The sequence below is a fragment of the Carassius auratus genome, chromosome 17, assembly GCF_003368295.1.
Source record: "Carassius auratus strain Wakin chromosome 17, ASM336829v1, whole genome shotgun sequence".
Lineage (NCBI taxonomy): Eukaryota > Metazoa > Chordata > Actinopteri > Cypriniformes > Cyprinidae > Carassius > Carassius auratus.
This window is the reverse complement of record NC_039259.1, coordinates 12,691,429-12,804,650: the sequence shown is the minus strand read 5'-3', so window position 1 is coordinate 12,804,650 and position 113,222 is coordinate 12,691,429. Positions and strand designations below refer to the sequence as shown.

Here is a 113,222-nt window from a genome sequence, read left to right as displayed (position 1 = left end):
GATATATTACAAATATTGTATTTTTTGTTTTATTTCATTTTTGTTCCTATCCACCCATCTGCTGGGATCAGAATAATCCAGTTGTTTTTTTTGGATCAGAAGTATCTCAATCTTACTAAAAAAGTTTTGAACAACACAACCTTTTGTTTTTTTAACAACCCATTTTCTAGATTTGATCCAATCTGATGGCTTACTTTTGAAAAGCTGGGCTCCTGTGCATTTCTTGTTGAGATTCACCCAACAATCTTTCAAATACGAACATTTTCTTTTATGCCTAGCAGATAAAAACCCAAACTTCTGCACATCTGTTAATGGCTAACCGAGAATGACGAGAATGATAACCAGCAATGATACTGTACTTTGCAAGAGTACAACGGATCATTTCACTTGATATTCTGATACTATATAGCAGATGGTCGACCTCTGTTTGTTGTGAACATGCCCGTGTACTTCATTGAGTTGAGGACGCGAAAGCTGTATAGGTTTTTCTTTATTCTTATTTCTATATTCTGGTTTTGTTTATTTTCTAAAAACGTTGAATGGGTAAACTGTAGTCCCTTAACAGATTTGTATAAAGAAAATGAACGATGCTAACCGCCGTAAAAAAAAAAAAAACTATTGATTCAAAAAATGAATCAAGTAAATGATTCAATGAATCTGTCATAACCTTGCCGCCAAAGCTCCGATTCACTGAATCAAAATTCGCAAGCACCTGTCAACTATCAGAGCAGCTGATGGACACGTTTACGTTACGTAAAGCTTTAGATGTTTTTTTAGTTGTTGTTCAGACGGTTAACTCTAAAATGGTGAGTGGCAGAAAACGAACTTATTAAAACCTTACTAGTTCCTGTTTGCCAGTTGGCGTTGTCTGGGGGAATCACTGAAGCCACAGGGACAAAAACGAAATGTTACGTTATTTTATGAAAGTTAGCTACATATTTACTTTAGCCATCGTGAAGTGTGCCATTTCTGTTGTGAACAAGGTTCGTTCATTCGGCCAAGATCGGAAAAACATCTCGAATATCAAACCGCTGAAGAGAAGAAAGGCCGCCGGACTCCAGCTGCTCGGAATCAGAACGATAGTGACGTGCGTTCAAAACAACAAACATTGATCGAACCCGACACATTCTTATATTAATTCCACCTATCGTTATTTTCAGTGACCAGTCTGACTCGGAGGTCAAAACTGAGAATACAGATGAACCTCACACACGATGTTTTGAACAGCCATTCAAACGCTTCAGCTACGCTCTGCAGTCCACCTGGAGGAGTGACATCACTCAGAATGGTCAAGGTAATGAAATACATCCTTTGGCTAAAGGAATAAAGTGACTGTTGACTCTTTGTGTATATAGGAAACATCCAACTATAATGAACAATATCTATGAAATTATACTTTTTCTTATTGATGTCACACTGAAGCTGTGTAATTTTCATTAGAAGTATAGCTACATTTGAAATTAACCCTACAATAATATAAAGTCTTTAAAAATGACAGCAGTGTAAAACCACAGACCAGCAATAAACTGTAAATGAATAATATTATGGCTGCCAGGCAGTGTGAACACATGGAAACCCATATCTTAGTGTTCAATGATCTGATTGACTTGAAATTACAGGAGGTATGTAGTAACAACCACGTCAATTGGTTAAGACATCAAGTATGATAATTCATAATTTTTTCTTTTTGAAATCTGAGCTCAAAATGGAAGTGTGTTTGATGGGTACGTTTACGTTAGCATTTTGTTTTGGTAATTCAAACTGTATCATATCTGGCATCTGTGCAGATATTTTGTCAAGTAATGAGGAAAAGGAAACCAGAAATGAGCTGGACACCCAATATGAAGATCTTTTTTCATTTGCTGACACAGGTAACTTGCATAAAGTTATTTTAAAAAGCAAGTAAAAGGCCTTTTTGTACAAATATATCCTCCTTCAGGTTGTACTTATTATTATTATTATTATTTATTTATTTATTTATTTAAAAAAAAACTCCTATAGCAAATGTAAAGCAAATATAGACATTGATTTACGTGCATTTTATTTATTTATAAAATTGAATAAATTTACATTACAAGCTATCATGGCCACATAAATATTAACAACTGCAACAAATCTTTTTTGATGGTGAGCTCCCTATTCTGACTATCATACTATAATGTGTGAGTCATAATAATTAAAAATGTGTATATTTATATATATTTATGAATAATAATGTTAATAAAAATTATTTTTATGTATATGAGGCCGGCTCCGGGGATGGGCTGCCCACCCAATCAGAATTAGATAAAAATTGCTTTATTTATTTATTTTTGTGCAGTGATTAAAATTTGAAAGGGGCTGTATTTTGAGAAGTTTAACGTTTAGCTGGAGAATATCCCAACAATCGTAAAATAACACCAGAAAATTGCAGCATTTTTTCTTCTATAAGCTGAATGCAAGGCACGTGGAATTCACATGGAGGCTTCAGTCTGTTGCATAAAAGCAGAGGCTGACAATGAGTGAAAACGGGCAGAAATATTTGCGTGCTATCACAGGGAGTTTGCCTGTAATGAGGAGTTGAATATGTGAATATATATCCTAGCCTAGCACTGAAATACCCTGAGCAGTTGAATTGATGTTGTAAAAAACACCCTCATTCAATAATGTGCATTCATTTCATGGACGAGACAAGATAAATTTTTCAAGCAAGCAATTTTATTTATATAGCACATTTATTAAACAACAGACGCTGCCCCAAAGTGCTTTTACAAAAATAATGACATTAAAATCATACAACAAAACGAACATACCTTATTCAAAAGATAAAAAAACAAATAAGTTTTAAAATAAGACTTAAAAGTTATAATCAATGGAGCTGACCTCACATGGAAAAAACCTACCACAGAAAAAGCACGATCTCCTTTTGATTTTAAATTACAACGAGGGACCTTTAAAAGCCATTTCTCGGTGGACCTAAGGACTCTAGAAGGAGAGTAAGGAACTATAAGATCACTGATGTACTCGGGGGCAAGGCTTGACAGGGCCTTGTAGACAAACAGGAGAACTTTAAAATCAATCCTGAATTTGACCAGAAGCCAGTGTAAGGATTGCAGTACAGGAGTAATATGGTCTCTCTTTCTCACCCCCATTAAAAGCCTTGCCGCTGCATTCTGCTCTAACTGTAAAGAGACAAGCAGAGTCTGGGGGAGACCAATATATAAAGAATTACAATAGTCAAGCTTAGATGTGATAAAGGAGTGAACCACAATTTCCAAATCCTTACTGGATAGAAAATGCTTTACTTTAGCAGTTGATCTCAGGTTATAAAAGCGTCCTTTAACAACGGCACCAATCTGTTTCGTAAAGTTAAGTGATGAGTCCACTATAACCCCCAAACTCTTTACATGATTCACAGTCATTAGGGATAAGGAGCCTAAATGAGCAGGAAAGGTAGGTGAGACAGGAGAGCCTACAATCAAAACCTCAGTTGTACTCTTATTTAATTGGAGGAAGTTGCTAGATAGCCAGAGTTTAATGTCACTGTAACATTTCTGTACTTTGTCCAGTGAACAGGTTTTATCTAAGTTCACAGGAAAGTAAAACTGAAAATCGTCTGCATAACAGTGATGTAAATACCATAGGGATGGGTGTTTTCCGCAAATATCAAATATTTATATCAAATCAAATATCAAATCAGATATCAAATATCTGCTTCGAATATTTGAGCTCACTAAAAAACGAATATTCAAATATTTGTTTTAATTAAGTTTAATGAGACAGACGTTATTTTTCAGCAACATTCATTGTTTTCGTCATTTTGAACAAGCTTACAATAAGCTTGAACATTACACATCGTGTTTTGTAGCTGAAAACCTTTAACAATGCATGCCAACAAACAAAAGTACAGATTAAAAAAAAAAAAAAAAGGTCAACAAAGAAAAAACGTAAAGCAGCCTGCAGCATTTAGGCTATTTTAGAACGTAGCCTACACTTAACTTTGAAACTTTTAAACTGTCAGCAAATCTTTTATGCTTTTTTCTATTGTTTTCCATGTTCTTGTTTAGAAACACAGGCATGTAAACATGATCGGGGGAAAGTTGTCTCCTTAGTCTGTTAACAAAAAGGCCGGCCGTGGAGAAAACGCGCTCTGACGGCACAGATGTTGGCGGGACTATCAATTAATGGTGTGCTAAGCGAGTAAGTTTTGGGAAGTGCTTCGTGTTTTCGTTTCACCACTGAATGGGATCCTCATCTGGTGGAATACATGGCTCCAGCAAGAACTGTTCCCACTCGTCTTGGCTGGACTCTCTGTAATCATCGCTGAGGAACTGGCTCAGCCTTTTCAGACGAGTGGGCATTGCATCCTCTTCATCGTTGGTGGCGGCGGCTGCATCCGCACCACTCGCATCAAGGAAAATGTTCTGATAATGTTCAAAACGTTTTTTTTTTTTTCTTCTCTCATGTTTTCATTGAGAAACCTGAGATGTTTGTGCCGAGGGTCTAGGACAGACACGAGAAGAGGAGTTTTCACTCCATTCTCCAAGTTAGTGGTGTTTATTCGTTGCTTGAGAGATGCCGCAACAATGTTCTTGAATTCGGTCACTTTCTGTGATTCTCCACGGCATATTTGAAGTACCGTAGAAGACCACAGTTCTTAGGGGCCGTTCACATATCGCATCTTTTGCGCGCTCAAGTTTGTTATTTCCAATATAGGCACGCGGTATGCGCGCTCATAATGGAAGTTACGCGCCCATTTTTTACAGGCGCGTCCGCACCGCATTGAGTTAAAAACATCTCAACTTTTCAGAATGCCGCAATCGCACCTCAGGTCATGTGACAAGAAATAAACATTCAGCTTTATCCTTTCCCGTAACAACGTTGAAAGCTCAGCCAAGATGAAGAAACAGCTGATCATAGCTGTATATGGATTGCCGTTTTGAAATAAATTTAGTTGCAGAGCTACTGAAAGTGATTTTTTTTTGTGCTGCAAATCCATGTATCCTTTGCTGAAATGACCGCATCTTCATGGAGAGAGCGCGTCATAGTTGCTTAGCAACGGCAGATGCCTCAGGAACGCTTCTGCCCGAGTGTTTTGGAAAGAAGGAGAAAGTGGCGCACCTATTGTTTTCCACGCGTTTTTAGGCACGATATGTGAACTGCCCTTATTCATTCATTCATTATTTTTTGCTTGCATACATCTTCAAATATGCCGAGGAGAATCACAGAAAGTGACCAAATTAGGTTTTATTGTGAACTCTAAACCCTAAAATACCATAGTTCCGAAAAATAGTGCCTAGAGGAAGCATGTAAAGAGAAAACCGCAATGGTCCCAAAAACTAAAGGGGCCAATGTGGAAGAGAAGTCTCCCAGATTCACAGCAACTGTCCCTTCTTTTAAATACGATGCAAACTACTGCAGAGCTATACCCTGGACACCAACCCAACACTCCAGATGATTGAGAAGAATTTCATGGTCTATGGTATCAAAGGCAGCACTCTGATCCAACAAAACCAGAACAACATGTGATCCGGAGTCCAACGATAATAATATATCATTAGTAAGCTTGAGCAGTGCAGATACTGTGCTGTGACAGGTCCTGAAGCCCAACTGAAATGTATCTAAAATATCATGAGTATTCAGATACGAATATACTTTAGCTGTGAATAAACCACTTTCTATAAAATCTTAGAAATAAATGTGCTTATGTTATGTGTGTATGTGAAGTTTTATCTCCAAATACCCCACATATAATTTGCCACATGCCACTTTTAGGGTATGAGCTAAAATTCGCTGTTTATGTGTATGTCCTCTTTAAATGAAAATGAGCTGGTGCTCCCGCCTCCCTTCTCAGAAGAGTGTGGAGCTTCAACAGCACGGTTTAACTGGTGGTGACCGTGTTACTGACCACACACTGCAACAAATTTCTCCTGCTCAGTGAGTAGGGAGCAATGAACACTGTGTAGGGACCATGTCAATGGTCATGTCAGTGGTTCTGTCTTATTGCGCCGGTGTTCTGACCGGGACGCACATCACAGTATGATGAGGTGTGTAACATTTCCGTAACATGTTTTAGGCATTCGTCCAATCACAATGCACTATATAGCTGGCCAATCAAAGTACACCTCGCTTTGAAAAAAATTACTTGTTCCAGAAAGGCATGGCATAGAGGAGAAACAACAATGTACAGTATGTAGAAAATAATGTTTTTTGAACCTTAAACTGCATAAACACATTTCATTACACAAAATACACAAAATAATGTTCTTTTTAGCAGCATCATCTGACCCCTTTAACCCATTTGACTTGCTGTTAATGCCTAATGTAAGAATGAAACGTGAAAGTTGCCTAAACAACACAAAGTAGGGGTCATTTACATTTCGTTTAATTCATAATTATTGTGATGATAATAGCATTTTTTTTGATTGGAATAGTCTACAGCTAAAATTCAATGGGTGCATATTTTAAAATAAAAATATTTGCAGGTCAGATAAATTACTTACAAAAAAAATCTTATTCTCGTTCTTTTTTTGTTTTCTTTAGTTTTTTCCACCAAATCTATGTGAATCCTTTTAGTTCTTTTACCATTACCATAGTGATCTGGTCTTTATATTTTCCTCAAAACAATGGTCTTCCAATATTATAGACATGACTATGGCCTTATTTGGTATAAATGAAAAAGTTAGTTGAAAAGAATCATCAGTGTAAAGAAAATTATACAGAGAAAGAGAACAAAGAGGGCTTTTTTTCTATTCAATAAAGAAAAATAAATACATTTTGTTGTGAAAGTATATGATATTCTAGGCTGCCCATGAAAGCTTTTTTTTCTCCAGTGTACATATAATATAGTTACTATTTACCCAATATATTTACAATATCTCCCCCCACCTCGAAAAAAAGCCCTCCCAGGATATCTGCCAGCCCACCCATCTATATATCTATATATACATGCAGTATTGTTCAAAATAATAGCAGTACAATGTGACTAACCAGAATAATCAAGGTTTTTAGTATATTTTTTATTGCTACGTGGCAAACAAGTTACCAGTAGGTTCAGTAGATTGTCAGAAAACAAACAAGACCCAGCATTCATGATATGCACGCTCTTAAGGCTGTGCAATTGGGCAATTAGTTGAAAGGGGTGTGTTCAAAAAAATAGCAGTGTCTACCTTTGACTGTACAAACTCAAAACTATTTTGTACAAACATTTTTTTTTTTTCTGGGATTTAGCAATCCTGTGAATCACTAAACTAATATTTAGTTGTATGACCACAGTTTTTTAAAACTGCTTGACATCTGTGTGGCATGGAGTCAACCAACTTGTGGCACCTCTCAGCTGTTATTCCACTCCATGATTCTTTAACAACATTCCACAATTCATTCACATTTCTTGGTTTTGCTTCAGAAACAGCATTTTTGATATCACCCCACAAGTTCTCAATTGGATTAAGGTCTGGAGATTGGGCTGGCCACTCCATAACATTAATTTTGTTGGTTTGGAACCAAGACTTTGCCCGTTTACTAGTGTGTTTTGGGTCATTGTCTTGTTGAAACAACCATTTCAAGGGCATGTCCTCTTCAGCATAGGGCAACATGACCTCTTCAAGTATTTTAACATATGCAAACTGATCCATGATCCCTGGTATGCGATAAATAGGCCCAACACCATAGTAGGAGAAACATGCCCATATCATGATGCTTGCACCTCCATGCTTCACTGTCTTCACTGTGTACTGTGGCTTGAATTCAGAGTTTGGGGGTCGTCTCACAAACTGCCTGTGGCCCTTGGACCCAAAAAGAACAATTTTACTCTCACCAGTCCACAAAATGTTCCTCCATCTCTCTTTAGGCCAGTTGATGTGTTCTTTGGCAAATTGTAACCTCTTCTGCACATGCCTTTTTTTTAACAGAGGGACTTTGCGGGGGATTCTTGAAAATAGATTAGCTTCACACAGACGTCTTCTAACTGTCACAGTACTTACAGGTAACTCCAGACTGTCTTTGATCATCCTGGAGGTGATCATTGGCTGAGCCTTTGCCATTCTGGTTATTCTTCTATCCATTTTGATGGTTGTCTTCCGTTTTCTTCCACGTCTCTCTGGTTTTGCTCTCCATTTTAAGGCATTGGAGATCATTTTAGCTGAACAGCCTATCATTTTTTGCACCTCTTTATAGGTTTTCCCCTCTCTAATCAACTTTTTAATCAAAGTACGCTGTTCTTCTGAACAATGTCTTGAACGACCCATTTTCCTCAGCTTTCAAATGCATGTTCAACAAGTGTTGGCTTCATCCTTAAATAGGGGCCACCTGATTCACACCTGTTTCTTCACAAAATTGATGACCTTAGTGATTGAATGCCACACTGCTATTTTTTTGAACACACCCCTTTCAACTAATTCAACTAATTGCCCAATTGCACAGCCTTAAGAGCGTGCATATCATGAATGCTGGGTCTCATTTGTTTTCTGAGAATCTACTGAACCTACTGGTAACTTGTTTGCCACGTAGCAATAAAAAAATATACGAAAAACCTTGATTATTCTGGTTAGTCACATTGTACTGCTATTATTTTGAACAATACTGTATATATATATATATATATATATATAATTATTATTATTTTATATATATATATATATATATATATATATATATATATATATATATATATATATATATATATATATATATATAATAATTATTATTATTATTATTATATATATATATATATATATATATATATATATATATATATAATAATTATTATTATATATATATATATATATATATATATATATATATATATAATAATAATAATAATAATTATTATATATATATATATATATATATATATATATATATATATATATATATATATATATAATAATTATTATTATTATTATTATATATATATATATATATATATATATATATATATATAATAATTATTATTATATATATATATATATATATATATATATATATATATATATATATATATATATATATATATATATATATATATAATAATTATTATTATATATATATATATATATATATATATATATATATATATATATAATTATATTTATTTATTTATTTTTTTTCTCTCATTATCTGTAACAGATTTTTTTGTGGGTCAGAAGAAAACCACATTTAAGAATGGTGAAGACACATCTCCCAAAAAACAGCTTCTGCGAAAATATCGAATGAGAGATGAGGTAAAAAATAAAAATGTTCTCATAATATTGGATTCAGTTTTAAACTGATGCAGTTTTTTTTCCCTAATACAGTTTGGTAACATCATCCGTCATGTCAGAGTGAAAAATCCAATTGCCAAAAAGGTCATATTGCCAGAAAGCCCAAAGAGACATGTTGCACAGAGGCTAAACAGTCTCACGCTCAATATCAGATGTTTCAAAGTTGGAAAGTTGACCAAGAATTTCAGAAGATCTGATGCTCTGACCCCCCAGTGCACCGTAAATATCAATTACAGGTTTACTGAATTCATAATGCATTATTCAACACCTGATATACTCGGATATACTGTCTGTTTTTCATTTACAGTTTACAGTGGATAACATTCAGATTGCAAATCAAGGTAAAGCATGTGCACATTTTCAAACCGCAGGCTTTCAAACACTCATAAACGGACTCCTCATGATTTAACATTTGGATTGTTAAAAGGAATGGTTCACCCAAAAACTAACATTTGGACAATTTTGAAATAAGTGCGAGTAAATTTTTGGGTGAACATTTCCTTCAATTTTTCAACATATGCTAAAAGTCAGAAAAACCCATTTTAGTAACTGCAATCATTCTGAATCCGCAATGAAGATAATGTTAAAAATACTGTATTTTCTCTTCCATTTTACTATCAGAACGAATAGAAGCATCAGATTTGATGGGTTGTGAATGGTGCACAGAGCAGAAGCTGCCAGCCCTGTTTCTGCAGACGACACCAGAGACGTGTCTCCATCTGCAGGTCCAGCTTGACATGTTTGAAGATGATTCCAAAATGTGGTGTGACTGCGAGAACAGGAGTGAGTTGATATGTGATGATGTGTGACTGACGTTCTTGCTTTGAGAGTTAAATCATGTACAATGGTATCTGTTGTGTCCTTAGATGAAAACGAGAAATATGTTGTCCTTATCTTTGAGAATGAGCTCACACTCTCAGAGCAAATCATACTGGAGGAAATATTCACAGAGATGGGCAAGCGTCATAATATCAGCAGTTTTCCAGCTAAGCTGTCATTTGAAGAAGCCAGTAACAGACTGAAGACACATCAGTGTGCCCAAAAACAGGAGGTGGGTCAAGGCATGCAGTTATGTTTGTCACCTTTATGATGTTCCAAACATGTACATTTGTTTTTGTTTTGAGGAAAGTCTCGGTTTAGAATGTCTTTGCGTTAACCAATCATAGATCAAACAAACATAAAACTATTTATTATGGTGATTAAAGGTGCACTAGTAATTTAATTTTAAATTAAGTGACTGTCCATTAAGATTTAGACTTAAAAATGACAAGTGCTCCTTAGTCATCTTTGTATTTATTAAATTTTTCCTGTAATATTCATTTTAATTTGCTGTTCAGTTTGCTGTGCTTCAGCTTGAAGAGGATGAACTTCCTGTCGCGAGTCAGGTTTTTCAAACATTTCCTCTCCTCTCCTCTCCTCTCCCCTCCTCTCCTCTCCTTTCCTATTTGACTTTTTTCTTTTATTTTCCTTTATCTTCCTTTTCCCTTTCCTTTATTTTGCTTTACTTTGACTTACCCCTTTCTTTTGTTTCTCCATCCATTTCCCTTTCCTTTTTATATTTCTCTCCTTTTACTTTCATGTCCTTTTACTTCCATTTGGTCTTTTATTTTTATTTCCTTTTTTCCTTTAGTTTTCCCTTTTTTCTATTTTTTCATTTCCTTCTTATTTAATTTCCTTTTGCTTCCCATTCCTTTTGTCCCTTTTATTTTATTTTCCTTTTACTTCCCCTGTCCATTTTCTTTCTCTTTTATTTTTGTACAAATTTTTCCTTTTCTGTTTTATTTCCTTTTCCTTTTAAACTTTTACTGCTTCTTGCTTGCTTATTCTTTTCCTTTCCTTGTCCTTTTATTTCTACTTTTTTCTCACCTTTCCTTTTCCTTTCATAATATTATCACAGAATCAGTCAAATCTAAATCTTTGAGCACCAATGTGTATGTAATGTTTGTGTATGTAATAGGGTAAAATAAATCTGCCTTTAACATGTTTTTCAGCTGTTTAACTCTTTCTCTCAATGTTTAGCATGGCTTGGTGCCATTTTTGGCCTCTCCTGATCCTCATCGATGGGAAATTGCAGCCCTCAGTGTGTCAGACAGTGATGAGGACGATTTGACAGAGCTCCCTTCATCACCCAAACAGGATATCAAAAAGTCAGATGGCTGACCTAAGTGAGATGAGCAGTTATTGTGATATTATTGTCTAGAAGAGCTCTTCTCCCTTCTCTTTGCAGACTGGTTGTGTACCCACCCCCTCCAGCCAAAGGGGGAATAACCATCACAGAGGATGACCTCAGCTGTCTTGAGGAAGGAGAATTCCTAAACGATGTGATAATAGACTTCTATCTAAGGTTAAATTTACTGAGATTGTAGAAGTGGCTATCTACTTCAGTCCGTTGGTGCTGTAATGACATGCGTCTTGTTCTTTGGCCAGGTATTTGGTCTGTGAGCAGCAGGAAAAAGAGGATGCCTCCAAGTACCATGTGTTCAGCTCTTTCTTCTTCAAGCGCCTCACTCAGAAAGATCATAGAAGGCTTCCGGGAACTACAGATTTATCGTATGTAGAGAATATAGTCTTGTAAAAAAGTAGATGAACATAATGGGGATTAACACTGCACTGTATTGCAGCATTCAAGAGCGCCGGCACAGTCGGGTGAAAACGTGGACCAGGGGCGTCAACCTTTTTGAGAAGGACTTTCTATTTGTCCCGATTAATCAAATGTGAGTCTCTCAATGAAGCAGCACGTTCTGCATATTTGGTGATCAATTCAAAAGGTTCTTACAGAATTTCAGGTTGTGTTGGTTAGGTCAAATAAAGGGCATCTCTTAATTAGAGCCCCTCCTGTGCAATGTGTCCTCAGGGCTCACTGGTACCTGGCTGTCATCTGTTTTCCTGGCAAGACTTCACAGACCAGTGGTTTGGATCTTCACCTCGATGGGCGAAGGTGTTCAGTGGAGTATCTTTGCGATCAATCTCCACTCAATCCCATGTCTCTCTTCTACTCTCCAGAATCCTCAAAGCAGCTCTCCAGATGGAGTCAATCCACAGGTACTTTAGAAAACCCATGTGGTGCCACAGCAAAATAAAGGACAAAATCTGTTAGGTCATTTTGCTCCTGCTCTTTTTGAGCGAGAGAACATGCAAATCCAAACTGCTCCATGATACAGAGCTAAAGAGTAAAACATTTTCTATTTTTGACAAAGTTCAATGCATATTCGGTTATTCTTAGTCAACACGTTCAATAAAAGTTAAGTCACTTTTAGTTCATAAGGCCAAGGCCAGAAAAACCATTATATGTTTGAAAGTATAGCCATAAATACTTAATACAAGTTAGTGCTTTGAGAGAATTTGAGGCATACTTTTTAGCACATTTATGGATTATCAGTATGCTGAAAAGATGGATTATCAGTATGCTGAACAAACATGTCTTATTATTATCAATGTTAAAAACAGTTGTGCTGCTTAATATTTTAGTGGGAACCTTGCTACTTATATTTTTTAAGTGAGTGATGAGTACAAATAATTTTCTGTGATAAGTAAGCCTTACGTATGTTTTTCTCCCACAGACAAATTAGACCAGAGCTTCTGCTTCCTTTCAGATGACGAGGCTGAAGATGATGATCAGGTAATGTGAGCTTATCACTTTCTAATCGGTAACAAATCAGTAGAGAGTATAAACTAACCTTTTCTATTTCTGAATTACAGACGGTGAAGAACAGATCTGTCTTCAACAGTGACTGTAATGTCTCTCAACAGTAAGTTTTCCGTGTTTTACTTTTACCTATCACTAGATGGCAGCAACAAGTCAATGAAATGCTCCATTGTACTCAGTCATTTGATGGACTGTCTGTGTTTGCAGGCCGTGCATACTCATCCTGGACTCCCTCACCTGCAGTGGAAGATCATCAGTGGTGCAGATACTCCAAGAGTAATCCTCTTTTGTTTCAAGTGCTTGATTATTTTTGTGCATTAATAGCGACCACATTTTCTCTTGTGTGTTTGCATCCTGCACTAGGCAGCAAATGTCACCAATTAATGACCGTTTCCTATGAGACAAAATGCTGTCTTCCTCAAGGGGGAGTTTGGCAGATCAGAAAGCCGAGTCCTTCACTGGACAACATTCAAATCTCAGTGGAGACGTTTGTATGCTAAAAAGAATCATTTGTTTAAATCAATTCCAAGGACTCATTGCTGACACACAAATGTAAATCTGCTCCCAAACCGAGCAAACCTCATGCATGTTAGCTGGCTAGTTATATTTAACTCGGTGGCATATAAAACAATGTGATAACACCAAACAGTGTAATACTTCACCGAAAATAAATACATATGATCAGTGAATACAAGATAACGTTGCCATTCTATCCGCTTCTTTTCTGTAAATACAAGGTACTTACAAGAGGAATGGAAGGTCAAAATGGGCTCTGAACAGAGTTTTGGAAATGGAGTGATGGCTGGATGGAGTCCCATCGTCCCAAAGCAGGATAACTATACAGACTGTGGCATCTTCCTTCTGCAGTATGTGGAGAGCTTCCTCAAGGTATTTTGATGAGCATCTGTTTCATTCTAAAGTTTATAATTTTTTTTTGTATTTAAAAATTGTTCTTATTCGCTGTTTTAGGACCCACCACAAACTTTCCATCGCAACATGGACTTGAACGACTGGTTTTCACAGAGGACGGTGAAAAAGAAAAGGAGGCAAATCAAACAGCTCATTCTCAAACTTCACAGACAGCAAAAAGTTTAATTTTTTCAGGTCATATGCTTCCTGCAGATCATTTATTGTTACCACAAAAACTATTACAAGCCTTCCTTCAGGATTTTTTTTAATGGAAGGAAATTAAATTAGCAAAAAATGTTTGCTGCCGTAAATTAATAATATTTAAATGAATATGTTTGTTTTGGAAATGGATGATTTGTTCTTGAAATTCAGTAAAATAATAGTTGTATATAGAATCTATCAAAATTAAATGGCCAGATGCTGAATCCAAGTATGAGTTTTTATTTATTATTATTGTATTAGATGTATTGAAAACTCTTAAACAGAAGTGCAAAAATAACTGTTTTCCAGCAGGTTTCCCTAAATGGTTACTCGTCCCAAACCCATATCACTGGTAAAGCAATATTCCTTTACTTGCTGGTTGAGATGCTCAAATAAACAGCAGTTCTGTGAATTCCAGGAAATTACTATATATGGCTTATATGTAGCGTTCTATGTAGTCTTGTGTTAAAAATGACTGAAAGTCATATCTTGCTGTTTCATCAAACAGTCCGAGCATTAAGATTTCATTCTTGTGGTTTAAGGCCCAAATTTAAGTACACACGAAATGAATAAACAAATCGTTTCCCAGGAACATGGCTTATGCATATTCTAAACTCATTATTTTCCCAGACTTGCTTCTGTCTTTGCTAGAGGGCAGAATTTTTGCCTGTTCATGCAGATGATCAGATTGGCACCCCACACGATCAAGACAGATGACCGTCTGCCTCCCAAATACTCAAATTGAAATGCTTGATGTATTCTGTTTCAATGTGGGCAAGAATTTTTGGACTTTAATGAACCAGCTGATCCTGTGCACATTATACAATTTAAGACTGGGGAAATCAAATGCAAAAATTAGTTTCAAATATATCAGCTTGACCAAACCAAATATTAGTGTTTCATTACATATAGTCCTTCTTTAGAGGGTTAATGTGCACACTGTAGCAAGTATGAGAGTTACAAGCATATGAACTACACTACCAGTCAAAAGTATATATTTTTTCTTTCAAGGTTTCTTTGATAATTATTTGATTCATAAGAACAGCATTTATCTGAAATACACATAAGCTAAAAGACTATTAACATGGCTGTAGCCACTCAAATCAATGATTAAAATTGCATTTTTGGTAAATGCAGGTAATTTAACAAAGAAATAAGATTTTTTTTTTTAACAGTTATAACTGTTATAGCACCACCAAAGGTCAAATTTACATTAAATGTTGGATGCTTGTTTAGAATCATATGCTCACCGAGTTTCATGAAGTTTTGAGTTTTTCTTTATAGGCTTTTGGGTATAATTGGCCATGTCCCTTTAAAAGTGATGCTGTTGTAGCTTACCAAAGTGTAAAGTTCAATATTTTTTGATAATTGTGGATCTAGAGGTTTCAGATAATTGTACTGCAGTGGTTTTGTTGCAATCGAGCGAAAAACCAAGGACTAGTTTGAAAAAGTGTATGTGTGAATATGAACTTATTTAAAGTCATTTTGAAATGAAATTGTGTTTTTGCAGACTTTTTTATTGTTATAATGCCACCTGTAGTCAGATCTTGATGAAACTTTGCATGATTGTTAAGAGTCATCTGAAATGTTTTCAAGAAGTTTCATAAAGTTTTGAGTTTTGTTTAGGTTTTATAGGCTTTTGGGTCCATTTGACCATGCCCTTTTTATAAATAACCCCGTAATAGCTAACCAAATGACAAAATTAAATTTTTTCATAATTATTGAGTCCAGAGAATTGTGCTGCAGTGGTTTGAATAAGGTTTGAGTGAAAAACCTAGGACTAGTTCACAAAAGTAGGTTTTTAACACAATTTGATTGGCAGCACCGGTTCTTCTGGCAAAGTTTCTCAGCATGAGGAGAGCTATCATATGATATGAAGATTGGGTGTATGTGTGAAAAATAACACAATGTACAATCATTTATGTACTTAAATGCAATTTTGCCCCCTAGTGGCCAATTTCTTTCAACATTGTTAAAGACTTTTAGATCCATGGGTCGAACATGCCCACCAAGTTTGACTTCAAATTTCATTGGCCAATGGCAGCCATGTTTAAAAAATACTCCAATGTCCTCATAGACCCTTATGGCACATTAGACAAAGACATTGCATACCAATTTTGAGGTCAGTTGAACTAATGGTTGCGTAGTTATAGCCATTATTTTTATCCCCCCCCCCCCCCCCCCTCCAGTGTTTGGTTCAGATCGCCCAAAAAACCTAGGGCTAGTTCGCAAAAGTAGGTTTTGAATTTACTTTTGGAAATAGGAAAACCAGACCTCGTAAAGTGAATATGAATTTTTAAGCTTTTGTTCACCTTGATCCAAAGATTTCACAAATATTAAAATTGAGTCTTCGACAAACACTCAAGAAAATATGAGCAATTACACATTTTTGTTCATTGTAGAACCCCCTATTGGCTGATTGGTCTTTGTCAGGTTCTATCCAAATTTCAAGCCTCCAGGACTCTGTCTGTACTTGGGCGAAAAAATAATAATAAAAATTCTTACAATTACAATATGATTTCAGCACTAAGTGCTTGAACCCCTAATAATTATGTTTCTTTAACAGCAAAAAAATCAGCATATGAGAATGATTTCTGGAGGATCATGTGACACTGAAACTAGAGTAATGATGTTAAAAATTCAGCTTTATTGATCACATGAATAAATTAATAAATTACATTTTAAAATGTATTAAAATAGAAAGCAGTTATTTAATTTTTTTAAAAACATTTCACTGTATTATAGCTTTTGCTGTGTTTTGGATCAAATAAATACAGGCCTGGTGAGTAGAAGAGAACTCTTTAAAAAAACATTACAAATCTTTCTGTTAAAAAAGGTTTAATGTAGATTTGTAAGACCTGAGAGTTCATTAAATTTTTAGTTTAAAAGAAACGTCTCATCGCCTGTATCATTTGATCAGTTCGGAAACCTTGAAAACGAACACATGTGACGGCCTCACCTCCTTCCCCTCTCTCAAGATTGCATCCCTGCTGTGTTCTCCACATGAGAAACTTCCTTTATCTCTTTTAATTCTGAAGTGTTAGAGCTAATGAGACTCTTTGAGTGGACCATGCACTCAACGCACAGTTATTACTTCAGTGCTTTGTGGAATTACCCATCTGCCAGCAGCATATGGAATGAGTTGTAATTTAAGCTGAAATGTTTTAAAGGGATTGGTTACCACTGAGGGTATAATGAGGGCAACCCCAAATACTGAATTTTCTGTTTGATTTGTCTTTCATATATATATATATATATATATATATATATATATATATATATATATATATATATACACACACACACACACACACACATACATACATACATATACACACAGTACTGTATATAACTTTATTCATTTATTCACAAAAAAATTAAATCTATTTTAGTTCACTATGAAATTTGTGTATGACTTTTGTTTAATTAGTTAGCTTTTTTTGTGCATGTTTACCATATAATTTTACGGAACCACATCCTGAAATGGGCTGAAATTGTATATTTAGACTCAAGTTATACTTTCATGTAGCTGTGGAAAGCAACCAGAATATCTCCCAGCTAGTAAAACAACTCCTCCTCACTTCAGGCTTTTTCATCAGACTAAACATTGCAAGGTAACAATATATCATTAAGATGAGTCACATCGTCTGGAAATCAAGCTGTTCTTCTGCTTTATGTTCGCTTGTTGTGTGACTGGCATATGTGTTCTGGAGCACACCGAACAATTGTTTTTACCTCTGTCTGCAATGCTCCTGGGAAACGTGTGGCATTAAATCTAATTAACAGTTTTTTTCCAGGCACAACCAATGACATAACTGTAAAACTCCTGTTTTAATCTGTTTTGAAACTGTTAAGATGTTTCTGAAGGAACGGATATTTAATATTAGTACAGTATGCGATCAAATAAAACAATTCTGTAAAATCCTTTCAGATATTACAATGCTTCATGACTGTACTACAACCTTATTAACCCAAGCTTAACTGTATAAACGCCTTGAGCAACATTTCAAAATGGAGAAATATAACGTTAGTCCAAGTCTAAACTAAAACTTAAACTTACCAAAACCAAACTAAAAACGTTTTTTTCTTAATACTGTTTTGCTCAGAAATTGGATACAGTGCCACGTAGTGAGATATCATGTATCCTAATTAGATTTACAAACACAAAGTCTGCTTTCAATGGGGTATTAGATTTCAACTTAGGAATACTTCTATAAGTTTTGAGTTACAAGCCAATAAAATATTAATGAGTCTCCAGTTTGTATCAGTTGCGTGTCTTTTAGTAACCATGACAATAATCCAGAAGGCTGCTCGTGACTTTCTCTTCATCCCTCAACCGACGCCTTTTCATCGTCAACAATAAAGTGGGATTTCTTCGTAGAATATAATTCAAACATTTACATCGTTGAGGCTTGGTTCATATTTATAGGCTTTATTTCCCCAAGGAACGTGATTTCGTTTTCATTTTAGTGTAAGTTATATTTATGAAGAAAAATTTGGCTTTTGAAAAAATGATTTTTTTTTAATAGAAGCAACGCGATTTGTGTGAAGAGAACTACTATAATTAAAATAATTAAACTCATTCATTTAGGCTAACTTATATGTATTTTACACACCATACAACCATTAAATATAGGCCTAGTCATAATATTTCTACTTTTACAGTAAACATACGGTGTTGGCTGTGTTTAGTCAGTAGACGGATGAATGTGTTTGCGACTCAAAACTCTAGTGAGCCCTACTTAGGGAGCATTTTGGGCCGCCGTGTAATATGTAACGTTGCATCCGCGCGAGCCTTTGAGGTGCAAAATAATTGCGCGTTTCTGTAACGGCTAAGACTGGACTCAGCTACTGTGACGCCCACACAAGATGTCTAGATAGTCAGCTGTCTGTGTTTTGAGACACGGCCTGTCTGTCACCGCTACCATGTCACCGCTGAGGTCGCTGTTATTCCTGTGGACTTCAGTCTGAAGTCAGACTCATTTAAAGAGGAAGGACAGCGGCTTGAAAAGGGAATATATAACATCGAGGGATTCTGTCACCGCTACCCGGGACAGTCTTTCGCTTCTCTGTCCACAAAGACAGCTGGTCTCATCGGATTTACAGATTATGTGAGTGACTTTACTCTTAACTTACTTTATTTGTTGTGTGGCTTCTATTAAGAGCAGCTAGAGGTTTGTTTGTTTGGTGATAAATTGTGTTTAATTGCTTTTTACAGTGGCGAGCTAGCCTGCTGCTAATGAATGAGTCTATTATATTAACAGTCAGGTGAATTTCGCATGTCGTTTATTTTAGTAACAAACTAAATTATGTTTAAATATATACGATTTAAAGTGTGCCACTTGTTAGGTATTTGCAAATATTGCACTTCATGTAACTTTTGGTTATGTTTACTCATAGGTTGGCTTTAGTTATATTATTATTATTTATTTATTTTTTCAGTGGGATATTTGCTTTGTTTTGTGACCAGACAAGTGTGTGACCACAGTTTTCCTAAAAACGAGTAAAGGCTGTATGTCATGGAAACTCGATTAGGTTTATGTATAGTTAAAGAGTTTAACTTTAGTGATCCGAAGGGCCAAGTTGACGTTATTTATTTGTGTTTCATTCATATGAATGATGGATGCTTTGAACACTGTATTAGGTGACTGTAAACTCCTGTGTCTGCGCATGCGCGGTTGCTCTTGTTCCACCTTCATAATCCCTCTTGGGTCATTCCACGAAATGTGTGTGAACACAGACTTCAACAATAAAAAGCTTTTACTGTGTGCTATTATAGAAAGTTTTTAAACACTAAAACAGACTTAAAAAAATACACAGTTTATTAATTTAATAATATTAAGATTTAATATAAACAATATAAATGAATATAAATGTAATATCACGTTTTTTTTAATATCATGATTTTATCACAATTCTTTGTCATGTTGGTTTTACTATTTTGCAAGTTGTCTGAGCATAAAGATAAAAAAATGACAAAGATACACATTGCTACTACACATAATATACAAATAAAACAAGCTGGTAACACTTTAGAATAAGGTTCCATTAGTTAATGTTAGTTAATGTATTAATTAACATGAACAAACAATGAATAATACATTTATTACTGTATTTATTCATCTTCGTTAATGTTAGTTAATGAAAATACAGTTATTCATTGTTAGTTCATGGTAATTCACAGTGCATTAACTAATGTTAACAAGCACAACTTTTGATTTAAATAATGCATTAGTAAATGTTGAAATTAACATGAACTAAGACTTATAAATGCTGTAGAAGGATTGTTCTTGCTTAGTTCATGTTAACGAAAGTAGTTAACTAACATTAACTAATGGAACCTTATTCTAAAGTGTTACCAGCAAGCTTTATTTTCAGGTAAAATAGCTGTATTTAGCAGGAGCATTTAAAAAATTTAATGAACAAATATAAAAATAAAACACTATATGGACTGATTCCTATAGCAACTGTTTTCAATTTCTCCAGTCAAGAGCAGTGAATGTTTTAATTTTTTAAAAAAATTTTTTTATTAATGTTAAAGGAATAGTTCACCCAAAAATACAAATTGGTCAGCTGTCTGTCAATTCTCTCATAGTTTTATTTTTATACCACCATTCACTCACTAAAAAGTAGTTTTAATCCTAAATGAGTTTCTTTCTTCTTCTGAACATAAATGCCATTTTGAGGAACTTGAAAACCAAACAGTTTCTGGTCCATGGTGACTTCCATAGTATTTTTTTGTTAATATCAAATTCAATGTGGACCAGTAACCATTTGGTTACCCACATTCTTCAAAATATATTTTTTTGTATGCAGAACAAGAAATAAATTAATACAGGTTTAGGACAACATGACAGTGTGAGTAAATAATGACAGAAATTATATTTTAGGGTGATCTATCCCTTGACAGTAATGACAGTGGGCTGCATGTTTAATAGGCCTACTGTCCTTTTAAGACCTGCATGCATTTAATATAAATAGAATAGATAGAATGTGTGCTGTAGCACGATACTAGGATATTTCTTCAAAAGCAGATCGTGGAAGAATTTTTATCGTCCACTATCAAAAATTGTCATATCGCACACCCCTACTTGGAAGTGGTTTTGACACTGTGGGCAGGTGCTAATGTCCTGCTGCAAAATGAAATCAGAATCCCTATTAAGCTTGTCAGTAGATGGAAGCATTTTGCTCCAGGAGATTTTGCTCCAAAATCTCCTAGTAGCTGGTTGCATTGACTTTGGACTTGATAAAACACAATGGAGCAACACCAGCAGACCTCACGGCACCCAAAAATCATCACTGACTTCAGAAACTTCACACTGGACTTCAAGCAGCTTGGATTCTGTGCCTCTCCAGTCTTCCCTCAGACTCCAGACATTGATTTCCAAATTAAATAATAAATCTACTTTCATCTGAAAAGAGGACTGTGGACCACTGAGCAACAGTCCAGTTCTTTTTCTCTTTACCCCAAGTGAAAATGCTTCTGATGTTTTTTTCTGGTTCAGGGGTGTCTTGGTTCTAGGAATGTGACAGCTGTAGCCCTTTACCTGAAGACGTCTGAGTGTGGTGACTCTTGATGAGCTGTCTCCGGCTTCAGTCCAGTCCTTGTGAAGCTCTCCCAATTTCTTGAATCGGCTTTTCCTGACAATCTTCCCAAGACTTCATTCTTCCTTGTTGCTTGTGCACCTTTTCCTCCCACACTTTTTCCTTCCAGTCAATTTTCCATGAATATATTTTGATACAGCACTCTGTGAACAGTCAGCCCTTTCAGCAATGACCTTATGTTGCTTACCCTCCTTGTGGAGGGTGTTGATGATTGTCTTCTGGACAACTGTCAAGTCAGCAGTCTTTCCCATTATTGTGGTTGCATGTTCTAAACTATTCCAAGATGTACCCAGTATTTATACTCAAAATTAATCAAACTAATCAAGCTCAAATTTTTTTGAGATACTGAATTTTTTATTTAAATAAAAAATGTGTAACCATCAGAATTAAAACAAAAAACTCCTTTTCCATGATATAATTTTTTTTTTTAGCTACACCTGTATTACATATGAAGGAATCTTCCATATCATTTTTTAATGGTGGTTTAATGTATTTAGAATTTTGCACGTTTAGGGTTAACGTGTCTGTATGTTATTTAGTTTTACTTATTTTTCTACTTAATTGTTATTATTTTTTCATTTGTATATAAATTCTAGCAATAAAAGCTAGATTTTGGAAAATATTTTGATATTTTAAAAAGCATAATAGTTTTAATTACAAACTAGAAACCTTCCTACCAACTAACATTTGGCTTCGTTTTTTTTTTTTTTTTTTTTTTTTTTTGGCATATTAAAACACTCATTTGAATATACATATAGAACCCAGCAAAAGCGCAGGGAAATGTTGGCTTTGGAAGTCCCATCGACACTGGCCTCTTTGCATCCTGTTTTCCATATCCTCTGGCTATAAAGAGAGCAGGAGCAGAGGAAGAAGGGGGAGGGATACAGTATGTGTGCAACAGGAAACTCACACAGCCCTTTGACCCCAAACCATTGCCTATGACAACGTCTGTACTGTTGCCATCAGCATGCACATAAATATGTGCAATCACTCATCTCTCTATGACTGTCTCACTGTAAACATGTAGCTTCAGTTAGATGGATGTTTATTTGATGAAGGAGCGATGAGCCAAGAAATGTGGGAAAAGAAATGTCTGTTGTTGACTATCACAGTACTGTGGACGTGGAGTGCTTCTCACAGTTTTGTTGTTATTTTGGATCTGTTGATTCTTGTGGAAGAGTATGTATCTCAGCAGGCTTTGCATTGCCAAGTATGCTTTGACATGACTTGTGTGTTCATTAGTGGATATGTTTTCTCTTATTTTATATTTAATTTATATTAAAAAGTGTATTGCATGCTGTTCGCCTTTTTTTTTTTTGCACCAATATTTACATGTTGCTATAAAACTTTGCATTAAAGGTCCTAACTTTTTTTTCTCTTTTATTGCCACATCACTTGTTTCAATGTCTCTCTGGCATTTTCAACAAAGCCGCCTTCTTTTTCGATGGCGAACTGCACACAATATAGCCATAAAACATTTTTATTGTGTGTCTAATGCAGTGCCAACATTATGACACAATTACTAAACTTTTATCAACATGAAATGTTGTGTAAGCATATTATGATGTTATTGTTATAACAGATATAATATAGGATGGTAAAGATTAATCTTGAAAGTAACTCTGACCAGTTGAAAGATCTGTAATTTTTTTTTTACATGTATTTTTTTTTTATCATGGCACTTCCTTTTCTGGAACAGGTGGAGCCATTGAGTTTATCAGGTAGCTAGAATGATTAACCATGGGAACAATAATACTGTATATAGCTTCTGGCTCTTATTATATCTTATTTAAAAATCCAAGTGAAGGGCATTGTGCCACATGAAATTTGGACTCATTTTGTCTTTGAGTATTTCTAAATTTCCCTTTTCCATTGCAGTGGATGGCTCATATTAGCATCACATCTGATAAATAACATGTTACCCTGTTAAAGTTCGGATGTGTTATAGCATGTGTCAGTGAGGAATATTAACAAAATTAGTTGTTCAATCAAACCCCTCTAAAGTTGGAGCTCACAAGTAGTGAAAATAGTTATGAAAGTTTTTGTAAAGATGATTATTTGAAACGGGTAAGTTTTGTAAATTATTTTATTTCATTATTATTCATATTTCTGTTCTTTAATTGTGATTTCTAGCCTTGAATATATTATTTTAACGATCATGAAGAAAAACATTGTCTACATAGTTAGGCTCACCCCAAAAGTATAATTGGCTTTAAAACACTCTTTGTATGTCCAGTCTACAGTCTTTTTTTATGCTTATCCATTATTCATGGCAAAGTTAAGGAAATTTATTATTCATGGAAAAGTCAAGGAAATTAATTGGACAAAAGGTTTAGTGCTGCTCCAGAGTTAAACATTTACATTATGAGTACATGTTAAAAAGATATTACAAATATTAACATAATCAACAGATCATTATGGTTTAGTGCATCCCATCAAACATCTCATTTTCCCAAGACTGATCCAACACAGAATCGAGCATTATGTGAGAAGTAACGTGCCAGATAGTTTTCTGATGAGCAGTGCTGCAGAAGAGAAGCATATACCCATGCCAAGTCTTTGTTTCTTTCAAAAGACTCATGTGAGACTCGACTGATTGGCACACATACGCTTCTGAGCATGTAATGAGGTTATTTAGCATGCTTGACAATTGATAATTGCACCATGGGCAACTCTTGAGACCGGGCCATCGTCCGAGTGCCAGAGAATGGGAAATGTTGCCCTGGTCCAAACCTAGAGCTGTTATCACGTCCTACCTCACTCGCACAGCAGACGTCTTTACTCCTGTCGTCAGGTATAATAATGCCCTTGTGATTAGCCATTATTGCTTTTGTAGACTTTGACAGCAGTTCTGTTAAGGGCATGCAGTCTGCGGCTTTCAGTGGATATCATGGATCTTAACGGATGTCATGCAGTGTTTCAGATAAATCACCTGATCTTAATAGGGAGTTATACTGAACACTGCAAGAAGTCTATGGTTTATTGTAGGATCAGTGAGATCAGATAGGGCCACCAACTGTTCTCTCAAGAGGAGAGGCTGTGCAGCTGAAGATGTCTCAGAGAGCAGAAGCGTCAATCTGCTATTTACAGGATAAGCCCATACCTGAAGGGAATACCAAGATCATCGAAAAAACAAGCCAGGAGACTAAAATACCTCAACAGAACTTGTTGTTGAAAAGGGGGAAGTCGTGGCCTAACGGATAGAGTGTTGGACTTGCAATCCAAGGGTTGTGGGTTCGAGTTTTGGGCCGGCAGGAATTGTAGGTGGGAGGAGTGAATGTACACCACTCTCTCCACCTTCAATACCATGACTGAGGTGCCTTTGAACCCACAGAGCAAGGCACAGAACCCCCAACCGCAGCATAAATGGCTGCCCACTGCTCCGGGTGTGTGTGTGTGTGTGTGTGTGTGTGTGTGTGCGTGCGCACTTTGGATTGGGTTAAACACAGAGGATGGGTCACCATACTTGGGTGTATGTAACGTCACTGTCATTGTAATGACCAGACCTTGGACCACAGTCACACTAGATGATTTGTCTGAGAATGGCCGCATTTTCCAAAACATCGTTAGATGGCATAAAAGAACACATTTTTACCTTTCCTAATAGTACGAGACCAATCAGATATCTTATCATAGTGGTGTTTGCTAACGCAGGCATCACAGTTCATGCGTAGAGTATGTAATTCAAACACACTGCATACATTTTTCAACTTGCAGATGGTTGATAAAGGAGAAATAATAAGGCTCGCTTTGTTGATTGTGGGGATCCTAGAGTTCTGTATGCTGACTTTATTCACTTTTAAAAGACTAAAGTTAACATATGTGTTTTAAATAACCAGATGCATTTCCAATTGCTTGAACTGGGTCATCAGTACGGTGTTTACACTTGGTATTTTTCATGATTTAGTAGGCATCCGATCAGTAAAAATTCATGACTGGATGAAATTTAAGAACTTTTATGAGACTTAAGCATTGATTTAGGCCAGCACACAAATACCTGAAAAGACCTAGCAACCCCACAGAACACCCTAGCAATTCCAACCACTCACTTATGATAATTTGATTATAAATGAATCAAAACTACATAGTTGTCACTGTGTAAAATTAAAATTCCACTGCTCTGAGCAGTGGATTCATGTGCACGCTGCTCAGAAACTCTCAAAGAAAGCATGTGCACATAGCCCTGTTGTTTGTAAACCGCTAAAAATCACTGCAATGCTTAAAAATATGTGCAAACAATACATTTTTGTGACCGCGGTGCACCGCAACATGACATGAGTACATAACTTTGATAAAGATGATAGTCTTAAAACTGTATCGGTTGACAAATTTCTACTTCATAATCGTGTCTACCGATATATCGCATCTACCGATATATTGCCAGTAACAGTTGCTACATGGCCAATATAAACGTTCTGCACAATCTGCCACTAGGGGGCAAATTTAGAAAATCGTATACACATGTCAGAGATAGTGAAAAGAGTCTTAATAATGCCATTGCAACCACAGCATCCTGATGTGGCAGCCTCCTAGAACACGCTAACAATTGTCTAGCAACCACTGTAACATTGAGGCAGCGAGATTTGCATGAGAAAGCTCCACTCATATTCTCTTCTGAGATCTAGTTTCAGTGTCCCTTTGTACATTATGCATATCAAGACTTTGAAGTGGCAAATGCAACAAGTTGTTTTCTTATTTGTCATTCCCATCATCTGTACTGCAGATGACCTTGTCAGCCTCCACTTGCAGCATTCAGAAAGACATTTTGTTTACAGTCACATGGTTTGTGTTAAACAAAACAATTACTTTTCTGTTGGACAAGATTTGCATACTGCCAGCCAAGTCAGTGTTTAAACTTGTGTGTGTGTGTGTGTCTTCCAGAGCTGCTGTGTAGTTGCAGGGTGCAATGGAGGATGGGAAGCCTGTGTGGGCGCCCCACCCCACCGATGGGTTCCAGCTGGGCATGATAGTGGACATCGGTACGGATGCGCTCACCATTGAACCTCTCAATCAGAGAGGAAAGGTAAGATGACAGCTTTACTGTGCCTGTAAGGGATCATGTTAGCATTTAACCATTGACACCATATTATCATGCCTCATGAGTTTATACGAGGGGAAAATCTTGCTTAGTTGCTAAGCACCTTTGATGCCCTATCTATCCACTGAGACCAGACTACCTAGGGAGATCATGTGATCAGCGTTTCTGCTGACGTGCTGAGTTTTTCCCACCACACGCTTGATTAACTTCATGATGTGTATAAAAGGCCTCCAGGTATCTGAGCAATAGGTAAAATGTGAGAACATGTGTATGTGGAATAGTGCTGTGCCATGTAAGGGTGTCACTTGCAGGGGATTTGAATAAGTAATGAGCTCTGCCTGCGGCAGGTGTGCAGGTCACGTTACACTCAGGGTGGTTTCATTTGACAAAAAAAAAAAAAAAAACTTACACACTCGCTTAGAGTGTGTCTTTCTGAAATTAAAAAAACCTACAAAATCACCTTGCAAGGACATTCTCATAATAACTAAATAATGTAATATCTCTGGTCTTAAAGTGCTGCAAGGTATATTTTAGGGTTAGGGTTCATCTTTAGGAACTATAATTCATGATGTGGCATCCATTTTTTATGGATCTATTCATTTATTCTGAGATGTGTTAAAAATGCAATTCATACTATACATGCAGTGACTTAAAATATGTTTTTGTCATGATTAGAATGTTTTTAATTTCTGAATCAAGGGTTCCTCAAATAACATCTTAAAATTAATTTAATATTAGTTCTATATATTTTTTTATTATTATTTAATAATAAATGAACAAACTTGCTTATTAAAGTTGAGACAAGAAGCAAAAGTTTTGTCCAAGTGAAACAACTTCTTGAAAAAGAACCAATGTAGGGAGCGACTTGATTTTGTCCGTGAGGAATCGATTAGATTGTTGTCATTGGCTAATTGCCGTGATCTGTGAGTGACAGATTGCTGGAGGGAATTGTTTCTCGTCCCGTCCCTCATGCTGGAGCACAAGTCCTCAGAGAAGAGATGTCAATGCCAAAGGGATGGCAAGTCATTTTGATTAAAGATTACAAGGGCACATGAATTAAAAAAGTAAAATGTGCACAGATAAATCATTTAGCCTATAATAAACACTGCAATATTCCATAAAAATAAGAATAGTTCATTTTGATGATGTTAATATTTGAAATGAAGTCATGTGGTACAGCCAACATACAGCGTATGCACACAAAAGCACAGAACAGGAAATGATATCATAGATAGGATGCCTGCAAATCCTTATAACAATGTCTGAAGGTAAGTGTAAATATCTTTTTTTTATATTCCTATGACAAAGTCAGTTGTAAAATGTTGTGGTGCAACTCATACAATTTTTTTTGAAAATATAATTCTTAAAATAGATTATAGTATTTATAAAACAGTTTTACCTGAAATAAGTTATTTATTTTCTTAAGAATTTTTCAAAACCATATGAAACCAACCTGAATGCAAAGAGCATATTTTCTAAGAACTGAGAACTATTAAACAAAGGTAAACAATGCATGAGACGTTCCTACTTGAATCTATCAAGGTTGTGTGTGTTTTTCAGGTCAAAGAGGTAGATGATATCCATGACATCGAGGCAGATAATAACTTTCCTAATGTAAATGGCTTATGTAAAAGTGAGGGAGTGAAATAATGTAAAGCAGGGAAGTCAGCAGGGATGAGATGGGTTTTCTGGGAAAGGTCAGCCTGTCTCATCTCACTCTGAATAACGCAGCGGCGTGATGGGCAGCTTTGGGTGTCTTATAATGTGTCATGTAATGGATTTCGCAGCTTATGTTCTCACCTTTCACATTAACATGACTTTACTGTTTCTTCTGCGCATTATGGCCACCATTAGACACAATCAATCACGGCTGACCTAGCGCTGCTCTTCGGGGTCATTTACGCAGTCGTAATGTATGAAGACCTTGAGTGTTTATAGCTTTACACCTCGCTGAAAGTAAGCAGACAGAGTCGGAAATGAGAGAACAAACGGCTGCCATCATCTACTTGTTTTTTGTCCCATTAATCTTCTGTGTGGTCGTAAAGTCTGTGCGCTTTTAATAATAATATGGATACATAGTGAAATAGGTCAATGTAGCCAGGTTTTTCATTTGGCCAGAGGTGACAAAGTTGACAGTGCTCATTTTGACTTTGCAGACGTTCCTGGCTCCCATCAGTCAAGTGTTTCCTGCTGAGGAAGATGTGAACAAACATGTTGAAGACAACTGTAAGTATTGAACTTAGTTGGGGTGCATCATCCATTAGCATCACATAAAATACTTAAGATGTTATGATCTTAAGATGGTCAATGATATTCTCAAATTTACTTATATATATGTATATACAAGTTTACATATTTACTTCCAGGTTCTCTTATGTATTTAAATGAGGCCACTCTTCTGAACAACATCCGTGTCCGTTACAGCAAAGACTTGATCTATGTAAGTCAAATTCCTGTACAGAATTCTTGTTTTACATCTTTTCTGTGCCCTTTTCCAAGGCCAAAACTATGCAAATATACAAATACCCTGCCAAGTTACAACATAAGCACGGTCCAATTTTAATGACTTAATTTGCAAGGTCCATTATGTATTGTCAATAGAGAGTGATGCATAAAGATCTGCTCACACGGAAGTCTTTCAAACCAAGCAGCTTTCTATTGGTCAGTGTGGCAGATTACTTTTTTCGGCCTCACGTTAAACTCCAGTTACAGTACGAGGATTCCTATTCAAACAATAGGATTTACCATAGAAATGTATTTAAATTTAAATAGTAAATGTGCACTATTTTGGCAGTAATGAAGCTCAAAACTCAAGGGGTGATGGAGCTTGCAGTGTTTGTGCCAGACTGGATGTGTTATTATTATTTGAGTAAACACTTTGAATAACTTGTTTGACAAAATTAAAAGTACAGTGTATAGGAAGTAAAAATGTCATTTATATTAACCATATGAAAATTTATTTTTAAAAATTACTTATAAACCCTTGAAAACAGACCTACTGTAAACTCCAAGGTTTTTATTAGATGATATATGCTTTCGTTGACACCATCAGCCTTCCTATTTTTGCAACCTATATTTCAAAGAGTCATTTACCAGAAGAATTCCTGGAAGCTGCATTACCCATGATTCTGTAAAGAGCTAATCGAGCCAAAAGATCTCGTCAGTGAATGCCCGCTCCTATGAAGCGCCGCAAATTTCTAAACGTCTGTATATTTATATATACATATAGAAAATACACACATTGTCTATTATGTAAACAAACTTTTATTTTGGATGCGATTAATCGCGATTAATCAATTTGACAACACTAAATATACCAATTTAAAAAACAAATGTATTTTATATGTTTATGATGTTGTGATGATGATGTGATATACCCAATAGCTGGCTGATTTGTGTCATGGTTTATAACTCTTCAGCAAAGACTTTCTAGGGTAAAAAAATGAATGGAAAAATACTTCCGTATCTAACTTCACAGAAAAAGGTGTAAATTGAAATTGCTGTCCCTCTATCCTCCATTGGGTCATAAGTTCAAACCATTGTTTGAACCAATGCTACTGTGTTAGGCAGGTTTTTATTGTTTTAAAGGCACCACAACCTACATATGCTGTCTCTGCATATTAAGCTAAGTGTTTAAATTACACCTATAAGCTAAAGATGTATAAAAAATTGAAACTACACTGATTTGAGGCATTAAATCTTAAAAAACTGCATGATGCATTCAAATATTTTGCTTAACAATCACCTCAGGGCAGTGTAGGGCTTCCAGATTCACGCTAAACCCCGTATATCTCATTGGCGGGCATCCCTGCAGGTACGGTGCTGATGGGCATGTTATTGTCGTGCTCCAGTAGCCCTTATTAGCCTCTCATCTGACGGCGGTCCCGCTGTCAGCGTCCGCTCATCAGCACAGCGCCGGAGCCTGTCAGGAGACGGCCCAGGCCCTGCCCTAGTGTGACTGCACGTCTCAGATGACCCAGCTAATCCTGCCCAGACGCTATCAAGTTTCCCATTGCACTTAATTAGGTCCTGTGAGATAGCGACGCTCCACACAGCACAGCTAACCTGAAAGTATGAGGCTTTTAATGACAGCAATTTTAAAAAAAAATCAAGTATTGTTGGTACTTCAACCACTGATCTGTTTGTCCAAAATATGGAAGACTGTAAAAACTAAATCATACACATAAGAAATCTCCTCTGATCATGTGTGTGTTTTATTTCAGACGTCTGTGGCTAACATCCTGATTGCTGTGAACCCATATTTCGACATCCCTAAACTCTACTCCCCAGAGACCATTAAGAGCTATCAGGGACGCTCTTTGGGGACACTTCCCCCTCATGTCTATGCTATTGGTGAGTGGGCACTTGAACGTCTGTCTAATAGGACGCTTGAGGATTCCATTCGAAGTCTTTCTTTTGTCGTGTTTTTTTTTTGTTGACAGTGATTTTAACAAACTTCTGTCTCTGTCTCTCTGTCTCTGTCTCAGCGGACAAAGCCTATAGAGACATGAGAGTTCTGAAGATGAGTCAGTCCATCGTTGTGTCTGGCGAATCGGGTGCTGGAAAAACAGAAAACACAAAGTTTGTTCTCAGGTATGATAACTGTCTATTCATTGAATGCCTAAAACACTTCAGTTAATATCTCACACGTGTAAGGGGTCCAAATCTAGTCTTTTGTGCCATACCTGGCAGCGGTGGTGAAATTAGGATGTTTCTTTTTAGACATAATATATAATGTAATGTAGATATAGGCATTCTAATTCTAATTCTAATTATACAAATAAATATATGTATTTTTTTCTGTTACAGATATCTTCTGTAACATTTTTAATAATGCATAATGGATGCTGCTTTGCCAACACATGAATAAAATAATAATAATAAAAAAAAATCGTATTTGTATTTTTGATCTAAGAAATGCAGCTTTGTTGAGATCTCTTTTAAAAACATAAAACATGTGGCAGTGCTCAGTAATGTTAATTTGTAACTAAATATGTCTTATGATTTGTTGAATGAGTTTTGTCATTTTAATAATGTATCTGTTTAATTTCAGGTATTTAACCTCATCTTATGGAACATGTCAGGATATAGATGAGAGGATTGTTGAGGGTAGGTCTACCAAATACACTTTTAACTGGTTGTGACCAGTACATTAGTGAATTTTGCATACTGTACAATGCAAAATCTGTTTTTAAATAATATGTCTGTTCCGTGCAGCCAACCCCTTGCTTGAAGCTTTTGGAAATGCAAAGACGGTCAGGAACAACAACAGCAGCCGCTTTGGAAAGTTTGTGGAAATTCACTTTAATGAGAAGGTAAACTTTCTCCGGCTCTGAAGACTAGAATGTGATCTTGTAAGACTCAGTCACTAAGTGTGTTCGTCGTGTCTTCAGAATGCAGTTGTGGGCGGATTCGTCTCGCACTATCTGCTGGAGAAGTCTCGGATTTGCATGCAGAGCGCAGAAGAGCGAAACTATCATATATTTTACAGACTTTGCGCAGGGGCATCGGAGGACATCAGGAACATGCTTCACCTCAACTCTCCGGAAAACTTCCGGGTCAGTTTCCTGTGTATTGTGTGTCAGGAAACTAGAAAGCAATTTACAAAGCTTAGACACTCTTTAGCAGGAGACTTTGAGATTTGTATTATAATTGATGTGACCGAAGCACCAGACCGTATCAAAGCACACAACTGCAGGAAGTGCCAACTGAATAATACTTTAGTTGATTTCCTTTGCCTTTGTATACAGTGAAGCGTTGATGTACCACTAGATGGCACTAGATTTGCTTCACAATGCTTATGAATGTATTCCTGTAGCTTTTGGTCTCCTATATTAACTACTCTCATTGTGTGTTTGTGTTCCACTCAGTATTTGAATCGCGGCTGCACCCGATACTTTGCAAACAAGGACTCAGATAAACAGATCATGCAAAACAGGAAAAGTCCAGAGGTATGTATAAACACCTGTGTTTGCGAATCTCTGTCAGAATCCTCCTTCCTGGATTCTGATACGCATATGTGGCAAATTTGAAGTAATAAACAGCCCTTAGCTGAGCTGTAGTAAAGATAGTTGAGTTGTTTTTTTAACGTATGATCAAATCCTTGCCGTTTTCTTTGTTTGTGTAGTGAAATTAAGACTAGAGGACATACTGAGTGTACAGTCCTTGAGTGCAGCCAGAATCTCTGAAGTTGTAGGACGACTGTTTTGCCTCGAATAGAATTAGTTACCCTCAGAAATGAGTTCACGTCTTTGATGAATAATGTAAAGTGTAATAAATTCCAGTGTTGTTGTGTTGTGTTCAGCCCTCTCTTGAGACCGAGCCCATCAATTGATGTTATTGTTATCAAGGGCCATTATTATAAATCATCGTTGTGTTGAATCCCCCTGGAGGTGATGAGATATTCATTAGCTGCTGTTTCTGTTGGTGCAGTAGTTCATTTGCTAGCTCAACACCGTCTGGTTTTTTGTTTTTCCACTTTTTTTAATTTATTTTTTTTAGATGAAGATCTGAGATTAATTTGATTCCCCAAATTTGCAGATGGTACTTTTGTTCTTATTGTTGTTTTTTATCATCCTTGGATACTTCAGCATCTCAAAAAGGTTGGGTCGATATTAGGATATTAATGCAATCGGTTTTAAATTCAGAATGGACTGAGATTTGTCTTCGCTTAGGCTCTAGTCCAAAGCCTAGTGAGCTGTCATAGTGCCTGTATACATCCTAACCAAGGAAGCTCATTCAAACTCTCTACAAAGACAGGAAGTCAGCTCCACACAAATAGAATTCAAATTGACTCAGCTGACAGTTTTTAATCTATGCAGTTTCAAAAATCGAATTCCAATTTTGTTAAGTCATGTCATAAGAAATACATTAATGTTTCCGGGTCCAAGTGTCTAATCATTTCAATTGAGAATACTATCGCAACAGCCTTTTTTGAGAAATTTATATTCCTATTAAACTGTTCCGGACATCACTAGTTTAATGATGCCTAAAAGATGAATCGCTCTATGGCCATCTGAGATTCCATTAGTATTACAGCACACCATGAATGTATTTTATCGCCATTTATTTTTTGCTTATGTCGTGTCAGACTTAACAAGTGGATAGAGTTAGATTAGCATGCTGCTGTACTAACAGCATTATACCTTAAAAAGGAGAAAAATACAAAGCACACACAAAGTAATTTTTTTGTGATACATTTCAGAAGTGAGTAAGATTTCATTGAATGTATGGTTTTTGTTCAACTTATTAGTCATTGAAGTGCCCAGTGGTTCCCAACCTTTTTGACTTCAAAGCCTTCTCTCTTCAAAGACAATATTAAAAGGCCCCCAAGACATTTTTCATACCTACTTTATGCCATAATTACAAAGCTGCTCATTTTCATATTTACAGAAAGAACGTAGAACTGTATTGAAGTCATTAAATTAAATTATTATAAATAATGTAAACAATTCAATTCCCGAATATTTTATGTCTCTCAGTCTTCCCGATAGGAGATTTTATATGTATTGTATATCTTGGTTTGTTTTTAACACAATTTTTCACAATGCAGATTGATTGATTTTATAATTTGGTTGTTCATTTGCAGGTTTTTTTTTCTCTTTTCTTATTCTTCTTAAATCTTACATTTTTTAAAGATGTATTAATTTCCGATTTAAAAAAAATCAAACACTTAAAATGACTTCATAAAGTATAATCAGCTTTACTTTTTTTGAGAACCTTGGTTGATAAAGACATTACAGACTCAGAAGGAAAAAAAAATAAATACAATGCAGTCTTATTTCTTCTTCTTCTTTTTTGTAATGTTTTAGCTTATTTTAAGACTTGTCTTGTTATTAAAATGCCACCTGTGTATGTTTTGAAACACTAATTTTGTTATTATTAGTAGTTTTCTAACTGAATATTATGTGTCTTTGCCTTCCCTGATCTTTTTAATATTCAGGATCAGAAGGTGATGTTCTACCAGTTGGCCTTTCTAAATGCTTTTCATGCTTTACATTCTTCAGCTTTCTGGGTTTCTGTGCATGAAATTGGACATTAGTATGTGCATGGGTCTGCAAGCTAATATGCATGAGGTTTTCTGTGTGAAAAAGGTATTTTTATAAGGGGTGCTTGTAGTTATGGTTATTAAACCGCATTTATGCTTTGTTGTGGTCAGAGTGGTGTGATCTGCTTATTCATCTTCAGACTGCAGATTATCAGTTTGCCAGTAATTTAAAAGCATAAATAGTTTGCACAAAATATAAATTCTTTCATTTACTCACCCTTGTATCCTTTAAACAAGAGAAGAGACATTTAGAAATATTTTAATGTCGCTCTTTTAAAAGCTTTCCTCAAACAGAAAATCATTCACGTTTAGAACGAAAGGTGATTAATTGATGATAGTACTATATATATATATATATATATATATATATATATATATATATATATATATTTGTAATGTGGCTGTAAAAGAGTCAAAAAGGAAGTGCTGACACACTCTGACCCTCAGGTGTGGTTTGTTTTCTTTTCCTCTTCCTCCCTTCAATCAGAGATCTAGATCTGTATGCAGCCTTCCAGTATACATTTCTGATCTCTGATTCTAGCTGCAGTGCCAGTACATTTTTCTTCTCAGCGCATGTGACCTATGGATAGTGTTGTGTGTCTTGATGGTCCTTTGTTTCTCTAGCACGGTAAAGCGGGTGCCCTCAAAGACCCTTTGCTGGATGACCTGGGAGATTTCAACAGGATGGTGGTGGCCATGAAGAAAATTGGCCTGGATGACACGGAGAAGCTCAATCTCTTCAGAGTGGTGGCTGGCGTCCTTCATCTCGGCAATATCGACTTCGAAGAGACAGGAAGCACCTCTGGTAGCCATTCATACTGCACTAGTAGAAAAAAATACCTCCATCAAAATTCATCAAAGATTTAATATCCTAACCCAGCATGATAAGTTGCAAGCATAAAGTAATTTTGTATCTTGCATAAAGTGACATATTTGATGCTCGGTATGCAACCAGTGAGATTTCACTCTATATCTATTGGAATAAAGCAGAACTAGAAACCAAACGGCCGATAAAATGTCTTGTGTCGGTTGCAATTATGCCGGTTTGATAGGATTTATCGCTTGTTGCTTTGTCATGTCACGCTTGGTTTAGAAATATTCGGTTTCTTTCAGGATAAGAGACTTCAAAATACAACCGGTTCTGCTTTTATACAGAAATTTCACCATCTGCGTTTAGTCAGGGAAGAAATTTTCACTGATGTCTGAAATGTAGTTTTATGATTTTTCGAGCACATGCACATTTGCTGATGTTCTCCTCATTAAACTCCCACGCACACACACACACACACACACACACACACACACACAGACACCCAGCCCTCCTCCAACTCAAAAGACCTCATTAGATCTGCTGTGGGGGTAACGGGGCTCTTTCTAGTGTTGCCAGACGTGCATCCAGGATTTGTTTTCCTCTTCTGATGAAAGTACAACACCTTTTACCTCTCTGGCCTGCTCCATTTCTCTGCTCACAATGGAGCTGCTGTCCTGAGATACTTTCAGCTGGAAAACACAGAACCTAATGCTGCAGAGGGCTTACAGGAAACCTGAAGACTATTATGTATGAAAACATACTTTTGAAAGGGGCTAAGATATGATCGGAGATTGAAGGAGTGAGCTTTTATAGATGTTTTTATTTTTGTGCACATTTGCACAGTCAAATGGACAAATTCTTTTTTTTTATCTTTTATTAGGAACATGTTTAATATATAAAATAAAATCCTTCTAATTTGTTTGAAGGCATAAATGGAAAAAATAAAAATAAAAATAAAAATTTAAGAAAAAAAAAATAGTACGGTGATACAGCTGTCCTGATATTATGTGGAGAAGAATACTTAGAGGGGGAAAACAGTGAAAATTATTATAAATTATTATAAAAAAGTATTTAAAAAAAACTCTGCATGTTATGAGACAAAACTGCAGAAACATGCAGCTAAAATAAAGTTAAATAATAAAAATAAATTGAAACAAAATAAAAACAACAACATAATATCATAGAGGACTTCTGTGGACTTCTTAAATTATCAGGTATTTTGACCTTTTAGGACATGACAAAGTTCAGCTTTCAAAATGTCACGTGGTGCAAATTATAAAAAATAAATAATTTATCATTTGTACCACATGATATTTTAAATGCTGAACCTGGTCTTGACAGGATAAAAAAATAAATAATATATGACAGGATATACATTTAGATATATATTTAAAACCTTTTTGTAAAATAGCACTTAAGATGTGTACTCTAATGTATTCAGTACTGTTGATACAAATGACACTGATATAAATGGTATTCACTATTTTTTTTTAAACAAATGAAAACAAATTAAATTCAGCAACAAAATAAAATCCTTTGACTTAGACATTGTATAATTGATGTTGACCTATTTAAATCCGATTATTCAACAGAGGAATAGGTCATTATCTGCTTCGAAAGCATCAGTACATTGAAAATTTTAAAAAGCTCTGCTGTCTAGACGCAGCATAAGAAACATGATGAGCCGTGGTTTAAAGATGAGCATTAAAAATCTGCATCTGGTCTCAGGTGGCTGCATCCTGAAGAACCAGACCGGTCAGACTCTGGAATACTGCGCCGAGCTCCTGGGCCTGGACCAGGACGACCTGAGAGTCAGCCTCACCACCAGGGTCATGCTCACCACTGCAGGGGGCGCCAAAGGCACAGTCATTAAGTGAGTGACCCCACACGTTTACCTTAACATCTCCTCAGCCACTGACCCTCTGGTTTTGTTTTATTTTTCTGTTCGCATCCGAATGATGATCAAAAAGGAAGCGCAGATCCCTGCCTGGTATTTTTCACGCTCGCCTCGCATCTCAATCTTCCCCAAGATGTGAAACGTCTTCTAGTATTACATTTCATCATTGCACTCCATTCGCATAACCGTTAAATGAATCCTCCAGTCACAAGCTCGCAGACGAGAGGAGAGCTGAAAATAGCTAATCGCAGCTTTTCCATTAGAGATATGGTCAGTATAATCAAATGTGGCATAGACTAAATTGGCTGAGGGGCCGCAATAGTCTAACTGCAATCCAAAGTCTTCTGCATTTAAACGGACGTATTTCTTTTTATTGATTACGTAAGAGGTAAGGCTAGGTTTTTCCAGACAGCTCCATCCACCACTGGTTAAAGAGAAGACTCAGGTTTGCAATTTTGTGAAACAAAAGCCCAGTTCTTCTCCGCTTTCGTCCATGCAAAACCCACAGTCCAATTACTGCACAAGCCTGTTGTCGAAGGAGAGAGCAATTGGAAAAACTTGATTGTCTCGATTGAATTGTACGCGCCGTTCTTCGTCGCCCAGGTGGGGTTTTATATTCTGCGTCGTCTGAATGATAGGCCAGCGCTCGCTGGATTAATATTTAACCGAGCACAGATGCTGGACTGGGAGTGTTTGCACTGCATGAATAATGGATGTTTGTCTGAGGGAGTGGCCTGGGGTCTTTTAGGTGTGATGAGAATCAAAGTCGCAAGAGGTTTCTCTGCCCTCCTCGTTTGACTGCGAACAGATGCACAACCACGTACATATGCAATATGTGTCTTATGGAAAATTCTGGAGACTGTATTCAAACAAGGCTACACTGACCCTTGCATTTCACACCGCTAGACACCGACGAGAGCAGCAGCTTGTGCCTGACAGCGCTTCATTTCAGAGGCCATTTTTATTGGGATTTAAAAAAATCTGTTAAACTCAACAAAGCAGGTGACACTGAGAAGGAAGAGCACAGCAGCAGCCTCTCGAGACGCATGCATCGGAGGGAATACATTAATAGCATAAAAGCAAGTTAATGAAAAGCAATCTCGCAGACTCCAGATCGTCGAGATTATTGCGAGCCAGGTCCAGCTTTTATTAACTGTGCAGGCAATAAGAGTCACACAGCAGGTATTCCCACAGTGGGACGGCGCCGTCGAGAGAGCAAGAAGGTTTTATCATCCAGTTCTGGAGTTTCAGTTCGCCGGTATGCTTACGCCTCTTGAGAATAGTGCAGGAGCCATTGTGTCTTGTGATTATGAGCTGCTTTGCTTCAACAGGCGTGTGTTATAGAGATTTATTGTGTTTTCATGTAATATCGCCGGCCTGCTGCATTTCAAGCCCTTTAAGCTTCGCCGGGATTTCAAGTGCTGTTTGTTTTACATGTATACATTTATCAAAGTTCCTGTTGCAAAATAAGTATGAATGGAACCGTTTCTCTGTGACGTTTTCAGTTTAATTATGTAATTAATCTGGAGGAGGACCATTAAGTCGCTTTTTATACACCTGATGAACAACAAAGTAGAAAAGGACGATGTTGGAATAAAAGTGTTTGCATTAAAAGGATTCTAGGTCTTCTAGAACTATTTATTTGCATTGAATTGATAAACAAATGTGACCCTGGACCCCAAAACCAGTCATAAGGGTCAGCTTTATGAAACTGTGATTTATACATCATCTGAAAGAATCTGAATAAATATGCATGCCTGCATCACTTTTAAAGATGAGCAAATTAAATCCTTAGCAATGCTTATTACTAATCAAAAATGAAGTTTTGATATATTTATGGACGTAAATTTACAAAATGTCTTCATGGTAACATGATCTTTACTCAATATCCTAATGATTTTTGGCTTAGAAGAAAAATCTATAATTTTGACCCATACAATGTATTTTTGGCTATTGCTACAAATAGGGTAGCAATTAGGGTTACATATCTTCTTGCATAGTTTTAGGAATCATCTTTATCGTCTTTAGTGAGCTCATGTAATTGTCATTTAAAAAGTACAAAAATAACTTGCTTTCAGCAGAAAACTGTCCCAATTTACCTTTGTCCTAATAAATACAAGTCCTCCCTCAAAATAAAAAAAACCTCATCAACAATTAATTTCTCACGTATGTTGAAACAATTTCACCGATGCTTAAATTTATGGCTGTAACAGCCGAGATTATATTCGTTTGTCCGCTGTAAAACTGTAGAAACACACTATTGTCTGGTCAAATAAAGTCAGAGGAGAAATTTCAGCAGCCTTGAGCGTTTTCAATCATAATGGAATTGAAAGGAAAATAAATTACATTTTGACTCCAAATTATTTCTCGTCGGCGTTCTGCTTTCCCCTAAAGTGTTTTTACACATTTGGCTTAGAATGGTAAAACAGCAACTGTCTTAAGAGTGCAAAGTTGGACGGAGTAAAACAGAAGGGACATGTATTGATGAGGCGGCATTAGCAGAAGCCCTGGCCCAGATTTTGACTCCTCCTGTCCCACTTTGCTCCTCTCCAGGGTGCCTCTGAAGGTGGAACAGGCCAACAATGCCCGTGATGCCCTCGCCAAAGCCATTTACAGCCGGCTCTTTGATCATGTGGTCAAACGGGTCAACCAGTGCTTCCCCTTTGATACATCCTCCAACTTCATCGGCGTGCTGGACATCGCTGGCTTCGGTGAGCCCGAGTGATAGCCACAATGGACAGGTCACGTTGGCTTAACTGAATGTCCTGCTTTTAGTGGCTCTGACATTTTCAAACCAATTGTCAATCAGATGCATATGAGTAATGAGACAACCTAGTCTAATTTCGTAATGCAAGTTTTATGACTATCATCAGCTTAACAAATTGAGAGATTTTCTAAATTAATATGGATTTCAGAATTTTGGGGTGCTTGAATTTATTTGATTAGACACATAGAAGTAATGCAGAATTTTAAATATTTCATTAATGTTTTAATCTCAACTTTTCAAAAAAACTTTTCTGTGAGGTCTCAGAGTTTTGGTCCCCACTATATGTAACTATAACTCTGAGCTATTTTGACTTGCGTGAAGCTCTTAAAGGTATATTGTGGATTAAATATGACTCCGATATCAAAGTTATTTGTCAGATATATAAAAATAAATGCATTTACTTTCTAAATATAATAATGATAATAATAATAATAATAATATTAATAATAATTAGTGCTGTCAAACGATTAATCGCGATAAATTGCATCCAAAATAAAAAATTTTGTTTACATTATATATATATATATATATATATATATATATATATATATATATATATATATATATATAAAACAAAATTTTTATTAAATACATGCATGTGTTTGTATTTATATATACTTATTAAATATACACAGTATACACGCACATATTATGTAAAGAAAAACTTTTATTTTGGATGCAGTTAATCATTTGACAGCACTGATGATAATATCAACAATGGGGGAAAATGCTAACAAATAAAGAATTATAAATATACTTGCAATTAAAGACTGTAAGGTAAACCTGCAAAACAGTACGGGATAAGTGTATTTTCATACATAAGTGCATAACTGTCATTTTCTGGGGTTTATAAACCAAAATGATTACCATTGTAATTGACAGTAACAGATGCTGTCTGTTGATAGAGGTTAACTTAAATGTACCTTGGAGTATTCCTTAAACTTTAAAATAAGCATAGTTTGGGATATGACTCATTGAATATATAGAAGATGAAATGATTCACTAGCTATTAGCTTGTCTTATGCAGAAAATGCAGTAGAATTAACGATAATTGTCTCTCACTAACAGTGTCTCTAGTAGTGTGACTTTTAAATGCATTTAGAGATCTACCTAGCACATGAATCATAAAATGTTCTTTTTATATTCCCGTTCAGAGTATTTTGAGCACAACAGCTTCGAACAGTTCTGCATCAACTATTGTAACGAAAAGCTGCAGCAGTTTTTTAATGAACGCATACTGAAAGAGGTGAGTCATCGGTGTTATTGGGATTTTTAATATCGATCTGTGACTCACAACTATGCCCTTCTTAAAACTGACGCATGAAGCCATTTCGTCTTTCGTTGCAAGCACACAACTGTTCCGATTTAACGATTCCAGTTTAACTTCTTTTGAGACTTTCCTGTTCCAGCAGCTTAAGTTAAGCGTTTTCCCACTTTGAACAAAAACGATGCTCTTATCTTGTGCTGTTTGTTTTTTTTCTCGCCAGGAGCAAGAGCTGTATCAGAAAGAAGACCTGGGAGTGAATGAAGTTCATTATGTTGATAATCAGGACTGCATAGGTCAGTTACCCTTTGGCTCTGAATAACAATGACCTTCCTCTATTTCATTCATTACCGGATGCACTATGGCCCATAGACTCCAACTTAAATATAATGAAGTCCTCCGCACGTGGAAATGCTAAGGTCTCTAAACCCAATGTGCTACAGCGCAGATCTAATTTCCTCTCAAATTATGACCTTCAGAGGTCAAATAACTGTTCCCAGGCAACAGCATTGTTACTTGTATACATTGCCATGTCTTTTACTCTCTGGACAAACATGCCGAAGATGAATATTCCAGCAGAAATGCATGCTGGGTGCCTGAGATAACACAGGAATGAATCCTGGGAGGAACCTCTCTCACTCTCGAGCTCTCTTGAGAGGGTTTAAGAGATAAGATGAAGAGCCTGCACTGTTTTAGTTTTTTTTTATGCCGGCTTGAGCAGTGCGGTCTGACCCAAATCACCCTGTCAGAACAGAAAGTCAGTTCAATCTCAGGACACACGGTGAAATCTTCACCCGGTTCACTGAATGCAGATACCATCACCAGACTGAACTGTGCTGTCTGGAGGTATCGGAGCCAATATCTTTTATATTTTTAGTCGGTTTGTGTTTTAACCCCTAACGACTCATCGAAGATCTTCCTAGTATGCATTGCAAAACAAACCACCTCTTTTTTTTTTTTTTGCACAAGCTGTCAAATCTTAACGGCTTGTGCGTTTTTACACAGTATGCAGGTGGCTTAACATAACATCTCGCCTCTGATGCGGCGCAAAAAGTAGGCACACAACACCTGCATCGCAGATGTCACTGCTTTACCAAAGGGAAAGACTCGCTTTGCTTTTCCAAATTCTCTTGATAGTGATGCAACACATGTCCTTGTGACTTCCAAATGGATGTGTAGGTCCTTTCCCTGTATGTCTCCTCATCAATCACTTCACATTTACATTTGGGTGTCTGCTCATGCAAATACATGACTGTGCTTGCATCCACACCTCTCTCACCTGCGCACGTCTGAATGAATTATGCATATGACGGATGCCTTCGCACTGATTATCAAAAAGGTCTATGTGTGCCTACAGACTTTGCATTTGTCCATTAAACTTGCTGAGTTCTACTTCACTTTGGATAATACCTTCTGCGGGGGGATTGAATATATTAATTTACTATTCAACTCAAATTCATTCGCATGAAAAGTTTCTGTCGTAACCCCCTAACTTCTCTCTGTGACTTTATTGCTTTGCAGATCTGGTTGAGGCAAAGCTGGTGGGTATCTTGGATATTCTGGATGAGGAGAACCGTCTTCCCCAGCCCAGTGATCAGCACTTTGCAGATACGATTCACAGCAAGCACAAAGATCACTTCCGTCTCACTGTAAGATATGGTTTGGTTCTTTCCAGCAGCTTAAACTACCAGCCTGCAGGAGTAGTTAATAGTAGTTTTTTACTTACTGAATTTTCATCTGACCTCCAGTGTCATCATGTAGATATTTTAAGGGATTGTTAAACTGTAGCATAATATTCAGAGGAAGATGGAATAAGATGCCCCTCCAACTTTAATTTTCCTCTTGACTTTAGATATCACCAAATCTAATCTCAGGACATTTATTAACGGTCTTATTCATCTTGAAAATCAATATTTGAAATATATTGATATCTGAAGAGTGCAAATTTAATTAATTTGTGTGTGTGTGTGTGTGTGTGTGTGATTTTATTTGAAGTGAAAAGTTAGATCTCTGGAGTATTAGTTTTTTTTTTTAATATAATTTTTGATGTACATCCTCATTATTCATCATGACCTATAGGCTAATTGAAAATATTGCTTTGTATTCATAAAATGACACAGTGAAATTCATATATATCATTTTGTCTGGGATTCTTTTGATTTCATTATATAGTATTCAAATAAATTGTCAAAATGCATACATTTATTTAGAATGTTTGATTTAGTATTTCACTGTACTGACACTTTAAAAAAAGAAAATCATAAAAATTATATGTACTGTATTTATCATATTATACAAAAATCTGTTTACAGCGTTAGTAAGTTTACGTAAGGGGGTCGTTTTGCCCTAGATAGAGAGTCATCTTACCCCAGTAGTGAGGAAAGATGGCCCCTTTTCATGATTTTTTATTTAGTGTTATGAGAATTAGATTAGCAATTATTACCATTAATTTCCCTCAGTAATATATTTGATGAAGTATCATTTATCTTCTGTGCTACTGCATTTGTAAATATGTTACAATTTAGCATTAAATTCACAATGTTCTTCAGGGAGGCATCTTCCCCCTTCTTGCTGAATATTTCCACATTTATTATAACAACAAACATGTTTCAGTGCTATAATCGAAAAATACATTAAACAAACTATAAACTACAAATATGCATATACTTTTTGGCATTATATTAGGCTACTGATACCTGGAAGGAATTAATGTACTTCTGTTTAATGAAAATGCAATGTTGCAATGCATAATTAGGTTACATTCTCTTTATATTAAATGTTATTTGTTACTTTATATATTTATGGGGTTAAATATGACCTGGTCATTCCTTGACAGTTTTTTAAACGTGATTTACCCTGACATTCCATTAGTGTCAAGACCCAAAAATGAAGGAAGTCATAAAAAAACAGCTGCAAAAATGGATTTTGCTGAAAGTTTAATTCTGTGTGGGCTGGTTTTTCAGGTGCCCAGGAAGTCAAAGCTTACAATCCACCGGAATTTGAGAGATGATGAAGGTTTCATCATAAGACATTTTGCTGGCGCCGTATGCTATGAGACTGTAAGGTCCCAATTCATTCAATTCATTGCGAAGCCCTTTTTGTTTGGAAACCATCTAATTGTTTTGGTTCTGTAACGTGACTATGTTTAACATAAGTTAATTAATTTATGCCACACTGTAAAAACATTTTGTTCTTTGGGGAATCCCTTTGGTAAAGTTGTTGGTTTTTTTGTGAAGTTGACTTTGTTTATTTCTATGCCCTGTGGGTTTTGTATGTCTGTGTGTGAGCAGACCCAGTTTGTGGAGAAGAATAATGACGCCCTCCACATGTCTTTGGAGAGCCTGGTGTGCGAGTCGAAGGACAAGTTTGTCCGGGATCTCTTTGAGAACAACTCCAATTCCAAGGACTCGAAGCAGAAGGCTGGCAAACTCAGCTTTATCAGTGTGGGAAACAAATTCAAGGTGAATCTGGCCCTTTGCTTTGAACTTCTTATTCTCCTGATGGCTAAGAAACACATTTTGTCAAAGGTGTTAACAGACCTGAAGAAATGAAAAAAAGATGTAAGCTCTCAAGACTGCAGGCTTTCCAAAGATTAGGAGTACCTCAAGGCTTTGTCTTTAGGCCGCTGTAGATTTTTTTTTTGTGGGACTAGATATTCATTAAATTGTTTTCTTTTAGTTCCTCCTGATAGATGTAGGTTTTAAACGCTTTTGTGAGTGACATTTTACGTCTTACCTGGTGATCTAATTTCTTTACTTCTAACTTTTGCCCTTTCTTCATCCTCCTCTCTTAGACCTTCTCCTGTTTCTTCAGCCTTTCCCTGTGAAAAGTTCTGGGGCTGAAATAAATATGTAAAGAGAAACAAGGAAAAGCTTTTGTAGGGTAATCCTGGCTGAAATATTCAGTGCCGGCACCACAGGGTAACCTGCAACCTCATAAACAAATGCAGATCTTAGTTTTCTCCCACCCTTCTCCTCCAGCCTCTTTCACCCATTTGGTCCACTGCCATATCTTTTTGTGAATGTGCCTGCTACATTTTTGTTCTCTGTAACAGCTTGTCATGAAATCATACACAAGAAACTTTTACTTTAAGAGAACCTTCACCGTAAACCAGTCACCATGTCATTTATGTCACCATTATTGAGTTTGTAGAAAGGTCTTCATAGTTGGAACAATCACTGGCATAATGCATGTCTCATACTTCCTGTATGTGTCAAAATGTTTAATGCCATTTGCATGGCAGCACAACTCTACAACTGTGTGTATAAACAGATTTTTTACGAAAAGATATTCTTAATTAAAACGTACAGGTCTCACTCTCACATTTCATTTCTGATTAACTTTTATAGACCCAACTGAACCTTCTACTGGAAAAGCTACGCAGTACGGTGAGTAATGTGTTATTTATTCATTTTAAAAACGTTGGCCACTTGTTTTGGTTATTACTGAGTGTGTCTAATGCATGCCGCAAACCAGGCGGCACAGCAAATGATGCAACGTGACATTTGCTGATTTATGGCAGTAGTAAATGGCACATAAAAATGAACAAAATGTGCTTGTTTGCTTTACATGGCAAACTTTTCATATTTTATGTTAAATTATTGAATGCATATTTTGAACACTTTTATATTATCCTGCCATTAAATAACAACAAAACAACTAGTCAGTGCTGCTGCAGTTATTATATATATATACACACACACATATATATATATATATATATATATATATATATATATATATATATATATATATATATGTATGTATGTATATGCATTTGTTAACTACAGCTGCTAAGGAAGTGGCTGTAAATTTGATACCTTTGTCTTTTGAATGTAAAAAGGCAACAAAAGTTTTTTTTTTTTCGTTGTTGCAGCAATGTTACAATAAATATTGACACAGTCTCTCATTTACACTAATGGCTACACATTTTTTTTTTTTTTTTTTTACTTTTATACAGCAAGAATGCATATGTTTATGTTAAAGTGGATATAAATGCAATAAGAAAAATTTACTGAGCACCAAATCAGCGTATCGAATGATTTCTGAAGAATCATGTGACGCTGGAGTGAAGTCTGTTGAAAATTTAGCTTTGCCATCACAGGAATCAATAACAGTTTTTTAATGTAATATATTTTAAAATGTAATTTTAAATTCAAATAATATTTGATTTCACAATATTATTGTTTTACTGCATTTCTGATTAGATAAATGCAGTGCTGGTGAGCATAAGAGACTCATAAACATAAAAACCGTATGTCTGAATGACAGTGTACCTCCTAAAAAAGTTTACTATGTGTTTCAGTCCCACATACAATATATAAAAAGAGTCCAATGTAAGGTTTTATGCCATTTTCTCAAAGGTCTTGTTATGCTGACTATAACTAATATTGTTTGTTCTCTGTTAAACTCTTAACAACTTCTCATGTGTATGTGTTTTAAAGGGATCTAGTTTTATCCGTTGTGTGAAGCCTAATCTGAAGATGGTGAGCCACCAGTTTGAAGGAGCTCAGATTCTGTCTCAGCTTCAATGCTCAGGTACAGTATGTATATGATTGTATAGGTGTATCTTTTTAGTTCCCAATTCATCTCACAGGACTTGTGGTAATGCTTCAAATATAAAACCCATCACAATACACAGCTCTCATCACTCGCAAGCTCCCTTTTAAAACAAATCCCAATATTGCCTATGGAGCAGCCATATTAAATGTGAGCTCCACTGATTTTTCATTATCTTTTGGAAGTGGCCTTACCACAAGAGTGTTTTGAAGGTTGGTGTTATTGCATTTTATAGGCTGTTAGCAAAGTTTTAGAAATAAACTTTCAGGCAAGAGATATAGGAAAAGTATATCCTAGGAGCTCCACTGGTTTATCGATTTGCCAATTAGTTTGATTCTTTAGACCTTTGTTGACTAGTCGTGCATCATATAAGATAAATGTAGACTTAGATAGAGATACAGTACTTGCTTACTAGCAAGTAAGTACTACTTAGTAAGTACTAAGTATTAAGTGTACTAGTTTATACTCCTATAAGCTCATTCTGTGAGTTTTGTTGACAAAGGAAACTGTTCAAGTATAGGTTGAGTACACATTGAATCTTCTTTTAAACTTGCTTCATGCTTCAGCTCCGGTCTTTAATGCAGCAAATCCTGTCTCTTAAGTGGCTTTATGATCTGTACTTCTCTTCTCCTCTCAGGCATGGTATCAGTGCTGGACCTGATGCAGGGTGGCTTCCCCTCCCGAGCGCCGTTTCACGAGCTTTACAACATGTACAAGCAGTACATGCCCAACAAGCTCACCAGGCTTGATCCTCGACTTTTTTGCAAAGTAAACCTCTATTGTTTATTTTTATCTTGATTCGTGCATCGAAAATTAACAATAGCTCATTCTATTGTTATTGTGATTCACCTAAAGTTCTAGTGTACACCGTTAGGATAAGTAATGATAGATGGTGGCTAGGTGGATTATTTTAAGAAAAAACGACATGACCTTTCATATCCTCGTGCCAAAGCACGCACAGGCTAATCCCTCATTGATTTCCATGATAAATGATAGTGGTTTATCATTGGTAGATATAGATACATTTGAAAGTCAAATTAAATTTTAATCACACACCCACGGTTAAATATAAAGTATTTTACCGTACTTAATCATAAAATGTACAGTTAGATTCCAAACAAAAACAGTATAGGATTTAGGGTGCAATTAATGATTGATTGCAATTATTGAAAATTACTTCTTTATTCTGATGATCATGCTTTTAGTGCAATGTTTCTAGACTTTAGAGTATAATCACGGTTTAGCAATAAGGGCTTTTTCCCTGCTGTCCCTCTCAGGCATTGATTTGGGGTTTTTACTGAAGCATATTTCAGGAGCATTTTTTAAAATGATGTTTTTCCCCCAAAAATCTGTTTACAACCATTTATATTGTTCATTTGCGATACCAGCTGGAACTTTGGCAGGAAACATTACTGACTTGTTTATTGTTTTCAAATCATTCTGGTTCTAACTGATTCTCATTCACTCTGGCAATGATGTTCAAAACAGCACAGGAAACCAAATGTTAAAGTTTCAAGGGATAAAAACATCAAATGGAACATCGTTAAAAAATAAAAACGCATAAGCACAGACTCGACACTGTCATGACATTCTTGTTGATATCTGATAGACATTTAATAAAGTACACATTTCACTGTCTAATTATATTGTCTCCTTCTGCAGGCTCTGTTTAAAGCACTTGGCCTCAACAAGAACGATTACAAGTTTGGCTTAACCAGGGTTTTCTTCCGCCCCGGGAAGGTGATCATTTCTGATGATATTTGTCATGAGGGTTGGGATCATACAAGACTGTTACTGTTTCATTAAGCTGGTGCACATGGGAACCTCGTAAATGCAGCTATATAAATCCTAACGTGTGTCTGTGTTTGCCTCAGTTTGCAGAGTTTGACCAGATCATGAAGTCTGATCCGGAGCACCTGGCCGAGCTTGTAAAACGGGTCAATAAGTGGCTGGTGTGCAGCCGCTGGAAAAAGGTCCAGTGGTGCACACTGTCAGTTATTAAATGTACGTCACCCTTCATAACCTCAGTAAACTGCCTTTCATAAAAGCAACTAAAAGCATCCCACGCCCTCCCGTTCACCTGTGCAGTGTTACAGTTTGATGCTGTTGATGATTAAGCATCTTTTTCCTCTTACTTTTACTTGGCACAGTGAAGAACAAAATGAGCTTCAGGGCCAGTGCCTGCATCAAGATCCAGAAGACTGTTCGCATGTGGCTTTGCAAAAGAAGACACAAGCCTCGGTATGTACACACACCAGCACGCCTCAATTACTGGCCGTAATAGCTCATGCATTGCAAACTCAGTGTGAGGATCTGTTTTCCAACACTTATGTCAGTGTGGTGTCCACTCTGCATCTGTTTGGTGTTTTTGAAAAGCTGTCAGTGGCAGATCTGAATTATGTATTGGAATCCATGAAAAATCTTTTAAAAAGTCCAGTTTAAAATTCTCAGAAATGTATTCTTTCATGTTAGTTTCATATGGTTGTGACAATATGCTTTTTCCAAGAAAGGTCTACCATAGTTTTATTGCCTTGAAAAGATCTTAAAGGCACAATTTACCTAAAAATAAACGTTTGCTAAAGGCCATCTAAGATGTAGATGAGTTTTTGTTGTTTTTTGATCTCTTGCTCACCTGTTGATCCATTGTAGTGGAAGGGTGCCGTCAAAATAAGAGTCCAAACAGCTAATAAAAGCATCACAATAAAAATGTCTTATGAATTGAAAAGCTGTGTATTTATAAGTAACAACAAATACTGTGTACTTCATTAGGACAGTTTTATCTTCAAACCATTGCTTCCAGGTTTCCAGTCCATAATGTTGCTTTCTCCAGTGAAAAAATCATCCGGCCTGAATCGGGAGAAAAATATGCACAGATCAAGCACTGTTTAAAAGTGAAAACGGTCCAAATACACAGCTTTACACTTTACAAGATGTACATTTATGAACTGCCATCATCAGTGGATTACTTGTGGTTTATTGTGATGTTTTTATCACCTTTTTGGACTCTCGGTCAGACGGCACACATTCGCTGCAGTTGATCCATTGCTGAGCAACTGATATATTGCTGAATTTGGTGTACGAAGTATGTATTTTTGAATAAACTAATAGACTGGACATAAAAATGTACACCATTGTCTCTATTCTCTTGGCAGCATTGATGGCATAGTTAAGGTGAAAAATTTGAGGAAGAGGATGGAGAAATTCAACGAAGCTGTAAATGGACTCAAAGAGGAGAAACAGGAAGTGAGCAAACAGGTCGAGGAACTGGCCGCCTCCACCGACGCCCTCATGACCAAAATCAAGGTGAGCTTTTCCACTGGAAAACCACCCAAGGTTGACAAACCCTCTTTTACCTCCTTCAGCTTACAAAGCCCAATGATGTTACGCGGTGTAGCTCTTTTCTTAGTCTGCTGTCGTATATCAGTTTCCATGCATAATTCAACAGGTGTGTGTTTTTCCATGTCCTGACGAAGGCTGTCTAAAGCTGTGGCTAGAATTGTCTGCCAGCTTCAGGTGTCTCGCTTTTTAGGTCCCAAAGAAAGAGAGCAGAAGCGTTTCATCTCATTCAGCAGAAAATCTAGCACTCAACAGCAGAGTAAATAAATACAAAGTATGCAAATCGACAGTCGACAATGAGATTTCTCTCTGCAGACCATCATTGACATTCGCTCCACACGCTGTCAAGTCGATTTTCAAGGCTTTGCCGCATTATGCCATTTCTAGTGTTGATTTCTTGCCTTCCTCCGAACTTTCAGCTGCGGCTGATTGAATGCAGTATATGCATTGTTGTATTCTCTACGTGGAGCTCAACCTCATCTGTCAGACTTGGAGTGCATTATTGACAGGGAGCTCGAGAGACATTGCGCCCTGATAGATAGCTGGCACCAGAGCTGAAACTTTTCTATCTGAACACTCCGTTCTTCCCTCTAAATGAGATGCGCTCTGCACTTCTGCACCCGTGATAGTCCTCTTTTTATTAGCATAGCACGTTCTGATTAGCATCTGGTTTTTGATTGGCAATGCCTCCTATTACCTTACCATCTGGACTGGAGATTACTGTGGCCTCCCTGGCTAATAACGTAGATTGTGTCAATGGCTGTCATTCAACACACTAGTGCTAACTCATCTAGCGTTAGGGGGTGAGACAGACCTTGTCATTGAGTCCCCACCCCTCTGCGGTACAATGATCATTCACAATGCTTGCACCCCTCCACACACCTCTGGTGCTCTGCCAGATGGAACCAAATCCACATCCAGGTTTAATGAATATCTGCAGGATATTAATACAACTTCTTTGCATGTGGCCCAGCATCACCGCTGTCACCAAACTGACGAGTGACAACAGAGTTTCTTAGTTATTTTGCACAAATTTGTTTAACGAAGCACAAAAGGAAAAGCTTTTTAAAGGAGCCGCTAATTGGCCTGTCCTGTCATCATTTGTCATCATTTAATCAATCGTCCAACCTCTTATAATTATTTAAATATAATGTCTAAGCTTCGGTGTTCCATGCAACGAAAGTGGATAGTGATTTATACCGCCAAGCTTTGAAAAGTACTTAAAGTATCATAAATATACAAATGACAAACACTATACTGTAAGTCTTCTCATGAAAAAGTAAGAAGTTGTTCTTTACTGAAAATCCTACAGTACCCTCAGGTTGAAAATCACATTTTCATTCATGTTAAATACACATGGAAATCAGTGGTGTCTGCCAAACCTGCTCTGACATGTACAAAGGCAGTGTATTTTTTAGTTGGAAACAAGCTCATGACATTTGTGAGAGTACATTTGGTCAATAACGTAATGCATTTTGTTCCTTGCCCCAAAACTATTCTATTGTGAGACCGATGAGACCAATGTTTCAGTGAACACCAGGAGTCAAATTTGAAGTTCAGTCAGTTGAAGCACTTCTAAAGGCTGTAGAAAATGAGTAAGAGGATCCAGATAAAATAAGAATGAGAAAGAAACCTCAAACTCTAAAACTCTTGATTCACTTGATTGCATGATGATCAAGTTAATATGAATATTTTATTTTCTGGTATCCGGACTAACAGTAGTGAATAAACACTGTTATTGCATTCCTGCGATATAAATCCACTTTTATTGTATAGTACAGAAGCTCTCATTTTGTGTTTCACAGAAGAAAAGAAAGTCACACAGGTTTGTCTTTCTATCGAGTTCAAGATAAAACACGATCAAGTGTAGTCCGAACAAGTGAGCTTCTTCTTTTCAGTGACCAGGATTGCCTGATTCCTAAAGCGGATGACTCTTATGAACCAGTTCTTTCAATAAACCGTTCAAAAAGACAAGTTACCAGTTTTAATCACGAGTCTGAAACGCTGTGAAGTTTCTTTTACAAGAAATATGAAGTTGACATTATAACTAAAATATATCCCAATAAGTCAAATCAAATCAAATGTAACTCTTTCTTTTCATCTCCACCGTCAGTCTACGGTGATGACCCGCAAGGAGATTGAGCAGGAGTATGAGAGCCTGGTGAAACGCTCCGAGCAGCTCCTCTCCTCAATGCAGAAGAAGAAGCAGGAGCAGGAGGAGACGGAGAGGCTCAAGCGCATCCAGGAGGAGATGGAGAGAGAACGGAAGAGACATGAAGAGGAGGAGCAGTTACGCAAACAGGAGGAAGAAGACCGCCGCATGTGAGTCACGTCGCAAGTTTCGAATGGGATGAACTGTACATTAGGTCAGAGTCCCAGGAGCTGAAAAAAAGGCTGTGGGAGGGGATTGGCAGAAAGATTAATACATCACTGGAGGTTTCGGTTTGACCTGCTCTCTCTTATGCATTCTCTAGAGTCTGCTGTCATGGACAGCATCTGTCATCGTTTCACGAATCAGGCCATGATGATATTTCTATGTTTATAGTCTTGTCAAAGAATATCCGGTTCCACACTAGTATACGCAACAGCAGCAACTTTTCTGCTGCTCGCTCTTTGTTTGGTGCAGCCCTTTCAAACCTGAAACCCATACGGATTACTAAATTATCTGCATTGAATAATTTATGAATAAACATGTTACTTATGAATATACACATTTATTTAAAGCTCCTCGCACAGTTGTCATGTAAGCAACAGGTCAGAAATGTCAAACCTTCTCAGGAGGATTTATGTAACGTAAATGATACTCTTTTACCTCTTCGATTTATTGGAGGGAGCCAACATTAGCTGTAAAATTAACTACATTACCCTGCTTCTTTTAACATATATTGTAATGTTCTTTTTTTTCCTGTATTGCCAGATAGCAATACAAGGTTTTAAAGCTAACTTTTACACAGCATTACACAAACATACCAGGGACACTTATTTGTTAAGTTGATTTATATATGCCATTTTTGCATTATTGAGACACTGTTTTCCAAATGAATGTTATTCAGTGCTTTGGCGCAATGTATTTTGTTTAAAGCACTATATAAATAAAGGTGATTGATTGATTGATATATTACTGAAGGGATTCACTTGCACTAAAAAGAAAAGATGCAGTCCATGTGTCTTTGTGTGACAGTTGTGAATCCCCCTGTGGGTGTTTTCACGTCCCTTCCTCTGGGTCATTGATCAGGAGGAATAATTCCCAGCAGGCTTGAGTAGCTCATTAACGGTCCACCCTCGATCTCTCTCCCATCAGGAAAGCCGAGATGGAGCAGAAGAGGAAACAGGAGGAAGAGGAGAGAAAGAAAAGAGAAGAGGAAGAGCGAGTCATGCAGGTGTGTATATATACGTGCTCCCTCTGTGTATTGATTCCTCTCCTCCTCTGACTCCTTTAGCAAACCAAATGCCCACTCCGTCTCACGCTGGCGTGTTCAGAGCTGGCCAGGACTGTCTGTTCTGCAGGTATAATCATGACTGTATTGAGCTGCCACAGCGGCCTGCGGGTTTATTCATCAGCCCCTGCCTACCTCCTGGGGCTGGATTATGCTGCGTCTGTGGAGTGAGAGTCCTGTGACCCCTCTCTCCTGATGGTGATGCTGTGTTTGGGGGCTTGGCTGACTTCCCTTGCACTGCTTCCTAGATGTATCGCCCTGCAGAGACGCTTTGTGCTCATGCTGCCTGAAAACTGTTGCACACTCTTCAAAGGCTTCTGTGCTGCTTTCTATTCTATTCTATTCTATTCTATTCTATTCTATTCTATTCTATTCTAGTTATAAAACTGGTTCAATTCATTTTCAATCTACCAGTTTATATTTTATATTAAAACATAAAAAAACTCTATTCTGATTTTTTTCTGTTCTATGGTCCATACAAAGTCTATTTTTCTTGAGACATTTTCACTGTTCTGTTTTTTTTAAACACTATTATTTTTAAAACATTCTATTATGTTCTATACTATTCTATTGTAGGGATAAATCCGGTCCATTTTCAAGCTACCATTCTATTTTGAAACAATCTGTTGTTTTATTAAAGTTAACTTTTTTATTCTGATTCTGTTGTTCTGTCCATACCAATTCTATTTTTCTTATGTGCCAGTTAAATTTTTTTCACCCACTCTAGTATTTATTAATGCATTCTATTTTATTAAATTCTATTTTATTCTCTTCTATTTAAAGGATAAAACCTGTTCAATCCATTTTCAGTCTACTGTTTTATATTAAAACATTCACTTTTTTATTCTGATTCGGTTGTTCTGAAGGTCCTTTCCAATTCTATTTTTCTTCTGTGCCAGTTCTATTCTATTCTATTCAGATAATTATTCAATTCCTTCTGTGCCATTTTGATAGCACTTTACAGTAAAGTTCCATCAGTTGACTACATTTGTTGAGATGAGCTAACAATGAACAATACTTCTGTAGTATTTCATTATATTAGTTAATGTTTCAACATTTACTAATGCATTTTTTAAATCAGAAGTTGCGTCTGTTAACATATTTAACAATAACAGTAATGCATTCTGAACTCAGATGAACTCTCAATTATATTTGATCAACTACAATAAAAAAAAAAAGAATTCTAATGTTAACAAATGAGCCCTTATAAGTCTTTTAAGCCTATTTCCATTAAACTGTTTTATTCTATTCTGTATTGTGCCAAGTCTTTCTCTCTTTCTTCCTCTATCTTTCTTTCCCATTATATAAAAAAGATCAATGTTTATTCTATCATCTTGCTTTGATAATACAATTGTTTTGTATAACTTCAAACATATCATGGGAGTCCTTGAATGAACTGAAGACCTTTGCAAAAGAAAACATTTGCAATTCAATCAAAGACTGTTGTCACACTGTTGTTAATAAAATCTTTATCACTGTTATTTTCAGCCGTAATAAATCACTCTGTTTTCCACCAAGTCTTTCCTGCTTTTAGCAGTTTTATTCATAGCTCAGATTTATCTTGACCAGTGTGTGCTGTAACCCTCCCTCTCTATATATGTCTATGTATATACGGGTATTCAACCTCAGCTTCCTTGTATCTTCTTTCTGTCCAAGGTTTTCTCTGTGAAAATATTCCATCTAAGCTTTTCTCTTCAATCACTCCTTTGCTCTGTTTTGACCTATGCGTTTGGACCACGCAGCTGGACTCTGTCCCAGACTGTCCTCTCACATCTAAAGCCATGCTGTTCATTTCATGTGTTTTTATTCTTTTTCCTTTTTTCATTTAGCACAGTCTAGACGTAGAATCCCAAGCCGGCTGGCTGGAGTACAGCCTCGATTATTCAGCTAATCAGACTTTGGCACACAGCAGGAGCGTAATGGCTTAATATTCTTTCAGTGGGCAGTGCTATAGATGTGTTACAGTGCGTCTGGGGCAGCGCTGCCCCACTAATCTCTCTTCCCTCAGATGTACCAGGCGCCAGGGGATGGGGAGATTGAGGGAATTCTGTAGCCTGCCTTAAACAGCATCATGGTGAATGCGCAGAGAAATGTTACGACCAAAAAGCTGCTGCAACCTTTCTTTAAGTCAGCAAATCAGGTGTTAGCAGGTACACGCTTTTAAATTGAACTAAATTTTTTAGGAAAACCGATAAAAATATTCTTCATCTGGCGCTCGTGGGCATATCAACATTTACGTCCAATCAAATGCTCTCCAGATTGAGAACATCCTCTGACTAGCAAGTACCACATTATATTTCAAGGCTGTGATGCTAACTTAAAGCTCCTGGATATTTTAAGGAAAGGAATAAGTCCTGCCCTGAGTTCCTGTTTAAACTTTCCTAGCTAATGCCCGTGTGACGTAGCTCGACCGTTCATTTAGGCCAGAGAAGAACTGGTCCCCTGACAGAGCCTGGTTTCTCAAGGTTTTTTTTTCCTCAAATTCTCTCACCTGATGGAGTTTGGGTTCTTTATCTCTGTCGGCTTTTGTTTGCTTAGTTGGGGCTAAAAAAATTTGAAAGCACTTATACTGTTAGATGAGAGCAAAACTTAAATGGAACTGAGCTGAATAATGACGCTACGGTCTTCTGTATAGTTTCTTTTAGTGGAATCTAATTTATTCACAATTCATGAATTGATGCTGTTATTGAACCGAAATGAATGACCGTTGAACTGACTTGAATGGATAGTTCATCCAAATATTTATTTCTTATGTTGAACATTAAAGAAGATATTTTGAAGAATGCTGGTAGTCAAAATATCAGTTGATGGTCCCCATTGACTTCCATAGTATTTATTTTCCCTACTATGGAACTCAGTGGGGGCAAACAACTGGTTGGTTCTTCAGAATTCTACAAACTATCTATAAAATATGTGTTCAACATAAGAAAGAATTGTATACAGGTTTGGAACAACATGATGGTGAATGAAACTGAATAACAACATTATTGTCTTCAGTTGAGGTGCTTCACTAATTGAGGTATTTAAATCATTAATTTACACAGTTTTTGAGCTGAACTGATCCAACATTGAACTGACTAGAGCTGAATAATTATCTTGCTACAGTTACAGAATTTTGGATTTGGATCATTTTTAAAGTTTGCCTCATTGATTGTGTTACTTTTCTTGTTTAATACTGTGAAGCTGTTTGAAAGTGTGGAAACTGCATCTGTCAAACCATTAAATGGGGTCGAGGCTGGGTTTTACTGGTTAGTTCTGGATTGGTGTTGATCTAGCTAGCTGCTCACCAACAAAATTCAGCAAACCAACTAGCATTTATGTTATTAAAATGGTCCACAAAGGAGGTTTTGCTTGAGGACACCAGCGAACAAGCATTCAAAAGTTGTTTTTTACAGGCATGGTGTCAGACTCATTGAAATTCTCCTTTGGCCCACCACAGTTCAATGCTCTGAGCTCAAATATGTGGTCATTACTGTTGGCACCCCTGCCGGCACCCATTTGTATGCTTGTTTCTCTGTGTATTGCCATCCAGTTGGAACTGAAAGAAGGCACAGGTGTGGCAAACACCGGAGGTGTTGAGATTGTGTGTGTGTACTATTGATTTGTGGGAATGTATGTTTGTTCCAGGCTGAACTTGAGGTGCAGCTGGCATTGGAGCGGGAGGAAGAGACTCAGAGACAGACTGTGTTGGAGCAGGAGAGGAGGGACAGAGAGTTGGCCATGAGGATCGCTCAGAGCGAGGCAGAACTCATCCAGGATGAAGCTCAAATGGACCCCAGCTTGCGCAGGTACGCGCACACACACACACACCCACACCCACACCCACACACACACACACACACACACACACACACACACCCCATAATAAAATAATAAAGTTCAAACCAAACAAAGGAAGACTGGAAGACTCCACGCCGTGTTGTGCCCTGGTTGCCATTCATAAAACGCACATAAACCGCAGATATTTTTATATGGAGATTTCTATCTGAAAAGCACCTATATGGTATCAAGTGGCGACAGAACAACAAACAAAGAACAAGGTTCTGCCAGACAGTGTTACATAAATGCCATGAATCATTTTTACTGCGGCCAACTCGTGCGTCTACAAAAGCAGGTAAACAGAAACACGAGCTGCCTGTGGTGCGGCACCGAGAGTCATATTTCATTTAGTTAATGGAAGTGGACAAAGAAGTGTCGCCTGTTCTTACTTTATGTATAGTCAAATAAAAGGCTGTTCTGCTGTTATTACACGTGCTAAATGGGTGCTGAGAAGGCTGTGTTGTCATCAAGCCTCTTTTTTTTGTGCTTCCTCTCCCCTCCAGTGATGGTACCACAGGTGTTTGGTTCTTCACAGAGATGTAAGCGCTAGAACAGGCCTCTTTCCCCCCTGATTTCCACTTCATTCGGTCTAACCACACTTTCCCACAATCACATCCTGTCCTTCTAATCTCACCACAACCTAGATAGAGGATTACTCATAGAAAGTCACAGTAAACAATGGGCTAAATCTTAGTTATGATATTAACCTAAATACTTCAGAAAGTACTTCAATGAGTTCTTGGATTGAATAGAGACTTAGCATGTGGTTATATTTGTAGATTTGTGTTTTCCAACAGAAATGGAGCATGAACCAATAAAATCAAGGACTGATTGAAGTCTTTTATTTTTATTTTTAATACAGGTGTTGACCAATTACATTTCTATTCAAATCATTCTTACTATTGTTCATACTTTGAACAAATCCCCAACACTAAATATTAGGGCTGTCAAATTAATTAATCGTGATTAATTGCATCCCAAAAGTTTGTGTTTATATATTGTATGTGTATGTAGTATGTAGTACATACACTTACAGTACAATATGTAAACACAAACTTTTTTTGGATGCAATTTTTTGGAAGCGATTAATCATAGAAATATTTATAAATATACATACATGCATGTATATGTTTAAGAAATGTGTGTTATATATTTATATATAATATAAATCATATATAAATATGTATGTATGCTGACAGTGTTGCCAATTTAGCAATTCAGAGACTTTTATATATATATATATATACATATATATACATATATATATATATATATATATATATATATATATATATATATATATATATATATATATATATATATATATATATATATATATATATATATATATATATATATAAATGGCGCCGAGTAACAATAGCCAACATAACACATAATTGGACAAACCTTATTTCGTTTATGAGACTCACTGGTCTGCATCAAATTACAGTATGTGGGCACAGAGAGGCAAACAAATATAATAAAAAATAAATGTATATTTTGCATGTTCAGAAGAAGTGAGCTGCTCTGTCGTGTGAAAATGTAAAAAGACTTGTGTAAGTAAATTGTTTAGTGCAGAGAAAGAGAAGTAATGAGAACCTGGTATGTCTATGTTCTTTTTTTCATGTGTCTAATAGACATGAACAAGTTAGAATAAAGAATGTTTTGTTATTACAAACTAATAACAAAAAGTACTGAACTCCATTAAACCTTTTCAGGGGTCGGAAATACCTCTTATAATATATAACATTTCCTCCAAGATTTAAAAATATACTTTTTTTTAAAAAAGTAATTATTAAATATAATATAGTATACAGTTTATATCATTTTTATATTATATTATTAATGTTACAAAAGATTTCTAATTTCATATAATTGCTGTTTCTACAAAAATGTCAAGAAATGCAACCATTTTCAAGACGTAAACAAAAGTGTATGAGACTGCATTTTACCATCATTTGTTTGAGATGTCATTTGATTTGATATTTATGCAAATCAATGATATTCATACATTTTAAGCATTGCTTAAGGCATTCAGTGACTACAGCATTCAGCAGAAAATACAACATGAAATAAAAAAAAATCTAAAATATACAATTCTGCAAAAGAGCTGTACAAACCAAACCTCTAGAAGTATTACTATAAAAATACAGGTAGAGTTAGAAGCACCACTGCTTCTGGTTAATGACTCCACAGCACTGGTAAACTGCCATATGGGGCATTTCCTAAGGGATGTGCAGAGAAGACCAAACAGGCTCATATTTTATTGTGACAGATTTCCCTCTGCTATAAGCTAATTGAAACTGATGACTCCAGATAACAGCACAAGGAGGGGGATCATAAACAGACTGCAACAAAATTCTCTTTACGTTTAAAGCAACCCTTAAACACTCGAATGCAAAGCTAAGTGTCTTTAGTACCATCATTAAGAGCTAAAAATGTCATACTGAGAGCTTGAGACATGTATAAATCCAACATATATTTTGCGGCAACATAAGTAAATAGAAATAGGTTGTTGAGCTCTTAACATAAAGAGAAAAAGGAAACAAGACTGAAATGGATCAACACCTGTAAGAGACTCCTAAGAGCTCCATGATTTCTTTACTAGCCCAAGATTAAATTTGAAAATTGTCTGAGGAAAACAGGAGTAGTGCTTGATTGTTAAAGAAACTGCAACCATAACAACAGAGTGTTCTGAATGGTTGCCGGGGCATTCCTGTACATTCTATATTGTGCTGTAGAGCCTCATTCTAAAGTCTCTATGATAATCTGATCTGTAAATGTGAATTAGATCCTTCATTTATTGGAAGTTTATGGATTTTTTGTGCCTTTTTTCTATTATTAGTCAAGCATGATAAAAAAAAAGCATATTATCGCATATTAATATTAAACTACAAAGATTCATATCTAGTAGTGCTGTGGAAACGATTATACATCATAGATGTTTTACCAATAACTTGTTCATGTCTATTAGACACATGAAAAAAAGAAGTAATTACTTGCTCGACTGTAGTTTAACTCCTTTGAATTATGAGTAGCTTCCCCAGCACTAGTGTTGACATTTCATTTCTGGTCCTCCGTGTGTTTGTGTTAGCACTCGGCTTACACCTGTATGAGTGGGTTAATCAGCAGGGTTGCTGGTTCAGTGACTTCTCTCGCAGGGTCTCCGTTAAGCAGCTTTGCTCTTCACAGCTGTCAGAGTCGACAGAGTGTCCCTACATCCAGTGTCACCATGTTCAGCCATGCACGAGCTCCTCCCAGACACACACTCACCGCTCACACTGACAACTCTCTGTCTCTTCTGGGACTCCTGTCACCGCTTTTATATGAGAAAGTTTGCTTTAAGGCTGTAGGGTGACATCATCGCTTTATGACTTTAAATCTTGGCCTCGGGTTCTAGAATAATTGTCTTCTGTGGAAATGATTTAGCTCGGGAGATTGCAGGTATTTCTTAAGTAGGATGGGAATTATGAGCTTGTTATTGAAGTCACCTAATCAAACAACAATCTCTCATAAGGTTAGTAGAGTTCATCATTAGCGGTGCTTTTCATAGCATCATTATTATTCCTCATACCATTATACTTGGGGTTAGAAGTGTAGGACAAATTCAGATCAGGCTGTGAAAAAAAATCTCATAGGCTTACATTAAAGAAGGGATGTAACAGCAACTACAACCCAGAACACCCCGGGAACACTCAGAACACACAGCGACTGCCAACATGTAGTAAGACCCTAAAAACATGGTAACAAACATTAAGCACCTAGAAACTTGTTGAAAACTTCCCAGAACCCCTTAGCAAACACACATTTCTCTGGAAACCTGCAAACAGTTTTGCAAAGGCAAGCACTACTGACATTTTCTACAAATGTAGTCCATTAAAATGGTTGAATATTTCTCTCCTCATGCACAGGCTTGTTTGCATCAGTTCAGCTTCCATGAACATCTAAAATGTTTTCTTATTATATTGGAATAACGTTGAATTGCTATTTTTAGTTGCCTATTTTCAAAACAGCTAAATTTGTATTTGTTTGGTCAGTACAAACCCTGTAACTCTGTGCACACTCTACTAAAAGACTAATTGGTCCCACTTTATATTAAACGGCCTTAACTACTATGTACTTGCATCAGAAATAAGTACTATGTATTTATTGTGTTCATATTGTATTGGAAAAACACTTTTGCTGCTATAGAGGTAGGATACAGGTTAGGTTAGGGACAGGTTTGGTGGTATAGGTAAGTTTAAGGGTTTAAAAAGTAATAACAGATGTAATTACATGCATTTATATATATATATTTTTTTTTATATAAGTACAATGCAAAAACATGTATGCATATAATAAGTGATTAATTTATATGTAAGTATACAGTTAATAATATAAAGTGGGACAGATTAATAGGACTCATTAGTTATCACCAGATGTAGATTGCAGTCACAGTTTGCTTTATTTCTTCAGCCACCAGGACCACCTGAAACCATATCAAAAACCCACATGCTAAAAGTTGGGAACATATAATACATAAGCACTGAAATTGTTGTATTTAGTGATGCCAATATGATAAGAATCAGGGTGGTGATGGTTTTGCCATCGCTCCACAGACTCATCACAGACCCTAAAGAAGGCAATCATCGCGCTGATTGGCTTCGAGATCCCTGCACCGTGGGAGTCAAGATTGCAAAAACCCTCACAGAGCTCATGTGTGGCCTCTCCCTCGCTCACCATTAACCATCGTTAACCGCCATTAACCACCCTCACTGTTGCCAGGGCTGCATCTAATTTGCTCAGTGAGGTGTTAATTTGGCACGATCCATGCTATTTCCATGTCATTACAAGTTTCAGAGAGAATGCATCTGCACGTAAGCAGAAGGCCAATTAGTCATCTGATTGTGCTGTGGCCTAGGGAACGTTTAGCAGCTGGTAACAGGAGCTTAGGAGATAGATCAGAACCTTTGCCTATAGAGAAATATGAAGCTAAGAAAAACTCAAAATTGCTCCTCTGTGCAATTTCAGGGGTGTGCAGGTGCAGGCCAACAAGGTGGCAGCTGGGGTGAAGAAGTACGACCTGAGCAAGTGGAAGTACGCTGAGCTGCGAGACGCCATCAACACCTCCTGTGGTAAGAGCAATCAGTCGCCTCGATCTGATCGCAGAACCTCCTGCTCACCTGAAGCTGTTCATGTCAAAAAGCATGTCATTTTGGAGATTGGAGACTGACATGTAATATTTTTGGAAATGGAGGGACTAGCATTTAATAATTTGAAGATGGAAAACTAGCATGATGGAGATTGTGACGGCGCAGTTTTTTCAGCGTGACTAATTTTGTAGCTTGCTCTCAATCCATAATTTATTTATTTTGAAAGTGAATGCATTATACATGCTGTCTTTTTTATTTGCAGATTTGTTTATTTGTATTTTATGGTAGTTGAACCATTAATCACAAACACTTTTTGTCCTGATTTTGTCCTGGCATGTTGGTTTAGTTTTCAGTGGTCTCTTTTCAAAGGAATAGTTCGCTCTAAAATAAAAGTTATGTCATAATTAACTAATCACTGATTAAATCATAATAAGCTGCTCCTTTCCACAAAACAATAGTTATTTTGGGCCTTAAGCACTACCATAAAAGTTCTTGTGGACTATATTTTAAGTTTTCAGAAATAATTTTTTTTACATTCCCCTATAAATATTTACTTTTATTGTATGGAAAACAGCAGCTATGACAGGGGTGACCAGTCCTGCTCTTGGAGGGCCGACATCCTCCAGAGTTTCACTCCGACCAGCTCCAGCACACTTGCCTGGAAGTTTTTAGTGAGCCTGACATTGGTTACTTTGATTCAGGTGTGTTTAATTAGGTTGGAGCTATATGGCCCTCCAGGAACAGGTTTGGACAGCCCTGAGCTACTGTAAAGACATGATAATCATCCTACAGTATTTTTTATTTCAATTAAGAAAGAATATCATACAGATGTAGAAAATTTAGGTTTAGCTTAATGGTAACCATTTAAGCTAGGAAACTTATGGTCTTTATTATATTGAACGTAGACACAATTTCTAACAGTTGTTCCTTGTTCATGTTCAGCATGATCCTGAACACTTAAAATGATAGTTCATGAAAAACTCTGCTCGTTATACATGACAATGCAGTATTGACTATGTAATCTCTCACCCTTGTAGATATAGAGTTGCTGGCAGCATGCCGAGAAGAATTTCATCGTCGTCTGAAAGTGTACCACTCCTGGAAATCAAAGAACAAGAAGCAAAATACCGACACGGAGATGAGGGCTCCCAAATCGGTCACTGACTATGGTAAGATATGACCGGTTTCCCCAAGAGAATAGACCACACGGTGGTGGAACAACAGAATACAAATTGTCACAACTCGAGTGAAGCTGATGATTTCATTTGTAATGGCAAAAGGTGATTTAGCATAATATTTATTCTGGAAAGATACTCATCTGATGTTCTTTTTTTATGCGAATGTATGTGTCGCTGCAGTTTCTCAAGGTTGAACGTGCACTTTTTGTTTGTTGTTCTTTTTAAGAACCTTGCGGCACATTTTGTGATTAGTGTTAGCATTGTCATGCACATAATGCAGACTTGAAATTGCTGCCGTTACAAGGAAATCAAACCTCTCGCTGATTTTCCCACTTGAAAGGCACATCACAGTGTTTGGTTGCTGGAAAACTTTTTAAGTGTTTGCTCGTGCAGAACAAACAGGAGATTTAGAGTTCCGTGACCTGCAGGTCCTCTTCAAACTCTCCGGCTCTCTTGTTGTGAAATCCTCAGATGTGTCTTACCTTCAAACAGTGGAGTGTTTGTATCAGGTGCATGGGGCTTTCGCTGCTTCTCTCTAAAAGATGAAATCGGGCTTCTGGCTTGCAAAGTCAATATTGAAGTGCTGAGAACTTCTCTGAGAACTTTCTTGACATCATGCCGACCTCTGAAGCTGTTTGATCTTTAGGGCTACCGGATTTAAAATATGTACTTCCTTTTATGATGTCATTCTTTTGGGAGCATAAAGTATAAATAGATGGTTTGATGTAAAGAATTTGATTTGAACAAATGTTACTTTGGTGTTTTAACTTATACCATTTGGGGAACAGACATGAAAGATACCTCAAATCATTAAGTGTGTTGCGGAGAGATGTGAAGTAGGGCTGTGCGATTAGTCGAAATCGAAATAAAATCACGATTTGAGTGTGCGCCATTTCTAAATCGCTTTATAGCACGATTTTCCGTGGCCCCGGCCTCCCGCAGTATGTTAACTGAACCAATCAGGATGCAGCGCGCCTAGGTGGAGCGCGAGAACAGAGCAGACTGGGCATATGCCTAACTCCAGGTTCACACACTCTTGTCTGTGATGCGTAGCCTTTTTTTTTTTTCGAGCCCATGTTAACGGAACAGAACGTTCACACTGCACGCAGAAAAAGATGAGAACAGAAAAGGTTATAAATAGAAAGGTGCGAAAATATTTAATATGATCTGAGCAAGCGCATCTGGTTTTGTTAACAAAGCAAAGGAAATTTGCGTGTGAGCGAATAGATTCGTGCTCGCGCATGATTTTAATGTGCTTTCGCGTTACAATAATGTGCTCTCGTTGCTGCTTCTGAACCGCATACACATAACTTACTGTATACGCACTGCAGACGGAGTACGTGTGAACCTTGGGCAATAAATATATTGGGCAAAACATATAACACCTGAGGCACCGCTACAGTTAATAAATAAATCCCTAAACACGTTTTTGTCGATATCGCACAGCCCTAATGTGAAGAGACCTATCTTAAAATTTGAAAGGCTCATAATTTGGTTTAACATGTTTGCATGCAAGGTCAAAAACACTTTTGTTTTCTTATAATATTTATTTAAATTTACTTTATTTCTCAACAACTCTCAAACTCCCAAACCCCTACTTTGTGTGAGGCTTCTCTTCGCTCTGTTTGGTCTGATGTGATCAGTCTACTGTGTACAGCACATGGCAGAAACTGAATGTAGTAAAGACCCAAAAAATAATGGTATATGCTTTAACCAATCAGACATGAAGTACTAATAAATCACTGCACTTTGTAACCAATCTTTCAAGGACAACTGGTTTACGAATATTGAATTGAACTCATGGACAAGAACACAGCTAAAGTTTGGGATTATTCTACTGTGGTATCATAGTAAAGATAAATTTAACCACTGATTCTTCACAGCTTCATCCGTTTTAAGTGAAAATAAACTAGGGTTCAAGTTTTTTGCAGAATGTCCTCGTAGAACGTAGGCAGGCTTTATGCTAATGTGGTAACTTGAGAACTTCTTGAAAATGGAATTTGAATTTTAAATGACTCATTTAAGCGGTTGAGAGTAACTTTATTCATGATGCATTGTACAACTTTGTAGGCACATTCGCATACAGCTATGTTGTACATGAAAATTCGGTTGGGGAGATGTAATTTTCTCTCATATTTCTTCAGCCCAACAGAACCCCGCTCCAGCCGTCCCAGCCCGGCAGCAAGAGATCGCAATGAATCGACAGCAACGTTACTTCCGCATTCCCTTCATACGACCCGCGGACCAGTACAAAGACCCTCAGAACAAGAAAAAAGGCTGGTGGTACGCTCACTTTGATGGGCCCTGGATTGCCAGGCAGATGGAGCTTCACCCAGACAAGCAGCCGATCCTCTTGGTAGCAGGTACTAAAGACCTTCTTCAGAACTACTTAATGTTTAGAGAAGATAAAACAATAATTTCCACCTACTTTAAACAATGCCTTCTTCAGAATAGAACCAGGATTTGAAAGATAAAGCAGTTGATACCGATACTGGAAAATACGAGTCTTATCTGCAGATGTGAGGTGTGTACTCAGGCTTAGCGTGATGCCTTTTATCCTTTGCTGCACCCAGGTAAGGACGACATGGAGATGTGTGAGCTGAGTCTGGAGGAGACCGGGCTCACACGAAAACGAGGAGCGGAGATCCTTCCGCGCCAGTTTGAGGAGATCTGGGAGCGCTGTGGCGGAATTCAGTACCTGAGGAACGCCATCGAAAGCAAGCAGGCCCGACCCACCCATGCCACCGCCATGCTCCAGAACCTTCTCAAGTGAACATCCACCGTTCCTCCTCTTGGTTTACATTATCTTTGCACGTGTAGATGTAGACGGTAAAGTGGGGTAGTTAAAACAATGGGCTGTACAACTCTAGTGGAAGCAACTGCTGTCTAATTAACTTTTTGTTTGTAGTTTGTTCTTCATTTTGCTGTGAACTTAGAAACCAGTCTTCATACAAATATGAGCCTTGCTTGAACCTGTTGCTCAGAAATGCCTTAAGATTTTCAGACCTGAAATGAATGGATGAATCTAAAACACACTAGGTGTAATCCTTCTACAATTCCATATTTCAGTAAAACTCTTTCAGTCACATTACTGGTTGCTTGTTAGAAGGCGATAGCGTAAGTCATTCTCCTAGAAATGGTGTTTTAAAATTCTTAATGTTCTTTTGAGCATCCTGACTAGCCCAAGCAAGATTGGTTTAGCCGGTGGCATGGGTTTGGGTTTCCCTTTTCTGTTCTGTCAGCTAGTGGTTAAGAAATGACACACTTATGACACACTCTTATAAGACTTAAATGGTCATTATTGTGGAGAAACATTTAATATCTGAATAGATTGAATAACTAGTCAAAGAATCCTTAAACTAATCAGATGATGATGGTAAAGGCTAATGAGGATCACCGTTGTAAATGTGGTAATAACGGCAGTGGGGTTTCCAAGAAATGCCTGAAATCTGAAATTGCCTTTACGTATATTTGATAATGAATTTTATAGATGCACTTAAAAGCAGCTTTAGTTCATAAAAGAGGATAGTCACTGTTGTCGGCATGGTTTTGCTCAGCAATTTTGTACTTAAATCATGAGGATATGCTAAAGGGCATACTCATTTCTGTTCAGTGGAGTGATAATGGCACCTTTGTTAATGATTTGCTGTGAATTCTGTCAGCGTGCGTGGTCGATTTCTCTCATTTTTACATTTATTTATGTACCAACTCAAGAAAATATTACGTTTAAATTAGTTTTTGCTATGGAGTGTGTCGTTATGCGCTTCTCTGGCCCTTTCTTATCTCATTTGGTTATAATAACTGCCTGAGGAACAGAAGTAATGGAAACAGCAATGACATTCTTAACATTCGGCAAACTTGGCACAAACCAAATTAACTGCATCTGATCAATTTGCTGTCATTATCCAGACTTTGTTTATTCATATGATAATGTTTTTCTCCATTGAGCCCTTTCCAAAATGAAATGGTGTCATCTTAAACTATCAGTTTATGCATAGTATAATTAGTTAATTATTTGTTTCTTGTCTGTCAGTTTATCTTTGATGTGTCTGGGTTAAATGTACTCTGATTTTCTTAACCACTGTTGCTCTGATCCCTTTGCTAGACCAAAATAAACACATTCCAAATGAAATCTGGGTGATGTTTAAATCTTTGCCTTTGTAAAGAGTCATAAAGAGTTTTAGCTTTACTCAGGGACCCTGACTATTATTATGAACGATTCATCATTGCACATGAAAATTTAAACAGACATTAGTATAAGGATTTACTTTATCTGTAGCTGAAAGACACATTCAGAAATACCTTTTCTGTTTAATGTACAAACCATGACCACATGTCTGTATTTTTGCCTTTTCTGTTACCTTTAGGAGTTACAAAAATACTTTACATTCATTTTCTTTGTTTGGACACCGTGGATAGACTAAAAGAGATGACTAGAATCTGTTTTCTATTTAAGATACAACCCAATGTATCCATTTGTAAATAAATACCTCATTGTGAGGGATTAAACAAACCTCTGAGAAGGGTTCAAAGCATCCAACATGTTACATGTCTCATATACAGTTTACAATTTTTCGAAGGTGCAATGAAAAAAGAGCTCAGGATGGATCTAAATCAGAAGTCCTCTTTCCTGGAGGTATTCCCAAGAGTTGTCCAAGAGTTTCTTTTGATCCTTGAAGCATAGTGGTTGTTTTAGACACTCACCAAATGTCTACAAGAAACCAGCAGAGTTGAGTTGCTTGTATAGCACTGAAGAGGTTTTGGTGCCGTGCTTAGTTTAAAACAAAAACTGTGTGGACATCATAAAACGGTCACTTCAAAGCTGTCACTATCAGGACTCCTCAGAAAACAGCAAGAGGATCTGCTGGACCTCCGACATGTCTAGAAAAAAAACAACATGGGCATTTAAGAAAATTAAATACAATATGCACAAACTCATCTACATCTGAGTAATGTATAATTGCTGTACAACTCCTCCTCATGTTACTATATAATAACAAGAATACATTTTGCATGAACTCATCCTCTAATCAAAGGCAAATTAAGCAACTAGCCAGCATTGCTAATATTTCCGTATTAGGTACAGTCTAAATGACTCTCTACAAACCTAGCAAACTGTCAACCTAGAAAACATGTTGGCCATCACAGAGCTTGGGTATATTATTTCCTGTAATCCGTTACTGATTAATAACATACACATTTTTGTAATGTAAACCATTACATTTCACATTTTAAGTAATATAACCCGACTAGGCTACTTTTTGACCTAACTTGTTTATCAAATTGATTTAAATAGTTAAATCTTGTACCAGGTTGATAAAAATACAAAGAGAAAGAAAATGCATTTCATACAAGAAGTGCATTAAAAATTACATTACATCAAGGTTTCCCAAAATCGGGATTGTAAAAAAAAAAAGGCATGGAGTTTGTGAGATTAATTAAAAGCGAATAATTGATTAAATCAGAAAATGTTGAGTGGCCTATTCAATCGGGCTACCAAATGTCAAGATATTTTACAGAAAACTAACAAGTAGAACAAATAAAATCACAAAATAACCATGTTTATTTGCAATTTCGTAAGCAAAACTATTAAAAACATAAAAAATTAAATAATCCAATATTAGCTAAGGCCTAAAAAACACTTGAATATATATCTTTAATAATACTTATTATGTTCCACTATTAATGAGTAGGCTAGTAATAGTACTTGGCTTTATTGACTCAGTAGGAAAAAGTGTCCTCTTGCCATTGTTTTATGGTACACGTTATAATTTAAAATGCTTTTCTTTATTCAAACTCTGCACCCCAGGGTACAGCATGTGCTCCCATAGTGCATTGCGGCTTCAGCGTCAACAGAAAACAAGTGAGACGTAATTGCCAAGGGTTCGTCAAATATGAATATAGAATTGCTTGGTTCAGGTAAAAATCAATATGAAATGCATAATTTAAGCATGCATTCGGTACTTTTATGCTGAATATATACTATCGATATCTTAGCTCATCAAACATAATGTCAGAATCCTCTGTGAATTTTATTATTGGACCAGAAACACATTACTCAGGTAACTAGTGAGTGAGTGCATTGGTTTTGCCTTCATATTTTATTTGTCAAGCTCATACCTTGTTTAATAGTCTACAGTGTTTACACATCCTTCATACTTTGCTAATTTACCAGTTCCACTGGAGGACAAACATAAAAGAGGATTACTTTCAGGAGTAATCAATGACTTATATTATTACACACCTCAGTAAATAAACCTCTCCAGTCAACTCTCAGTCTTCCTGCCTATAAACAATGCCAAATATTTAAGCCTACTAGACCAAATAACGCTTCTTCTGATTTTGCATTACATGCCAAGATATTTGTAAATTAACTATTTTGAAATACATATTTATCTGCATTTTGAGATTGTGAAAGAAAAGTGTGATTTCAGATTTTAAGCAGTGGTGGGAAGGACGCAACATTCCCAAAACATGATTTCCTCTTATACATGATGGTTGACATATTGATGGGAAAGATTTATCATCTTCACATGATGAATCAGCCTGTCGTGATTATTTACAGTCACTGTTAACGTCAAATTGGTTGTTTTCACACCATCTTACCTCGTTATGTGGTATACACTGATGGACGTCAACCATTTCTGGCATTAACTTTTCTGATCTTCTGGGGTAGAGTTGTCTGGGGATCTGGGAAAGGAATGACAGACCATCATCAATCCTGGACAGTTTTAAGTGGAGACAAGGTCTTGCCAAGCAAAGAAGCACAGTACATTTTTGGCACGATAATCCAGAATGTCAATATTTTGAAGAGTAAAACATCTGTTGCTGGAATAAAATGACTGATTATTATTCATAATATCATTAGATTAGACAACTACAGATGCACTAGTGACTAGTCTAAATGAGATGCAAAACCCATGCACGCTGTCAGTTGTTTCAATTATTCTCTTAGGAAAATCATTTCTTAATGTTGCATCCTTGAAATTCTCAGAATAATGGTTGGCATCATTTTGTTTGTTTGAATATATTGTGTCTGTAGAAGAAAATGCATCTATTTTATAATGAATATGTTATATTGTGTCAAACTGGTGAGGATACTGATGCATGGATTTTGCTGATGTGTTCTTTTTAGTCTTTAGTTTCTTCTAGACAAAGAAACACTTAAGAAAAAGCTGATTCACCAAAAGCAAAAATTATTATTATTTTTTTTTGCTGAAGTTAACTGGCTGTTCTGTACAGTACTGCCCTCTGCATTAATATAGTCTAATGTTATTTTGGAGTGCATCGTTTTTTTTCCTTGAGGTAATCTAGTGCAATTTCTAAAATATGATTTTGAGGTCATTTGATTTTTTAGATTGCACATAATATATTCTGCAATACATTCTCATTATGTAGCTAATAAGAATCCTCGGATGAATATGCTTTAAAGAATGTGCATCTACATTAGTCTATATCACTGTAATCTCTCCACAACCTTTTGCTGCACGCTTTGGGTAAATGTCCCTTTAACTGGTTAATAATGAGATTATTAGTGAGATATTCAGAACAAAATATGTTGCTTCATCATTTTTAATAGAAGGGAATATAAATGCCAATGTTCAAAAGTTGGGGTTCAGAAATTTGTTGAAAGAAATTAATACTTTTTAATTCAACAAGGGTGTGTTAAATTGACCAGCAGAGATATTTAGAATGTCAAAAAAGACTGCTAATTCAAGGAAATGCTGTTCTTTTGAACATTTATATTCATCATAAAATCCTAATAAGACATTTTTCATCGTTTGCACAAAAATTATTTTTTCTTTTTTCTTCTTCTAGGCATTAGTTTACATTAGAGAGCCCAGATAGGAAACCAAATGCAAAAAAAAATGTCAATGCAAAGTTCATCATATTATAGGAAAAGTTAGTCCATCCTCTCCACAAAATCTCTAACAAAGGACTTTTATTTGAGAAACGGGTTGATTATGGATGTTAGTAGCGGTAATGACACTGATTGAAATAGATAATGAAGAATACCATCTTGGCAGTACACTTTACCTCAGTACTAAGCTGTAAACTTTCAAGTGATCGAAATGTGCCTTGGCCTGTGTGTTGTGAGGAGGCTGAGGCAGAGCTCATGGGACAGAGCATGCTTGACACATGTGTTAAGACCCCATCGTCATTCTCAAAAACTGGATTTACTCTCATAGTATTACCAAATGGGAATGCAGGTTGTGAACGCCTACAATACAAAGGAGATCAGGTCTTAACACCAGAATGATTAATAAGGGTCACCACTGCCAATCCAAGTCTGTGAAGAAAAATCGAATGTCTAAATGAACAGAAAACGGGGAAATGAGAATCCTGCTTACACAAGTCTCATGGTCTTTCTGGTCCGTATACATTTCTTGTTAATGAAAATCAAGATGCCTATCACGGCACAAACCACAGAGAGGCTTCCCACCAGGCAGGCTACGAAAAGGAGAGGGTCAGCTTGCACAGACACCAATTCATTGCAGCGTTCTCCATGGTAGTGCCAGAATTTACCTACAGGACATCTAAAAGTGGTGGAGAAAAAACATGTTGAGAAAAAATGTGGAATGGATAGAAATGTGTAAGATTCCTAGGATTTAAAAGTTTTTATTAATGATTATATTATAAAAAAGCATGACATTATGTTTGTTTTTTACATAACCGCTCAGAGAAATCACCAAAAATGGTGCACGTGTCTCTGTGAAGTACCTCATTTTACCTCATATTACTACCTTAAGGGTACATACACATTTCAGAGGTTGATAAGAAAAAGAATTGTACCTTTTATGGGTACTTCTCCAGTAACAAGCTGTATTTTTACACCCTTGTTTTTGACAGTGCAGATGAAGGACCTGTGGCTGTATGCTCAGGTGATTTTGAGTTTTCCTAACATCCTTGTAATCTCCATTGAAACTGATGGATTTGCAGTGTAAACTATATTGCAGGTTTTATTTCATATTTAACATACCTGCAGGCCGCTCCGTGTCCAGGTATGATTTCACACTGTCCTCCGTTCAGGCAGTATTTCGGCTGTAGGTCACAGATGCTGGTGCAGGGATTGCCGTCCACCGTGCTGTAGCCCGGGTCGCACAGACACTCAGGCTCTGAGGTTAAGGTGTTCACCACGCAGCGGGAGAACTCGTTACATGCCATAAACTTACATGGATCGGTGTGATCAGCTGGAATGGACAATAAGAACTAATTGGCTTTAAATACTTTTGGCCAGACATACAAAGATGCTTAAAGACTTAATACAGGTGTGGTTATCTCTTTAAGTTAATGTGGATGCTTTTGTTTACTGTTGTAATAACAGTAATGCTGGAAGTTGCTGGTAGAGCTTTCTACTTCTGAATGTAATTGGTGGACTTTGTGGATTTCAATAACAATAGAAAATCTCATTACAAATGAGTGAGAGATTAGTTTGACAAGGAGTCAGTCTTGTTGCTAATAATTAACATGCGGACAGATGAAATTGCCAAGATGCATTGAAATCAAACGACTCCTCGTCGCTTTTTCACTGTAAATCACAATCAGCAAGAACAGAACTTTCTTAACCTTCATAATGCATTGAGGTCTGTTTTGGCCTAGAAGAAATACATAAAATGTTCTAATAACTGCATAGGTTTTAGTAAGGTAACAAAATGTATGTATGTACAGGTGCATCTAAAAAAATTAGATATCATGAAAAAGTTCTTTCTTTTTTGTAATTTTAATAAAAAAAAGCTAACTTTCTTTTATTCTAGATTTATTGCACACAAACTGAAATATTTAAAGAGTTTTTTGTTTTAATTCTGATGTTTATGACATTTTCAAGATCTCCATAGCAAGTTTAATTATGCACTCAATACTTTGTTGGGGCTCCTTTTGCGTGAATAACTGCTTCAATGCCACGTGGGATGAAGGCAATCAGCCTGTGGCACTGCTGAGGTCTCACTGAAGCCCAGGTTGCTTTGATAGTGGCCTTGAGCTCTGTATTGTTTGTCAGATGTTATTTATCTTCCTCTTCACAATACCTCATAGATTCTCTGTGAGATTTAGGTCAGGCGAGTTGGCTGGCCAATCAAACACAGTAATATCATGGTCATCAAACCACTTAGAAGTGGTTTTGGCACTGTGGGCAGGTGCGAAAGTCCTGCTGCAAAATTAAATCAGCATCTCCATAAAGCTTCTCAGCACACGGAAGCATAAAGTGCTCCAAAATCTCCCGGTAGATGGCTGCACTGACTTTGGACTTGATCAAACACAATAGAGCAACACCAGCAGACGTCACGGCACCCAAAATCATCACTGACTTCAGAAACTTTACACTGGACTTCTGTGCCTCTCCAGACCTTGATTTCCAAATGAAATGCTAAATTAACTTTCATCTGAAAAGAGGACTGTGGACCACTGAGCAACAATCCAGTTCTTTTTCTCTTTACCCCAGGTGAAATGATTCTGGCGTTTTTTTTTTCTGGTTCAGGGGTGTCTTGGTTCTAGGAATGTGACAGCTGTAGCCCTTTTCCTGAAGACGTCTGAGTGTGGTGACTCTTGATGTGCTGACTCAAGCTTTAGTCTGGTCCTTGTGAAGTTCTCCCAAGTTCTTGAATCGACTTTTCCTGACAATCTTCCCAAGGCTGTGGTCTTCCCTGTTGCTTGTGCACCTTTTCCTCCCACACTTTTTCCTTCCAGTCAATTTTCCATGAATATATTTTGATACAGCACTCTGTGAACAGTCAACCCTCTCAGGAATGACCTTATGTTGCTTACCCTCCTTTGTTGAGGGTGTTGATGATTGTCTTCTGGACAACTGTCAAGTCAGCAGTCTTTCCCATTATTGTGGTTGCATGTTCTAAACTAGCCCAAGAGGTACTGTACCCAGTATTTATACTCAAAATTAATCAAACATTAATCAAACAAAATGTAATCGAAATATTTCAGTTTATGTGCATTAAATTACAAAAAAATAAAGACCTATTTCATAATATTCAAATTTTTTGAGATTCACCTGTAGTACCATTTGGTGTCAAAAATAGTTTTTGTAAAAATTTATATAAAATTATTTTGCCAGTTCTCACACAAGTTCCGGGAATGTATTTTGATGATAAACATGAATATGTACACCTATTTAGTTAGTAAGTTCATGCAGTCTATTTTATTATTTAATTTATTTTAATATGTCTGTTGTTTTGTTAGAAATAAATATATACGTTCATTCATGCACGTAAAATTTCGAATGTTTCTTGAGCAGTCATGAGTAATAAAGTAAAAAAAAAAATGTTATTAAATTCTATGGAGAGTGATAAGGAGTGAAGGTCATGTCTGTATAACCGGAGGTAACTAATAATTTTAAAGGTTTAAATAAAAATGTATTATTCAAAATATCATTAATATTTTGCACATTTTTATGAATTTTTTTTTATAAATGGATGAATACATTAAACACAATTAATATTTGAGTTTTTTTAAAATATATATATATATATATATATATATTGCATCATAGCTTTTTGGGGTGGTTTAATTTTAAATATTAAAGAGAGGTTGCTGATCATATAAAATATGGTTTTAGTTGAAAAATATGAAGTTGTGACTGTTATATAAAACACCTATGGGTCCAAATAATGCCTGAATGTGAAAAATTTAATACAGATTTTTAATGTATTATGAAGGTTAAAAGTATACTTCACTCAAATATGAAATTTCTGTTATCATTTACACACCCTCATGTCCTTCTAAACCTGTATTTTCACTTTTTGCAGCAGAAGACACACACACACACACACAAATATTTTTAAGGACATTTGGACCCCATTGACTTGGGTCATGGATGAGATTTAATTGCATCATTGCAATCCAGAGAAGAAAGAAAGTCATGCAGGTTTGGAACATCTTGATAGTAAGTGACTAATGACTAAAGTTTATTTTTGGCCAAACATTTATTTTAATAAGGAATTATTTGATTTCTCCTTTGACACATGCTTACCTGCTTCCACATCCACTGATTGGGAGTCGATTTCCAAGTCCAGTCTCTTAGACGCCGCATTGCAGAAGTCCTCAAGCACACACTGCACAGTCTTAGTAACATTGAAGGGAACCGGTTTGTCTAATTTCATCTTGCTGTTTACCACCACACTGCCGTTCTTGAAGTTCAGAATCTCCAGCTCCCTAAATCCAGTCAGGTTGGACTGTAGATACGGCAGGAGCTGTGGGAAAGAAGAGATAAAAGTGAAATGAGAGAGTTGCGACTGCTCTTTCATCATTGCTGTCTAGTGCAGACTGGTTAATTGTGCATGAATGTGACGCAGCTCAGATGCAAACTTTTAGGATTGTCAATTCTGAAGCAATTCTCCTCAGTTGCTAGAAACTGAATGATTTTGGCCAGTGTCTGTCTCTCATCCTATTACAATATGCAAAACCTTCTCAGCGCTCATTTCATTCTGCATGAGGAGGGCCAGTTAGAGATAAAGATGGTTGTTCAGGAGAAATAGGGCGTAGCAGCTCAGTCATTCATCCCGGCTCAAGATTTCAAGAGCTTGATTGCTCCAGTCACACAAAAGATGGAAGACTTGAGCGTATGATATTTATGCATTTCGCATAAGAGCCACAGAGATTACTAGCGTCTCAAAAAAAGCTCTCAAATTAGGTTTGCATATTAATTATTAAATCACCATTTTAACCTTACAATTTTTGTTTAATGTAATGCATTAAAACAAAAATGCCTGTTACACTTTAATAATAAATAGAAAATCAGGAATTAACATTTGAAATCTTAAAGTTAATTTTTTTTTATTTTAAAATGTTTTAATTGAAATGAAGATGTGTTTAAAATATTTTAATATAATATTTTTATTGTTAATATTTTTTAAAATAATTATATATATATATATATATACATATATATATATATATATATATATATATATATATATATATATATATATATATATATATATATATATATATATATATATAATTTAAAATGTTATTAATTATTTAATAGTGCATAGAGAGTGAGAGTGAGCACTAGAGGAGTGAAGGCCACGTCTGTATAATAGGGGGTAACAGTTTTAATTATTTAAATAAAAATGTATTATTCAAAATATAATTCATATTTAAAATGATTTTAATGAGTATTTTTTAAATATAATGGATGGATATATTAAACATACTTAATCTTTTAAATGTTAGCATTAAAATGTTGCCAATTTTTGTTTAATTTAATTAAAACGCAATGTTTATTTTAAAATATGAATTATTTCCAATTGTTAAACAGTGAATGCAGAGCGAACATGAAGCGTGAGAAGGAGCACAGAGGCCTGGCCTGGGATGCTGTTGTGTTAATTAAGCGCACGTCTGTATAACAGGAGCTAATCTGTATTTGGAGGTAGGCCTGATCTGCCAGTCACCATCAACCTCTCACCTCTTGGTTAAGTGCCAGGGCAGAGCAGGTGTTATTCTTTCCCACAGGGCAAGCTGTGACTCAGAGCTCAGCCTCAATCAGTGTTACTGTCGAGATCATGCCAGTGTCATGACCTTTGTTTGCCGTCACATGACAGAAGATATCGTCTAGTATATACAGTAGCGCTCATTTCCAAATAGGTTAATGAATTAATTATCACAGACAGCAGCATTGTAGCATATCTCTATTCTTGATTAATGATTCCCACACTCATTCCAGCACGGTGCTTACACTTGTATCTACTAGTTCACAGGGATCTATTTCAGTGCTGTTCTGTTCTATAAATGATTAATACGTAATAAAATATATTTTTTACATTTTATCATATTTTAATGAATTTTTAAAATATTTTTTGTTCTCCGTGTCCAATCGAGATGGTTGCTACACAAACCAGTAGAGTCAGCCGTGAATAAGCATCCTACAAGGTTGAAATGCTGAAATCAATGCAAACCTAGTACAGGACTAAAATATTACAGCCGTCGCTATAAAAGCTACCAAAATGTTGAATTATAAACGGGCAAAATTGATGTGTACGGTGGAAAAATCAATGTTTCTTTTGCAGAATTTGCAAGAGCATAAATATCTTGAGGTTATCAGATTATCCTTTAAAAGCCCATTTATGAATCAATGAACTAATTTTATGACCATTTTACCTAGATACTTACCAGAGTAGCCTCTGAGCAGATTTTTAGTAGTTCATGTCATAATCCAAAAGTTTTTCTCCTAGCACTGGTGTTAGTCTGGCGACTTGGAACTACAACACTATACTAGTTTGGGCAACCACTTTATTGGAAATGGAGCTTTTTTGTCTTGGGATTTATACAAATAATACAAAATAATAATAAATAATAATAAATAATAATAATTGAAAATAATGTCTTAAAGAACAGAACATATCGATGTAAATTGCACAAGAGCCCCTTATACCCGTTTAATAGCGGTTCAATTAAATTATGAAGAATTATGAAGAAAAAGAAAACTGTGCAAGAACAGTTAGGAATGGATATTATTGTAGTTTTTAACACACATGAAAACCAGTCTAAACTGACTAATTTTTATGTATCTTAAAAGAGATTGCATTCACCCTGACTCATTCACAAATAAGCCACAAAATCAGCTACGGTATCTCTTTGAATTGCTTTTATTACAAAGAAATAATTGAGCAGTTAATTTCAAAATAATCTTTGTCATTGTTATAACACTCCAATAAAAACATTTGGAGACTGATTACATTCAAGGACATGTGTCTCACCAAAGAACAATTCCAAGTTATTAGGCTGCCTAACCAACTAAAAGCAGATTTAGAGAAACAAAACTAGACAGCAAGTCCCTGAGGTATTATTATTTTTTTTGGGCATGCTCTGTGTTTTTGGTCATTTAATTCAACAAGATGGTGAAATAGGTTCATCTGTGTTTTACATCAATAAGAAAAACCAGATTATTTACAGATACACAGTTTTAGCATTTGACATGAGCACATATTTTTGTTAGTGTGCACACTGAGATCCTGAGAAACCAAAATTTGCTTGGAACTATAAGGCAACATTCACACTATCAAGAATAAAACTACTAATGAAAAAAAAACAGTTGCGGGTTGTAAACGTTCAACTTTGGTTAATGCTGGTTAGAGAGCTCAGTGATCTGCAGTTAGTAAAGACAGTTCTTGTTCAGTAAGATCAGACGGGGGAAGTTGTTAGACAAAAGTTCAGAATTTAGTGTCAAAAAGTGATTAATAATGCTTTTTCAAGTTTGGATATAGATGTACCGGTATTGAGGCTAAAGTCTTCTGTTCTCTCTCAGTCACTTGACTAGAAGCCTCTGGGTTTGCCGAGTCACTTGGTTCAGAGAATTGCCTCTGGTTAAAAAAACATGATATTACTAAATATAATATGAATAAAAACAACATCACTTAGTTGACTCCTGTGGCTCAGAGGTAGAGCATTGCGTTAATAGCGCAAAATGTTGTAGGTTAAATTCCCAGTAAACAAACATTCTGGTAAAAAAAAAAAATGTATAGCCTGAGTGCACTTTAAGTCGCTTTGGATAAAAGCATCTGCTAAATGCATAAATGTAAATGTAGTTGTGAAACTGTGATATGATTGGCCAAGAGGCGGTCTGAAAGTCTCATGTCTGTAGCACTTTTTTTACACGTTGTATATGAGTGGTGCAGAGTGGAAGTGAGCATTTTTTCTTGGATGAGTACTGTTTTTTTTTTAAGTTGGAGCATATGTGTTTTCTCTTATATTAGGATTGTTCGGGGAAGGTTTTCTCTCCATTGAGCATGGAGTGACCGCAGAGCAGAAAATGGAAAAAAAGGGAGTCAAGCTGGAACAGAGTGATTCTGCATCACTTTGAATGGGGAGGAGAAACTGCTCCACTCATCTGCAGTTCAAGTTTATGATGCAGGGTGACATGCAAAGCTTGATGGTTTGGTTTACTCTGGAGCAATTTTTGCTGGAAATATAAGAAACTGATAAAAAATTTGTCTAAGAAATGAAGGTACTCAAATGTAACTTTTAACTGTATTGATCATAGTTGTGATTACATGTGGCCTTACGTCTACGGTTGAACTATAACTGGGCCGATATTCAGTACTACACCACTCTTGCTTGTTTGAGATTGCACCATTTTTTTTAAATGGCCATACAGGTTTTCATTCTGTGTACTTCTGCCTAAATTGAAATGTAAGGTAAAGAAAGTTCAGAGGAAAACATTTTGAAGTGGGAAAATAAGTATCTTTGTATAAAATGTACAGAAATGAAATCCAATTTTCTGTCAGTCACCCAAACCCTTTATACAAAGGCTTTATAGAAAAATGTAATCACATTTTGAACATCACTGTTCTCAGATGCCATCTGTCAAATCCCTGCAGACAAATGGCACACTTTATCTATTATGCTTTACCAGCATGCACTGCGATACAAATGAAAAAAAAAGGAAAGCTAACAACAACAAATGGAGGATAGAAAGACATGCAGCAAGATGAAGTCAAAGACAAAAGTGTGTTTACCTACCAGTTCAAGAAACGTGTTCTCCAGTGATTTGTACTCAGGGGAACTCTTGTTGAAAAGATCCTCCGAAAACATCATATTAGTCACACGTAAACTAAAAAACACCACTAACTCTTTGGCCTGGTTAGAAGCCATCACCGAAGGAGCGGTAACGTAACCTAGAGGACGAGCCGAGGATTGTGGATTCTCATCAACCTCTGAAGGGAATCCACTCCCAAAGTCTAGAGTATCTTCCTCCTTATCAGCCTGTTCAACATCTCTGCCAATATCTGTACTACCTTCACGTGGGGGAGGTGAAACTGTCCAGAGAGGCTGTCCCTCTTCATCCAGGAAAATGTCCGGGGTCATGTGTGAAATTAGGTCTTCTGTGGGCGTTAGCTCAGAGGGAATTGCTGTAGGAAGAATGGGTTCTGGAGTTGTAAGTCCAAGTGGGGGCACGTTTTGATTGAGTGTGTCTATGGTGACACCGACAGATGGAGACTCTACATGTTCACCAAGGTCAATTGAAGTAGGTGACTCAACTTGACCTTTAGGGTATGAAGGAAGACCTTCGGTAGGGGTCTCTAAAGGTTCTGATTGGCCAATTGTGTCATCTTCAAGAAATATAGCATCTTGCGTTCGTTCTGTAGGGGTTAGGGTTGTCAAGATTGATGTTGCCTCTGCAGAAGTGGCCTCTGGTGTTATATCAAAATCCATTTCAGGTTGAGTTGAAGAAGATGCTTTCGCTACCTCAAAAGTCTCCAAGTCCAGTGGTGCAGCAGTGGCAACAATTTCATGTCCCACATCCTCTTTGACTTCCACCCACTTTGATAGGTAGTCCACTGTAGTGGTTCTTGACAATCCTCGAAAAAAAAAAAAAAAAAAAAAAAGGTTTCAGAGAATGTTTTTGAAAATGAATGTACTGCAAAATTACAAATAATTCTTAATTTTTTTTTAGGCTGCCTAACTTAAGTGTCTTAGGGTGTATTCACACCAATAAAGTCCACTAGTTCACAATGTAGATTTTTTTTTTTTTGCGGTTCCCTTTCACACTGGCTTTTTTTTTTACAAGCGAACAAAAACTGTAAATAATACCACATGTGTGCTAAGGTCATCGATCCATTGGGCAGAAATTCTCAAGCAGGGAAAAACAGGAAGTGCAAAAACAGGCTAATCATGGAGATCTTTCGTAGTGCAATATTTATTATTTTACTGATTTGGTGTTATCAGATACTTTCATAATATGAAGAAGCTTATGAGCATCATATGAGACAATGTCATACGGTGTTCTCACAATATCAAATTAAACTTTAAACTCACCATTTCAAATTATGCTGTGCTTTATGCATTTGCCCACTGTCATATTCATGTTATTTACTCTGTGTACTGTAGGTAAAATGAGTGTTACCCTGGCTTTATTTGAAAAATATGATTCCCAATGCACACAAACTTCCTAGAATACTGAGTGCCCTGTTGGTTACAGTGTTTACTTCCTTTTTAATTATATTTCTATTTAATATTTATTTATTTGAGAAAATAGTTTGTCATCTAAAGTATAAGTATGTTTATTTTACACATTAATTTTTTAAACCCATTGTCAAATGATTAAAAATTGATTAAATATTAAGAATAAAAAAAATATATATATATATATATACATCGGCTTTACTGTATATCGGCTATTGACCCCCTGCAAGATATCGGCATCGGCTGCCAAAAAAACAACAACAACAAAAAAAAACCAATATCGGTCAACCACTAGTCAGGATCATCAACTTCATCTTTGCGACACTGACTAAACACTAGTTTATTAATAAATAATTAAAATATCTCCTTACTATTTTCTCCAAACACTACGTCATGGTAATGTTTTCAAGCATTTTGGTTTAAAAACAAGTGATTTAAGCCGTTGAAATGCTAACAACAGCACTATAAGTGCAAGCTGTCTGATTCTGAGCGTGATTTCTACAATTCACCTATCAGTAAGCCTTATCCACTTGGTTACTGTTATGAACTTTAAAATAAATATTGTCAGTATTTGGAATTTGGAAGAGAGGGTGCAAGCCAGGAGAAGCCTCATGTTATGTTCGTCATGATCACAACATGCCGGATTAACACTGTTCATGTATCGCAGGGTTCGATTAAATTAATTTACATTTAACCAGTTTCATATGAAGAAACAGTGAAATGTAGACCTTTGTTTATGTGTTTTTGCATTACACTGCACAATACAGTTGGCTATTTAGGTTTGTATGGACACAGTAATGCACAAGATGATATTTGCATTCTGCTTGAGCAGATGAAAATTGTAATGTAATGAGAGTATGACAACCAGAAATGAAAGTTTTGTCTTCATTGGGGTTGAATGCTTTGGGACAGTTTAGGAAATAGAATAAAATAAACTCCATTGCCTATTCTCTCAGGATACCTGGAATTAGTCTTATAAGGACCCCAGGCATATTGTTTTTACATTTTTGAAGCATAAATCCCATAAAAACGATGAAAGCTTCAGATCTTCCTATGTTTCTCTTTGGCGCTGAAACCTACAGATGTCTGAGTTCGGCTCCCTGTGCAACTGATACTTGACCATTGGCTCATCTGTGTTCGAGGGGAGGGGCTTACCGCTAAGAAAATTGGGTTGGATCGAGGTCAGATCATATTCACACCTTAAATGAACCATACCAGAGTTTGTTTGGAAGCGATTGCTGTATTCACACCTACCAAAAAGATCTGCACCAAGAGGGGAAACCAACTTGAGTTCGATTCAACCAAACCAAACCAGACAGGTGTGAATACATCCTCAGTTTGGAAGCAAGAGCTTTTGTACACAACTCACTACTCGCTACAAATATAAAAGACTTACCTTCGTTTGTTGAAGTGACTTCAGTGGTTAGACTTGTCATCTTTGAACCCTCAAGATGGGAGTTGTTAATTAGCACAGTGGCTACTGGTTGCGTGGGAACGTGGGAAGATATATCAGGAAAATTCTGCATATCACTTTTTTCTGTCCTATCAGAGCCCAGATCTCCAAAAGAGATGACCATACTCCCAGGTGCTGTAATGTCCTCTGAGTCCTCTTTTGTGGACTGTGTACTCATTTCCCCAGGTAAAAACCTTGATTCTCTGCTGATTTCAGTACTAGATCTCATGTTCTCCTCGCCTGCTGTTAAAGAGGGCAAATCAGGTAAGGTTAAATATTTGCAGTCTGTCTAGGACTCTTATATTGATTGTATTGATTTTGTGTACCTGGTTTGAAAATAAGGGAAAGCACGTCCACAGGAAGTGATGTGTCCTCACTTAGTGCCTTCACCACCATGCCCTTTAGGGCTCTCTCTATGCCATATTCATCACTGGAGTCTGTGTCACCTATGGCCCGCGTCCCATCACTCTCAAACACTACAGCATAGCTTGCTACAGCACCTTCAGGACTGATAGATGTTATGAAGGGAATTGGTTTGCATGACGTTTGCTTGGACTTGTATTAACCTGATTGTCTGTCTTAGCCCTCATGTTCTCTTTGGGACTGAAAAACCCAAAGGCAATTTCAATACCTCAAAATCATACTTATCATTGGCCTGTCAGGTTAATACTTAATGACTTTTTCAAATCTTATGAGAATGGATTGGTGTATAATATTGTAGAGGTTTACTTTTGGCAGCCGTCTAATTGGAAGCTAAATAATATAGGTTTATTTCGAAATTCATTTTCACATGCACAGGATTTGTGATTTTGGGCAATGTAAAGTCATTCTTAAAAGTACATGAGGGTTAATTGATACAGTTTTCCCAAAGGCTACTATCATGAGATAATAAGGTGGTTACACCTCAAGCATGTTGTGTTACACAGTCTACACTACAGCAAAGCATAATGGTATAGTAATTGAAACACAGTTGTTCTGAATGCAATTTGCCAAGTATTTCTTCAAATACTTACCCCAAGTTGCCCCTGGGAGAGAATTACCCATCCAAAGATATAATTTTCAAGTTCAATGGACTGTTATATCTTGGTGAATCCCACTGTTCCAGCATTCAACTTACCGAAATCCCAGCACCCGAATCTCTTTAAACCCTGGAAGTTTGTCAAACACATGCAGCAACTGCAAAAGTGTAAATGAAAATATTTTAGACATATTTGTAATAACTTTGTCAATAACTACATAATTAAATAAATTACATAATATAAATAGAGAACATAAACCAATCAATTAAACACAGTTGGTTACATAACCTCATATTTTGGATTGTCCAACATGCTGTAAAATCATGTGCCATGGCTCTGGTCGTATTTTAACTAATCTTAGGCTTATGCCCAAGACGTGTTTAGTTTTCCTGTTTTTGATCTTTTACCAGAAGCTACTTTCAAACCTACTCTAGTAATATGTTTTTTTTTTTTAACTTTGAGATTTTCTCTAGAATGTTCTTAACACAAATGCATTTCATTTCTTTTATTACAGTTATCACTAACTACACCTTAAGATTTATTTTGGTAAAACTTTATAATGACTGCATGCTATTAATCATTAGTTAAGCATTAGGAAACAGTTAATTCATAATTTATAAAGCATTAATGAGTCCAATAATGAGGACTATTTATGCCTTGTAAAGCTTTTACAAATGAGATTTAAAGGCTGTTAATATTTATATGTTCTGTATCACTGTGTGGTGTTTGTTTCCGTTTTTTGTTTAGAAGATAACTGAGCCTTTAAATATCCTTTATAAATGCTTTACAAGGCATAACTAGACTCACTTTAGATGAGCTCACATAAATAGTTAACTGACCACTACTAAATGCTTTACAACTACCTGAATTTACCACATTTCTTGTGATCATATGAATCACTGGCAACTCCTAAATAACTGGTTTGTAAATAATGCTATACTTCATTGAGAAATGATAAATTGATCATGAACAAAGTATGAAAATACAATTATTAGACACATTATAGATATGCTTTTAAATCAAGAATAAGCATTTATATCTGTATTTATAAACTGCTTATTACTGTCTATTAATGCTTTATAAATTATGAATTATCTGTTTACTAATGCTTAATGATTAAAAGTGTGCAGTTATTATAAAGTGTTACCTTTATTTCTTTTATCAGGTTTCACAACTATATTGTCAATGTTCTCAACACAGGCTCAGGTGAGATGTAATTTGTCTGTTAGTAGCTTGAAACAGCTTGATGGCATATGTTTAATAGTTGATTTCACATAACCTTCTCATGAAGATTGTGAGTGAAGTCTTCATATTGCGGGCTGCTTGGATCCCTCAGTAGTACGGGGTCTACTATAGTCAAACTGAACTCCACAATGTGCTCCACTGGCCTCTGAGGGACAACATCTGGTGCCCCAGTTTCCTATCAGATCAGAGAATAGTCATTTTATTTGTTTCTAACTTCATTAGTATGTTACGTGCATATTCTGAAAAGCAGGAGTTAGTGGCCGTACGCTGTCAGATTCCATGATGAAAAGCTCCGCAGGACTCTTTGAACCTGAAGCATAAAAAGCCATCAATCAGTCATGTTTTTATAAGATCAGCCAGTATTTCTTTCTCATTCGGATGGTGAGGACTTACATTTCTTGCCTGGTGCAGGTGTGAGAGCCCTAAAAATAATTGAAGACATGTCGAGAAGGAACGAATCAATCCGAGAATGATAAATGCAATAAAATTCATTGTCCCCGATAAAGGGGTTGACTGCATGTAAGCCCGGGTATGTTTGTGTGGCTCTAACACCCAAGCGTAATATGTCTGGGCACAGATCCCTCTTATTAAAGTGGATCAGGTCAGAGAGCAGTGTTTAGCTAGGCCACCGAATATGAACAAACTTTGTTTTTTAAAGGTCAGGCTGCGATTTTCTCATTTCCCACTAGTCAGGTGACCTCATTCTAGATATTCTGAAGGGTTCGAGCCCAAAATGAAGACTTGAAGTAACTTGCCATACCATGAATACTGAAACCAAGAAGCCCTTGATTTCAAGATCATCTTCAGGATTCTTACCTCTTCTGTTCATCTTGAGCTTTCACTCTCTGTAAATGATATAAAGCCTCTTTGAGAATTTACGAAAAAGCCTTTTTCAATTGAAAAATATTGGCACATTTATGCTGTACTGGCAAGACAAATGGACTAAATTGGAAATGGACACGAGCAGCTACTCACACTGGCTACCATGTCAAGATGCTCCTGCGTGCTACTAAAATTTTGGGCCAGATCCTCCATGCAAAGTGAGTCTCTCTGACAGGCGTACACCCACTGCTGGTACTCCATGGTGTCAGGAACTCTGTCAAGAAAGATCCGGAAAGCCTCCCACACAGCTTCTTGACAAACTGTTAAACATCATGGAAAAATTGAGAGAGAACTAACAGCAAAGACCTGATAAAACATGCCGGGACACTTCAAATTAATTATCTGCACCACTGACAGAGGTGTAACATACTTAATAGTGTTTAGCATGCAGTCATTTGCAGCCATTATCTCATTTTGCCAACACGGTTATTATGGACATTTAATTAAGAGTATCTCATAACTGAATCTGACAGCTAAATGTGCTTCACCTTTAGCTTGTTTGTACCAGTAATTTAAAATCATGCTATCTGCTTCAGTGTAAAAAAATTTGTCAGGTGGCTCATGTGGAATTATCAAAATTATTTGGTTTTATTCAAGCCAAAAAAATTACTTAAAGAGAAACTTCATCCCAAATTGACAATGTTGTCATCATATACTATCTCTCATGTCTGTGGATTAATTTTATAATCATTTTCTGCCCATATTCATTGTAACAGCAAAAATCCATTCTATAAGACTCAAAGAAGGTAAGCCTAAAAAAAGTACACTACTTTTATCTATACTTGGCTCAGAGCCACTTCTTTTTTTGTGGCTTGGCATGATCCTTCATCTCTCAGAAGGATTCGAATGATTGGGAAGTTAATTATGATTTATGAGGATCTGAGGGGTTGTTGCCAAATTTGGCACTGATGCTTAAGGCTCCGTCCCTTGTGGCATTTAGGGTAGATGTTGTCCTACCTCTTAGTTTGTAGTAGGCTTTATGGCTGGTGACGACCTCCGCTATGCTCTCCTGAGGACAGACTTTCACCCCCGTATTAAACAGCGCTGATCTCTTTGCTCGATGCGCATCCAGAGAAAGTGAATCTCTGCCATCTGTCAACTGTTTCATTGGCCGTGGAGTCTCCAGGAAGTGCCTGTACTTCACATTTCTGATCCTGAGAATCAAGTCGTCAGCAGTGAGTTCTGCAAATGTCACAACAACAGCATGCGTTCATAGTTTCAGAAGAGCAGGAGCAACTTTACCTGAGAACAGTAAGCCGACGGATCATATAATTACACTTCATGTAATTACTCTCACTCAGAGACCATTTGAAACCCTTTAAGTCTATGATTAGTATGCTGAATGAACATTAATTGGATTAGGCCTAAGTCAAGCAGTCGGTTATCACGGCAGATGTTAAGCGCATTCACTAGATAAGAGTTAAAAAGGCCTCTGCTCTCCAGTGGTAGTAATCTTAATCGTGTTTGACTGAAAGCAAAGAATTTTAACATAAAGACCAAGCTGAAAAAGTCTTCGAGATTTTTTAAATGAAGTCCTTCTTATAAATGTAGTCATTATATTGTTGTTTTCCATTTATTCAATATGTAATTAAATATTTTAATATTTTTTTTAGAGTTTAACTCAGTTTAATGTCAGCAATCAAGAAAGTTCAGCTGTGTCTTTTCCATATAATGGCAATCAATGGGGTCTAAAAAAACAAAACATAATTTTTTTTTTCAAAACATCTCCTTTTGTGATCAACGAAACGACACAGGAACAACATGAAGGTCATTAAATTATCATCAATATTTTTTTATTGTTTTTTTTTTTGCATGAACTAGCTCTTATAATGATCAATTGTAGAGGTTAAATTTTACAGTGATGTGTCATTAAAAGTTCTTACCTGCCAGAGACCCTAACCCATTCTGACATCTAAGAGTATTTCTACTCAAGGTGACCCACCTTCTGACCTGTTACATAATCGGTTGTGGCCAGAGATAGCTGTTGGAGTTAACCAGCACCTGCGGTCATTGGCGTAATAGACTTAGACCTGGTGTTTTACTGGTATTTACAGACTAGAGAAGTTCAGGATGAATTGTTCAGGTATTACAATGACAGCAGATTTCACTTCATTAACTTCAGTTCAAGTCATTGTCATAGTGAACATATGTACTGCAAAATGGCAGCGATGCATTTAATTACCTACTTCAGTAATGAAGCATCAAACAATTATACAGTTAACAGCTCATATCAAAGTGCATCTGGAGGTTTTTACATCAAATGACAACAGTCCTGACTAGTTTAATAGCTTGGCTCTTCAGCTGATGGTGCAATCTTTATAATTTCCTCTTAGTTGCAACACTCACAGATCCATTAAAAACAGACAAATCGTGTGTCCCCTCCACGTAAGATCTGAGCCACTCCAAGACCTCTTTAGAAATTGAAAGATCACATTAGGTCTCTGTTAGGACCTCTATTAGGCCTCAATTACAATTGGATAAATGTTTTCAAAATGGAGTATTGTGTGACCAGCTGGTAAACTTCAGAGAGCTTCTTAAAACATTAAGCCTGGCTCAGCAAAGGGGGTCCCTCAGACTTCACCGGACCTCTGTTCACTACTTGCAGATTAGTTTAAGCTTAGTTAGCAGACAAGCAGTAGCGTTAGCGATATAAGTGCAGCTACAGTGGAAGATAAACATATACCTTTGTTTTTAATGTTCTACTGGTAACTTTTAAAGCCAACTGAGTAATCCTGCTTAACAGAATCTCATACAACATGCAATCAGATCACATTAAGACAGGATTTCCTGTGTACATGCAGATTTCTCTGCAAAGAATAGCTAGTTATATTGTGTTTTGGATGCTGATGTCCTTTGCTGACCAGGCTTATCCTCTGGTTAATTGCATAACTGTACACCAGCACTTAAATGGCATAAAATAGCTTGGGCTAAAACTAATTTAGATACCAACAGAACAATGGCATTCAGTAGCTAACAATATCAACTCAGACTAAGTGAAAAAAAAAATGCCTTTGGCGACATTTCTTCAAAGAGATATTACGTGTCTCCATCGCAACACTTTGAAAAGTGATTGCCTGTGCATTCAGTTTAATACAAACAAGATTAACGTGAATCTGGTAACATTTCATTACTTTGGTTGTAATATTTATTGCTGCAGTTCAGAAATGAAACGACACTAAACGTATACTGCTTTATCAAGTTTGAAAGGTATGTACAGCATACACCAGACTGTCCTCTAAACCTATCCAATAGTGTTAACAAAAGCAGATGCGAGATAAAAACCTTTGCTGATGCAACCTTATGCAATTTTATGCAATTTCCATCATGACTCATGTTTTATGTGATTCACTATGCTCCAAATCACAAGTGCAGTGCTGTACAAGGTGCGCTACCAAGCAAGTTTACTACAGCAGAAATGGTTATGTGATGCAAGCATAAAAATTGTAGTTTTTGCAAATCATGAACTGTGAACACTAGTATTTTGCTAGTTTGTATGAAAAGGATAAAAGTGTGAGTTTTACTGTTAATTTCAATTGCAAGCTGCATTTATAGCATTTAAAATGCTTTTCTAATGAGACTCTTTAGCAAATTCTACCATTAACTGCATTATAATGGTAATGGATACTGTTTTAGTACAGTATGGTCAGTCATTTACTATAGATTGATGTAGACTACTATATGGCTATTAGTGTTGAATCTGTAACAATTACACCATTGTTGTAATTCTTCTCAAGCCCTGTTGTCAAATCAGATTGGACCTTCAGTCTAATTATTTTGATCACAAACAATGACGCCCTGTTCTAGTGCCACATGTGGCCCTATTTAGAGATGTTTGCAGTGGAAAACATTGAGCAGATCACACAGAGATCCAGGGGTCCCAACAATGTGTTTCTAGGTCACAAACCATCTGACCACATCTGTTAATTAGCAAATGAGCAGATGTAGGGCCAGTGGTGCAATTTCTCAAAGATAAACCAGGGTGACTGATTCGATCATGTGTCCCGCTGCCGTCTATGAGCCCGCCGAGCACATGTGCAGACATGAGGGGCGGCGATGCTAATTGAGCTGTACTTCTGAAGCATTGAGCGAAGCCCCACAGCAAAGCTACAAGCCAGAAAAGATTAGCGTTCCACACGGCCACGAACAGAATGCCTTTTGTTTCTCCCTGCTAATGAATGGAGCTTCTGAACGCTGTAGCCAGACTAGAGGCATTCAGAACTCGCATGAAATGTTAGCGAAACGTGCTTTTCTAGCATATTGTACCAAAAAGGAAGCGCTAATGGCGTGCTTGCCACAAAAATGTTATCAAATGATTTGTCATCAGGCTTCATTTTGCATAAGAAAAATCTTTGGGCTTCTTTTATGTCCTTGCAAATTGGCTCTTAAAATATTTAAAAACTAATTTCGATCACCGAGGGCGGAAAGATGCTGTTGTGTGAGGAATCACGCAGGCTGTAGTCACTCTAAGGCGTTGTATGTTACCAGAAGTCCTGTTTTTGCTGAATTATAAGACTTTGTTTAAATAAAACAGCATTAGAATGGCGTTCAAACACCGGCTTACCTTTGATTCTATTGGCTTGGAGGGTAAACAAGAACAGAATGAGGAATAATCCTGTTTTCAATGGCATGTTGCAGTAGATTATGTCCTTTTGGATGTAAAGTCGCTCATTTGGAAAGAAACGACAGTCCGTATTGACTTAACTCACGTCTGAGTTCGACAGAGTTAATTTCCATCGACTATGTGTCCAGGCATCCATGGAAGGGGCTGTTTGTGTGCACTACTGTAGGTTGGGTGGTATTCCTGACAGATGGTGCAGATTCTTGGGCACACACTTGGTCTGAAGTGTGCGAGTGGGTGGAAGATGCTCTGCAGGGTGTAAGGGGAATGATGAGGTTAAAAACGCTGCCTCTTTTTCTGGCTTAATCTGTTTACCTCTCTCTGACTCCTAATCCCCGTGGACCCACGTGGTGGACTATCTTCATCCTGTTAGTAGCCTTCTTGACCAGCAGCTGCTAGCCTCCTTGGTTCGTTCACAAGCCACTCGACTTGCCTACTTACTCTGTTTCCAGTACACCCGATGCTTGTCTCTCTCAGTCTGGCCCACTCAACACAAGTTTCTCAGCCCTCTGCCAGCTTTTGTGGCTGCCAAGCTGAAACGCTGTATTCTACTCGCCCTGTTTGGGACAGCAAGCTCTGCCCTTTCTCTGATCATGGGGCCAGATCTGTGTACTGAGCGTGTGTTGTTGTGGTGCATGTGGTGCATGTTAGTCCCCAGGCCTACTGCTTGAGCTGGGAAGAGGATTACACACACCCTGCATTATTACATTTCACAGCCATAAATAAGTCTCCTCAGCTCAAAATCCATTCAAGACCTTCCACGGCGCTGGAGTGTACACTTTGAACTTTCAAGAGATAATGAGAACAGGCTGGTGGCCGTTTGTAACCAGCAGAGATCCCTCTGGAAATGAGAATTTTAATTTAATTAATACATTTTTAATAATTTTTTTTAACCTATTTAGGGCTCCATAGAGGAACCACTTTATACAGTCCCTGCTACTGTATGTAGAACCATTTTAGATATTGTCACTCTCATATGTTTGCTATGAATGGGAATTTGATACAATGACAAAAGCTGTTTTTAATCACTTTTATACTTTTCTGAGGTCATGAAGTGTCATATCTGTCTGGGGGACCCTTATAGGGGGCCTTGGGGACAAAAAGGTTGAAAATCATGCTATCTTTAGGAAATACAGAGTGATTTAATGTTGTTTTTTTAATCCTCTCCCTAGTTAAACTAAGTGACTAAGAGAGAGTTAGAGAGCCTTTAAATAACTATACAGGGGCTTAATGGGCTCTTTATGTGGTAGGGATGTTATATGCAGCTCAACCACACTGAAGAACTGCTGAAGAACCAATTTGTTTTTGTGTGTGTGTAAGCTTTTGTAACCATTTTACTTTTTTTTATCTTTAATGTTGATTTACTTATTTATAGAGTAGATTATCATTTTTGTGCCAACATTATTATTTTGCCATCAAAATGTCCTGGTAATGTTCCAAAATTCTTAGACCACTAATAAATATACTTTATTCTCTCTTTTTTTCTTCTTCTGATTTTTCACCACACATTATATATTCAGGACAACAATGATGGATTTTTCAGAATGTCTTTGGTATCTCTCTTTTTTCTAATAACAGTATGATCTCCACTATGAACTCCCCAAGTTGAATGGTAAAACCTGATGTTCCAAAATTATTTGAGAATGATCTAAAGAACATATTAGTCTTAAATGGAAGTTCGAAGAATAAACTTTCTTCATTTTTTAAAACCTCTTATTTCCTGGTTTAAATCAGGTTTTGAATCCGTTTAATTTTAAAATTAGACTCCATATTTTGAACATTCAGGACACCCCTACCAGCTGCTTTCATTTTCTGCTTTTAAAACAGAATCAGAGGAAAATCCTATTCTGACTAATAACCTCAGCTCAGTGACATATATCTGCAATGCGGCTTTCGAATTCACCTGTTCAATAGTTAAGTTAATTCATCTGTCTAGATGGCAGGAAAAGTCCAGGGATAGGGCACTGGCAATACTTAAGCAATAATGCAAGAAAGTCAGGAAAATGAGTCGACCGACCTCTCTAAGTTTAATTGTCTTCAGGAGCCTGATTCTATTAAGAGCTGTAAAAATGAGCTCAAATGCAAAGCAGGCTGACCTTCTCACCTATGCTAATGAGTTCCATCACTGACCAATCAAAAGGGTGAACTTCAATTAACCTGGAGTGAGTGACTGTCCAGGCAGCTGTCTGGAGTCAGCACATCTCTCCTGCTACAAAAACACTCTCCTCCATGTGTCCTCTGACAGAGCTTTATATTGATGGATGACAGTGACTTGACTGAATTGTCACTGTCATAATCCCTGGATACAGCTCTCATTATTTTGTCCCATGCTGCGTGACGTACATATGATCTGTTCATCTTTACATATCACCTTTATTTATATAGTGCTTTGAACAATACAGATTGTGTCAAAGAACTTTATAGTATTAAATAGGATAAGAGTGTCAATAATGCAAAATGACAATAGTAAACACTCAATTTTAATTTGAAGGCAGTTCATCATTGAATTCAGTGAAGTAATCATTCAGCTCAGTTCAGTTTTAATAGTATCCGTGCAATCAAGTCGATACTGTAGCTGATGGATGCATTATGTCAATTATATTTCGAATAGTATTGATCTTATAAGTAAAGTTGTTTATAAAGTCATTAGTGCTGTGGTGTTGGGAAATGTCAACACGTTTTTTTGTTGATTGTCAGGTCTTCCAAAGTTGTTCTACACACATTCCTTATATGAGATCATTTTTGTAAAAGATAACTTTCTAGGTTTGGCAAGTTACTGTCCAGGAAAAAGAGAGAGAGAGGTGGATCTCAATAAATTAGAATGTTGTGGAAACGTTTATTTCAGTAATTAAACTCAAATTGTGAAACTTGTGTATTATATAAATTCAATGCACACAGACTGAAGTCTTTGGTTCTTTTAATTGTGATGATTTTGGTTCACATTTAACAAAAACCCACCAAATCACTATCTCAACAAATAAGAATACTTCATGAGACCAAAAAAAACAAAATAATTAATTAAAAATTTTAGTGAATTTTTGGCCTTCTGGAAAGTATGTTCATTTACTGTACTGGTAGGGGCTCCTTTTGCTTTAATTGTGGCCTCAATTAGTGAACCAAATTCAGATACCATTTTGAAGGCTCAGGAAAACATTTGCAGGTGTTTTGGGTTGATTAGCTGATTGGCATGTCACCATATTCTAATTTGTTGAGATGAATTAGAGTGAATTGGTGGGTTTTTGTTAAATGTGAGCCAAAATCATCACAATTAAAAGAACCAAAGACTTAAACTATTTTAGTCTGTGTGCATTGAATTTATTAAATAACCAGTTTCACAAATTGAGTTGAATTACTGAAATAAATTACTGAAATAAAATAAAAAACTTATTTATATAGAGATTCATCTGTACATTTCATTGTTCACATTTTGAGCTTTTGTAAACATGTCCATGTAAAAGAAACAGAACAAACTAAGACAGACTAAATCCAGAAGCACTGTGAGAATGTCTCCAAAACGCTTCAAGAAACCTACAAAACTACAGTATTGTGCAAAGTATTAGGCACTTGTGTAAAAATGCTGTAAAGTGAGGATTTCGTCAAAAATAATGCCATAAATAGATTTTATTAATTAACTTCTATTAACTTAACTAAATTAAATCAGCATTTGGTGTGACCACACTATGTGTTAAAAAAAAGCTTTTGTAATACTAGTGGCCTATATATACTGTATATACAGGTGCTGGTCATATAATTAGAATATCATCAAAAAATTGATTTATTTCACTAATTCCATTCAAAAAGTGAAACTTGTATATTATATTCATTCATTACACACAGACTGATATATTTCAAATGTTTATTTCTTTTAATTTTGATGATTATAACTGACAACTAAGGAAAATGCCAAATTCAGTATCTCTGAAAATTAGATTATTGTGAAAAGGTTCAATATTGAAGACACCTGGTGCCACACTCTAATCAGCTAATTAATTCAAATCACCTGTTAAGGCCTTTAAATGGTCTCTCAGTCTAGTTCTGTAGGCTACACAATCATGGGGAAGACTGCTGACTTGACAGTTATCCAAAAGACGACCATTGACACCATTGAGGGCAAGACACAAAAGGTCATTGCAAAAGAGACTGGCTTTTCACAGAGCTCTGTGTCCAAGCACATTAATACAGAGGCGAAGGGAAGGAAAAGATGTGGTAGAAAAAAAGTGTACAAGGAATAGGGATAACTGCACCCTGGAGAGGATTGTGAAACAAAAAATGTGGGGGACATTCACAAAGAGTGGTCTGCAGTTGGAGTCAGTGCTTTAAGAACCACTACGCAGAGACGTATGCAAGACATGGGTTTCAGCTGTCGCGTTCCTTGTGTCAAGCCACTCTTGAACAACAGACAGCGTCTCGCTTCAAAAAGGACTGGACTGCTGCTGAGTGGTCCAAAGTTATGTTCTCTAATGAAAGTAAATTTTGCATTTCCTTTGGAAATCAGGGTCCCAGAGTCTGGAGGAAGAGAGGAGAGGCACACAATCCACATTGCTTGAGGACCAGTGTAAAGTTTCCACAGTCACTGATGGTTTGGGGTGCCATGGCATCTGCTGGTGTTGGTCCACTGTGTTTTCTGAGGTCCAAGGTCAACGCAGCCATATACCAGGAAGTTTTAGAGCACTTCATGCTTCCTACTGCTAACCAACTTTATGGAAATACAGATTTCATTTTCCAACAGGACTTGGCACCTGCACACAGTGTCAAAGCTTCCAGGACCTGGTTTAAGGACCATGGTATCCCTGTTCTTAACTGGCCAGCAAACTCGCATGACCATAACCTCATAGAAAATCTATGGGGTATTGTGAAGAGGAAGACAGACACACACACACACACACACACACACACACACACACACACACACACACACACACACACACACACACACACACACACACATAAACTATAAAAGTACAAAAATGATACCATTTATTATTTTATATTATATAGAATAACACACATTCACATTTGACAAAACTGTTTTGTGTAGATAATTTTTGACTCATTCTTTATGCATTTGACATATTTGACAAAATTGTATTTTGACTTTGCCTCAGTTTCTCTCTCTCTCTCTCTCTCTCTCTCTCTCTCTAACATTTTGCTTTATGAGTGCATGCAAGTTCTTCATCAGCTGCTTAGGATTTAAGGTGATGTGTGCATTTACAATTATGATCTCCAGCTGTACCATGAGAAAAGCTTCTCCAGGCTTATTTTTATGAAAAACTATTACATTATAATTGTGTTATATAGTGTGATGGGCAGCTTCTCTTGACAGATGTGGCCGTTTCTTAATCAACATCTGGCAGATTCTGTCTTTTGCAGCTCCAGGCTTCTCCTATGGGTCATCGTGGGTATTGCTTTGGCTGGAGATGTCACGACTGAGTTATCAAACTCAACCTACTTATTTTGCAAGAGCCATTCAAGCAGTGTTTTCAGATATACTCTGTGATTGATTGAGCCCTTCTTGTCAGCAAAAGTGGGTGAGGCAAAGAAAATCAATCATGTTATTGAGCTCAGTATTTCATACATGCAATAAAAAGACCTCCCAGACCGAACACAAGATTGTGAGAGTTGGATAGATCTGGTTTTGTAATAATTGGGTGTGCTTTAAAACCACCAGGGGGCAAACTTTAATTAAATTAAACCTTGTATGTGTGTTCATGCATAAAACAGAAAAACAAATCCTTCAGTATACATTCCTGCCTGCTGTATATCTCCAATCAGGTTGATTTATGGTAGAAATATTATTTCTGTTCAGTTTACATAAACACATCACATATACATTCATATATGCCGCTCTGCATACAGTGAGTACAGTGCATATGTGATATATTATATTCAATCTCTTGTCATATCTGAGGAAAGAAGCCATTGAAATGCACTTTCACTCGAGCCATTAGTGAATAGCAACTCTGATTGCTTAGATAAATGGCCGGCTGTCTAGAGTACATGCAAGGTGAATTGTAAACAGTGGAAATTGCCCTGAATATGGCCATCTGTTGTGAAAATGAGAAGCATAATAGATGCTGTTACAGTGACCATAGGCTGACATTGCCATGACTCAAAACGTAGGCACTGAAATCACCGAAATCCCCTGTTTTCAAACAAGCCATCACACGGCCTTGCGAAATGCTTTTCCAGCGGTATATTTATGAATTTGCCCAGTGAAGCCACTCTAAATCTATATGTGCTATGAAGAGCCGAGATGTGCTGCCCCCAGGAAACTTCAGCAGACCAGAGTAATGACTCTGTGCTATGAAGAGAAGAATTTCAAATTTGACTCTCGCTCCGAGCAGACTGAATACAGTGTCCTTGAAGATTTGATGTTATGTCGAAATGAAAGCATTTTCAAAACTAATGCAGAGTCATTGACCAAATAACATTTCCAAATGCTGGAGTGACATAATGATAGTAGAGCGTTTACCGAAGCCAATCATATTTAATTTATTTTAATGCCATCGTTCTGGTTGCTTAGAAAGTCAAACGGAACTGATACAGTTTTTCTAAAAAGTAAATGGGAAATTACAGTTTTAAGTATCTAGCCAAAACATACTTGAGTAAAAGCTTTGTATGTAGGTGTTTAAAAATAAAAAGCCATTTGAAGCTGAATGATGAAATTAAGATAGTAAAGATTTCACATAAAAGTAACTTTGATGCACTAAAAGGAACCTGTTCAATCACAGTTTCTCACTCTTCTGTGTAAAGCTCAAGGGCAAACCACCTGTCAAGTGAACATTAAAACCAGTTCTATAGTCTGACTGTTTCATATAATGAGCAGTGGTGAGATAAATCTATTTATAAGGACAAATTACCATGGATTATTATTATTATTTTTTATTTATTTAAAGATATTCAGATTACATATAATGATTTATTTACATCTTACCATAATTTTCTTTTCTTTTTTTTTAAAGAAAAGTTCTTATGCTCACCATGGCTGCATTTATTTGATCAAAAAAGTACAACATTATGCAATACACACACACACACATATATTTATATATATATATGATGCACTGAGTAATGTGTATGATGATTAAATTTTTACAGACACACACACACACACACACATTTGAGTATATATTTATATACATGATGCACAGTGTAATGTGCATGATGTGTATGATGATGAATTTTAAAAAAACTAATTCCCTGAAAACCTACAGCGTTATTATTCTAATAGCGCTTGTTTGTATTTGTCCAGGAAGCACTTCTTATCTAGCTAATAGCATTCCAAATTGTTTGCTTCCCATCTGTTGATCACAATGGTCTCATATTCGACGCTAAAACACTCTTGCAAGTCATTCTGCATAAGAGCATCTGCTGAATGCCTTAATGTAAAAGTATATAAATGAAGTGCAATTACTCAAGTACTTTACACCCCTGCATAAGAGTCAGCGCTCTCAGAATAACAGTGCTGGGTTGCTGGTTATGTTGCAGCACTGATACTACATCACATCGGAGCTTTAATGGAGGAATATATTTCCCCTGATACTGCATGCTTACTAAGGTAGACCAAAAAACCCAGCTTTCCATAAACGAGCATTTTCAAATCTGCGAGATTATATGTGGTTGTCACATCTATGAAATGTCACATCATTTGTTCTGATAAGAGAAAACACAATATCCCTATGGACATGATTTGCAGAAGCGCTTACAATTATTGAGATGCATTAGGGGACTTTTTTCTGCTGTACAATGCAAGTATAGACATTTTTATTTCATAGATTTATGTAACAAATAACCCTGCAGAAGAAAAAAAAAAAAATTTAAGATAAGTTGCAAAATGGACCTAATCTACCTTGATGACGTCTAACGTGCCAAATGTCATCCCATTTGTCATAACTTGATGTCATTATTGCAGAATTCTTTAGGTTCAAATGTAAGAATTTAAAGGGATAGTTCACCCCAAAATTTATATAATTCTAAACCTGTATGAGTTTAGAATGATCTGTATGATCTTTTTTTTTTTTATTTTTTTTTTTTACACAAAAAAACATTTTTTTAACCCATGAAAGTCAATGGCAACCAACATTCTTCAAAATATCTTCTTTTGCATTCAACAGACAAAAGATATTCGTACAGGTTTGGAACATCTTGAGGATGACTAAATTAAATTATCTCAATTATTTGGTGAGCTATCCTTTTCAAAATAATATTCTTGTGGTCAAAATCTAATCTGAATTCCGACTATGGTTGTTACAGCTTTGAGTACAGCCATTTCACATTTGATCCATTCAGTTATGCGGACCACGTTGAAAGTCAAGTCTCTTTGATATGCACAATTTTGACAGGCACAATCAGAATCGCAGACGCCACCGAACATCCAATGTGAAGGGATTATCGTGTGATTATTGGATGACTTCTACATTCAAATGTAAATGTTTGTAAATGAAGAGCAGATATTAATTTACCCATCATGTTGACTTTCTATGTGAGCATTTCCGCAGCAGATTTGATCTCTTATGTGCTTTTTCAGTATTGTCTGTTAATTAATGGCATCACATAAGAAAGAACTAATTCGTTAAAAGAGCTGAAACGACTTTAAAATCTCTCTAAACAGTGAGACAGCAGACGGGCTAGCTAGACTCTCGCAGATTATATAACATATTATTTGTGAAGTCTCTGCTCCTTTGAGACAAGATTGTGCCATTTCAAATGTCAAAATATCCTTGAGAAAGATAAGATGCATGCTATACTGAATGCTTAAAAGTGGAATTGTCATTAAAAGTGCTTGAATAACGTGGCATTCACGACGTCTCGCTTCAAAGATGCCGACGCTACAGAGCAGACTTCCTCCCTTAAGCGTATGAATGTCAGACGTCAAGATGAAGACCTCTGTCAGAGAGGTCTGTTTCCTCTGAATCTGAGCGAGTGTTTGGATCAAAATTAATGACTTTTTGTCTTGACATTTACTGAACTGATGATTGCTGTCTGTTATGGACCATGTAGAAATATAATGGATTAATGGTCTATGCTAAACTCATTATCTGGATAGCCTTCGTAAGACGAACATACCGAATAGGCTATATATTTCCATACGTCCTCTTGTGAAATTAATAATCCTGAGGTGAATAATGCAGAGGCGCAGCAAAGATATAAAGCGATAAAATAGCATAAGGCTGATAATAAGCCACTCCGACAAGTAAACAAGGGTATCTGTCAATCTCAAGTGATGGCATTTTAAAGAAAAAAATAGGCTTTTTTGCATTAATATTACCTCAGCAAGCAGAAAATAAGCTGTACTGCACAGTATTTTGCAAAGTCTCAACTTCAGCACCGATTTTATGCATAAATGCAGTGTGCTGGTGCCTGTTGCCACATTGTTCTGTTCAGATGGTACAACCTTTCCAACTACACTTGTGAACTATATCTGGATGTTGCACTTCATGAACCATAAGTATGCAGATTTGTTCAAGAAAAAAAAAAAAACACTGATGGACAACTTTGTTGTCATTTACTCTTGTCTCTGTAATAACTCTAAAAATATAATCTTTTTGAACTAAACATGATAGCTTTGTGTGAGGAACCAACCTACATATAAGGTTTGGCGTCATTCGAACTGGTGTCTTGATAGAATTCGTGAATGTGACTGAGGTTTTAAGTCATTTTTTAGCAAAATGTTGAGGTCAGTTCATCACACAAAGCTATTGAAGGGCTTCAGATAACTTGGAATGTAGTGCAGTTGTAAGCACATCTTTAACTTTAAATTTTTTTAGTTGTTTTGGGAAGTTGATTATCCATATCTTTTATAATTGTAAGAAAAAGAGCAGCCAGGACATGCTGATAAACCTCTCCTTTAGTGTTCAGTTAAAGAAAGAAATTTGTACACATTCTAATGCCAGTTTGTAACTACAGATTGGTATCTATTTCATATCTTATTTGTAGGATTCATTTTAAATTGCTATGCAGTAAAAAGAGCCATACAAACTGAAATGACATGGATGAGCAAATGATCCTTTTAACTATACTTTTAACTATCCTTTTAACTGTGCATTAATAACATAATCAGATTAGAATAATTTTAACAATAAGATGTAAACATGTTAACATCATTACATAAATACATGTGGTCCGTTTAGCACAATTCATTGCAAAGCAGATTGATGTGTCTTCAATTGTAAAGCAACCTTTCGAAATGGTTAATGTCCAGCAAATCTAAAAACACATTTGAAGATTAGTTCAAAGATGAATGACTGCTTGCAGTAATACCGCATGTTTTTTGTAAGACTGCATGTTCAGGCATACTGTATATGTAGGCCATGTGTGTAATATATGCCTGAGTGATTTGTATGTTGATTCTTTGAAGGTCATATGTTTTCAAAGACAAGTGGTAATCATATGCCTGCAAATGAGTGCTTGTCTGTTTGCTCATGATTAATGTTCCATCCATAGAGGACATTAAGGATAGATGCAGAGGGGAAAAATAACTTTATTTAAGATGATTCATGTGCTATGGCCAAATAATTCAATTTGAATTTTATTAAATAATAAACAAAACTATAAAAGAAAAACATTTAATTACAACAACGGCTTATGAGAGAAATGCAAGGTTTATTTTGCATGGTATTAAATCTACTACTTTTAATGGGTTCAGGAGAAAAGAGAAATGGCAGAGACAAGATTAAATTCAAATGAAGTAAACCAACAAACAAATAATTAACAGCTCCTCCAAGCCTGTCCAAATCATTTTATCCTAATACTACTCATGTTAAAAGACATTAATCAGCATACTCCAAAAAGACCAATATGGTTAGAAAAAAAACACATTTATGCCATCATGTTGCTTGCTTTTCCACCACCATTGCTTTCTAAGAGCTAATTTGTGATTCACTGTTAAGTGGGTCTGACAGGACAGCTTACACTTATCGCGGGTGTTTGCATGGCGTTAAGCATTCAAGCTGTAATAGTATAAAATTAGCTCTTTAAAACTCACTTCACATCAAAATCGTAGGCATTAAATGGGTCTACGCTCCAAAAACCGGTGAGAAATATCAGCATGATTTTCATTTTCATTATGATTTTCATGTCAGTTTCTAGTCCATTGGTCCCTTGCTTAAAAATGTCCCCAATTTCACTGGCTGCTGTAGGAGGTTTTGCAGCATGATAACTAAATCAATATCCACCATGACTACAAATAGAAAGACGGGGTTGAAGGAAGCACTTGCTCATTGTGGAAAAGCAGAATTGTGCGAAATATCAAATGTGCCTTTTCACAAAATGCTGCGTCTTTGCAGTGATCTTTCCCTGTCACCTCCATATGGGCTTGACAGGTCGATATCTCCCCCTCAGCCCTTTTCTGGTGCGTATTTGACGTATTACTCACCTCCTGCAGTAGACGTGTCATTCTCAGTTACTCAGTGATCTCTCATACTGCCAAGTGACAGATAATTCGACTAATGAGTGTATAGAGTAGAATTTGGGTTAGAAGTAGGTCTCAATACACATCTGAATCTTGAGGACCTCTGGTTGGTCAGTTTAACTTTATCTGAGGCACTTGAACTCCTGATTTTTGTATAGTGCGTACTTGACCTCAGTATAAATTCCCACAGCAAACAAGGACTTCTCACCAAAACACCCACATTTTGGGAGCTAGGACAAGGAGACCCACACCAATAATAGATTTAGGTACAATACTTTATCATCAGTAGGCCTGTTTTCATTATTTATGAAGCATGCACTGCTGTAAAAAAAACACATATTCACACCATTTAATCAACTGTAACACAAGACGAAAGACGTATTGGATGTAAGCACAAGCAAATGGATTACCCAACTTATTTATTAAGTTTAGGATCAGTCAGCAGCTATAGGCAGTGATCACATTAGAGCAATTGAATTGCACATTTTATAAAGACAATGAAGCTTTTTATACAATTTTGCGTTATTAATTAGCGACTGGTTGACCACAAGCACTATTACGAAATCCAAAGTCATCGTAGAACATTCTGCTCAGTTTTGAAAGAGTAGCCTATAATCACAGGCTACTATGTCAACCGAGACCCACATAGCAACATTTTTTACATGGCTGTCTGGGAGTTTTGATTCTGATTTTTCAGTCTGATTGACCACTCAACTAGAAACACTGCTTATCTGTGCTCGGGTTTTGTATTTGTAGTCTCTACAAGTAAACTAATGGAATATTAACTCATTTATGTATTGATTGATTCATTTATTTTGAAAGTAGTGATATAATATGCAGTCAGACGGTCATTATCAGGACTCGGGATCGAGATAGCAATCTCCTATGAACTCGGATGATGTGAATCCTGGAAAAAGCAGGATTTTTAAGGAAAACAGTAGCCTATTACCAGTCACTGGTAAAGTAACCCTTTAATATGCTGAATAATGTGCGTTCACATGTTAGTTTTACACAACATGGCTACGCGGCACGACGTGAATCGGAATCATTTAGCTTACACAATGGCTACCATGTTAGTTTTTAATGCGTTTACCTCAGACAAACACTGTTTTTTTCTTGCTTTAATAATTCGAAAGTGTAACTTTTTGAACTAGTAACAAAGGATTTGGCTGTTTCTAAGCAGTCATTGGAGTAACCAAGATTGTGTTTGTGACAGAGAAAGCTAGCTAGACGGAGCGCGCGCGTCTGCCGCGGCTCTCGGCAATGTTAATAGGCAGCAACGTAATTACAGACAGCAGGCTATTAGATTAATTAGTTTAGACAAAATAGAAATAATTTGTCATATTGATCCTGGTGTCTGTCATTTATTAGTTGGCCGTGGATTTGTCTGTTTTTATATTCTAATCTAGGCTATGCTAAAAGAAAAAAACAAAAAACAGAATAGTGATATGGGACTCCCTACATATGCAGTACAACAATCAACACCTTAGAATGTCTGTCAGCCAATCAGAATCGAGCATTCAACAGCACGAGATGTCACTTGCGATTATGACCGACTGACTGCCATTATTATACTTATTTATCTATTTTACTGTCGTCTGCAACATCTAAAGCTCATGAGTTTGTGAAAAGCTTTTTTAAAGTCATCATTCGACATGGTGTATATTATTGGATTGATCAGTGAGTTGACATAGCCAAGCCAATTGAAAAAGTCAAAGAGTTCTGCGTAAAAGCAGGATGGACAGAGGGGAACCAGCAGTGTGTAAATGAAAAACGGCAACCAGCACACAATATAGGCTCCTAAAATAACGCCCAGGGTTTTGGTGGCTTTCCTCTCGCGCGCTGCCGAGATTCTCTTTTTCTCCAGAAGTGAATCGGACACAGTTACTCGAATTTGATTGTCACTGCCCAGAGACCCGCTGTCCGAGCACAGGTCTTGCCTTCCACAATGCAAAGGAGAAGTCGAAGCCACCGAAGCGGGAGAATTCGTGCTCAGATGTGCCGAAGTGAGTCTTTTCCCCGCTTTTTTGGGCGACTGCCTCAAAATGCGCTTCCTCGCCTCCACGTAAATCCGCCCGTACAGGGCGATGAGCAGCAGCGTAGGGATGTAGAAAGCCCCGAAAGTGGAGTAGATCGTGTAGAAGATGTGGTCCTTGTTGACCGAACAGGTGGTGAGCTCCCCCGCCTTCACCTGTCGCCAGAAGAAAGGCGGCAGGGAGATGGAGATGGCGATGATCCAGGCGGTCGCCACCATGGCCGCGGCGCGCGCTTGGGTGCGTTTCTTGGCATACTCGACCGCGTCCGTTATAGCCCAGTATCGATCCAAGGCGATTACGCAGAGGTGTAGAATGGACGCGGTGCAACAGGTGATATCTGAGGACAGCCAGATGTCGCAGATTACCTGCCCAAGCGACCACACATGCGTGACCGTGTAAAGCACGCAAATGGGCATCACGAGCACCGACACAAGAAGGTCCGTGACGGCCAGGGACGCAATCAAGAAGTTCGCCGGTGTCTGGAGCTTTCTGGACTGGGAGATGGTGGCGATGACAAACGCATTGCTTAATATAGTCGCAAGAGTGATGAGACCGAGAACTGACGCTAAGGTGACTTGGAAAGCGAAACTTTCTTGGTTTTCGTCCGTGTTAAGCGTTAAAGTCACATTGGGTCCGGTCGAGGAATTCAAAACCTCGAAATGGCCAGGTGTTGGTTTGAAATGACCGCTGAGCTCCATCCCAGCAGACATATGTTTTCATATTTTGAAAATGAAGCAGTATTTTCTGCGCTTCATGATTTCGGTCAGCTCCAGCATCAGGTGCAGACAATCGCTCGTGGAGGTTTTCGTCCCGTGACATGCAAAGATTTCTTTCTGCTTCATTCTAATGCTCAAACTTCGGTCTCCAAGAAAAATACAAATCAGCTGCGGGCATGACAGTTGCACAAATGCACAATATAATAAAGCATCCCAGAAGTTGTGTAAGAACATCTATGCATCCTTCTCCAGTGCTCCTCCTGCTTCACGTCCACAAACGAGTCACCTTTAAAAGGTAGATACTTTGCCCGCAGGCAGCGGCAATTTTTCATAGGTTTCACTGATAGGCGGTCGCAGGGTTCTTGCTTTTTATAGGGCTGTGATGCAAAAGTTGCATCTTTGATAACCGTGATCTTCTAGTTTGAGAGAAGATGCTATCCTCTGGGTCTTAGTGCCTCCTATCTCTTAACACCCTTTTAATTCATCAAAAAATAAACGCACCCTCACGTTGTTCCATACCATTCAACTCTTATCTTTTATTTTTGAATTCTATTTCTAAAAGCTTTAAAAAATATGATAAGTTCCAAAAAAAGACAACATTAGTGTGCAATGTAGTCAGTAGCTATCCTTCTTGTGCTATTTGCAGCCCTATGCAAATCACTATAGTTTAGTGAATATTCAATGTAGACTCTGTTTAGAGAATCAAAATGAATAACTGCATGAATGACTAATCAGGTGTGTTCAGTCATTTTAGTGACTTAAACATATCACACATAAATGTGAGCAAAAAAAAAAAAAAAAAAACAGTGTAATTTCTGAATAGATGTTCATATGAAAGTGTGTAGTTAAAGATGCACTTTTTTGGGGTTTATTAAGGAAAAACTTAATGCCAACTCTAAAAGACTATGAAAGTGAATGTAACACTTTTTAAATGTTTAAAAAATTTATTATTTAAAATATACCACAATTTGGAAATTAAATTCTATTACACAAATACTTGTATTTGTATTCCTAAGGCCTTAAATAATTACTATTCAACTGTTCAGGAACTGGATTTGTTAAAACAGATCATATTCAATTCAATTCAATTTAAGTTTATTTGTATAGCGATTTTTACTGTACAAATCGTTGGAAAGCAACTTTACAGTTGAAAGTTTCTACAATATTTAGTAGTAGCTTATCAGTGGTGACGATGTCAGTTTATGTACATATGGCAGAAATGTACAGCAAAATCAATTAGAGTCATAATCAAACAGACGATGAACACTATTAACAGCAATTATTATATAATGCAATCAACTTATAGCAATATTTGTTAGTTCTGTATATTGTTTCAGGGTTGGCATCATCTGAGGTTCTCTGAGGGGTTGGCATCATCTCTTTTCAGGTTTTCTGGATCCAGATTCCAGACTGAAGCTTGTCTAAATCCTAGTGCCAAAAACAGAAACAAATACAGACATAATTAGCGTAGCTGCTGTTCCTACCAAGTAAAATTAATTTATTTAACCCAAGCTAAAGAATAATAATGTGCTTTTGATCAGATATAACTGCAGTCCAAGATTATGAGATGCATCATTTGAATGCTTGGCTGAAGAGATGTGTTTTTAATCTAGATTTAAACAGAGAGTGTGTGTCTGAACCCCAAACATTATCAGGGAGGCTATTCCAGAGTTTGGGAGCCAAATGTTAAAAAGCTCTACCTCCTTTAGTGGACTTTGCTATCCTAGGAACTACCAAAAGTCCAGCGTTTTGTGACCTAAGGGAGCGTGATGGATTGTAACGTGGTATAAGGCTAGTTCGGTATGCAGGAGCTAAACCTAATGTTTCTAAGATGGAAAAATGCTGTTTTTGTAACATTGGGAAATATGATTTTCAAAAGACAAGTTGCTGTCTAATATAACACCCAGATTTTTGACTGTAGAGGAAGTAACATTTTATCCATCTAGTTGCAAATTGTCATCCAAGAGATTCTGTGTACTGTTTTTTTGTCCAATAAGTAATATTCTTACCTGAATTTAATAGGAGAAAATGATTGGTCATCCAATCTTTTACATTTTTAACACACTCTGTTAGCTTAGATAATTGAGAAGTTTCATCTGGTCTCGTTGAGATATAAAGTTGAGTTTCATCAGCATAACAGTGGAAACTAATTCAGTATTTTCTAAAAATATTACCAAGGGGCAACATGTACAGTGTATATTGAAAATAACAGAAGACTTACAGTAGACGGATCCTTGTGTCACTCCATATTTATCTGGTGATAAATGAGATGACTCCCCATTTAAGTAAACAAAATGGTAGCGATCAGACAGGTAGGATCTAAACCATCTTAGAGCCTGCCCTTGAATACCTGTATAATTTTGTAATCGATCTATGAGTATGTCATGATCTATGGTGTCGAATGCAGCACTTAGATCAAGGAAAACTAGAAATGAGATCCAGCCTTGATCTGACACAAGAAGCAGTTCATTTGTAATTTGAACAAGTTCAGTTTCTGTGCTATGGTGGGGCATGAAACCTGACTGAAATTCCTCATATTTTTGCAGGAAGGAGCACAATTTAGCAGGCAGAAAGTTTTCAAAAAATTTTGACATAAATGGAAGATTTGAAATAGACCACCAGTTTAATGGTTTTGGGACGTGACCTAAAGATAATGATGAGTTAATGATATTGAGAAGTGTTCTTTCATTAATTTTGTGGATACAGGATCTAACAGGCATGTTGTTGGTTTAGATGGAGTGATAAGTTTATTTAGCTCTTCCTGTCCTACAGTTTGGGACACTTTGGGTGCGATGAATGAAGCTGAAGTACTAGATGCTGTAGAATCTACATTTGTTATTGTATTTCTGATGTTATCTATTTTATCAGTGAAGAATAAATAATATGAAACTGTGAGGGAATATTTAGATCAGGTGGCGTCTGGTTATTTGTTAATAATCTAACATATGGGCTAGAATCTACATCGCACGTCATATGGACCACTTCTTTGCATTTACAGTTTATTTTTTAGAGCTTGACAGATGTCTCACAATGAAGTTCTTGTATGAGAAAAGATCAGTGTGAAGATTCTTCAAAGATATCAGCAGTCAGGTTTGGAACGGTGTGAGGGTGAGTTTAACGTGGATAGAATTATTTTTCCCTCAAAGGTTAGGGTTAAGATTCTTGAGGTTTGGTTTCACCAGAACAATTACTGTGTATGCATTTTTTTAAGCCCAGAAATATGGCTTTCTTGATGTGAAAAAGTGTTAAGTGCTGGCCACTTGAGTGAAGGTCTTTAATTTCCTAGATCACTTTATTGATTTCCAAGTAGTTATGTAAACCTGCGCACATCTTGAGTAAATTCTCGTTGACAGAGCACGTGTTAAGCGTGAGGCAAAGCGCAAATCAATTTTTTTTTTTTTAATTACAGTTAATGCGTTTGACTTCTCTGATAATGACTAATAATTAAATCAGCTAAGTAAGGTATAACTATACACTATCAAACTAGTTAGTCAACGTGTGAGCGACAACTGTCTGTCATTACAAGTACATTACAGTAGAAGTGAACCCAAACAATTAAGTGACCTTCATTATGTAATCACTGAGTAAGCAGGAGTGTATTGAGCACTTTTGTCAATACAGTTTCTCCTTCATTCTCCACAGACACTATTGTGTTGTACTAATTTCCCCTCATTTTGTGATTTGATCACGTGATGCACACTTTATTCCCATATGAAAAGACTTTCAGGAGACACAATTATGTCTCTCTTTTGTGTACATATATAGCTCCTTGTGTTCTTTTCATTGCTTTCCACAATGCCCTGTTGAGCACAGTGGCGGTTCATCAAAAAAATCATTTTGGTTTCCCTAGTACAAAACCTAATGCAGCCAGTTATCCACATTTGTCGCAACTCAAGTGTTTTCAACACTCAATATTGGAATGTGTGCCTATATGTGGGCGCAAGTTAAGTATACTATACAACTGAGGCAAAGGTTGTCTGGTTATATAACGTCTGCATACAGTGAAAAAAGGATGGCAGTCTAATTATATGCTTGCGAAACCAACTAAATATGTGCTTACCAAAGCAATACACTGTAGGGTCAAAAACACATTTGAAAATGTAGTACTATTGTTGAAGTGTCAAATTAAAACGACTGAAAGCCAATAGTAATTATGCTTTAACCAAAAATCGCTAAATGTTAATATTAAAATTCTACACTATTTTGTCTAAATAAACGAATAATAAAATACTAAAAACTAGATCAGTCATTTTAAATAAATTCAGATTAATGTGAATACAGGCACCACAACATTATAATGTACGAATGTGAAGTTGTCACTTGATAATGCTATTTAATTATGAGTGTTTTTAAAGATTTACTTGAATTGAAAAAATGAACTAAAAAAATGACATTTCCATTTTTATTTACTCTTTATTTACTCAGACTTGTGTCATTCTACACCTGTATGCATTTCTTTGTTCTACTGAACACAAAATATGATATTTAGGAAATGTTGGTAACTAAACAATTTAATTCGTATAGACTTGAACTGTGTTTTTTTGTCTGTATAATGGAAGTCAATGAGAACAAAAAGTGTTTAGTTTCTAACGTTATCCAAAATATCTTCTTTTGTGTTCAGCAGAATTAAAAATTTATTTTTTGCGTGACTGTTCTTTTAAATTATATTAAGGCATTCAAAATTATATTATGGACAAATATCGGGTAATATACTGTAAATAAAAAAATAAAAAAATAAATCTATGATATAATATAATATAATATAATATAAATACACATATACACTGAATATATCACATTAGGCCACATGTACTCAGTATATTATGAAAAGTCCCAGGTGTAATTTAAAAGCTCTATGACTCCCTTCACAAAAGAGCTTGTTCCCATTTCTAAGGATTTGCCTTCACAGTCACCCCATTACGCACCTCCCCATCGGAAGATCGTTTCCTTTTTTACAGTCTTTAAATGTTGAACACTGAGACAGTAATTCAGTGAGATTTTTGAAGATGGTGGATGTTTTATAGGAATCCTAAAGCGCAAGTCACAGCTAAAAGCTGCACTCTTTTAAATAAAAATGCTGTGTAACTGAAGTGAATCTTATTTCTGAAAGGCATCGGCTGACATTTAACATGCTGCTTCACTATAGTCGTGATAAAAATTTCCACTACTCATTCCCTACCTCTGGTTAACATGATTGCATCTTTACATGTCCGTATGGAGTCACTGAATATGAAATATGATTATCAGTCATCAAAGACAGCATTCTACCCTATGGCCTTTTGAAACTATGCTCCTGAAGGTCAAGTATTACATGCCGTAGTTAAAACCCAGGCAATCACGTATGTATTTATGGGACAGTTGGAGTGGGTTGAAGGCTGAGTTCAGAGCTGAAACATTATCAGTTTATTGTCCCAGATTCCAGCTGCAGCAACACTGTGAATTTGAACAATGTATCTATGTTCTTCCCTCGACAGTCTTACAGACAAAATTGAATACACAGTTACAGTTTCTATGTGTAAATATATGTGTTTTCCCCAAACATCTATTTGACTTAACATCTTCACTATCCCCTCGCCCTTTTTTCTACTATTCATTCACTTCTCATAATTTGTCTGCAGCCTGCTAGAGACATAATAGTAGGCTTGAAGGATTGAAATTGCCGTGTGATGTTCAATCATGAATACACCTCTGAAGATCTAGAAAATGCATAAATGTCTTAAGAGTGGAAAACAGCATGAGAGCCTTATGCATCTCAGAGTTATAGTTTTCCCAAGGTCACGGAAGTACATAAAGTCCAAGTTGAAAATCAATTTGTTGATGTGCCCTTCAACATCTGACCCACCACAATCATTTGGTTCAGCAGAAATAAACACTTCCATGTCAGTGATTTTCTGATTTTCTAAAACCTTCTCCTCTGTAGTCAAATATCAAGTAGTCTGCAGAAAAACTTGTATATCCTATTGATTCATGCCCGTCTAGATGCTGCATCAGTATGATCTAACTTTAGATTTGTTGTACCTATAAGTTGTCTGTGTTTATACCACCAGATTTACGTTATGTCTCCCAGAACAAGGGTTTTCAAACTTTTTCAGGCCAAGGACACTCAAATGTTCAAGGGACAGCTTAAAGGCATTGTTCACCCCAAAATTTAAATTCTGTCATTAATTACTCACTCTCATGTTGTTCCAAACCCGTACGACCTTCATTCATCTTCATCAATTCTTTATTTTAGTTTTCTTTGCACACAAAAGTATTCTTGTATAGCTTCATAAAATTCACGTTGATCCATTGATGTCACATGGATTATTTTAATGATGTCCTTACTACCTTTCTTGACCTTGAACTTGGTAGTTGCGTTGTTTTCTATGGAGGGTCAGGAAGCTTTCGCATTTCATTGAAAATATCTTAATTTGTGTTCTGAAGAGTGGGTGTACTTTCTCATTAAGGTTTTTGAAGAAGGCTTACCAAGGGTGCAATTATTTGAATAAAATTAAATAAAAATTACAATATTGCTATTTATGTATTTTACATTTCAACCATTTTAACATATTTCTAAATGTTCTTTATTCCTGTGATGGGAAAGCTGAATTAAATAAAAATACAATAATAAAAAATAAATCACATGTACCCCAGACCCTTGAATGTGAATGGTGTGTGTATAATACATTTAAAGTAGGGCCGGGACTCGATTAAAAAAATTAATCTAATTAATTAGAGGCTTTGTAATTAATTAATCGAAATTAATCGCATTTTAATTGCAGATAAATATTTAACCTGAGAACAGTGAGAAAGTAATTTTTTTTCACATGGATTTATAGTATACCATTGAATAATGACTGAATACATGAGCTTAAGCAACAAAATATTGTTTATTTTTGTTGAACCAAGTCTAGCAGACCAGTGCAATTTTTGCCATGAAGTGTAGCAATAGCATATTTAGAAACAATTTAGAAAATAGTACATTTCAGAAATTCAGGAAGCTTATAGGTGCTGGAACCTTCTGTAAAGTGTTTTTAAGTAAAACACAATACTGTCAATTACATTCAGAACATTGGAAACACTGACTATTAGAAAACATCTCTCTGTTGCTTCAGAGGCCATAACATACTAAGTCCAACTCTCAATAACCTTGGCCAAAACAATAAAGAGTTCAACATAAACTGTTGCACCAACAAAATAATACATAGTTCAACATAAAGGCCACGCTAGCTGCTATTTGTTTTGTGTTGAGGTGATACTTGAGGCTCGATGTACTGCGGTGATATGCGAACGCTAGTCGGTGCTCCAGTATAATCGGTCCGCCGAAACTCATCCAGTGAGAAACGTTCCGCGGTGCAAAAAATAAGTTATTAAAAATGCGGGAATTTTTTTCTGTAATTAATTAATCTTAGTTAACGCGTTATTTTTTGTGTAATTAATTAATCTCAATTAACGCGTTAAAGTCCCGGCCCTAATTTAAAGTAAATAATTTTCTCTCTTTTGACTCGCTGGATGTCCCTGGACCCTAGTTTGAAAGCTCCTGCTAGAAAGTACATAGAAAACGTGTCTGTCTTTGTCCAATAGCAGCAGAAATGTGTCTAGGAGGTCCGAATTTACTGGTCTCCCATCAGTAGTTTACACCATAAAATGACTTGAGAGATTCATTAATCATCAGGCAGTGGTAATTCTTTGGACATTAATGGGCTCTGATGAATTATGAAAATAGCCTCTGTTTAGTTTACTGTCAACGCAGGCAATTAAGTCTGCTCGATATATCTTGATTGATGCATTTTTGTCAGCACAACTGTAATGACACTCTTAGAATCTTGGCTCAAAGGGGTGAGAGAACGGCATCTGAACACTAGTCTTCAGTGACTTCTACTTCATTCTGAAGATGCCAATAAGGTATTATGTGACTAGACAATGTGGGCCAATTTCCCAGACACAGATTAAGCTTTGTCCTGGACTGCTGAAAACCATGAATGACGAATCACTATTGTCAGTAAAACTTAACCTAGGACATTGGCTAATTTGCATCTGGGAAAACAGCCATGAAAGTTTCCCAAACA

General features: G+C 36.6%; 4 protein-coding genes across 8 annotated transcripts; 2 read left to right on the top strand and 2 right to left on the bottom strand.

Moving 5' to 3' along the window:
* Positions 1-682: 682 nt before the first annotated feature.
* On the top strand, positions 683-14,747 carry senp6b (SUMO specific peptidase 6b). 3 transcript variants are annotated; one of them, XM_026285874.1, is made up of 20 exons: positions 683-806; positions 984-1,087; positions 1,161-1,294; positions 1,788-1,871; positions 9,106-9,200; positions 9,273-9,458; positions 9,547-9,580; positions 9,861-10,022; positions 10,106-10,290; positions 10,577-10,624; positions 11,259-11,386; positions 11,467-11,583; positions 11,667-11,789; positions 11,861-11,953; positions 12,094-12,281; positions 12,800-12,858; positions 12,939-12,988; positions 13,093-13,161; positions 13,623-13,773; positions 13,855-14,747. In XM_026285874.1, the coding sequence occupies exons 1-20, from the start codon at positions 735-737 to the stop codon at positions 13,978-13,980; spliced, it is 2,208 nt and encodes a 735-aa protein (XP_026141659.1). In that variant the 5' UTR covers positions 683-734; the 3' UTR covers positions 13,981-14,747. The 3 variants fall into 3 exon arrangements, with proteins under 3 accessions (XP_026141659.1, XP_026141658.1, XP_026141660.1); XM_026285873.1 differs by lacking the exon at positions 683-806 and having other exon boundaries at positions 817-1,087; XM_026285875.1 differs by lacking the exons at positions 683-806; positions 1,788-1,871 and having other exon boundaries at positions 817-1,087.
* A 4,016-nt stretch (positions 14,748-18,763) lies between these two features.
* On the top strand, positions 18,764-68,017 carry myo6b (myosin VIb). Of its 2 annotated transcripts, XM_026285869.1 has the most exons (33): positions 18,764-19,106; positions 26,482-26,623; positions 28,795-28,864; positions 29,005-29,078; positions 30,862-30,991; positions 31,126-31,231; positions 31,692-31,747; positions 31,856-31,953; positions 32,032-32,196; positions 32,509-32,589; positions 34,581-34,589; positions 35,310-35,490; positions 37,225-37,369; positions 39,947-40,104; positions 41,315-41,406; positions 41,648-41,720; positions 42,946-43,073; positions 44,388-44,483; positions 44,715-44,885; positions 45,774-45,812; positions 46,869-46,962; positions 47,621-47,751; positions 48,646-48,723; positions 48,858-48,987; positions 49,134-49,224; positions 50,136-50,286; positions 52,433-52,641; positions 53,621-53,699; positions 57,384-57,544; positions 62,586-62,689; positions 63,745-63,876; positions 66,030-66,248; positions 66,459-68,017. In XM_026285869.1, the coding sequence occupies exons 2-33, from the start codon at positions 26,507-26,509 to the stop codon at positions 66,656-66,658; spliced, it is 3,768 nt and encodes a 1,255-aa protein (XP_026141654.1). In that variant the 5' UTR covers positions 18,764-19,106; positions 26,482-26,506; the 3' UTR covers positions 66,659-68,017. The 2 variants fall into 2 exon arrangements, with proteins under 2 accessions (XP_026141654.1, XP_026141655.1); XM_026285870.1 differs by lacking the exon at positions 34,581-34,589.
* A 126-nt stretch (positions 68,018-68,143) lies between these two features.
* impg1b (interphotoreceptor matrix proteoglycan 1b) lies at positions 68,144-91,752 on the bottom strand. Of its 2 annotated transcripts, XM_026285871.1 has the most exons (17): positions 90,956-91,752; positions 87,352-87,576; positions 86,488-86,654; positions 86,329-86,357; positions 85,906-85,934; positions 85,779-85,822; positions 85,547-85,687; positions 84,366-84,424; positions 83,575-83,756; positions 83,192-83,491; positions 80,353-81,191; positions 75,863-76,082; positions 72,866-73,076; positions 72,237-72,422; positions 71,923-72,106; positions 70,492-70,575; positions 68,144-68,766 (listed from the first exon to the last, which is right to left on the bottom strand). In XM_026285871.1, the coding sequence occupies exons 1-17, from the start codon at positions 91,020-91,022 to the stop codon at positions 68,686-68,688; spliced, it is 3,048 nt and encodes a 1,015-aa protein (XP_026141656.1). In that variant the 5' UTR covers positions 91,023-91,752; the 3' UTR covers positions 68,144-68,685. The 2 variants fall into 2 exon arrangements, with proteins under 2 accessions (XP_026141656.1, XP_026141657.1); XM_026285872.1 differs by lacking the exon at positions 71,923-72,106.
* Positions 91,753-101,666: 9,914 nt separating this feature from the next.
* On the bottom strand, positions 101,667-105,570 carry htr1b (5-hydroxytryptamine (serotonin) receptor 1B). The gene has a single exon (XM_026285868.1). The coding sequence runs from the start codon at positions 105,166-105,168 to the stop codon at positions 104,011-104,013; it is 1,158 nt and encodes a 385-aa protein (XP_026141653.1). The 5' UTR covers positions 105,169-105,570; the 3' UTR covers positions 101,667-104,010.
* Positions 105,571-113,222: the final 7,652 nt, after the last annotated feature.

What these genes read in the sequence shown, in the direction of transcription:
- senp6b (XM_026285873.1), top strand. Translation starts at nt 906, where the DNA reads ATGTTACGTTATTTTATGAAAGTTAGCTACATATTTACTTTAGCCATC. An exon ending in AACTTCCTGTCGCGAGTCAG is followed by an intron (nt 10,625 to 11,258) that starts GTTTTTCAAACA and finishes CTCAATGTTTAG; the next exon opens with CATGGCTTGGTGCCATTTTT. An exon ending in ATAATAGACTTCTATCTAAG is followed by an intron (nt 11,584 to 11,666) that starts GTTAAATTTACT and finishes TTCTTTGGCCAG; the next exon opens with GTATTTGGTCTGTGAGCAGC.
- myo6b (XM_026285869.1), top strand. Translation starts at nt 26,507, where the DNA reads ATGGAGGATGGGAAGCCTGTGTGGGCGCCCCACCCCACCGATGGGTTC. An exon ending in CGCCATCAACACCTCCTGTG is followed by an intron (nt 62,690 to 63,744) that starts GTAAGAGCAATC and finishes TCACCCTTGTAG; the next exon opens with ATATAGAGTTGCTGGCAGCA. An exon ending in CAAATCGGTCACTGACTATG is followed by an intron (nt 63,877 to 66,029) that starts GTAAGATATGAC and finishes ATATTTCTTCAG; the next exon opens with CCCAACAGAACCCCGCTCCA.
- impg1b (XM_026285871.1), bottom strand. Translation starts at nt 91,022, where the DNA reads ATGCCATTGAAAACAGGATTATTCCTCATTCTGTTCTTGTTTACCCTC. An exon ending in ATTCGGGTGCTGGGATTTCG is followed by an intron (nt 83,757 to 84,365) that starts GTAAGTTGAATG and finishes AACATCTATCAG; the next exon opens with TCCTGAAGGTGCTGTAGCAA. An exon ending in AGTCACTTCAACAAACGAAG is followed by an intron (nt 81,192 to 83,191) that starts GTAAGTCTTTTA and finishes TTTTTTTTCGAG; the next exon opens with GATTGTCAAGAACCACTACA.
- htr1b (XM_026285868.1), bottom strand. Translation starts at nt 105,168, where the DNA reads ATGTCTGCTGGGATGGAGCTCAGCGGTCATTTCAAACCAACACCTGGC.